Source organism: Schistocerca serialis, chromosome 1 (genome assembly GCF_023864345.2).
Source record: "Schistocerca serialis cubense isolate TAMUIC-IGC-003099 chromosome 1, iqSchSeri2.2, whole genome shotgun sequence".
NCBI classification, from domain to species: domain Eukaryota; kingdom Metazoa; phylum Arthropoda; class Insecta; order Orthoptera; family Acrididae; genus Schistocerca; species Schistocerca serialis.
The window spans coordinates 460,656,841-460,801,019 of NC_064638.1; the positions used below are offsets into that span (position 1 = coordinate 460,656,841).

A 144,179-nucleotide genomic window follows, 5' to 3' on the forward strand; every position below is an offset into this window, starting at 1 on the left:
ATGTTACATGCTCAAACTTTCTTGCGCAGAAAGTACGTTGTGTGCAGAGGAAACTGTCCTCAATAAACACACCCTCAACCATTTTTGCGCAGGTAGATTTGCGCAAGTATTCAGTTTCTTGTGTGACCAGTGAGCTCTGTACTGTAGTGGTAAAGATGATCTCTTCCGGCGGCTACACTCAGGGACCTTAATACTTCAGTCTTTACCACTGTTGTCTATTGTCTTTAATACCGCGAGGCGCGAGTTGTGACAAATTTGGTGTTGTGTGCTGTTTGCGTGTGTGTGAAAAGATGTAGTGGAAAGTACTGTTTGTTGGACTGGTTTAGCGGTCAGGATGTGTTGTACGAAGCATGCAGACTTGAAACGTTGAAAAAACAACTGCAATTTTTGACAGCTACTGAAAATGAAGCTTGTGAGTGTTAACATTTATCAGTGTTGGAATAACTTATAGGTTTTTTTTTATATTTGTGTCATAATTTTTGCCAAGAACTGGGTGGGTGTCGAATTAATGTTTTTTATTCTGATTAATTAAATATTATGTAGAATTTTTTTAAATGACATGTAGAAATTTTTGTGCTCTAGTGTAAAGTAGATTATTTACTATTTTCCAGTATTGCTTGAGCAGCGATCCTAACAAGCCTTGCCACATATTGAGGTTCAAGGAAATCACATTAATGCTTGACTGTGGCTTGTCAGCTCAGACAGTTCTTAATTTTTTACCTTTGCCATTAGTACCGAGTGCAAGGCTAAGTAATTTGCCAGGATGGATGCCAAGAGATGTGTCCGATCCGCAGTTGGAGGGAGTACGTATCTTCTGTTGTTGTTTTCTCTCTTTATATCTGTCGCGTGTATGAATTAATCCAGGACTCTCATAATTATGTTTCCATTCCAGGAACTGAAAGAGTGTTGTGGAAGAGTTTTTGTGGACTCTGCACCGGAATTTTTCCCACCACAACCGAAGATTGTAGATTTTGCTGAAGTTGATGTTATACTTATATCAAATTATTTATGTATGTTAGCTCTACCTTTTATTACTGAAGGCACAGGATTTGCTGGGGTTGTATATGCCACAGAACCGACCCTCCAAATTGGAAGGTAAGAAATATTGAGTCAGTTGATTTTCAAATATATTTAATCAGACGTTTTCAGCAGACAGCAAGATTAGCTAATAATGTTTCAATGTAATATTGAACCCATAAGGAAATGGGAACAGAATTTCTTTTTTTAGCCACTGTATTTACAAACAGTAGGCATATTTATCTGATTGCAAACTGACAACACCTCAAAATCCTGCACCGGAACTCTAAGCACATTTGAATGAAAACATTTGATAGTCAGTTTCAAAGGCAATGCCCCTCATGAAAATGGCTGTAGTACGTACACCAAGTTACAAATGGAGCTAAAACTCTACAGAAATTCATGCATGTTTCTTATGTACATTCTGTCTGTACATTCTGGTTCTACCCCACCCATCACTGTATGAATGTGGCAGCAACATCTTTAAAAACTAAGTAACTGTGAAGAATGGCTCTTCCTATTCACATGATTGTAACCTGGGGCTGGGGTGCTGTTCAGCAGTAAGTATGGTGATATTGAATAATGCATTTTTTTTTTTTTTTTTTTTTTAAAGGACCAATTTCAGTTTAATGCAATATTCTTTACTATGGGAAAGAGTGTATGCTTGGTAACAATATGATAATGAACTGGATAACTGTGTAACACATTACTAAGGGTAAAAATAACTGACGATTTAACTACAAAGTGTAACAGTTAAAACACAAGGGCTTCCTCTAGGCAGTTCATATTATTTAGGTGTAGTGAACCAAATTGTGAGGAAAATGTTTTTAGTCTAATCTCACAGAATATAAAACACTTAAAAAGGTCCTGGGAATGCAGTTTACGGAGCTACGCACACATTCAGTATTTCAGAACCCAATCATTATGTTATTCTTAAGGAAAATATTATTGGTACTATTCAGGGGATTTTAAACGGTGTTGGTATAGCAATAAATATACTTTCTGTACATGTCAGTGTTACAGTGGTATTCATCCAATGTATACTTATACAGCTCTCATTACATCAATAATTTTTTTAAAGATATAGCTATGGCACCACATTTCTCAAGATTTCATGTTACATTCATTGGCTTTCATTGCAAGCTGGAGTATGGACTATGCTACAGGTCGATCTCACCTTGACCTACATAAAAAGCTGTACAAGCATAATAACTATTGTCAACATTCAGTTAAACTGAACATGCTGACATAAGATGTTGACTTCATCCCATGACGTAATCGTGTTGTGATGTTATGAGTTGCACGCACAAAAGAAGACAACAAAATACTGACAGATTTTTTGCTTTCCCTGTGTATTATTTTTTGGAAAGTAGATTGTGGTGACAGATTGATACATAGTGTAGCCCAAAGTATAAGGTATGTTGAAAGGCAACAATTTGGTTGTGAATTGGCAAAGCCAGTCAATGTTAGTCCTAATTATCTCACTTGTGGTGACATCCAGTTCTGTAGTCTAGCCCAAGGTCTAGGGTAGGTTGAAAAGTGTCAGGTTGTGAATTGGCAAAACAGTATCAAAGGCTTCATTTAATGTCAGCTTTCTCTTCTCTCTCTTTTCCTGCATATAATAATTCACGCTACAACATTGTTACATTGCAGGTATACGAATGACCAGTATTTAGGGTCAACTACTACTCTGTTCCCTGCTCTCAGTTAAATCAACACATGCTACCAGTGAGGCCAGAGTGTTTTTTTGGGATATAAAATGCCAGCTGTGTCTCATTTACATCATACAACACATGGTTGCAAATAAGAGTGAAAACCACAGTACATGTGTCCTTTATACTACAAAAACATTCTTATGTATTAACCCTAGGATGCATATACAGGGCCTCCGAGGCCCTTGTAAGTCTTCATTTTTAAAAAAAATTCTGTAATTTTTTGTTTGATTTTAAACTGCTTTCCAGTACTCTTTCACTAACACTATGACATTCCTCCTATCAAGTCTGAACGAGATACCTTTTTAAGTTTTTTGTATAATTCAATACATTTACCCATACACCGTGAATGCATAAGCAGGGCTTCAGAAGCCCTCACACATTTATAAATGTTCTTTAACCTATATTGTCTTCAACATTTGTTTGGGAGCAGTTATTAATTCAGCAATAATTGTAGTGGTATTTCCAACAACAGGAGTGCCAACAGCAGCAGTAGATGTAGTAGCAATAGTATAACTAAAAAATAATACACACTATTTTCACATACTGGCGATCTCAGTGTATTATTGATCTTTTTGCTATCAAATGTTTTATTATTGCATAGTATTGTTATCCTGTGCTACTCTTGTCAGCCTCGTTGTTACTGTAGTTTGTTTGTTGCTGCAAGGCCCATATTGTTACGAGTGTGACTTGTTTAGTGCTGCACAAGCTGCTGTTCGAGAGACACGCCTTTTGCTATGGCTTCGACACGCAAAACAAGAGAGTCAGTACATGCAAATGCAGCTAATTTTGAAAGTATTGTGGCTCAGTGGTTTGAAGAAGATGATTCTTGCAAGGAAGGAAATATTTTTGAAGATGCAAGTACTGAAGAATCACCCAAGGACCTGCAGATGTGAATATTGAGGCAGATGACAGTCCTTCCGATAATATTACTTCATCAGAGTCTGAAAATATACAACAAAAAGGTATAGAAGACCACACATACATTAGTCGGAATGGAACGATTTGGAAATTAGATCCTCCTGCAACTTTTCATACGCCTGTCCATAATATCGTAAAGAAGGCACCTGGTCCAGCCCGTGGTTTGAAAACCTATAAACCTTAGGATGCCTGGGACTATTTCATCTCGAAGGAAATACTAGATGAAATCATCAACTGCACAAATACTGAAGGCAGAAGGTTGGCTGCTTTACGTGGAAAAACGTTTCGCTTGCTGAAATGGAGGGTTTTCTTGGTGTTTGACTGCTTTCTGGTGTTGAGAAGAGTTGGGATGTCCCTATTAGAGAATTATTCTTGGATGAAAAGGCAAATCCTACATATAAGGCCACCATGTCAGTAAATACACACCTGGAAATGGAAAAAAGAACACATTGACACCGGTGTGTCAGACCCACCATACTTGCTCCGGACACTGCGAGAGGGCACGCACGGCACAGCGGACACACCAGGAACCGCGGTGTTGGCCGTCGAATGGCGCTAGCTGCGCAGCATTTGTGCACAGCCGCCGTCAGTGTCAGCCAGTTTGCCGTGGCATACGGAGCTCCATCGCAGTCTTTAACACTGGTAGCATGCCGCGACAGCGTGGACGTGAACCGTATGTGCAGTTGACGGGCTTTGAGCGAGGGCGTATAGTGGGCATGCGGGAGGCCGGGTGGACGTACCGCCGAATTGCTCAACACGTGGGGCGTGAGGTCTCCACAGTACATCGATGTTGTCGCCAGTGGTCGGCGGAAGGTGCACGTGCCCGTCGACCTGGGACCGGACCGCAGCGACGCATGGATGCACGCCAAGATCGTAGGATCCTACGCAGTGCCGTAGGGGACCGCACCGCCACTTCCCAGCAAATTAGGGACACTGTTGCTCCTGGGGTATCGGCGAGGACCATTCGCAACCGTCTCCATGAAGCTGGGCTACGGTCCCGCACACCGTTAGGCCGTCTTCCGCTCACGCCCCAACATCGTGCAGCCCGCCTCCAGTGGTGTCGCGACAGGCGTGAATGGAGGGACGAATGGAGACGTGTCGTCTTCAGCGATGAGAGTCGCTTCTGCCTTGGTGCCAATGATGGTCGTATGCGTGTTTGGCGCCGTGCAGGTGAGCGCCACAATCAGGACTGCATACGACCGAGGCACACAGGGCCAACACCCGGCATCATGGTGTGGGGAGCGATCTCCTACACTGGCCGTACACCACTGGTGATCATCGAGGGGACACTGAATAGTGCACGGTACATCCAAACCGTCATCGAACCCATCGTTCTACCATTCCTAGACCGGCAAGGGAACTTGCTGTTCCAACAGGACAATGCACGTCCGCATGTATCCCGAGCCACCCAACGTGCTCTAGAAGGTGTAAGTCAACTACCCTGGCCAGCAAGATCTCCGGATCTGTCCCCCATTGAGCATGTTTGGGACTGGATGAAGCGTCGTCTCACGCAGTCTGCACGTCCAGCACGAACGCTGGTCCAACTGAGGCGCCAGATGGAAATGGCATGGCAAGCCGTTCCACAGGACTACATCCAGCATCTCTACGATCGTCTCCATGGGAGAATAGCAGCCTGCATTGCTGCGAAAGGTGGATATACACTGTACTAGTGCCGACATTGTGCATGCTCTGTTGCCTGTGTCTATGTGCCTGTGGTTCTGTCAGTTTGATCATGTGATGTATCTGACCCCAGGAATGTGTCAATAAAGTTTCCCCTTCCTGGGACAATGAATTCACGGTGTTCTTATTTCAATTTCCAGGAGTGTAGATTCGAGGTTATAAGGAGAATGATTAGATTTGATGACAGGCGTACCCCTGAAGCCCGATCTGCAGGTGACAAACTTGCATCTGTTCGCTGTGTATGAGAACTATTTCTTGACAAACGTAGAAATGGAATGATTCCCAATGATTCGCTCACTGCTGGCGACCAACTAGTCCCATTCCATGGAAGATGCAGATTGACCCAGTATATGCCCTCTAAACCAGCCAAATATGGCATAAAAATATTTTGGTTATGTGATGCTACATCTGCATATGATTTAGACGGAATTGTTTACACGGGAAGGAAGCCCCATGAACCTATTCAGAAAAATCTTGGATTGAATGTGGTGAAGGATCTTGCTAAAAGCATTGAAGGATCATCAAAAAATATTACAGTTGACAACTTCTTTACTAGTGTGCAGCTGGCAGAAGAGATGCTTCAGAAGCAAATTACAGTGGTGGGAACAATTAAACAAAACAAACCAGAAATACCTAATGAGATGAAACCATCTGCCTCAAGAGCGATTCATTCCTCTTTGTTTGCATTTAGAGGTGACATTACAATGGTGAGTTATGTTCCCAAAAAGAAAAAAAGTCTGTAGTTCTCATTAGCACAATGCATCACGACAGAAACATTGATGAAACTCATGCAAAAAAGAAACCAGATATAATAAAGTTCTATAACTCTGCGAAGGGTTGAGTAGATCAAATGGACCAGAAAATTCGTTATTACACTTGCAAGAGACAAACAAGAAGATGGCCATTTGCATTATGGATGAATATGAAGGATGTTGCAGCAATCAACAGTGAAATCTTATTTTCCGCCCAACATCTGACATACCATAGTGGAAGAAGTGATAAAAGGCATTTGTTCCCAAGAGATTTAGCAGAGGAAACGGTAAGAGCACTAATGGAACTTGCATTCAGATCCCTAATCTTCCAGAGAAAATCGTTGATGCCATGCAAAGATGTGGTGTTCAAAAATATGTCATATTGCCAAACCAACTACCTGTTTCAGGAAAAAGAAGAAGATGCAATTATTGTCCATATAATAAACACAGGAAAAGTGCTATGACATGCATTAAGTGTAAAACCAACATTTGTAAGGAACATAGCGGCATTCTCTATGCTTCTTGTTTCTCACATGTTGAATACTACGAAAAATGCAATTTTATGTGAACAATGAATAATAAATTTTTGTCAAAATATTGCCTATATACATAATATTGTGAATAATAAGTATGTTTTAATTGAAGAAATTGATTGTAATAATTGTTATAAAATGTAAACTGCAACTTATAAGTGAATTAATAAAATTATTTGTATATGTTGTATGTAAATGGATGTAACTAATAAAAATTCACTCTTAGAGTTTTTAAAAAATTAATAAAATGTTAATCAGGCCCACCAGATCCTGTTACTGTATCTTAGGAATCTTTCAATATGACAATAAATTTGACAGAAATTAATTTTACTCCAAATAATGATTATATAAAAAGAGGAAAATTTTAAATTAGGGCAGGGCCTTGGAGGATCTGCATATGCATTTATGTATGTTTTTGGCACCATGCATCCTAGGGTTAAGGGGGATAAATGTCTATCTCAGTATTTCCTCAGAATTCTTCATGTTTCAGAAGCAGTGTACTACAAATACAGAGGCCCGTCCTCTTTACTTTTTTTAATTTTGCACTCGGTGAATGAATGGCCTACCTCCTCTAGTAAACTCCATGAGCACATAAATTTCTTGTGCCCTGTATGTCAAAGTATGAAGCATTTGCTTGTGCTGAGCTTGTTGACGGTAGTTATTAGCCTGTAACAGCTGACCACAATATTATTTTGCACGCCCTTCCATGGCTGTTAAGGAAAACAGTACTGTGGTAAGAAAAATGTCACAGTGTGAGTGCTTTTGGGACAAGTGTGCATATGCTATCAAGTGGTACAGCAAATCCTCTTGAAATATCATTGTAAAAACTCGTCATAAGCCAACTGAAGCACCCTCACTCCCAGGTGCAATATTATTGTGGTCAACTAATAGATAAAGATCAGTTTGTGTTGCCAAGATATAGGTGCTATGTCCTTGCTTACTTTCACAATTTGTTGTGACCAACGAATACACAGGGTAAGGAAGTTGATGGTCTGCAGGAAAAAATACAAACTTTCTGAACTACAAAAAATTACTACATAATGAAAGTTAGCATTACTTTTAAGGTTTCTGGAGACACCATGGCACCTGTGCCGGTTTGTGTCAATAGATACATCTGCATTTATTGGCAGGTTTATAATAGAAGTGACAAGACGACCCTTGTTTTTTATAGTTACAGTGGACTTGGTGCAGCTGCTTGCTGTATCTACCTCAACCAAATGCGTAATACGATTTTGTATATGTGTAAATGGTAAAGCCACAGTGTTGTACACCTGTAGTTGACAATTGTTTTCACCTGCGGCTGTTTGTACTTTGCAGTTGGAAGCAGGCAACATGGCTACCCGTAAACAGGGATATTCTTGCTCTTATCTGCTACTTAGTGACTTGGACATGGAATCCACTTGTGCCACTTCATCGCTGCAGCTTAAAATGTGAGAAGCAATTTTGATAGTATTTCAAACTCTCATTCTTCTTCAGGTTAGAAAGGAAAGGTCAAGTGCCTTGTAGTCAGCTTTGTGCTTCATGCAGTCACTTGCCACTCCACACTTTGCGTTAAGGATAAATCAGTGGTCTGTTCTCTCCCTCTTTCCTTTAACTGCTCAGAAGTTTTCATTTTTGTGTGTTGTTGTTGTTTGAATCCATCGTAAAATGTGTCGAACTAAGAAGCGAAACAAATTTTAAGTATCTAAATTGTCTGTATAAATTAATACAGTTGCAGCATCCCCCATTAGCACTTCTTGATGTATGTTTCAGTGACAAGTCTGTCATTGGTAGCTATGGGGAGTACATGTTGTTCACAATATTTGCTGGTTTTGATACATTGTAGTTTTTTTGGTGGTTAAATGAGTCTCTAAATTCCTGGCATGAACAAGGTTTGCTTCATGCTAGAGAAACTGGAAATGAAACACAATAAATAATCAAGGTTGTAGGATAGCAAGCTATATAATCCAAGGAATAATCCTCCAAATAGCATCATGCACAACTTAAAAATCACTTCAAATATGTGTAGTTGGGTAATCCATGATGTTTATGCTGCAGTTTGGTATTCCTGTGGCTAACGCCAATGCATTATTATAGATGAGTTCAGCATGAGATGAATTACAGCAAAGTTCATTCTTCATGTTTTGAATGTTATAATTAAAAAAAGGTTCAGTTATGTATTAAACTGCAAGCATCCCTTTGAGATGACTGAAATTTCCTGTGCATGGTCATAACTCACATTAAAATGCAGCAGCAATCTCAACAGTGTAATATTTCCCATGGTTTCTCTAAATCAATTAAAAAACACCCAGAATCCTAAACCCCTCACCTCATTCAGATTCACTGATGACATCTTTGCGATCTGGATTGAGGGTGAGGACACCTGTCCACATTCTTCCAGACCCTCAACAGCTTCTCCCCCATTCGCTTCACTTGGTCCTACTCATCCAAACAAGCCACCTTCCTAGATGTTGACCTCCAACACAAAGATGGCGACATCGGTACCTCTGTCCATATCAAATCTACTAACCACCAGCAATACCTCCACTTCGACAGCTGCCACCCATTCCACACCAAGAAGTCCCTTCTACCTAGCCACTCATGGCTGTCACATCTGCAAGGACGAGCGGTCCCCCTTGAAATATACCGAGGTTCTCACTGAAGCCTTTACAGACGATAATTATCCTCCAAACCTTGTACAAAAACAAATCTCCTGTCCCTTATCTCCCCCCCCCCCCCCCCCTGCGGGTTCGGGGGTAAGAATAGGCCCGCGGTATTCCTGCCTGTCGTAAGAGGCGACTAAAAGGAGTCTCAAATGTTTCGGCCTTCTGTGATGGTCCCCTCTTGGGTTTGACCTCCTTTTTTTTTCCAAATTTCCGTTGTTAGTGCGTGCCATTTGGGGAGGGACACCTTACGTGGTGTTTTTCTATTGGTCCATCATGCTCCACCATCTTGCATGTTACCTATTGTCGTGTGGGGGGACTATGCCCAACATCTTCTGGGTTGTCTCCTTCTCGCCTTGTGCGCACTCTTCTTCTTAGCGCCTACGACAACTGTGGACCCTTTCAACACCTAAAATCCAGCACGGTAGCCAGTCCGTTGTGGTGGGGTCGTCATGTACCCTCTTGGTGGTAGCCCCCTGACCACGCAGGGATCGCACTACAGATGCCAGAGCTGTTTCCTCCCCATGCATGCCAAGGAGTATGTGCCCATCTTATCTGGGGCACGGGGACTCCAGGCAATGGGATATCGGCCAGGTACCCGTTGCTTTGGCTGGGTGGCGCCCTTGGGGAGAGCCCTCGTTCGGAGTAGGTGGCATCTGGGCGGATGTGGCGCAATGAAGCGCAACAAATCACACCAAGCTGGTGGTCGCACGGCCACCAGCGTCTCTAAGCGTGGTAGAGTAGACTTTGATGCTGCACAATATGACCCTCAGTCGTTCCCCTCGTTGGCTGCGCCATGGGAGGGACGCCGATCTAGTGCCAAGCGGGAGCCTTACGTACCGCAATACCTTGTCTGCAGCAGGACTGATGGTGACTCCTTTCTTATGACGAAGCCTCTGTTTTTTTGTGGAACACCTGGAGGATAAGTTAGGGGAAGTGGCGGGGTTGTCTAAAATGAGGAATGGGTCCATCCTCCTCAAGACGTCCTCCTCAGCCCAGTCATGAGCGTTGCTCTTGTGCGATAAGCTGGGTGACGTCCCTGTTACCGTCACTCCCCACAGTAGCTTAAATATGGTCGAGGGGATTATTTACCATCGTGACCTCTTGTTACAATCCAATGACGAGCTGAGAGCCGACTTGGAACGACGTGGTGTACATTTTGTCCGTCGTGTACATAGAGGGCCCAAGGCTAACAGGGTGGCCACCGGTGCCTTTATCTTGGCCTTCGAGGGTGATGTCTTGCCCGAGAAGGTCAAGGTGATGGTTTACCGTTGCGACGTGAAGCCATACGTCCCTCCCCCGATGCGGTGCTTCCAGTGCTGGAAGTTTGGGCATATGTCCTCCCGTTGCCCATCCAGCGCTACATGTCGAGATTGCGGACGCCCCTCTCATCCCGATTCTCCATGTGCGCCTCCGCCTGTATGTGTCAACTGTGGGGAGCACCACTCTCCATGCTCGCCGGATTGCCCCGTTCTTCATAAGGAGTGGAAGATCATGGAATTTAAGACCCTGGACCGGCTTACTTATCGAGAGGCAAAACTGAAATATGAAAGGTTGTATCCTGCTTCCATTCGACCATCTTACGCTGCAGCCACGTTATCGTCACCCACGCGAGCGACGGTTGTCGCCTCATCTGTGCCGCCTTCAGTGGGCCCTCGGGGCCGTGTATCTCTGTCTGCCCCCCTCGTGTCTGGGGACAAGCCTTCCTCTGTTGCCCCCTTAGCAGTTGGGGGCAAACCCTCTTCTGTCGCTCCCCCCACGCTTACTTCGGGAGTGACATCTGCTCCGCAACCGGGAGGCTCGATCCCTCCCCCTCCTTCTCCGCCGGCGTTGCCTCCGCCGGTTCCTCTCTCGCGGAAGGGGTCCCTCGGGGCTCTCCCTTCCTCCGTTTCTTCTCCTTCCCAGCCAGATGTCAGCCAGTTGCTGAAGGTTCCGCCACCTGCTGGTCGTAGGGCTTCTGCCTCGTCGTCAGCCTCCGACGCTCCTTCAGAGAAGCTCTCCCAGCCCTCTCACCCTAAGGGCCGACGTGAGAAGAAGGAACGGCATGTGTCCAAGAAGAAGGACGTTCCGGCGGTTTCAGCACCGCCTGCTGTACATAGTCCTGGCTCCGGGGATAAGGTGGAGATCCTCGCCTCTGCCGCGGATCTCGCCCTCACGGAACCCTTGGGGGCCTCTCCTATGGACTCAGCTGACTCTCCCCCCGGTGGCGGCAGTTGGCTCTGAAGCGCTGTCTGCCTCTTAGTCACATTCACGCCCTCCCAGTCCCTTCCTGCTTCCATTCTCCAATGGAACTGCGGCGGTTATTTCCGCCACCTGCCTGAGCTCCGGATGCTTCTGAGTGATTCCCCTGTTCTCTGCATTGCTCTGCAGGAAACTTGGTTTCCTGCACTGCGGACCCCCGCCCTTCGCGGTTATCGGGGATACTATAAGAACCGTGCTGCCTGTCAACGAGCGTCAGGTGGGGTTTGCCTCTTTGTTCACCACTCTGTCTGTAGCTCGCCAGTACCCCTTCAGACGCCTTTAGAGGCAGTTGCTGCCAGGGTTGAGCTCTCGCCGGCTATTACTGTTTGCTCTGTTTACATTCCTCCGGATGAGGAGCTCCCCCCGATATGTCTTGGCTGCGCTGCTGGCTCAACTCCCGCCACCATTGCTGCTTCTGGGCGATTTCAATGCCCACAACCCTCTATGGGGTGGGACTGTCTCTGATGACCGCGGTCGGGCGGTGGAGCATTTGTTGGCTCAGCTCGACCTTAGCCTCTTGAACACCGGTGCTCCCACGCATTTCAGTGTTGCCCATGGCTCGTTCTCGGCCATCGATCTCTCTCTTTGCAGCCCCGGACTTGTCCCATCCCTCCACTGGAGGGTGCACCCTGACCTGTGCGGTAGTGACCATTTTCCCATCTATTTGTCACTACTCCAGTGTCGTTCTTCTGGGCGCCTGCCCCGCTGGGCTCTCCACAGGGCAGACTGGCCGGCTTTTACTTCTGCTGCAACCATTGAGTCTCCCCCACAGGGTGACATTGACGAGATGGTCCGTGTTTTAACCACGTCCATCATTTCAGCGGCCGAGGCTGCCATCCCTCGATCTTCTGGCCTCCCTTGGAGGAAGGCTGTACCCTGGTGGTCGCCGGAGATTGCTGAGGCTATTCGCGACCGTCGGCGGGCTCTCCAGCGTCATAGGCGGCACCCGTCTCTCGAGACCCTCATCGCCTTTAAGAGGCTCCGTGCCTTGGCACGTCGTCTTATTGCACGGCGTAAGCAGGAGTGCTGGGAGAGGTATGTCTCCTCCTTGGGCTCGCATGTCTCCCCCTCACTCGTGTGGTCCCAGATCCGGCGGATTTATGGATACCAGACCCCTATGGGTGTCCCTGGGCTCCCCTTGGACGGCGCTGTCTGCACGGACGCTGCCGCCATTGCTGAACGGCTTGCCGCGCACTTTGCTCAGAGCTCTGCGACTGCATCTTATCCCCCCGCCTTTCGCTCTCTAAAGGAGCGAGCCGAGCGGATGCCGTTCTCATTCCACACGCGTCGTTCTGAAACATACAATGCTCCTTTCAGCGAGAGGGAATTCCTCGCTGCCCTCGCCGATTGCCCTGATACAGCACCAGGCCCAGACTGCATCCACGCGCAGATGCTGAAGCATCTCTCCAGGGACTGCCAGAGACACATTCTCGCGATATTTAATCGCATTTGGAGCAAAGGCGTGTTCCCGTCGCAATGGCGAGAGGGTGTTATTGTCCCCATCTTGAAGCCCGGTGCGGACCCACTGGCGGTGGACGGCTATCGTCCCATTACCCTCACCAACGTTTTGTGCAAATTGCTCGAACGTATGGTGGGGCGGCGTTTGTGTTGGGTCCTTGAGTCGTGCGGTCTCCTCGCTCCATCCCAGGGTGGCTTCCGCCGGGGCCAGTCTGCAGTGGACAATTTGGTGCGGCTGGAATCTGCTGTCCGTACGGCCTTTGCCCGACGTCAGCATCTCGTTGCTGTATTTTTCGATCTGCGGAAGGCGTATGACACCACATGGAGGCATCACATCCTCGCCACGTTGCATGAGTGGGGTCTTCGTGGTCGGCTCCCGGCTTTTCTTCAAAGCTTTTTATTGCACCGCTCTTTCCGGGTGCAAGTCGGTGCCACCTCTAGTTCATCTTACATACAGGAAAATGGGGTCCCGCAGGGCTCAGTGTTGAGCGTCTCCTTATTTCTAGTGGCCATTAATGGTCTGGCTGCAGCAGTGGGGTCGTCGGTGTCTCCTTTTTTGTATGCCGACGACTTCTGCATCTCATTTAGCTCCACGACTACGGGAGTCGCCGAACGCAGGCTGCAAGTCGCCGTTCGCAAGGCAGCATCATGGGCTCTGACTCATGGTTTTCAGTTCTCTGCACCCAAGACTCGAGTTATGCACTTCTGCAGGCGTCGGACGGTCCACCCTCATCCTGAACTTTACGGCCACCTGCTTGAAGTGGTGGACACTTGCCACTTCTTGGGACTCGTGTTTGATGCCCGGCTCACATGGGTTCCTCATGTTACTCAGCTGAAGCAAAAATGCTGGCGGCACCTCAACGCCCTCCGCTGCCTTAGCCACACGTCTTGGGGTGCAGATCGCTGCACGCTGCTGCGATTGTACAGAGCCCTTGTGCAGTCCCGGCTTGATTATGGGAGCCTGGCCTATGGGTCTGCGTCACCCTCAGTGTTGAAGTTGTTAGACCCCATACACCACTGTGGGGTTCGGCTTGCCACTGGCGCTTTTCGCACTAGCCCCGTGGATAGTCTACTGGTGGAGGCCGGGGTTCCCCCGCTGCGGATTCGCCGCCATCGTCTGCTCGCCGACTATGCTGTCCACGTGCATTGCTCGCCAGGCCATCCCAATCGTCGCCTGCTTTTCCCTGCCATGGTCCTCCATCTGCCCGAACGGCGACCTAGGTCTGGGCTTTCCATAGCTGTCCGTGTCCAGTCCCTGCTGTCAGAACTGGGGTCATTCCCTCTTCTGCCTCCCTTCCGGGTCCGTACACCTACGCCTCCCTGGTGTTTGTCCCGGCCGTCCGTCCGTCTGGATTTGGCACAGGGACCTAAGGACTCGGTTCCACCTGTGGCCCTCCGTCGCCGTTTTCTTGCGCTCCTCGAATCATTTCCGGGCTGTGAGCCTGTCTACACTGATGGTTCCCTGGTTGATGGTCGCACTGCCTACGCTTTTGCTCACGCTGCCCATGTTGAGCAACGCTCCTTGCCGGCTGGCTGCAGTATTTTTGCTGCAGAGCTGGTGGCCATCTTGTGCACTCTTGAGCATATGTGTTTCTGCTCAGGTAGGTCCATCGTCATCTGCAGTGACTCCCTGAGCAGCCTTCAGGCCATCGACCGCTGCTATCCCTCTTCTCCTCTGATGTCCTCTATTCAGGAGTCTGTTTCCGCCATTGCCCGTTCTGGTCGTTCGGTGGTCTTGGTTTGGACGCCAGGTCATGTTGGCATCCCGGGGAACGAACGTGTTGACAGGCTGGCCAAAGGGGCGATTGACGCCCCAGCTTTGGAGATCGGCCTCACAGCTCGCGACCTGCAGCTGGTGTTGCGCTGTAAGGTGCTTGGGGTGTGGTCTGTTGAGTGGCGTGGCATGACGGCCCCGAATAAACTGCGGGCTGTCAAGGAGACGACCGATGTGTGGCGCTCCTCCCTGCGGTCTTCTCGCAGGGAGTCTGTTGTCCTGTGTCGGCTCCGCATCGGCCATACATACCTGACACACGGCCATCTTTTGCGTCAGGAGGATCCCCCCCTGTGTCGGTGTGGGTCCCGGCTGACGGTCGCCCACGTTTTCTTGGAGTGTCCCCGACTGCGCACCCTTCGGCAGTCTTTTCATCTCCCGGGCACCTTGCCTTTGATTTTATGTGACGATGCCTCCATGGCTGACAGTGTTTTACATTTTATCCGTGCTAGTCCGTTTTATGGTTCCATTTAGAGCGGTCCTGCACCTTGTCCTTTGTGTGTCTCTTGTCCTCCCGTCTCTCATATTTGGTTGCAGCTTTTAGTGTGTAGTCGGTTGGTTGACTCTTTCCCTTTTTGTTGTCGTGGTCAGTCAACCAGTCTCCGGCCATCTTCTTTTCTTCTGTTTTTTTTTTTTTTTTTTTTTTTGTCTGGTGTTCATCTGTCCTCTTCGTGTCTGTCGTATTCGTTACCGCATTTGTGTTCTTTTAGGGCCTGGGGGGGAGTATCCTTCCCCTTGGGGTTTTATCTGCTCCGCGCCTTAATGTCTCGCCTGTTTTTGGAATGGGGGACTGATGACCTTAGCTGTTTAGTCCCCCTTAAACATCCTAACGACCACCACCTTATCTTTCCAGTCACCCACCATCTCCCAAGGTCTCACATTGCAGCCACAGAGGAGCATTCCCATTGTAACTCAGTACCACCCATGACTGGAGCAAGTGAATTACATTCTTTGCCAGGGTTTCGACTACCTTTCGTGCCATGAAATGAGAACTATCCTGTGCCAACTATCCTTTTCACACCTCCCACAGTGGTATTCCGCTGTCCACCAAACCTACACAGTATACTCGTCCATCCCTACACAACCCCTGATCCCAACCCCTTACCTCATGGCTCATATTCCTGTAATAGACCTAGATGCAAGACCACATACATTACCCACCCAACAAAGCCGGGGCTATCTTTCAAACCAATTGTGTGATCTGCAAACTAAACTGCAACCCTTGTGCTGTGTTCTATGTGGACATGGCAACCAACAAGCTGTCTGTCTTCGTGAATGCCCACCAACAAACTGTGGCCAAGAAATAACTGGACCACCCTGTTGCTACCAACATCACCCGACATGACATTATTCATTTCAGTGACTGCTTCACAGCCTGTGCCATATGGGTCCTTCCCACCAATACCCATCTTTCTGTAACCCTCCTGGCCCCAACCTTTGTTAGTCATTGTTCTCACACATCTAGCCCATTCCCTGTTCCCATTCCAGCACTACACAGCCCTCCATTCCACCAACGAACCCTGTCTTTTTTCTTCTCTCAGACTTTTCTGCTGCCCCCCTCCCCTGCCCTCAGTCTTACCTCATGACTGCACCTAGCTGACCTGCTCTCCACCTTGTCCCAGCACACTCCCAGCAACGCTTTACCATCACGCACTCCTACACTGTCATTTCTCCCCCTCCATGCCCTAGCCTCCTCCTTACCCCTAACCAGTTGCTTCTCCCATCATGCAGTGCTGCTGCTGCTCGTAGTCTGCCTTTAGCTGCCAGCGACTGGCTGTGTGAGAGAGTTGAGTTTGCACATACGTGTGTGTGTGTGTGTGTGTGTGTGTGTGTGTGTGTGTGTGTGCGCGCGTGCTGTATGGTGAGTAGCATTTACCTATTTCATAATATTGTTGCATTCCATGCTGGATTTTTCATTGTTTGAAGACACAGATAAGAGTATAAATTAGGGTAATGTCATTACTTACGTGTTTTGTAGACCAGTAATGGCACCATTCACAGTGAAGTGTGATGGAAATGTGTGTGTAAACAGCAGGTTGTGAATATCTAACAAGATATCAGCAGACGGATAATATTTTTAGCATTGACTTAACAATTATCATCAAATCAAATCCTGGTAATCTACATAACCACAGTATATGCAGTGGACACAAAAAAGAATTAATAAGATTAATGGTAGTAATGATATAATAATAATAATAATAATAATAATAAGATAATTGTACCCCATATAACTCATCCAATGTTAAACTTTTTTTGTTATTTTTGAAGACACAGCAATTAATTGTAACTGGTTGCAAATTACAATCAATTGAGTACATAACAACAATATTTGGAGCAATTAAAATTATTTACTTAAGTCAGTCAGCTGTATTTAGTGGCAATAAGCACACTCCTAACCGTTTACTAAATGACTCTCCTGATGATCTTGGCTTCAAAGGATCCTTAACTAACTCACTTGACTGGTCAAGGTTGTGAAGCTAAAGGTTCTTTCAGTTCTGATGATGGACTTGTTGCCCTGAGGTTTTCTAAAATTTCAGAATGTGATTATTCAGAAAATGCCTTGTGCAAATGCAGTTTCAGGAATTGCCTAGGATTGTATGGAAACAGTACTGTTTCATTAAATGCAGACTTTATCTTACACGTAGTCGTTGATTTTTCCAAAGTGTTGTTTGGTTAATGTCCTCTCACTATGATTGTGCCATTAAATCATCACTTCTTGATCCCAGTGATGTTCAGGGGAATGAAACTCTGCCTTATCAAGCAGCTGCAGTTCATGGTTTGTGCTTGTTAAGCATTATAAAACCATGTCATACTTCCCAATAATCTCCACAATGTCCATCAAAAACTGTTACACAGTGACCAGTTCCTTTATGGTGCCCAGAATGTTCTAACAAGAACAAACATTTGTAGTTGTGGAAGTTCATTCAGTCATAAAACAAACGGAGTCTGCTGGTAAGTCATCAGCATAAGATCATATGAGAAATTGCTGCTCACATTGCTTTTATACTAGACAATACGATGTCATCAGATATATAAAAAATTCTAATCACAATGTGGCACCAAGAGAACACACATAAAAGAAGGTTATGCTTGTGGAAGCTTTCAGAGCCAGTGGCTCCTTCTAGGAGAAGGGTTGAAGGGGGAAGGAAGAGGGGTGAAGGAAAAGGACTGGAGAGGTTTAGGAAAAGGCGTAGATTTCAGAAAAGTCAGCCAGAACTGCCAGTCACGGAGACTTGCCGGACAGGATGAGAACGATCATCACACGTGCACATTGTTCATTGCCAATGATAGTAACTCTGTCTACCTCTCTTTGCTAGTACATTTGACTCTTTGTGCAAAATTAATTTGCATTTCTTTCATCCATATGCAGTAGGTATTCTTGTTTATTGAAAAATGTCTATTTAGCAAAATCAGATTTAAAGATTTAATTTTTGAAAATCTCTCTTTACTGTTTGGTCACTAGATCTTGCAATGTCCTTGAAATTGCAACATTGACTTTTAGAAATGTTCTTGTCTGTTTTTGGCTTGCGATTATTTAATGTCATTTAAACTCATGCCTAATGTTATTTTTTTTTTGCAAAGTCTACAAACATATAACCCTATAATTTTAAGTGTTAAAGGAAACCTCACTTTTCTGCCAGCTGCATAATTCAATAACATAAATCGTCATGCTGTTCTTTATTTAGATTGATGTCATGTTTCAACTCAGCTTTGATTTAGCAACCAGATGTAAAGTGTCCGTGAACGGGTCTTTCATGTTACACCAAATTCCTTTTTGACTTTGTAATTAGACATTTGATTTTATCTAAAGCGTTCAGTAAATCATCTTGGCCATTTTGTCTTGTTTCTCAGTAGATTGTGGAATAGGCCTAATACATGAAATTAAAAAATATATGTATTAAAAACCAATGAAGTAAATACCCGGAGTGGCCTATCCGGTCACAATAGTTCACCATTAGGCCCTTCATGAAAAAGAATTTCCCATAAAATCGTAGACAAATTTAAATTTATTGGGAAATGTTATTAATGGTACAAAGCTATACAGTGTATCGTAAGTATCATGAACAGTACCAAATTTGTAAAAGAATTTGAATGTATGAATTACAGATGAATCTTACTGGTAGAGAATTACAACACAAAAGTAAAAATAACACATCTGCTTTCAACAGTCCTTCACAAACAGGTCATAACAATTGTGTAATTGCTAATGTGCCGAGGTTGTTATTGTTGCCCACAGAATTAAGTGTTTTTGGATTCCTATTGCAATTATCAGAAAGTAGAAATTAGGCCTCATTGGGTCATAGGCCATATTGGTTACAGTAACCTTAATAATACAGAGAGAATCCCAAACATTTACAGAATATTTGTCATAACAGTAAAAATACTTTGGCTGCATATGATGTACAGCCAAAATTACAATGTAAACTAATGTGAGATGTGGCAACCTCTTATCTCTGAGGTCAGAAACATACCATGATCAGTTCATTAACTGTAGTCAAGTGTGTTGTTATATTCATTGGTTTCATCAACTAGCATCTAAACTTTGATCTTTCAGCTTAATCTAGACTACAGGCTATGCTACAGGTCACACCGTTGTCATAAGCTTCATTCCCTGAAGGAACAAAAGTTGAAGTTGCAGTTTAAAGCAACTATCTATGACCCTACAGAAATCGTGTATCCGTGAAGAATATCAAATTTCAACTTTCAAAAAACATCACCCCTTTTCTCCCCGTTCATTGGTTACCTGTATTCAATGTATCATTGGCAGCACTAAACTGACAATTTGCCAAGCTGTGTAACTACAGAGGATAAGTGTGCTGGGTGGCACTGTCCATATTCTGGACTTCAGGCAAGAAAGTTTTAGGGTGATTCCTTTGAAAAGGATGTGATTCCTTCCCGACCTTGTCCAATCCAGTTGTGTGCGCTATCTGTGAGTACATCATAGAGGGGGGGGGGGGGGGGGGGGTCCGCAGTCTCTTTCTTGTGCCTGTCTGTGACTCAGCATCCTTCTGTAAGGTGAGCAGCAATCTGTCCTTTCCATAATACTGTCTTAAGAGTGCTTGTTCGAATAAGGCAGTCACATTTTGAAAAGTTACTTAGGATTTTATCATACTTGTCAACATTCAGTTCATTTAATTTTGTGTCATTGTATGTTGTGATTGATCTTTTCTTATTTATTTGCTTTATTTTCATGTAGGTTGTTTCTTGAAGAGCTGGTTCAACATATTGAACAAACACCAAAGGCCACAGTTGCTACTCATTGGAAGGAACAGCTGCATGTCCTGCCCCCACCTTTATGTGACAGTCAAAAGCCTCGAAACTGGAAGCATATTTACAATATGCAAACAGTAAATGACAGTTTATCAAGAATACAAATGGTGGGGTATAATGAGAAGTTGGTAGGTCTGTCACTTACTACATTGTATTTTTGCTATAAAAAAAAGTGATTGAAAACATTCTAAAATTATGCTTTACAAATAGGTATGAGAAATGGATTTCTAACGAATTAGACATTCAGTGTTTCTATTTGTTTTATTTTATCTTTATTTTTTAATATGTTTGTTCAGAAATTTCCTGTACAGTATTTCATTTGATCAGTTGTAAATATTTTATGTTTTATAATTCTACATTGTTGCTGTATTTGTTTTCAAGCTTGGCTCAAACAAGTAGAGGAATTTGGTAAGACCTTTAGTATCAACTTGCTCAGAGTACAGTTGTACTCTGCAAGCCACTGTACAATATATTGTGCACTGCTCTAGTTTTGCCTCTTTCTGTTCCATTCACAAATTGCTATAATGCTATTGCCATAGTCAGCTTAAGATGCGAGATTAGTAATATGTTACTTAACTCTTTTTGGAAACTGCATTCTTGAAATTTTTGCTGTGTCTTACACACCCAAGAAGAAACTGTATCAGCATCTTAGTGACAATTTCGTGTGGAACAAACCTGTTACGAAATGCGGGTCGTCTCTGAATTTTCTCTATCTCCGCTGTCAGTTTTACATAGTAAGGTGTAATAGTGACAAAAATTACTCATGGGTTTTGTCCAATTTTCTGATTGCAGTATAAACTCAAAAAGACAACTACAGTTAAAGAGAAGCAGAAAATCACACAAACAGACCTCACAGAAAATATTTACTTAAACCAATGCTCTTGAAAATGAGACTAAATCCTCAAAACACATTCTAAAAATAAGTAACAGTTACAATTTTTCATTATGTAAATCATACTCTGAAATTGTTGAAATGAGAGTTTTCGGAGAGCTACCTCCTCGTCTATGAATTACGTTCCTATAGAATTTTACAAGTGAGTCTCCATATGAAATTTGCCTTTCTTACAAGCAGATTGGTAAGTTCATGACACATGAACCCATTAGTGCTCAGATGATGGATTTTTTAAATACATTGATAAATAGGTTTTTACACTTAAAAAGCAGTTTCCTTACATTTCTAGTTTTCATGGAATATACTGTACTGTATTTGTAACATGAACCACTGTTGAGAACAAAACATCCATTTATATGAAAGGGTTATTTTTGCTTGAAAGGAAGAAGTTAAACGTGAGTACAAAATACAAATAAACAAAAACAACAAATTATTTGGTATGACAGGCAGCAAAACATTAAACATAAAGTATCACATTACATTTTTTGCAAGCTGATATCTTACTGTTTATTCCAACACATCGTCTTCATTTGAGAGTCTGTATTGTCACAACCAGATGGTTCATTCCATCGAACTGCAACATTACTGGAGTGTGGGGTTTTTCCAGGTCCTTTCAGTGGCATCAAATACCTCCCCTATGTCTACATCTAGTCCCTGCAAATCAATGTGCAGAAGGTACATTCCCATTGTACAGGTTACTAGGGTCTTTTACCCTTTCATTCACATATGGGATCCGAGCAAGGTAGCGCAGGGGCTAGCACACTAGACTTGCATTTGATAGGATGGTGGTTCAATCCTGCGTCAGGCTGTGACACATTGATTTTATAGTCATAGGATTCTATGTTTTTTCATTTTGTGAAGTGCAAAATTTTACATTTCTGAACGTTTAAAGGAAGTTACCAATCTTTGCGCCGTTTTGAAATCTTGTCAAGATCAGACAAAAATTTTATGCAGCTTCTTTCGGGCAGTATTTCATGAAGATAATTACATCACCTGCAAACTAATAATGTTGTCTGCAAGGTCATTAATATACAACATGAACAGCAACGGTCCAAACACTCTTCTCTGTGGCACATCTGAAGTTGTATATCTAAGAATGACTCTCCAACCAAGATAACACTCTGCACCCTCATTAGCAAAAAGTTCTCACTCCAGTCACAAATTTAGCATAATAAACCCTATAATTGTGTTTTTGACAATAAGTGTAGATGTGGTACTGAGTCATTTGATTTTTTGAAATGAAGAAATCTGCGTCTATGTGACTGCCATGATCCAAAGCTTTCATAGTGTCATGTGAGAAAAGTGAGAATTGCATTTTGCGTGATAGATTTTTTTGGAATCCATGCAGGTTGGCATGGAGGAGGTAATTCTCCCTTCTTTATGTCTGAGCTCAGAATATGTTCTAAGAATCTACAAAAAATCAATTTCAAGGATATTGAGTGGTGTTTTGTGGATCACTTCTACCACCTTTCTTGTAAATGTGTGTGACGTGTGCTTTTTTCCAACTACTGGGCATGGTTTTTTGTCTGAGGGATCTACAATAGATTATAGCTGAAAGAGAGATTAACGCAGCCACAAATTCAGTATAGAATCTGATAGTAATTCCACCAGGGTGTGGAACTTTGTTCAGCTTTAAAGGTTTCAGCTGTTTCTGAATGCCACTGACACTCACTTCACCCATCTTTTCAGTGATATGAGGATTAAATGGAGGCAATTCTCCAGGATTTTATTTTGTAAACGAATATTTGTAGATGTAGTTATGCATTTCAGCTTTTGGTTTGCTACCCCCAATTTCAGTTCCTGTCTCACTCATTAGAAACTGGACACTACCATTGGTTCACAAACAGTCTGTACATACGATCAGAATTTCTCTGGGTTTTGTGAAAGATCATTTGACAGTATTCTGTTATAGTGGGCATTGAAGGCTTCATGCATTGCTCTTTCGACAGGCATACATGTTTTATTGAGCATCTTTCTATCTATAGTCCTCTGCTTTGTTTTACACCTAGTATGCAATAGCCTCTGTTTCATTAGTTTTTCAGTGACTGTGTCCCATGGAGGGTCCCTCCCATCATGAAGTGTTCTACTGCATATGTTACGTATTGAAGTGACCTCAGCTATTCTTTTAAACTTGAACCATAGTTTCTCTCCATGCTCCTGCGCCATGCTGCAAGTTTAAAGTTCCTCATTCAGATGTAACGCAGCTGCTTTCTTATCTACTTTGTTGAACATATATACTTGTTGCAGTTGTCCTTTGTACTTTGGTAATCATTCTTCAAATGACCTTGGCCATGTTCCACACATACTCGCTAGGTGGTAGGGTTGTGCTTAGCAGTACACTGTTTGGGCTTTTGGCACATTAGTTATGGTGGCAGTGGCTTGTGATTTGGGAGCAAAGAGTGAACCTTAAGTTCTGATTTAAACTCAGAAAAACATGGACAACGATTAAGCAAGCATATGCAGGCAAGGCTGTTTCAAGAAGTATGTTTCCGAGTGGCACAAAAGTTTCTGTGATGGCAGAGATTTAGTGCCAGATGATCCCAGAGCTGGTTGCCCATCTACAGCACACACTGATGCAAAAGTGGAGTGTTTAAGGCAGCTATTGCAAGAAGACTGTCATGTAACTGTGCGTGTAGTATCAGAACATCTTAATTTGAATTGTGGCGCATGTTATAAGATTTTACGCGAAGATTTACGGAAATGGAAACTTAATAAAAAAAACTTGTCCATCACACACTAACAGACAAACAGAAAGAGGAAAGACGAAGAATCTCTGCTGAACTACTGGGTAGAGCCAGGCATGATACCACAACATTATTGCTGGGGATAAAAGTTGGTGCTACCAGTATGATCCTCATGTGGGGTGTCAGAGTGCTGAATGGAGTAGTCCTCGTCTTGTGATTTTTTTTTGCAAGTGAAAAGGCGACTGAAAGGAAAGCTTAATCAAGATATTGCAGATATCCGAAGGTCTGTGACAAATGATCTTACGAGCATCGCAGTTGAAAATTTCCCTTCTTCCAAGACCTCCAGAAACATTGGCAACTGTGTATAGGTAGCCAAGGGAACTACTTCGATAGAAGCTAGTGCAATTTTCTTAAAAAAAAATTGTTGTATGGTTACAGCCTCCACTGATGATTACAGTATGGTTGGGGAGCTTATGGAAAAGTGAACTGAGCTTTGTTGAAACTGTGCAAGGATGCTATTCTCAACCTCCCATGCCAGTTAGTGGAATGACATAAGTATGAAATCGAAGCCCAGATGAAAGGCATTGTTTTTTCCAATGTGTGCCACAGTTTGCAGTTGGTTGCATTCTGTTTCCTCAGTGGTTTCTGGAATAGCTTTGTGAACATGTTGAATGTGGTTTTCAGGGGTACACACGTATTGCACCTGTTGTTCTTTGCTGTCGTTTCTCTAAGGGTACCATTATTTATCCTCTTTTTTTTTTTTTTTTTTTTTTTTTTTTTTTTTTTTTTTTTTTTTTTTTTGCCAGTGATTAATAGACTCCTACCCTTTGCGTTTGCCTTATCTTGACACAGGACAGAGCAGGTTTCCCCAAAACATGGAGTGAGTCCCACTGGCTCAGTTTCATTGAAAGGAAGCATCTGAAACCTGTTGATCATGGGGACGGTAACACACCCTTTGTCCTCCCTTATTAAGAAGTATGGCAGGAGCCAGTGCAGTGATTACTAAATGCTCATTCCATTCCTTACTTGTTCCTGCTGCCGCTCCTTTGCAGGCTACAATAACATGTTGACTGGAGCTATAGTCCTCAGCACGATCATCTGTGTCAAGGGTTTCATCCCGAGTCCGTCACACATGATGACATTCAGAAGACTGCCATCATCAGGCCATTCACTTTGTACAAGAGTGTCTTCATGAGCTTCAGCCTCCGTTATGCTGCCTAAACGTGACGGCACTTTCTGGATGCCATCTCGCAAGGCTTGGCCTGGTATTTTGTGTATGTGGATGAAGTCCTCGTTTTCTCCATGATGCCCAAGGAACACTTCAAATGCCTCCATACAATCTTCAAATGCCTCTGAGATGCCAACGTCTCGTCAAATAACAAAGTGCTTCTTTGGAGTTAGTAAGGTGGTACTCCTGGCTCATACCATCCTCACTGATAGCTCACATCCCCTGCCTGATAAGTGCAAGCCATCCTCAATTTTTTGTGCTTCGAGATGTTAGAGGACTCTGCCAATTCCTTGGCATGTTAAATTTATTGCACTGCCACATGAAGAAGGCACATGACACAGAAGACTCCAAACATTGAAGCAAGACTTTAGAACTGGATGCGCTAATATCTTTTGTCTGATTTTCTTTACAAGTGCAGTCCTTTTTCCAGAACCCTCCCAGAAAATCCACATCTTATGTTCCATTTCCCAATACTAATTTTGTGTGTTTATCCCGTTTGATATAGATAGTTAGTAGTACCCCTAAATACTTACATGATGTGGTGTGCTCGAGATGATCACTGCTTATCTTGTAATACAATACTGTTGTTCTTCCTCCTTGTCGTGAGCTTATCTTATATCTATTCATATTTAAAGAGAGCTAAATGGGAATATTATGCAAGTACTTCTGCATGTCCACGAAGTCGGACGAAGATGCAGCATTGCCATAGAATAATCCTTTAGTAGTGATAATCACTGATTGTGTAATCCAACAATAATGGCTATTTTCAACAATTTACACACAATGTTACATTTGTTAATTTTGAGAATCAAACGTCTGTCCATGTACCGCACACCCTGCCATAGTGCACTGAGAATATTGCCATGTATGCATCAGTCACGGTGACAGATGGACCACACTACCTGGAAGCAGCGCCCTCGCTGGTGGAACTGTGACGAGTACATTGGAATGAAATGGCATAAGGGATTCCCTGCGACTCCACAGGTGCAGTCTATACCATACCACTGAATCCCAGGGCAGTAGCCTGAGACCTGTTGACTGTGGTAAAGGTATCTTGCAGCTGTTTCTGGCAGGTGGCTAATTTTCCTCTTTCTTTGCACACAATAGGAATAGTGTCTACCCATTTTGCACTGTCTCCTACTACAGACAAGCTGTTGAACATGAATGAAGGAATTATAGTAAACCAGCTCTTGGAAGAACAGTTAAAAGTAATTGATTTGTGTGGCTCTTAGCTATGCGAGCCCCAAACTACATGACTGCTGCAGAAAGTGGAAAATAATGCTTTGTAGTTTCCTCATTGGAATTTTTATTTGAATATTTGATGAAGCAGGCACAACAGTCAAGACTAGTGTGTTTTAGAGGATTAGTGCAGTGGAATTTTGTACCAACATAAGCTGTTTGTAGCTTACATTAACTGTTGATTAGTGTTATCAGTGTAGAAAACTGAACAATGATTGTGCATCAGTGTACACACATGCTGATGAGCCAAAAATTATGACCACTGCCGACTGCCAGATAGACTGCTACCTGCTGGCATTGCACATGATATGGTAAGGAATGTATGTAAGTAGCCCATAGGTGAATCATTTTAATGATGATGTGGGCTACAAATTGAGATATCCTCTGGTAGAAGCAACTTCGATAATGAGGTGATTGCTGTTGCCCAGCATTTGGGAATGACCATTTTGGAAATGGCAAAGCTGATGAGCTGTTTGCCTGCTGCTGTTGCGAGCACCTTTAGAAAGCAGTTGGATGACAGCAAAACTATGAGTTGTTGGATGTCCTTGCCTCATCACAGAAAGTGGTGGTCAGAGACTTGCTCACTCTGTAAAGCGAGATAGGCATCAATCTGTGCAAATCTTACAACAGAGTGTAAAGCTGGCAGGCAAAGCTGATGCAGGCACAACTGTTCTGTAGTGCACTGTTCAGTGCACATTGTTGAACATTGAGCCTCACAGCAGAAGACCCCCTGTGTGTTCACTTGGTGACCTACTGACATTGTTGTGTGAGGATCATAATAGTGAACTCACGTTGATGTCTTGGCCACCAAATTCACCTGATTTGGGCCCAGTGGAGCACATCTAGTATGCCATTGGGCACGAGCTCCATACCTGCAGGCCATTGGCCCATAATCTACAGGAATTACACAATTTGTGTTTAGATATTAGGTGCCACACATCTTCAGAAACCACCAGGGACTTGTCAAATCCTTGCCATTCAGAATTGCTGCTGGACTGCATTCCCCAATTCCACAATCAAGCAGATAGTCATAATGCTTTGGCTCATGAGGATGTTATCACATCAGCTCTTGATTTGAAGAAATAAGTATTGCCAGTGATGATGCTGGAATAGGTAGTGGTGAAAAGATCAGTAATGTGAAGACCATCACAAAATCAGCCAGAACAGAGATAAGTTGAAGAGGAGCACAGGGGTTGGCCAGGTTGTTATGGGAAGAGTAATGGTTTTGGGGTACAGTTTCAGAAAATCGCCACCCAGTAGAAAAGTTCGTTGGTTCATTCAAAGCAGGGATCATGTTGTGGGATGAAAGATACATCCCTTTCTTTATTTTCAGAAGAATCAGTAGTTTTGGAATTGGTTTCGGTAGCGGTGAAAATGTGCTTGTGAAGCAAGGCGGTGAGGTAACTGTGAGAAAAGAAGATAATTAATAAGAGTAGCTGTGTGTTTGTGTAGTAACCATTTGTACATATTTCTGCTGTCCATCTGATAAATGACTATTCTTCAAAAATAATTGAATAAGTGTATCATATATTATCAGTTCTTTTGTGCTCCTTGTTTGTTGATTTTATTGTGGTGAGTGTGTGAAAGTGATTCCTTCAAATATGAGTGTTATTTCTTCTGCACTTGTATGATACACAGTAATTCTGCCATTTCATTGATCAGCCTCCGTTCAGTTTGTTGCACTATAGTGAACATTGCTTGCGATTGTCACTCCATTAATTAGTATTGTTTTATCATTTATATTTTTGTCAATGTTTTCTATTTGTTTACTAGGATGTGTATGGAGGTTTGGGAGTGATGGCTGTGAGTTCAGGTTACTGCCTGGGCTCCAGCAACTGGGTTATAAGTTCGCATTATGAGAAGATTGCCTATGTGAGTGGATCCTCAACACTTACAACACATCCAAGGTAAATTATAGCCTTATAAATTTTAGCTGAAGCAATGAACAGTTTTTGCATAAGAAAGAAAAGCTCAGGCAAGTCAGTTGATACTACCCAGCAGTACACTTTTAATAATTATACTTAACATGTCTCCCGTGGAAAAGTGTGTTTTACATTATTTGGTTTTTATCAATTTTCACTGATACGAATGAAGTTATTGTGATACTGTAAACAGTCTGTCCAAATCATTTATAAATATCTTGCCCATTATGTGAGCAAGTTGTACTACAGTTTCACAGTGTTATGATCATTGATGTGCTTGCTATCAGCAGTGTCCCCTGTTCTATTGGACTGTCAAACATAGGAAAACTGCACACTGCTGTGATATGCTCCTACTGATTGATTGTGCAGTAATATCATCCTTATAAGTACAGCAAGTTACAGTTGCTCATCAAAATGGAAATTAATTTGAGGAAACTAATGTTACATGGAGGAAGTATGGCTGCCCACTGCTTACTTTCATGAGGTGAAATTCCTTGTAGGAAGAAATACCTACCTTTCGGAATATTTATGCTCCTTTCTTGTGGAGGAAAGGGGGATTGATTGTGGAAGGTTGGGGAAGGGAAGGGAAGGGAAGGGAAGGGAAGGGAAGGGAAGGGAGAGGAGGGGTGCAGTTCACTCAGGTCGTGTATTAAGAAGGGACCTGCCTGGTGAGAGAATGAGGAGACTTTTCTGGTTTCAAGTATTTTTATTGACAATGCCTGAATTTTCACATCCTAAAGATACGTAATGTTGGGCCATGATAAAAATATCTTTTGCATAGTGGCTTTCTGGAGTGGCAGGAGGGATTGATTTATCCCCCACTCCCTCCCCATTCTCCCCCTCCACATCATGTATTAATAAAGAAGTAAAAGTCAGAGCTAAAAAATTATGTGATAGGTTTAACTGCATACTGTTGCTAAACCTAAGTAAAATGAACCATAATGAACACTTAAGCCATGGACTGCACTTCAACAGAAAAGGGAAGGGCAAGCTACAAGTTAAATGAATCAGGCGAGAAATCTTTAAAACAGGACGATCCTGTTACCCTAGATTAGAAGCAAGAGGCTTATATATATATCACACACCTCACTTCTGTTCACTTGAAGGAAAGCTGTAACTACGAAATAAATGACCAGTCATTGCAATACGTTACTAAAGACCCAGTTAATGCTACAGGTGATTGTAAAAATTGTAACCTAAATAAATGTAATTTGTGCAAGGTGTTAAATCAGCAAGATGTTCTGTTAATGACAATGCATTTTAATGTTCGATATCTCAGACACAGATTGAATTTATTGCAAATATTCATAGAGGAACAAACCACTCTTATGTTGGTTACAGATTCTAATCTATAATAAATTATGGATTAGAAGGTGACTTATTAGCAAACAGTTGTTGCAGTCAATGCCATTAAGATGGTGGTGTGGAGTTTGTTAGCAAACATGTAGTAGTTAAAAAAATCTTTTCTTGAACACCACTCTGCAGGTGGTTCAGTTGAAATGACACGTGTCATGCTCCACAGTAATGATCTTAAGGTAAATAAGCATAAAGTGATTGGGGTGTATCGTCTACCAAATGCAGATGTAACGTGCTTTGTTGAGAGATTTATTAGAATAGGTGGCCAGACTGGTCCTAATGACCTTACTATATTTGGTGACATTAACACAGATGCAAATTCTAATAAAGCAGTAAATTTGAAGCTCACTGATGTATCAAGCTCAGATAATTTTGTAAATATAGTACACTTGGACAATAATGACACATGCTCCATTAGAATAGATTATGTTGCAATCATCAGAAATATTATAGATAAGGTAAAGTGTAGTAACCTAGACTTTAATTACTCTGACCACTTTTTTCAGGTGGTAGAGTACATAAATTGAGCTACACCAAAAATAACAAAGGTTGTTCTACAGAAACAAACTGAATATATCAAATATTAAGGCCTTTAAATATAAACTAGCAGAGGAGAATAGTGACTCGGTGTAAAAGCTGAAAGGGTCTGACAGCAAATGGAATGAGTTCTGTTCAAGCCTGGTGAGAAACCTTAAAGGTTGTTAAGCATTGCTAAAATGCAAATAATTGTAGGCTGTAGCTCCCACTGTGTCAGATAGGCTCAGCAAGAATATACATGATCTAAACCTGCTTTATATAGCTGCTATTGAACAGATTTTTAGGGAAAATACAAGCAGGCAAAGAAAATATTTAAAAGTGAAATTACAGACAATAGGAAGTAGATTAACCCCTTAACTTTAAACCCCAAGTTCTCATTTTTATTACCTTAGCAGACCTTGATATTCTTCCACCTGTAAGCTCTCAGGTTTTCAAATCTCGTTCACTGCAGTCCTCAACAAACCCCTGCGGTAAGTCTCCCGAGACCCACTGTTGTGGGTGACTTTTCTGAAATCTAGCCCTTTTCCTAGACCTATCTATCCTTTTCCTTCCCCTTCAACCCTTCTGCCTGCTGAATGAGCCACTGGCTCAGAAAGATTGCCTAATTGTACCTTGCTTTTATGTGTGTGTTCTGCCTCCACTCGATGAGTAATTTTTTATCTAACTTTTGTAGTATGTAACCTATTTTGTAAATATAATTATTTTTCATATTATACTACTGCCTCCAAGCATAAAGAAAAAGAGAGAGAGAGAGAGAGAGAGAGAGAGAGAGAGAGAGAGAGAGAGAGAGAGAGGGAAAGTAAATGAATAAATAAGACTTTGTGAGGATATGAGCAGTGAGGGGAGGAGAGTGTTGATTCCTTCCCCCTCACCCATTCCCCCCACCTGATGCTGACACCATTACAAATATTTTGTGCTTATACAAAAGTGAAGGTGACACCCTCAAATACAAATGAAGATGTTCCAATTAGTGCTGATCTTCTTCACTACTGGCAGAACCAGTAAAGAATCTTCTCATTGTGGGCGAACTGTACTGGTCATCCATTTTGTTACATCAGCATTTCTGTGTTCACTGTTGTTCATCTGTAACTGCTAGCATAGCATTTAATTACTATTACGGTATATGATTTATGATCGATTTAGCACAAATACCTCAATAGCAATATAGACCACTGAATAAAATAATGGAATCCTATTATACAACCCAGTTGCAGTTGATTTTAGTTCTAGGTGTTGTAACCCTCAGAGATTAATGGGATCACTTTCTCAGAATATGTCAGTTTAATTTTTATTTATTTATTTATTTGTTATGAAGGAGTGTCTGTAATGCTTTTGTTGGGGCATAATGTAAAACTGATAATGCAAAGCATATAATCATTCAAAGCAAGTATCTTGTTCGGGCAAGTACCTTGTTTGTGAATGAGTTTGCATAATTTTAGCACCCTCCTGGTTTCAGTGAAATATTTAAGCATTTTGTGAACTACAGCAGACATTGCCACAGTAAGAAGTGCATGCAGTTTTGTAGTTGACATTACTCATTGTTACTGTACCACAGAAAGGCAAACCAAAATACACCATGAAGAAGTACATGGTAAAATAGCTCTGATGCCAGTGGCAGTAATAGACAATTCTTCCCTGGGTCGATGCAGATTCTTTATAATAGGCAAAGGAATTGGCAAATTTTGTAAATGACCATTTCCATGGTATGACAGAGGAGTTGCAGCAAAATCTTTCTAAAACATATGTATCACTCACAGTGACTTACACAGCAACCACAATAATGATGTTTCCCACAACAGAGATTTAAGTCAGGAAGGTAATACAGAAATTAGAAATAAGATGTCAGCAGTGATAGATGCGGTCGCCAGTCTGTGTTCTGGAGGCACACACAGACAGCATATGAGATATATTAACTGAGTTCTTTATTTCATTTTTTTCCAGAGTACCTAAAGCATGCATTAGTTGTATCCTTAATAAAGAAAGGTAATACAGAGAGTATTGAAAACTACAGGCTAGTTTCAGTACTGTCTGCATTCTCAAAACTGGGTCATGATAGACTAATGGATGACATAAATAAATACATCCTTTTCAGTGAATCACAATTTGGTTTCTGAAGTGGAAGAAATACAGTATTGATTGTTACAGAGTTCACATAAGTGATAATTGAAGCTCTTAATTAGGGTAACTGTGTTATCTTAATATTTCGAAGGATTTTGATGTTATTGACCATAAAATACTACTAGTTAGAAGCAGTAGGTGTAAGAGGAACAACAAACTAGTGGTACCAGTCTTACCTGAGAAACTGGTTGCAAAAGTTAGTGACAGCACAAATCTTCTGATGCAAAATTTTTAGTAAAACAATTTTTAGCCAAGAAACATATACTGGGTAGTGTGTTGGGTCCAGTCAATACTAGCTGTAGAGGGGAGTTGAACTGTATTACTGCACAGAGCAGCTGGTTTTTGGGTGCGGCAAAACTATAAATTTTAATATGGTTCCAAAATGATGAATTGAACAAGACAGTTAAGATACAATTCAATCATAAAATCAAGTGCCTTACTGCAAATTGCCTACAGTATTGTGAAACGATGATAAATGAAGTGCTGGGGTTGGTCACTGTGCTAGCATCTTTTAAAATAGTAAAGCTTGCTAGTGACGTGTTACAAACTAAATTTCTACCATATTCCTACACAGCCCTTGGAATGTATGTACGAGGGTCACTCCAAAAGAAATGCACACTATTTTTGTAAAAATACAGTTTTCATTCATCATGTGTGAAAGTTTTACAGAGTGTAGATACATTTTTCCTGCTTGTTTTCAAACTTAGTTCAACCTGTTCCCGTGAGTGGCGCCGTCACAGCATGTCTTCAAGATGGCTGCTACACTTTACTTTCATCAGAAGCAACGTACTGTCATAGAATTCCTGTGCTGTGAAAACGAGACAGTGGGAAACATCCACAAGAGGTTGAAAAAGGTGTATGGAGATGCTGCTGTCGATCGCAGTACAGTTAGTCGGTGGGCAAGCAGGTTACGTGATGAAAGCGGCCACGGCAATATTAAGGATTGTCCTCGCAGTGGCAGGCCTCGTACTGCACACACTCCAGACAATGTGCAGAGAGTTAACGAAATGGTGACTGCTGACAGACGCATCACAGTGAACGAATTGTCATGCTATGTTGGGATGAGGGGAGAGGTCATCCTCAGTTCGTACAGGCGGTTGGCGGAATTGGTGAAGGCGGAAAGCCTCGCTCGCGGGGTGAAATCAGAGCTAACTATTTGTAGTATCGTTCCCAGAACCGATCGCGGTCCTCTGGTTTGGAGCCGAGTGGAAGGCTTAAACCAGAGACTCAGACGATTCTGCAGAGATCTGGGGTGCAAATTTCTCGACCTCCGCTATTGGGTGGAGAAATGTAGGGTCCCCCTGAATAGGTCAGGCATGCACTACACGCCGGAAGCGGCTACAAGGGTAGCGGAGTACGTGTGGAGTGCACATGGGGGTTTTTTAGGTTAGGGAATCCCCTCCCTAGGCCCGACAAGACGCCTCCTGAGACGCAGCAAAGTAGGAGTAGGCAAAATGCAACAGGGAATAACAATATTAATGTGCTAATAGTAAACTGCAGGAGCGTCTACAGAAAGGTCCCAGAACTGCTCTCATTAATAAACGGCCACAACGCCCATATAGTACTAGGGACAGAAAGTTGGCTGAAACCAGATGTAAATAGTAATGAAATCCTAAACTCAGATTGGAATGTATACCGCAGAGACAGGCTGGACAGTGAAGGGGGAGGCGTGTTTATAGCGATAAGAAGTGCAATAGTATCGAAGGAAATTGACGGAGATCCGAAATGTGAAATGATTTGGGTGAAGGTCACGGTTAAAGCAGGCTCAGACATGGTAATTGGATGTCTCTATAGGCCCCCTGGCTCAGCAGCTGTTGTGGCTGAGCACCTAAAGGATAATTTGGAAAATATTTTGAGTAGATTTCCCCACCATGTTATAGTTCTGGGTGGAGATTTTAATTTGCCGGATATAGACTGGGAGACTCAGACGTTCATAATGGGTGGCAGGGACAAAGAATCCAGTGAAATTTTTTTAAGTGCTTTATCTGAAAACTACCTTGAGCAGTTAAACAGAGAACCGACTCGTGGCGATAACATATTAGACCTTCTGGTGACAAACAGACCCGAACTATTTGAAAAAGTTAACGCAGAACAGGGAATTGGCGATCATAAAGCGGTTACGGCATCGATGATTTCAGCCGTAAATAGGAATATTAAAAAGGGTAGGAAGATTTTTCTGTTTAGAAAAAGTGACAAAAAGCAGATTTCAGAGTACCTGTTGGCTCAACACAAAAGTTTTGTCTCAAGTACAGGTAGTGTTGAGGATCAGTAGACAAGTTCAAAACCGTCGTACATAATGCGTTAGATCAGTATGTGCCAAGCAAGATCGTAAGAGATGGAAAAGAGCCACCGTGGTACAACAACCGAGTTAGAAAACTGCTGCGGAAGCAAAGGGAACTTCACAGCAAACATAAACATAGCCAAAGCCTTGCAGACAAACAAAAATTACGCGAAGCGAAATGTAGTGTGAGGAGGGCTATGCGAGAGGCGTTCAATGAATTCGAAAGTAAAGTTCTATGTACTGACTTGGCAGAAAATCCTAAGAAATTTTGGTCTTATGTCAAAGCGGTAGGTGGATCAAAACAAAATGTCCAGACACTCTGTGACCAAAATGGTACTGAAACAGAGGATGACAGACTAAAGGCCGAAATACTAAATGTCTTTTTCCAAAGTTGTTTCACAGAGGAAGATTGCACTGTAGTTCCTTCTCTAGATTGTCACACAGATGACAAAACGGTAGATATCGAAATAGACGACAGAGGGATAGAGAAACAATTAAAATCGCTCAAAAGAGGAAAGGCCTCTGGACCTGATGGGATACCAGTTCAATTTTACACAGAGTACTCGAAGGAACTTGCCCCCCTTCTTGCAGCGGTGTACCGTAAGTCTCTAGAAGAGCGTAGCGTTCCAAAGGATTGGAAAAGGGCACAGGTCATCCCCGTTTTCAAGAAGCGACGTCGAGCAGATGTGCAGAACTATAGACCTATATCTCTAACGTCGATCAGTTGTAGAATTTTGGAACACGTGTTGTGTTAGAGTATAATGACTTTTCTGGAGACTAGAAATCTACTCTGTAGGAATCAGCATGGGTTTCGAAAAAGACGGTGAAACCCAGCTCGCGCTATTCGTCCACGAGACTCGGAGGGCCATAGATACGGGTTCACAGGTAGATGCCGTGTTTCTTGACTTCCGCAAGGCGTTCGATACAGTTCCCAACAGTCGTTTAATGAACAAAGTAAGAGCATATGGACTATCAGACCAATTGTGTGATTGGATTGAGGAGTTCCTAGATATCAGGATGCAGCATGTCATTCTCAATGGAGAGAAGTCTTCCGAAGCAAGAGTGATTTCAGGTGTGCCGCAGGGGAGTGTCATAGGACCGTTGCTATTCACAATATACATAAATGACCTTGTGGATGACATTGGAAGTTCACTGAGGGTTTTGCAGCTGATGCTGTGGTGTATCGAGAGGTTGTAACAATGGAAAATTGTGCTGAAATGCAGGAGGAGCTGCAGCGAATTGACGCATGGTGCAGGGAATGGCAATTGAATCTCAATGTAGACAAGTGTAATGTGCTGCGAATACACAGAAAGATAGATCCTTTATCATTTAGCTACAAAATAGCAGGTCAGCAACTGGAAGCAGTTAATACCATAAATTATCTGGGAGTACGCATTAGGAGTGATTTAAAATGGAATGATCATATAATGTTGATTGTCGGTAAAGCAGATGCCAGACTGAGATTCATTGGAAGAATCCTAAGGAAATGCAATCCGAAAACAAAGGAAGTAGGTTACAGTACGCTTGTTCGCCCACTGCTTGAATACTGCTCAGCAGTGTGGGATCCGTACCAGATAGGGTTGATAGAAGAGATAGAGAAGATCCAATGGAGAGCAGCACGCTTTGTTACAGGATCATTTAGTAATCGTGAAAGTGTTACGGAGATGATAGATAAACTCCAGTGGAAGACTCTGCCGGAGAGACGCTCAGTAGCTCGGTACGGGCTTTTGTCAAAGTTTCGAGAACATACCTTCATCGAAGAGTCAAGCAGTATATTGCTCCCTCCTACGTATATCTCGCGAAGAGACCATGAGGATAAAATCAGAGAGATTAGAGCCCACACAGAGGCATACCGACAATCCTTCTTTCCACGAACAATACGAGAATGGAATAGAAGGGAGAAACGATAGAGGTACTCAAGGTACCCTCCGCCACACACCGTCAGGTGGCTTGCGGAGTATGGATGTAGATGTAGATGTAGATGCGGGAAGAAAATCTTTGCAGAATACTGAAAGTGTTGGCGTTAAAAAAGGTTTGTGCCAGGTGGGTTCCCGGGATTTTGACAGTGGCTCACAAAGAAACAAGAAAAATGGTATGCAGCGAACTTTTGGAACAGTATGAGAATGGTGGAGATGAATTCCTTGGAAGAATTGTGACAGGTGATGAAACTTGGCTCCGTCATTTTTCACCAGAGGCGAAGAGGCAATCAGTGGAGATGCATCATGCAAATTCACCCAAGGAAAAATAAAATTTTAAACCATACCTTTTGTTGGAAAAGTTACGGCTACGGTGTTTTTTGATTCCTGAAGGATTCTTGCTTGTGGACATCATGCCAAGTGGAACCACCATAAATTCTGATGCATATGTAACGACACTGAAGAAACTTCAAGCTCAACTGAGTCTTGTTTGACCACATTAGCAAAAGCAGGATGTTTTGCTGTTGCACGACAATGCACAGCCACATGTCAGTCAAAAAACCATGGAAGCGATCACAAAACTCGGATGGACAACAGTGAAACACCTGCCTTACAGTCTTGATGTGGCTCCATGTGACTATCATCTCTTTGGGAAAGTGAAAGACACTCTTCGTGGAACAAGGTTTGAACATAATGACTCCCTTGTGCACGTTGCCAAACAGTGGCTCCAACAGGTTGGTCCAGAATTTTACCGTGCGGGTATACAGGCGCTTGTTCCAAGATGGCGTAAGGCAGTTAAGAGGGATGGAAATTATGTGGAGAAATGAAAATATTGTTCCTAAAGGATGTATCTACACACTGTAAAACTTTCAAACGTAGAATAAAAGATGGATTTAAAAATGGTGTGCATTTCTTTTGGAGTGACCCCTGTACATCAGCTTGAAAGCCCCTAAAGAAACAAAATTTATAATTTATAGTACTGTATAAATTTTATTATATTATGATAAACACTCAGATGGACATATGAAAATGTGTGGGTTGGAATGACTCCTTACCCTCTCCCTTAAGACCCACATCCTTTCATCTTTCCCCCTCCTCCCCTCTTTCCTGATGAAGCAACCGTGGGTTGCAAAATCTTGAATTTTGTGTGTGTGTGTGTTTGTGTTTGTTAGTGTCTCTATCAACATACCAACACTTTAGTTTGGTAAGTTACATCATCTTTGTTTTTATATATATAAAGATGCTGTAACTTATCAAATGAAAGTGTTGGTATGTTGATAGGAGACAATAAAAACACACACACACAAATTTCAAGCTTTCGCAACCCACAGTTGCTTTATCAGGAAAGAGGGAAAGACGAAAGGATGTGGGTTTTAAGGGAGAGGGTAAGGAGTCATTCCAATCCCGGGAGCAGAAAGACTTACCTTAGGGGGAAAAAGAGGAAGGTATAAACTCCCCCGCGCGCGCGCACACACACACACACACACACACACACACACACACACACACACACACACACACCCATCCGCACATATATAGACACAAGCAGACATTGTAAAAGCAAAGAGTTTGGGCAGAGACGTCAGTCAAGGCAAAGATGTTGCTGAGTGACAAGTGATGTACGGGGGGCGGCAACTTGAAATTAGCAGAGGTTGAGGCCAGGTGGGTAATGGGAAGAGAGGAGATACTGAAGGGCAAGTTCCCATCTCCGGAGTTCTGATAGGTTGGTGTCCATGGGAAGTATCCAGATAACCCGGACGGTGTAACACTGTGCCAAGATGTGCTGGCCATGCACCAAGGCATGTTTAACCACAGGGTGATCCTCATTACCAACAAACACTGTCTGCCTGTGTCCGTTCATGCGAATGGACAGTTTGTTTCTGGTCATTCCCACATAGAACGCTTCAAGTGTAGGCATGTCAGTTGGTAAATCACGTGGGTGCTTTCACACGTGGCTCTGCCTTTGATCGTGTACAACTTCCGGGTTACAGGACTGGAGTAGGTGGTGGTGGGAGGGTGCATGGGACAGGTTTTACACCGGGGTCAGTTACAAGGGTAGGAGCCAGAGGGTAGGGAAGGTGGTTTGGGGATTTCATAGGGATGAACCAACAGGTTACGAAGGTTAGGTGGACGGCGGAAAGACACTCTTGGTGGAGTGGGGAGGATTTCATGAAGGATGGATCTCATTTCAGGGCAGGATTTAAGGAAGTCGTATCCCTGCTGGAGAGCCACATTCAGAGTCTGATCGAGTCCCGGAAAATATCCTGTCACAAGTGGGAAACTTTTGGGGTTCTTCTTTGGGAGGTTCTGGGTTTGAGGGGATGAGGAAGTGGCTCTAGCTATTTGCTTCTGTACCAGGTCGGGAGGGTAGTTGCGGGATGCGAAAGCTGTTTTCAGGTTATTGGTGTAATGGTTCAGGGATTCGGGACTGGGGCAGATTTGTTTGCCACAAAGACCTAAGCTGTAGGGAAGTGACTGTTTGATATGGAATGGGTGGCAGCTGTCAAAATGGAGGTACTGTTGCTTGTTGGTGGTTTTGATGTGGACGGATGTGTGAAGCTGGCCATTGGACAGATGGAGGTCAACGTCAAGGAAAGTGGCATGGGATTTCGAGTAGACCAGGTGAATCTGATGGAACCAAAGGAGTTGAGGTTGGAGAGGAAATTCTGGAGTTCTTCTTCACTGTGAGTCCAGATCATGAAGATGTCATCAATAAATCTCTACCAAACTTTGGGATGGCAGGCTTGGGTAACCAAGAAGGCTTCCTCTAAGCGACCCATAAATAGGTTGGCATACGAGGGGGCCATCCTGGTACCCATGGCTGTTTCCTTCAATTGTTGGTATGTCTGGCCTTCAAAAGTGAAGATGATGTGGGTTAGGATGAAACTGGCCAAGGTAATGAGGAAAGAGGTTTTAGGTATGGTAGCAGGTGATTGGCGTGAAAGGAAGTGCTCCATCGCAGCAAGGCCCTGGACGTGCAGGATATTTGTGTATAAGGAAGTGGCATCAATGGTTACAAGGATGGTTTCCGGGGGCAACAGATTGGGTAAGGATTCTAGGCGTTCGAGAAAGTGGTTGGTGTCTTTGATGAAGGATGGGAGACTGCATGTAATGGGTTGAAGGTGTTGATCTACGTAGGCAGAAATACGTTCTGTGGGGGCTTGGTAACCAGATACAGTGGGGCGGCTGGGATGATTGGGTTTGTGAATTTTAGGAAGTAGGTAGAAGGTAGGGGTGCGGGGTGTTGGTGGGGTCAGGAGGTTGATGGAGCCAGGTGAAAGGTTTTGTAGGGGGCCTAAGGTTCTGAAGATTCCTTGAAGCTCTGCCTGGACATCAGGAATGGGATTACCTTGGCAAACTTTGTATGTGGTGTTGTCTGAAAGCTGACGCAGTCCCTCAGCCACGTACTCCCAACGATCAAGTACCACGGTCGTGGAACCCTTAACCCTTGTCAGCCGGAAGAATGACGATGGATCAGTCAGCCTTCAGATTACGGATAGCCTGGGCTTCAGCTGTGGTGATGTTGGGAGTAGGATTAAGGTTTTTCAAGAAGGATTGAGAGGCAAGGCTGGAAGTGAGAAATCCCTGGAAGGTTTGGAGAGCGTGATTTTGAGGAAGAGGAGGTGGGTCCCGCTGTGACGGAGGACGGAATTGTTCCAGGCAGGGTTCAGTTTGGATAGTGATCTGTTTGTGTTTGTGTTTGTTAGTGTGTCTATCAACATACCAATGCTTTCGTTTGGTAAAGATGCTGTAACTTACCAAACGAAAGTGTTGGTATGTTGATAGAGATAATAAAAAACACACAAATTTCAAGCTTTTGCAACCCAAGGTTGCTTCATCAGGAAAGAGGGAAGGAGAGGGAAAGGCGAAAGGATGTTGGTTTTAAGGGAGAGGGTAAGGAGTCATTCCAATCCCGGGAGCGGAAAGACTTACCTTAGGGGGGAAAAAAGGACAGGTATACACTCGCACACACAGACATATCCATCCGCGCGCACGCGCGCACACACACACACACACACACACACACACACACACACACACACACCCATCCGCACATATACGGACACAGGCAGGCATACGTCTGCCTGTGTCTGTATATGTGCAGATGGATATGTGTGTATGTGTGGGAATGTATACCTGTCCTTTTTTCCCCCTAAGGTAAGTCTTCCCACTCCTGGGATTGGAATGACTCCTTACTCTCTCCCTTAAAACCCACATCCTTTCGTCTTTCCCTCTCCTTCCCTCTTTAGTGATGAAGCAACCTTGGGTTGCGAAAGCTTGAAATTTGTGTGTGTGTTTGTGTGTTTTTTATTGTCTCTAGCAACATACCAAAGCTTTCGTTTGGCAATAACACAAAGCAAGGTTCGAGGTCGGGGAGGGGGTGGTTGAGAGGGAGGTGGTTAGAGGTGGAGGGGGAATGGAGGAGTTGATGGACAGAGGGAGTGGGGAGGAGAGTAAACGTGTATCCAATTATCAGTATTTAGCAACTGCAAAGCATTACCAAGTTTGCCAGTAAAGAAATAAAGATAATTGTCATCATATGAGGGCCTGATAGTTCCTAAGATAACTATAGCAGTATTACTAAGGAAAACACTTTGTATTATCTAAATCTACATACATATTCTGCAAGCCACCATATGCGTAGCAGAAGGTATCCTGTATCACTACTAGTCATTTCCTTTTCTGTTCCTCTCGAAGATAGCGCAAGGGGAATTTGACTGTCTGTATGCCTCCCTGCACGCTCTAATGTCTCCAATCGTATCTTCAAGGTCCTTACACAAAATGTAGGTTGGTGGCTGTAGAATTACTCTGCAGCCAGCCTCAAATGCCGTTTCTCTAAATTTTCTCAGTAGTGCTCCTCGAAAAGAATGTCACTTTCCCTCTAGTGATTCCAATTTGAATTTCTGAAGCATCTCCATTACACTGGCTTGTTGTTCGAACTTACCAGTAACAAATCTAACAGCCTGTATCTGAAATGCTTTGATGTGTTCCTTTAATCCAAGCTGGTGTGGATAGCAACCACTCCAGCAGAACTCAACAATGGGTCACGCTAGGGTCCTGTATGTGGTCTCCTTTACAGATGACCCTCACTTTCCTGAAATTCTCCACATAAATCGAAGTCAAGATTTAGGAACCAGCTTTAAATTGTAAGATATTTCCAGGGGCAGATGTGGATTCTGACCACAATCTATTGGTTATGAACTGTAGATTAAAACTGAAGAAACTGCAAAAAGGTGAGAATTTAAGGAGATGGGGCCTGGATAAAGTGAAAGAACTAGAGGGTGTAGAGTTTCAGGGTGAGCATTAGGGAACCATTAACAAGAATGGGGGAAAGAAATACAGTAGAAGAAGAATGGGTAGCTTTGAGAGATGAAATAGTGAAAGCGGCAGAGGATGAAGTAGGTAAAAAGACGAGGGCTAATAGAAATCCTTAGGTAACAGAAGAGATATTGAATTTAATTTATGAAAGGAGAAAATACAAAAATACAGTAAATGAAGCAGGTAAAAAGGAATACAAACGTCTCAAAAATGAGATCGACAGGAAGTGCAAAATGGCTAAGCAGGGTTGGCTAGAGGACAAATGTAAGGATGTAGAAGCATGTTTCACTAGGGGTAAGATAGGTACTGCCTACATGAAAATTAAAAGAGACCTTTGGAGAAAAAAGAATTACTTGCATGAATATCAACAGCTTAGATGGAAACCCAGTTCTAAGCAAAGAAGGGAAAGCAGAAAGATGGAAGGAGTATATAGAGGGTGTATAAAAGGGCGATGTACTTGAGGACAAAATTATGGAAATGGAAGAGGAGGTAGATGAAGATGAAATGGGAGATATGATACTGTGCAAGAGTTTGACAGAGCACTTAAAGACCTAAGTCGAAGCAAGGCCCCGGGAGTAGAAAACATTCCCTTAGAACTACTGATAGCCTTGGGAGAGCCAGCCCTGACAAAACTCTACCATCTGGTGAGCAAGATGTATGAGACAGGCAAAATACCCTCAGACTTCAAGAAGAATATGATAATTCCAATCCCAAAGAAAGCAGGTGCTGACAGGTGTGAAAATTATGGAACTATCTGTTTAATAAGCCACGGTTACAAAATACTAACACGAATTCTTTACAGACAAATGGAAAAACTGGTAGAAGCCGACGTTGGGGAAGATCAGTTTGGATTCTGTAGAAATGTTGGAACTCGTGAGGCAATACTGACCCTACTATTTATCTTAGAGAATAGATTAAGGAAAGGCAAACCTACATTTCTAGCATTTGTAGACTTAATGAAAGCTTTTGACAATGTTGATTGGAATACTCTCTCTCATATTCTGAAGGTGGCAGGGGTAAAATACAGGGAGCGAAAGGCTATTTACAATTTGTACAGAAACCAGATGGCAGTTATAAGAGTCGAGGGGCATGAAAGGGAAGCAGTGGTTGGGAAAGGAGTGAGACAGGGTTGTAGCCTATCCCTGATGTTATTCCATCTGTATATAGAGCAAGCAGTAAAGGAAATAAGAGAAAAATCCAGAGTAGGAATTAAAATCCAAGGAGAAGAAATAAAAACTTTGAGGTTCATCGATGACATTGTAAATCTGTCAGAGACAGCAAAGGACCTGGAAGAGCATCTGAACGGAATGGGCAGTGAGGATATAAGATGAACATCAACAAAAGCAAAACGAGGATAATGGAATGTAATCGAATTAAACTGGGTTGTGTCTGGGGGAATTAGATTAGGAAATGAGACACTTAAAGTAGTAAAGGAGTTTTGCTATTTGGGGAGCAAAATAACTGATGATGTTCGAAGTAGAGAGGATGTAAAATGTAGACTGGCAATGGCAAGGAAAGCGTTTCTGAAGAAGAGAAATTTGTTAACATCGAGTATAGATTTCGGTGTCAGGAAGTCGTTTCGGAAAGTATTTGTATGGAGTGTAGCCATGGATGGAAGTGAAATGCGGACGATAAATAGTTTATACAAGAAGAGAATAGAAGCTTTTGAAATGTGATGCTATAGAAGAATGCTGATCATTAGATGGGTAGATCACATAACTAATGAGGAGTTATTGAACAGAATTCGGGAGAAGAGAAATTTGGGGCACAACTTGACTAGAAGAAGGGATCGGTTGGTAGGATATGTCCTGAGGCGTCAAGGGATCACCAATTTAGTATCGGAGGTCAGTATGGAGGGTAAAAGTCATAGAGGGAGACCAAGAGATGAATACACTAAACAGATTCAGAAGGATGTAGGTTGCAGTAGGTACTGGGAGATGAAGAATCTTGCACAAGATAGAGTAGCATGGAGAGCTGCATCAAACCAGTCTCTGGACTGAAGACCACAACAACAGTGACAAGCAGCACATTACTAATACCGTATTTGAACATTATGGTTTTTAAAAGTGAGCACAAATAGTCTCAAACACAAAGACCCCCCCCCCCTCTCCTTTTTTTTTTTTTTTTTTTTTTTTTTTTTTTTTTTTTTTTTTTTTTTTTTTTTTTTTTTTTTTTTTTTTTTTTTTTTTTTGGTAACTGGTTGCGATCAGTTTTTGACCATTTTCAGATCTCATACTATGACGGTAGGCAGTGGCGGTGAATGGGCGGCCGTTATAATTCCACGAATGTCATGGACTTACAACAGCTGCTCCATTCACCACCACTGCCTGCCGTCATGGTACGAGGCCTGAAGAATTATATAAAAAAAAAAAAGTGGCCAAAACTGGCTACCACCAAATAAATGTTTTTGCAATTGAGACCATTAGTGCTCATTTTTAAAGTACTTTTGCCAGACCCATGCTCTCCACGAGAAATGTCCTAAAAAATTACATTATGGATTTGTTTTTCCTACTCATCTGCATTAACTTATATTTTTCTACATTTGGAGCTAACTGCCATTCATTACACCAACTAGAAATTCAGTGTAAGTTATCTTGTATCCTCCTACATTCACTCAACAATGGCATCTTCCCATACAACACAGAATCATCAGCAAACAGCTGCTGACTGCTGCTTACCATGTCTGCCAATCATTTATGTACATAGAGAATAATAATGGTCCTGTCACACTTCCCTGGGGCAGTCCTTACGATAACCTCGTCTCTGATGAACACTCGCCATCGAGGACAACAAACTGGGTTCTGTGACTTAAGAAGTCTTAGAGCCTCAGTTTACCTTCCATTCGGACAGTGGGTGCACTCAGTGACTGTATGTGACATAAATTATAGAGTGCAGCAATCAGTCATCCCTTTTAGACTTTATTATGCAAATCCAGATTTCGGCTAGTCGCTAGCCATTCTCAATGCGCTATTTTTTATTCTCAGTGCATGTAAGGCCCTGTTGTTCGGGCATCAGTCACAGTATTCAGAGAACTGTGACTGACGCCCGAAGAACAGGGCCTTACATGCATTGAGAATAAAAAATAGCGCATTGAGAATGGCTAGCGACGAACTGAAATCTGGATGTGCATAATAAAATCTAAAAAAGATGACTGCACTCTATAATTTATAAGTCTTGGAGCATCTTGCATACTTTCGAACCTATTCTGTATGCTTGTGCCTTTATTAACCATCAGCAGTGTTGTGCCACGTCAAATGATTTTTGGAAATTGAATCTGCCTGTTGGCCTTCACCCATGGTTCGCAAGATCTCGTGAGAAATGGGCATGAGCGGTGCTTTCTCAAACTGTTGATTTGGGGACAGAAGCTTTCCCTTCTTAAGGAAATTTGTTGTGTTCGAACTGAGAATATGTTCAAGGATTTTACAGCAAACTGATGTTAAAGATATTGGTTTTTAATTTTGCTGATTTGTCCTTCTACCCTTCTTATATGCAGGCAACACTTGCACTTCTTCCAGTCGCTTGGGACTTTGTGCTGGACGAAAGATTCACGATAAATGCAGACTAAATATGGGGCCAGTGCTATAAAGTACTCTTTGTAAGACTGAATTGGGATTCCATGCTTTCAACTCTTTCTGTTGTTTCTCCACACCAGCAATGCTTATTACTGTGTCCTACATAAAGGAGCCTGTGCAATGGCCAAATGGTAGTATGTTTGTATTATGCTTAAATATGAAATTTAAAACTTCACTTTTGCTATCTTCCACTGCCACACCAGACAGATCATTGAGAGACTGGATAAAAGCCTTAGACCCACTTTGCGGTTTATGTAGGGTTAGAATTTTCTCAGGTTTTTGGCAAGATCTGTTGCTAAGATATAATGGTGGTAGTAGTTGTAAGCTTTGTGCATCAATCTTTTTACAGACACACAAATTTCTATTAACTTTTGTCTCTCGTTTGCATGTTCTCTTTTGAACTGAAAGTGTAACAGCCTTTGCTGCCACAGCATTTTTCAAATTTCTTTGTTAAACCATGATGGGTTTTTTCCACCCTTAATCAACTTACTTGGCACATACTACTCCAAGTATGATTTACAGTCTGTTTAATCTCTGCCCACAATTCCTTGTCTGTTGTACTGGAACTAAATAATGTCAATTCCTTTTGGCAGTAATTCTCTCCTATTCTTCTTGATTGATTTATTATATTTAGGAACCAAAGTCGCTGTGATGATATCATGGTCACTAACCGCTATCTCTATACTGATGCCATGGACTAGGTCAGGCCTGTTTGTAGCTAAGGGGCCTAAAACATTTCCAGTGTGTGTGGACTTTGAACTAGCTGCAAAAGACACTTTTTTAAAAAAAAAGTGTTCAAAAGAACTTAGGAAGACTGTCTGTATCCACTGCAATAAATCCATGTATGCCCCAGTATATACACAATAGGTTGAAGTCATGTCCAACAAAAATTGCGTGATATGGGTATTTCCACATTACTGACTGCATATGTGTGGCCAATGGCTAAAACCGTCACAGCAGAATTGGGTGGCTGGTAAAAACATCCAACAGTTGACATAATTTCGCCTGGACCTGTTACACATGACCAGATAACTTCAGTGTCAACTCAAAATCAACCTCAATAGAGACAATATTTTTGTCATCTACAATGAACACACTCCCTTCTATGGTGTCTAATCTGTCTTTTCGATATATGTTAAATGAATTGCTAAATATATTGGAGGCTCCTATTTTTGGTTTGTCAGCTTTTGGGCACAAGAATAAATTAAACATGAGAAGTATCCTGGAAGGCAGTAAATTCAGGGAGTTTGTTATGAACACCTTGACAATTTACTGATAAAATTTTGTCAGTCAGTGTGTCTTAACTCTGAACGTGGTCTGACTTCTCTATCTGTGAGTATCTGGTGAGTGTTCACCAGAGAACCTCAACTTACCACCTAGCCTTCAAAAAATTATAAATAAATAAATAAATAAATAATGGATCTGCTGTTAATGCTATTTACATTGCTATTCTTCTTGTTGTGCTCCTCTCAATTTTTTCTGTTCTGTCTGTATCTTCCTGTAAGTTTTCCCTCTTTCCCTTTCCACACTGTGTTGAAGCAGTGCTTGAAAATTCCACATGGGGTGGCAAAATCTGTGGAGCAAACCCTGAGTCCAGTTCTATTATTAATATATATCAGTGATTTTCCAGACTGTATAAGACGCAGAGAAAAGGTTTTCTTCACTGATGACAACAACACTATAGTCACTGATAATACACCAAAGCTCCTACTGTGGTTACTTTCTACACCTGTGTAAACCAATTTCTTACCTGTAGGATTCTCTTTGGATATTTGAAGGCACAAAATGTGGACAGAATTTGTGAATAGTACATCTATTAAAAAAAACAAAAAAAAAAAAAACAAAAAAAACACTTAAAATAGTGTTCATAAGTAATGCATTCTATATATTCTAAGACTAGTGTGCCTAGAGGACTCAGGGTAGTGGTTGATGATGAAAGGGTACAACTGCAGTGCCTGTCACATTACAGTACTTCATCTCGATGTAATGCTTTTACTAGAAAATTGTGTGTAAAGATCTAAAGTTCATGATAATAATTTACTGCTGTTCTACAGAGTTCAACATCTCACTTATCTTTGGAGGGGGGGGGGGGGGGGGGAAGGGATATGTTGCCTCAGAATTTCAGGTGGATTGAGGGGAAGGCATAAAAATGCAGATTTTGGGGTATAGTTGCAGTTTTCTGAACAGACTGGACTTATTGCAAGGGGCATAGCAGTAAGTTCATGGTCCATTAGTCGCCAACGGGTGTCTGTAGTGTAGGTAACCATGCTTGCTAAACTGTGTTGTATGTTGTTTGTTTTCTGGAGCAAATTGTCTGTACATCAGAGAACTTTGCATGATAGAGACTAAATGAATAAAGCACTGCAGGCGTTAAAACACTGATTGTATATTCGGGTGGATGGAGTTTGCTCTGTCCAGCCACCCTGATTTAGATTTCCTGTGGTTTCCCTAAATCATTTCAAGGGAATGCAGGGATCATTATTTCATCAGTGTGTGTGTGTGTGTGTGTGTGTGTGTGTGTGTGTGTGTGTGTGTGTGTGTGTGTGTGCGCGTGTGTGCGTGTGCGTGTGTGTGTGTGTGTGTGGAGAGGATTACGGACATTTTTAAAATGTTAACAAAGAACTATTATTTTTTTAAAATGTTAAATGACTTTACATTTGTGTTGTTGTCTTCAGTCCAGAGACTGGTTTGATGCAGCTCTCCATTCTGCTCTATCCTGCGCAAGCTTCATCATCTCCCAGTACCTACTGCAATCTACATCCTTCTGAATCTGCTTAGTGTATTCACTTCTTGGTCTCCCTCTACGATTTTTACCCTACATGCTGCCTTCCAATACTCAGTTGGTGATCCCTTGATGCCTCAGAACATATCCTACCAACCGATCCCTTCTTCTAGTCAAGTTGAGCCACAAATTTCTCTTCTCCCCAATTCTATTCAATACCCCCTCATTAGTGATGTGATCTACCCGTCTAGTCTTCAGCATTCTTCTGTAGCACCACATTTCATTTCCATCCATGGCTACACTCCATGCAAATACTTTCAGAAACGATTTCCTGACACTTAAATCTATACTCGATGTTAACAAATTTCTCTTCTTCAGAAACACTTTCCTCGCCATTGCCAGTCTACAGCTTATATCCTCCCTACTTCGACTATCATCAGTTATTTTGCTCCCCAAATAGCAAAACTCATTCACTACTTTAAGCATCTCATTTCCTAATCTAATTCCCTCAGCATCACACGGTTTAATTCAAATACATTCCATTATCTTCGTTTTGCTTTTGTTGATGTTCATCTTCTAGTTTCCTTTCAAGACTCTGTCCATTCCATTCAGCTGCTCTTCCAGATCCTTTGCTGTCTCTGACAGAATTACGATGTCGTCGGTGAACCTCAAAGTTTTTATTTCTTCTCCATGGATTTTAATTCCTACTCTGAATTTTTCTTTTGTTTCCTTTACTGCTTGCTCAATATACAGCTTGAATAACATCAGGGATAGACTACAACCCAATCTCACTCCCTTCCTAACCACTGCTTTCCTTTCATGCCCCTCGACTCTTGTAACAACCATCTGGTTTCTGTACAAATTTTAAATAGCCTTTCCCTCGCTGTATTTTACCCCTGCCACCTTCAGAATTTGAAAGAGAATATTCCAGTCAACGTTGTCAAAAGCTTTATGTAAGTCTACACATGCTAGAAATGTAGGTTTGCCTTTGCTTAATCTATTCTCTAAGATAAGTCGTAGGGTCAGTATTGCCTCACGTGTTCAGACATTTGTAAGGAATCTGAACTGATCGTCCCCAGGGTCTGCTTCTACCAGTTTTTCCATTCATCTGTAAAGAATTCGTGTTAGTATTTTGCAGCCGTGACTTATTAAACGGATAGTTCGGTAATTTTCACACCTGCCAACACCAGCTTGTTTTGGGATTGGAATTATTATATTCTTCTTGAAGTCTGAGGGTATTTCACCTGTCTCATACATCTTGCTCACCAGATGGTAGAGTTTTGTCAGGGCTGGCTCTCCCAAGGTTTTCAGTAGTTCTAATGGAATGTTGTCTACTTCCAGGGCATTGTTTCGGCTTAGGTCTTTCAGTGCTCTGTCAAACTCTTCACACAGTGTCGTATCTCCCATTTCATCTTCATCTACATCCTCTTCCATTTCCATAATTTTGTCCTCAAGTACATCGCCCTTGTATAGATCCTCCATATACTCCTTCCACCTTTCTGCTTTCCCTTCTTTGCATAGAACTGGGATTCCATCTGAGCTCTTGATATTCAGAGGTGATTCTCTTTCCTCCAAAGGTCTCTTCAATTTTCCTGAAGGCAGTATCTGTCTTAGTGATGTATGCCTCTACATCTTCACATTTGTCCCTGCTTAGCCATTTTGCAATTCCTGTCAATCTCATTTTTGAGATGTTTGTATTCCATTTTGCCTGCTTCATTTACTGCATTTTTATATTTTGTCCTTCCATCAATTAAATTCAATATACCTTCTGTTACTCAAGGATTTCTACTAGTCCTCATCTTTTTACCTACTTCATCCTCTGCTGCCTTCACTATTTCATCTCTCAAAGCTACCCATTCTTCTTCTACTGTATTTCTTTCCCCCATTCTTGTCAACATTGCCTAATGCTCTCCCTGAAACTCTCTACAACCTGTGAATCTGTCAGTTTATCCAGATCCCATCTCCTTAAATTCCCACCTTTTTGCATTCAGTTTTAATCAGTTTTTGCAGTCAGAGTCCACATCTGCCCCTAGAAATGTCTTACAATTTTGAAACCTGGTTCTTAAAGCTCTGTCTTAACAGTATATAATCTATATGAAACCTTCCAGTACCTCCAGGCCTCTTCCATGTGTACAACCTTTTTTCATGATTTTTGAAGCAAGTGTTAGTTGTGATTATGTTATGCTCTGTGCAAAATTCTACCAGGCTGCTTCCTCTTTCATTCCCTCCCCTCATTCCAGACTCACCTACTACATTTCCTTCTCTTTGTTTTTCTACTATCGAATTCCAGTCACCCATGACTAATAAATTTTTTTCTCCCTTCACTATCTGAATAATTTCGTTTGTCTCATCATACATTTCATCAATCTCTGAGTCATCTGCGGAGCTAGTTGGCATATAAACTTGTACCAATGTGGTAGGCGTGGGTTTCATATCTATTTTGGCCACAATAATGCGTTCACTATGCTGTTTGTAGTAACTTACCCGTATTCCTATTTTTTTTATTCATTATTAAACCTACTCTGTCCGGCCATCCTGATTTAGGTTTTTCGTGATTTCCCTAAATCGCCCCAGTCAAATGCCGGGATGGCTCCTTTCGAAGGGCACGGCCGACTTCCTTCCCCATCCTTCCCTAATCCGATGAGACCGACGACCTTGCTGTCTGGTCTCCTTCGCCCCCCCCCCCTGCCACCCCCCCAAAAAAAACAACCAACCAAACCTACTCCTGCATTACCCCTATTCGATTTTCTATTTATAACCCTGTATTCATCTGCCCAGAAGTCTTGTTCATGCTGCCACCAAACTTCACTAATTCCCACTATATGTAACTTTAACCTATCCATTTCCCTTTTTAAGTTTTCTAACCTACCTGCCCAATTAAGGGATCTGACATTCCACACTCCGATCCGCAGAACACCAGTTTCTCCTGATAACAACGTACTCCTAAGTAGTCCCCGCCCGGAGATCCGAATGGGTGACTATTCTACCTCTGGAATATTTTACACAAGAGGACACCATCATCATTTAACCATACAGTAATGCTGCTTGCTCTCAGGAAAAATTACAGCTGTAGTTTCCCCTTGCTTTCAGCCATTCGCAGTACCAGCACAGCAAGGCTGTTTTGGTTAGTGTTAAGAGGCCAGATCAGTCAGTCGTCCAGACTGTTGCCCCTGCAACTACTGAAAAGGCTGCTGCCCCTCTTCAGGAACCACATGTTTGTCTGGCCTCTCAACAGATACCCCGTCGTTGTGGTTGCACCTACAGTACAGCTATCTGTATCGCTGAGGCATGCAAGCTGCTCCACCAACGGCAAGGTCCATGTTTCATGGGGAGAGGGATTTTACATTTATGACTGTATAATGAATGTCAGCATCTTCCGTGGCACAATAGCTGAATAAAAGACTCATACTCATGCATGATAAAATCAGTTTAATTGTTTTGCAAGTTTTTGTACTAGTACAACATGGAAAGAACAACTGGTGTGACTGACTAGTGAACTGTACATATTAGTTTAGTTTCCTCACTGTGTAAGAAAAAAAAGGCGATCAAAATTTAAGCTCAGTTGGGTCATTAACTTGTTGACATGGAAGTTTTTATTCAGTACACTGAAGACATATTGTTAAATTATTTCGTTCTACACAAATCTTTCATTTTCTCCTTTCATATGACCTGAATTGTATCAGTGAGCTTAAAAACTGCTTATTTTACAGGGTCACAACTTAAGACAGAAAACAGAATTTAAAGAGGTTTCTTTACATACTACAAAACATGAATGAGCTCTGTTGTCTCTGAACTTCATTGACATGGTCATCATTTAGTGTGTCATAATGTGCTACAGTGGAACTGACCATGAGGATTGAAATCCCTGTTCCTGTGACAACAACTCATTATTAAAGCTTCTTGATCTTTTTGAATAAACTGAGAGGACTTAAATTTTCAGTACACTACTCTCTGGGTTGAAAGACTACATCTGGAGTGTGTTTGTCTTGCAACAATTTTTATTACTCCTGCGGTAGTCTCCTTTGTACCCCTTCTGTAAAATTTGAACTGGATTTGAAATAGCTTCTGAAAGATCTATATAAATTCATTTACTAAATGATATCTAACTTTACAGGCCAATGGATCAAGTTGCTTTGAAGAATTCAAATGTTCTAATATTGACAGGGCTAACACAGACACCAACTGCCAACCCAGATTCAATGCTAGGAGAACTCTGCATGACAGTTGGTAAGTGTTTCATATGCTTTTGTATATGGAAATACTATGTACAGCACTATTATTTTTCATTTCAACTTTCACAGCAAATACATTACGATGTGGTGGCAATGTTCTGATACCGTGCTATCCTTCTGGTGTTGTATACGACCTTTTTGAGTGCCTGTCAAGTCATCTGGATAATTCTGGGATGTCAACAGTACCCCTATATTTCATATCACCTGTTGCAGATACATCATTGGCATATTCTAACATTCTTGCTGAATGGTAAGTATAAATTGGTAATAATTAGCACTATTACATTGTGAACAACATAGTTGTTGAAAAATTTAATGAATTTCAGGTTATCAACCACCAAGCAGAATAAAGTCTACTTGCCGGAAGAGCCATTTCCACATGCATTTCTTGTTCGAAATGGGCGCTTGAAACATTTCAAACACATTTTTACAGAAGGTTTCAGCACAGACTATCGTCAGGTTTGTTCGTAACCCTTTCCAATAAATCAGCTAAAAGGGGTGTTGAGTTGCAGACAGGCATGATGAAAAAAAGTGCTAGAGATCTTTAAGATTTTGGACAAAGTCCTTCTACAGAAGTAGAAAATTCACACATGTCCACACTCACATACTCATGGTCCCTGTCTCCGGGCACTAATGTAGTGCGTGTATTACTTTTCTACTTCTGGAAAATGGCTTAGTCTGAAAGCTGGTATATTTACAGTGTTCTTTTTTGTTGTGCCCGTCTGCAACCCAACATCTCATCTGTGTGGTGAGTAGCGACCTATCCTTTATGTAATGTTGTTATACCATCCTAGACTTTACATTGTTTGATATCAAGCCTAGATCACATGAAATTAAAATGTCTGTTATTAGCAAATAGAAACTTAAAAAGTAATTGTTTATAATAATAACTACTCAATTAAATATTTAAAATTTTAGAATTCTAGGTGTACAAGCTAATTTCCCCTCCTTTTACTGCAGCCCTGTGTTGTATTTTGTGGACATCCCAGCTTGAGGTTTGGAGATGCAGTACACTTCGTGGAGTTGTGGGGCTCCAATTCGCTCAACACTGTAATTTTTACTGGTGAGAAAAAAATTATGTACAGTATCTGCTTCATAATTACCCCAGTTTTTGATCTTTTTGTAATTTAATATGTAAGCTGTCAGTTGCTGTTGATGTTTGCAAATCTGCAAATTGTATTGAAACATTAGTGGTATTAATTTATCATATTTTAAAATTTTAGTTGCTTGCTTTCCTGAAGTTAATAGTGCATTCCACCTAACTGACAGATATCACATCAGCTTTGGTATTAAGAGCTTCAGTTGTTCTCAGTTTAGGCATTATAGTTAAAAATTGGCACAAATAATCTTGAAATAATTGGCAGTTCATGTATTTGTAGCATCTTGGTGGCAATACTGAGCAATATTGTACAGTGTGAAGATGGTATTCGTATTCAGGAGGACATTGCTCCAAATTCCCTCTGGGCCATTAAGATTTAGGTGTCTTCCTTAAATCTCTTACAGCCAATGTTGGGATGGTGTCTTTGAAAAGCACATTGTCCATCTACATCTACACCCACAACTAAATGACTACTCTGAATTCACACTTAAGTGTCTGGCAGAGGGTCCATTGGACCACCTTCAGATTACTTATCTACTGTTCCACTTTTCAAGAGCGTGTGGGAAAAACAAACACTTAAATCTTTCCCTATGAGATTTGATTTTTACTCTTTTATTTGATGATAATTTCTCTCAATGTAGATGGGTTCAACAAAATATTTTCGCATTCGGAGGAGACAGTTGGTGTCCAAAATTTTGGGAAAAGATTGTGTCACAATGAAAAACCCCTTTGTTTTAGCAACTACAACTTGTGTACCATGAGACACTCTCCCCTGTTTTGCAGTAATACAAAATGAGTTACCCATCTTTGGAATTTGTTTTTGGAATTTGTGATGTTGTCCATCAATATCGTCTGGTAACTATCCCACACCGCACAGCAATACCGTCGCAGAGGCCAGACAAGTATAATGTAGGCAGTCTCTTTAATAGACCTGTTCCATTTTCTCTATTTTTTTTTGCCAATAAAATGCAGTCTTTGGCTCGTCTTCCCGCAACATTATCTATGTGATCATTCCAGTTTAAGTTGTTCATAATTGTGATCTGTGTGTATGTAGCTGAATTTGTGTGATTTATCGGGATTTAACAGATTCAGTATTACCGTAAATGACCCCACACTTCGTTATTCAATCAGTTGCCACTTTTCGCATCATCTTGTCTAAATAATTTTGCAGCTGGTTTTGATCCTCTAATGCAAGCCGGACATGGGATGCCAAGCTTCACTTGTGCAGTGTGTGTGGGCCGTGAGCGGGCCAAGGCCTGGCCTGTCACGTGGTTTTGCTTGGTCCTTCTCAGAAATATATGGGACAGCATGACATTTCATTCTGTATTCCAGTGCGACATTTTTCAGTTGTCACAAGTCTCAGAGTTTGTCAGAATCATTCTGTCAGTGCTGTTTCACCTTCGCTATTTGTTTGTTGTATAAAGTATGTTTACAGGTCATGTGGCTGTTTGCACAAAAAGAGGCAGTCTAGCAATCTATCATGAGTGCTTTAAAATGAATGGGAATGACAGAAAAGAACCTAAGTGAGAGGCACTGCATATTTGCTCTGAAACGACATTGCAATACCATGCAGAAAGAATTTAAAGATTTAGTTTACAATAAAAGAGCAAAAAATTACAGTGACAGATGAGATTCATTGTTCTGTGCATAAAAAAGCACTTTGTGCTAAATTTGCAGGCCTGGAACATGTGAAGAAATCAGTGGTATGAGTAGTAAAATTTATGAATGTGCACACATTATTCTGCTGTCAGTTGCATACAGTTTTCAGTGGAACTGAACAGTGTGCATGGAGACTTCATATATTGCCACAAAGGTCATTGTTTAAGTCAAGGGGCATGACCAGAATGATATTTCGATTTAAAATTTGCTATTGCTGAATTTGTGACAGAAGAAGGTGTGCAGGAAGAACACCCGGAATGGACTGCAGACTTAGTGTTTCAAGTGGAATTGACTGCACACTGCTCACAGTAAAATGTTGTGTGGGGCGGCAGGTTAAGTTTAATAAGAAATATTGTATTTATTCATTTGACACCGTCTCTTACAAGAGCCTGAAAACTTTTTTTGCAGTCAGCTAGAAAGTGATGGAGAACATCCCAACTATAGTATCCAGTCTGGAAGTCCACATTATCCATGTGCTCAATGAAAGATATGTTTCTACACTCTATTTACTCAGAGGGAATAGTCACTATGATTATAAATAAAAGTTTTGAGTGGTTTGATGCAGCTCTCCATGCCACCCTATGCTGTGCAAGCTTCTTCATCTCCCAGTACTTAGTGCAACCTACATCCTTCTGAATCTGCTTAGTGTACTCATCTCTTGGTCTCCCTCTACGATTTTTACCCTCCACGCTGCCCTCCAATGCTAACTTTGTGATCCCTTGATGCCTCAGAGCATGTCCTACTAACCGGTCCCTTCTTTTTGTCAAGTTGTGCCACATACTCCTCTTTTCCCCAGTTCTATTCAATACTTCATCATTAGTTAATATATTCAATAAAAATTCACATTCGCAGACGTAGTAATACTTGTGATAATGATGATGATGTGTCTATTATAAACGGCTCTATGAGCAGTTCGGAGGCAATCTCTATGGTAAGTTCCAGTTAAACAGTCTTTCGCCCTGACTGCTAATCATCACAGATTATTGCATGCCACGAAAGTGGAAAATAATATCGCCACTTGCCATGTGATCTTGTTAACATTACAGGTGACACACAAACAGTTACTTCCGTGAAATCTAAGTGATCCAGGGTGATGAACAGTCCTTGCTAGTTCACTTCCTGTTTGTACTGAAAACATCCGTTTAGCTGCATACTGGCTGTGACATCGTCCGAGGCAGCATGTAAGCTTGCATTTGACTGATGTGGATTGATTGGATAGCAAGGTGCGAAGTGAAGTGTGTCACTGCCTCTCTGGCTGTATTTGTATATGGGTGCAGCTGACGGCCAAACAGAACATCTGCTATCATCTGCTCTAAGCCCAGGTAGCAGCAACAAAGTGTCTTTCTGGGACACATATTACTGTGCAACACTGTTGTGTACCAATTTACAACCTTCATAATTTTACATGAATGGAGTTAGGTTGGCTTTAAACAGGGAAGATTTTAACTCGACTGCATTTAAACTTTGCCGGCTAGAATTTTTAGAACGAAACCAACAGAAGAACATGATCTCTGAACTACATCTTTAAGAGGCCTTGTATTGGTTGTTACCTACATTAAGGTCTTGAAACTTGCTACAGCTTTACTGCTTAATGGATGTAATCAAGTGCTGTAATCAGAACTTTCTACAATTAGTATAAATGATACTTAATCTATTACAAATAATGACATTTTTGTTCGAAATTTAGTTTTTGGTAAATTACTGGAAAACTATTAGAGGTAGCTTAATGGGGTCATATAGGTAATGTTTTTATATCAGACTGAAGCTTCAAATATCATTTTTGACTAAAATATTGCTCCAATAAATTTGAGACTCATAACTGTTGCTTGTGACATAAATAAGCACAATATGAAGAATTTTTGGCTTTCTGTCTTCATTATTTAGTGCCACTTGGTTTTTACCTAAAACAATGTATTTAATGAAACCTATTCATCTGATCACTGTGCGATTTAACAATTTTAAGATTAATATACTGAAGCATACGTTGACAAAGTGTGAAAAAGCTACTTTAATTTTTAATTTCATTCTTAGATCATGCCGCAATGCTTTGTATGCTATGCACAGGCATGTTATGATGTGGCATTCGTGGCAGTGAACTGGAGTAAGTCCCAGCACACTTGCTCACCTCTGTGTCTCTCAAATGATACAGGGCATGTTTCACCACAGTTGCAAGGTAACATCTTTCTGATTTGCTGGGGATGCTTTTAAAAATAAAATTACATTGTAGAAGGGACACATTCTAACAAAGACAGTCCAGTTCCGTAAGCTCACTGGTATTAAAGAAAACACAAGGTTTGGAAGACTTCATTGTGGCCTTGAAAGAGTTACAGTGGTAATTCTATAAAGATTTTGAGGACACAGTGTTACATTTGTTTCTGTTCTGTTTGCAAGACCATTTGCCATTTCAGTTTAAAGTGCTCCTGTGTTTGTGCCGATGTAACTGACTGACCTGCAAGGTAATTCCAGTTTGAATGACAAACCTTTTTAAGTTAAAATTGTCCAGGATGTCTACATTACTTTACTCAAGTAGTGTTTTCAAGTCTCCATAATGAGATTGCATAAGTGCTACAATCTTCTCATCGACATATTTGTGTGAAAGGGTTTTTGTTTTGTTTCAGTAATGAAACTAAATAAGTCGTGAGTATGTGGCATCTCGAGTGTGAAATAATCTGTATCTATCCACATGCAGACAGTTTGTACCAGAAAAAAATTGTTATGTCTCCAGTGTGCCAAAAATAATTAAATAAAACTGAAAATTAGTTTTGTTTGTGACCTATGTTGTTGAGAAATGTGAAAAATAAAAGCAAGCAGTATGCAGTGAGACTGTACTGCCGTTTAAACATGGTGCGCTCAAAGTTTTCCCCTCTTGCCCTCCTCACACTGTGACAGGGTGATGTGGCAATGGGGCAAATGTGAAGTTAGGCTGAGCACTTTGGCACATGTGCACAGGCACGGCCTGTGAGCCAAGATCTTGGCTGCTCCTGCCCTGATTTGAATAGATGGTAAATGACAGCATGAGCTCCAAACAATCAAAGAGGGTAGCCCAGATTGTCTCCTAAATTTTTACATAGATCAGGAACAGCAGAAGGCCTATAAAACTTCCCTGAGGAATAATCTGTTTTTCAGATAATATGAACTATGACCTTTCTGACAGGAAATCACAAATCCACTCTCACAACTGAGATGATGATCCATGGGCACGCACCATGATTGGACGTTGCTGGTGAGGAATGGTGTCAAAACTCTTCTGGATATCTAGAACTATGGAATAAACTTGATACTATTGACAATAGCTCTCATTACATTGTGTAAATAAGGAGCTAGTTGAATTTCACATAAATGGTATTTTCTGTGTCTGTGCAGACTATGTCAATAGGTAATTTTCTTTGAGTTAATTCATAATATTTGAAAACAGTATATGTTCCAGAAGCCCACTGCAAATTGACTTGAGTGCTTTGTGTGTTTAATTCAGTGGATTTCCCATGTTTACTTTCTGGAATATTGGTGTGACCTCTGCAACTTTCCAGTCTTTAAGTATGGATCTTTCATTGAGTGAATGGTCGTATATGATTGCTAAGTATGGAACTATTGTATCAGTGTACTCTGGAATGAACCTAATCGGTGCACAACCTGGACTGGAAGACTTGCCTTTATTAAATGATTTAAGCTGCTTCATTAGCTGAGGATATGTATTTCTAACTTACTAATGTTGATAGTGACTCTTGATTCAAATTTGAGAACATTTACTTAGTCTGCTTTGGTGAAGGAGTTTTGCTTGATTCAAATTTGAGAACATTTACTTAGTCTGCTTTGGTGAAGGAGTTTTGGAGAACTGTGTTTACAGGGTGCATGCACTCCAGGGCAACTGGGAAATCCGGAAAAACCAGGAATTTTCTCATCTGGGAGAAAATCGGGAAAAACATGGGAATTTTTCGTTGTTTCAATATTCAGTTAAATTTTTGTAATTTTCACTGGTAAGAACTTATACTCTAACAAGGAATAGTACTGTATCACATTGCTGCAGAATAATACTGCAGCAATAAACATAAATGAGAGAAAAAACCAAAATAAAATTTTAGTTGCAAAGGAAATGTGCCATTTACAACAACCAACACTGTGCACACACAAGTGTCTTACAGCAGCAAAAAATGTCAATGGCATTAGAACGAAGACTGTGCAGTTGTAACAACAAACCTCTTCCGATGAACGTGATGTCATAACTGTTTACTTTAGGTTCATTTGACCAGCGGACTCACTTGCTTTAGCAGCTGAGTGGCGTATGAACAGTATCTCCCATGTCTGGCTACTTGAAGTGTGGCTGTTTGCTGAATCAACAGTAGCAACAAGCAGCCAGATGCTAACTGGGAAAATTTACTGCCACACTGAGACTGCCAAATTGTGCTTGCACAGAGCAGTCTGAGTAGTTTGTTTGTTTGTTTGTTTGTGTGTGTGTGTGTGTGTGTGTGTGTGTGTGTGTGTGTGTGTGGTTTTTTTTGGGGGGGGGGGGCAGGGGTGGAGGTAGTTTCCATGTGACCAGTGTTTACATTTAGTGATTTTTCTGTTTCCTCTTCCTTTACAGCTCCCATGTCAGATGAAAACAAAACAGATTTCTGTGGCCAGGAGCTATCAAGTGAATTAAAATACACTCACATAATTTCGGAAGGCTAAAATATATTATTAGTTTGTTTGCTGATTTTATTTTATTTCCATGTTTTTGGCAGTCAAGCATTAATTGCCTTCAACAATGAAGTTATTTTTTCCATTTTGCTAAAGAAATTTGGCTTTTATTAATTTTCTCCATGCTGTTGTTGTTGTTGTGGTCTTCAGTCCTGAGACTGGTTTGATGCAGCTCTCCATGCTACTCTATCCTGTGCAAGCTCCTTCATCTCCCAGTACCTACTGCAACCTACATCCTTCTGAATCTGCTTAGTGTATTCATCTCTTGGTCTCCCTCTACGATTTTTACCCTCCACGGTGCCCTCCAATGCTAAATTTGTGATCCCTTGATGCCTCAGAACATGTCCTACCAACCGATCCCTTCTTCTAGTCATGTTGTGCCACAAACTTCTCTTCTCCCCAATTCTATTCAATACCTCCTCATTAGTTACGTGATATACCCACCTTATCTTCAGCATTCTTCTGTAGCCCCACATTTCGAAAGCTTCTATTCTCTTCTTGTCCAAACTAGTTATCGTCGATGTTTCACTTCCATACATGGCTACACTCCATACAAATACTTTCAGAAACGACTTCCTGACGCTTAAATCTATACTCAATGTTAACAAATTTCTCTTCTTCAGAAACGCTTTCCTTCCCATTGCCAGTCTACATTTTATATCCTCTCTACTTCGACCATCATCAGTTATTTTGCTCCCTAAATAGCAAAACTCCTTTACTACTTTAAGTGTGTCATTTCCTAATCTAATTCCCTCAGCATCACCTGATTTAGTTTGACTACATTCCATTATCCTCATTTTGCTTTTGTTGATGTTCATCTTATATCCTCCTTTCAAGACACTGTCCATTCCGTTCAACTGCTCTTCCAAGTCCTTTGCTGTCTCTGACAGAATTACAATGTCATCGGCGAACCTCAAAGTTTTTACTTCTTCCCCATGAATTTTAATACCTACTCCTAATTTTTGTTTTGTTTCCTTTAGTGCTTGCTCAATATACAGATTGAATAACATCGGAGAGAGGCTACAACCCTGTCTCACTCCTTTCCCAACCACTGCTTCCCTTTCATGCCCCTCGACTCTTATAACTGCCATTTGGTTTCTGTACAAATTGTAAATAGCCTTTCGCTCCCTGTATTTTACCCCTGCCACCTTCAGAATTTGAAAGAGAGTATTCCAGTTAACATTGTCAAAAGCTTTCTCTAAGTCTACAAATGCTAGAAATGTAGGTTTGCCTTTTCTTAATCTTTCTTCTAAGATAAGTCTTAAGGTTAGTATTGCCTCACGTGTTCCAACATGTCTACGGAATCCAAACTGATCTTCCCCGAGGTCTGCTTCTACCAGTTTTTCCATTCGTCTGTAAAGAATTCGCGTTAGTATTTTGCAGCTGTGACTTATTAAACTGATAGTTCGGTAATTTTCACATCTGTCATCACCTGCTTTCTTTGGGATTGGAATTATTATATTCTTCTTGAAGTCTGAGGGTATTTCGCCTGTCTCGTACATCTTCCTCACCAGATGGTAGAGACCGAGCGAGGTGGCGCAGTGGTTAGACACTGGACTCGCATTCGGGAGGACGACGGTTCAATCCCGCGTCCGGCCATCCTGATTTAGGTTTTCCGTGATTTCCCTAAATCACTCCAGGCAAATGCCGGGATGGTTCTTCTGAAAGGGCACGGCCGACTTCCTTCCCTAATCCGATGAGACCGATGACCACGCTGTCTGGTCTCCTTCCCCAAACCAACCAACCAACCAACCAGATGGTAGAGTTTTGTCATGAATGGCTCTCCCAAGGCCATCAGTAGTTCTAATGGAATGTTGTCTACTCCCGGGGCCTTGTTTCGACACACCGAGCGAGGTGGCGCAGTGGTTAGCACACTGGACTCGCATTCGGAAGGACGACGGTTCAATCCCGCGTCCGGCCATCCTGATTCAGGTTTTCCGTGATTTCCCTAAATCTCTTCAGGCAAATGCCGGGATGGTTCCTTTGAAAAGGGCACGGCCGACTTCCATCCCTAATCCGATGAGACCGATGACCTCGCAGTTTGGTCTCCTCCCCCAACACAACACACCCTTGTTTCGACTCAGGTCTTTCAGTGCTCTGTCAAACTCTTCATACAGTATCATATCTCCCATTTTGTGTTCATCTACATCCTCTTCCATTTCCATAATATTGTCCTCAAGTACATCACCCTTGTATAAACCCTCTATATACTCCTTCCACCTTTCTGCCTTCCCTTCTTTGCTTAGAACTGGGTTGCCATCTGAGCTCTTGATATTCATACAAGTGGTTCTCTTCTCTCCAAAGGTCTCTTTAATTTTCCTGTAGGCAGTATCTATCTTACCCCTAGTGAGACAAGCCTCTACATCCTTGCATTTGTCCTCTAGCCATCCCTGCTTAGCCATTTTACACTTCCTGTCGATATCATTTTTGAGACGTTTGTATTCCTTTTTGCCTGCCTCATTTACTGCATTTTTATATTTTCTCCTTTCATCAATTAAATTTAATATTTCTTCTGTTACCCAAGGATTTCTATTAGCCCTCGTCTTTTTACCTACTTAATCGTCTGCTGCCTTCACTACTTCATCCCTCAGAGCTGCCCATTCTTCTTCTACTGTATTTCTTTCCCCCATTCCTGTCAATTGCTCCCTTATGCTCTCCCTGAATCTCTGTACAACCTCTGGTTCTTTCAGTTTATCCAGGTCCCATCTCCTTAAATTCCCACCTTTTTGCAGTTTCTTCAGTTTCAATCTGCAGTTCATAACCAATAGATTGTGGTCAGAATCCACATCTGCCCCTGGAAATGTCTTACAATTTAAAACCTGGTTCCTAAATCTCTGTCTTACCATTATGTAATCTGTCTGGTACCTTTTAGTATCTCCAGGATTCTTCCAGGTATACAACCTTCTTTCATGATTCTTGAACCAAGTGTTAGCTATGATTAAGTTATGCTCTGTGCAAAATTCTACAAGGCGGCTTCCTCTTTCATTCCTTCCCCCCAATCCATATTCACCTACTATGTTTCCTTCTCTCCCTTTTCCTACTGACGAATTCCAGTCACCCATGACTATTAAATTTTCGTCTTCCTTCACTACCTGAATAATTTCTTTTATCTCATCATACATTTCATCTGTTTCTTCATCATCTGCAGAGCTAGTTTGCTTATAAACTTGTACTACTGTAGTAGGCATGGGCTTTGTGTCTATCTTGGCCACAATAATGCGTTCACTATGCTGTTTGTAGTAGCTAACCCGCACTCCTATTTTTTTATTCATTATTAAACCTACTCCTGCATTACCCCTATTTGATTTTGTATTTATAACCCTGTAATCACCTGACCAAAAGTCTTGTTCTTCCTGCCACCGAACTTCACTAATTCCCACTATATCTAACTTTAACCTATCCATTTCCCTTTTTAAATTATCTAACCTACCTGCCCGATTAAGGGATCTGACATTCCACGCTCCGATCCGTAGAACGCCAGTTTTCTTTCTCCTGATAACGACGTCCTCTTGAGTAATCCCCGCCCGGAGATCCGAATGGGGGACTATTTTACCTCCGGAATATTTTAGCCAAGAGGACGCCATCATCATTTAACCATACAGTAAAGCTGCATGCCCTCGGGAAAAATTACGGCTGTAGTTTCCCCTTGCTTTCAGCCATTCGCAGTACCAGCACAGCAAGGCCGTTTTGGTTATTGTTACAAGGCCAGATCAGTCAATCATCCAGACTGTTGCCCCTGCAACTACTGAAAAGGCTGCTGCCCCTCTTCAGGAACCACATGTTTGTCTGGCCTCTCAACAGATACCCCTCCGTTGTGGTTGCACCTACGGTACGGCCATCTGTATCACTGAGGCACGCAAGCCTCCCCACCAACGGCAAGGTCCATGGTTCATGGGGGGGTTTCTCCATGAAGGCAGTCAATTTATTTTAAATGACATGTTTCATTCCACAGTATTGGCTAGTTCCAGCTGTTCGCCAAATTTCAAGTGCATGTTTTCATCGTCTGGCATGTGTGATATTATGACATAATAAAGAATCAAATTTGAGATAATACAGTACTGGTACGAAAACCACACTGAGAAGCATGATATTAGCTTGGGGGTTTCTTCATTGTAAATCTGGACTTACGAAAGTGCGCTTCAAGCCGAATTGTGCATTTTTTACGGTTTACGAAATTTCGATGCTCTCGAAGTATCATTTTATGTCCTGTTTCTTTTATGACATAATGTAAGACCTCTTAATGCTTTATACATATGTAAGTAATAGCTGCACGCACACAGTAACACCTGTTTTCTGTTGCTCTCGCACGACTGCTGAAATGAACGTATTTCTGATAGGTCTTGGGAAAATTTTGTGTATGTTGGTTTGAAAAGCATTACTTTCAAAGTAAATTTCCTTTTATGCATGATGAATTATGTTGTGCATGAGAATGTCTGATGAATTTCTTAAATCACATTCCATTTGGATCTCGTTTCAATATTGGTGATCTGAGACCCAGCCACTTTGAAGAATTTCGAGCCCAAAAGACCAGATATTTGTGTCATTATTTTAAATAATGACATAAATGTGAGGTATTTAGCGTGCTCTGTTTGTTGGAATTTGAATTTATACTTTCAAGAAAAAGGCTCTCACAATTAAAGCTTTTGGCCGTTAAAGTCTTTGTGGATTGTTGACGAAGGCCTTAATGTCTGAAAGCTTTAATTGTGAGAGTCTTTTTGTTGTGCCTGTCTGCGACTCAGCATCTCCATTATATGGTGAGTAGCAACTTTTCTTTTCATAATATTGTTATATTCCATTCTGAATTCTGTTTAATTTATAGTTTCGCAATATGAAAATACACAGTGTACATGTTGTTGCACATCAAAGGTCTTTCCAAAACTTATTTTTAACTGGTTTTCGTTTTCTAAAGTGCCTGGAAGTTCTACACCAGTATATAAAACATTAACCATTCAAAGGGTTGATAAGTTTTGTAGTCAAGAGGGAATGTATACCGTCACTTAACATGGAAAAAGCGTATTTTTTAACCGGGAAATCTGGGAATTTTTTTTTCCTTGCCCACATATACACCCTGGTTTAGTAACTGTGCTTTAGTGGCACTGTCTTCTGTAGCTTTACCATTTCCATAGTGCAGCGAAGATGTTGATTGTGTTTTACTACCATTGCACTTTACATACAACCAGAATTACTGGATTTTCTGCAGGATTATGAGACAGAGTTTCACTATGAAACTAGTAAAAGCACTCCCATTGAAGTGTGCACAAAATTTCAAGCCTCTGTAAAATGTTACCAATCTTGGAGATTTTGTGTTCTTTTAAATTTGACATGCTTTTAATGTTACTTCTGCAACACTGTTTTGATCTGTTTTGCATACCATAGGGGATCAGATCCATCACTTTTTGGTTTATTTGTCTTCCATCACTTTATGGTTTATTTCTTACAAGATTTCATTCCCATTCTTCCTCCATATAAGCTTGTGCTCCATTTCTTGTGACATTTCTATGCTGAACATTTAATTCATAGACTGTGTGAAGGCTTTGGATACACACTAATCTTCTACAAGACATTGCTGTTCCATCCATGAAAAGTTCAGGCTGTGAACAAATTGATGAGAAGACAGTACTTACTGAACAAAAAAATATAATCATGGTAGACATCAGCATACAAACTTTAAATAAATTTCAAGTTTTTAAAATTCACGTCCATTAAAGGGAGATGAAATCGGGGAGAAGGAAGAGCAGGAGGTTGACTGGTAAAACAGAAAAGAAATGGGGTAGTTTGTTGAGAACTGAGGATTAAGAGGTGTTCACAGGAGTAATTAGGACTGTAAAGTGAACAGTGAACATAAGGGATATGAATTCTTGTGAAGTTAACAAAACACTGCTGCATACAGTCAGGGAGTCATTACAGCTGAAACTTGCTTTGCAGTATGTGACCCTCTTACGGCAATATTCATGTCATATATCAACTATCACGCTAATAACAATCAACTTCATGTATTATTATAATAATTATGAAGCTTACTGATTATCATTTACAAATGGCACCCTGTTATATAGTAGTGAAATGCAATATTTTGCTACCCATCTACTTGCTCATATTGTCATTTTGGAGATTGAATAATCTTTTATCCACTTGAACCAACCCTTCATGGCTGCTTATTTATAGCTGAGGCCAGTTTTTCCCCCCCTCTGGCTTTGTAGTAAATCTATAGGTCATTCTTCTTCTTCTGTTTTTGATTGGACCATGGATGGCTTACAACCTTTGTTCGGCTTCATCTGGTGGTGTGGAAAAACCTGCTTCAGTGGTGCACTTGGTGCCAAAGAGGTGTCAACATGGCCAGGCACAGAATAGTAATAAATCAGCCTGGCAGTTATGGCATGGACTGCACTTCACTGCACTATATGCATTACACTGTGAGCAGTATTCCAATTGCTGATACTGGGATGATGAACCAGCCATCTGGCATCAGGCTTTGTACTTGTATAATCAGTAGAATCGCTTCATGAAGATGCAGCTCAGGAAGGCAGCATGGAAAAAAACATGGTAGCACTCTTATTAAATGGACGGTGACAGGATGACAATAATGAGCACAGGATAAGAATTCTGCGGCTTGCGTACACCTCGGCAAAATATGTCGCACAACAATGTGAGCCACATGGCATGGCATGGGCGAGCTGCTGAGAGCATGGCCAGGGATGTTGCCTTTTTGGAGCAGAACAAGAGACTGGTAGAGCGATGGTTTGGCATGCCTAGCTTCTGGAAAGCATGGCTATCTAAGTTCTCCCTCTGGCGGAAGTGACCAGCAAGGGTAGTGTAGGGCTGATTGCCGGTCTAAGCAGCCAGTCATCTGCTGCTACAGATGGAGGTGAGGAAAGGAGTCACCACACAGTTCCCCCCCCCCCTTCAAGAGAAAAACAGTGGTATCAGCTGCACAGAGGGGTGTTTGAAGCTGACTGATGATGCTTGCTGAGGGGCTGCAAGGGTCGTTGCTGCTGTGCCTGTGCTGTGGTTTCCAATGAAAGGAGGGTCATGGACAGCCCCTGCATGCAGCGTTAGGAGCATGTGAAGTAGCGTCGCTGCTTCAGTGGTGCAGGTGCTAGCAGCGGTGGTGACGACACTATTGAGCTTGGTGGGAGCCTGTGGCGATGGGGCACTGTCTGTCGACTGGAGGCTGTGAGAAGGGTAGTGCAGTGGTGACATCAGAGTCCTAGGCACTGGGAGGAGTGTGACTCATGTAGTAGACTGGAAGTGGACCAGAGTCAGCATTGGCTGGTGGTGTGTCTGACACACTGTCAGGGTGGCGACAGCTGGTGGCACGTCAGGGACACCAGAGGGGACGGTGTAGGCCTATGTCGTATCTGGTGCATTGTTGATGGTGCTGTGGCTGCATTCGGAGGTACATTGGTGCAACTCTACCTTGATGGTGCTGTGGTCATTGGCTGGAGGCGGCTTTAGGACATAGATTGGCTTGAGCCTGACTATGGAGACAGTTGTCGCAACTCCATTCAGATGAATGGAGAATGTCTGCGTGGCTGGAGGGGGCTTTAGGACATAGATTGGCTTGAGCCTGACTACGGAGACAGTTGTCGCAACTCCATTCAGATGACAGGAGAATGTCTTTCTTGTCCCTGCGTCGCAACACCAGGTGCATGCCTGAATACTGAGGGCCAAGTCGAGGCTGGTGTGCATCCATCTGAAGCATGATGTGTGCGCATGCTGAGAGATCAGTGGATGAAGGTATGGTGCACACTGCCGTTGCAGAGGTGTTGGTCGTAGTTGGGCCATATAGCCCTGGAGCTGCATCATGAAACCTGCGATGGTGCTGTCAGGAGGGAGCATGGTCACTTCCAAAAAAAAATCACCGGGAATGACAAATGGCTGTCCATGTACCAGCTCAGCAGCTGAAGTTCCCAGATCAGTTTTGTCTGATCTGCAGGCCTAGAAGTATCAGGGGTAGGGCAACAGACCATTCAGAAGAGTAACATGTGAGGGGCTCTAAATGTGCAGTGGAACCGCTCCATCATGCCATTAGCTGCAGCATGGTAGCTGGCGGTATGGTAGAAATTGGAGCCACAGTTGGCTGCCAGAGATCAGAAGAGGGGCATGGTGAACTGGTGCCCATGATCCGTAGTGATGTTGCATGGACAACCAAAGCATGATACCCAGGTCCGAAACAAAGGCTGGTGCCACAGTTTCGGCTGAAATGTTTGGGATAGTTGCGGCCTCCGGCCAGCGAGTAAGTCTGTCAATAATTGTCAGCGGATATCACACCTGTTGGAGGAGGGTAGTGGGCTGCCAATGTTGAGGTGAACGTGCGTGAACCAGTGTTGTGTGGGGATAAAGGTGCCCACAAGGGAGTGAAGGTGCCAACCGACCTCAGCGCGCTGACACGGAACACGGGACCGTGCCCAGTTGGATGCCTAGCCAGATGAAACATTGTTTCGTGAGGGTGGCGGAAGTGCGGATGCCTAGATGTGCGAGGCCATGGACTTGGTCAAATGCCAGTTTTCAGAAGGCAGAAGGGAGGAAGGGGTGTGGGCCACCATTGAAGCTGTCAGGTGTTGAAGGATCCAGAGGATGTTGAACCAGATCTTACAGTTAGAACTGCATATGGATCTTAACTGGTGGTTGAGGCCAGAGTCCACATTACAAAGGGTGTGGTCAAGGTCGGGGTTGCTCTCTTGAGCAGCGGCCAGGGCATTGTAGGGTTGGGTGATGGCCCAGGAGCGGCTAAGACAATCCGCCACAATGTTGTTGATGCTGGCAACATGCTGGATCTTGGTGGTGAATTGTTCGATGTACTCCTGCAGCCTAAACTGTTGAGGTTAGTTCTAGTCTGTCTTTCCTGCAAAAATCAGAGGTTCTGTGAAAATCGTAAAGACCCGTCCCTCGACTGAAGGTCAGAAATAGTGGACAGCTTCATGGACTGCAAGCAGCTATGGTCAATATGCACCCTAGCGGCATTGTGTATCATCGAGCTTGGACGAAAGAAGGCAAGCGGTTGCCAGATGTTGTCCGTGTATTGTTATAGGACAGCTCCGATAGCCATCTGGCTCGCGTCCACCACTATTGTGAGTGGAGCATGGGATGGGGATGGGCTAGAAGGGCCGCATTGCTATGTCCCATTTTCTTTTTTCGAAGCTCCCAATCATGGCCAGGGGCCAAGGGACCAGTGTGGTCCCATTGTTTTTATCCCCACGGAGTGCTGTTGTAAGGAACTCTTAGGTTGCAGCAGCATTGTTAAGATGATGATGCAAGAAGTTGACCGTGCCAATGAAATGCCCAAGGCCTTTGAAAGTGGTAGGGCATGGAAAGTCTGTCTTGGGAAGGGGGCGGGAGCCTGTGGCAAAAACTACGTGTCAGAGGAATTTGACCTTACTCACCCCAAAAATGCATTTTGCCAAGTTGAGGATCATTCCACCTTTCTGTAGGTGGGGAAAGATTTTACATAGCTGTTGACGCTCAGTAGGGGCTCTGGAGTAGATGAGTAATTCATCTAGGTAGACGAAACACTCTGTTTTGCAAAAATCACTCCCTTGTTTATTTGACATTGCTGAGGCCAAATGTCATGAACGCACTCTCGAACAGGCCAAAAGATGTGATTGTGGCTGTTTTCTCAATGTCCTCTGGGTTGACTGGAATTTGTGTGCAATCTTTAGTGCAATCTGCCTTAATGGAGATAGTAGCTCCTGAGATGGCATCATTGTAGGTGCGGAGGAGCGGGTCCAGATAGTGGTCAGGGATGTTGTTGTTCTTGTTGTTGTTGTTGTTTTTTTTCAGTCCTGAGGTTGGTTTGATGCAGCTCTCCATGCTACTCTATCCTGTGCAGCTTCATCATCTCCCACTACCTGGGCGTTGAGTTTATGGTAATTGCTGCAAGGGCACTTGGAACCATTCTCCTTGAGGGCAAGATGAAGAGCTGAAGCCCAGTGGCTTTTAGAAGGGTGAAGTATGCCGGAGATGAGGAGCTCTTTGAACTCCTTTTGTGCGATTTTGCACTTGTGAGTGGGGTAGGGGACAGGCACTGTAGAAAAATGGGGGACCAGGGGTTGTGGCAGTGTAATGCACAGTGTCATGCTGAACGTTCCCAGGGGGGCTGAATGGCTCGATGAGGAGGCAGAATTCTGCAAGGAGCTGAACATACGGGCTTTGAACTATCAGCTGTTTCATGGCGAAGAATGTGGCAGGGTGGGAACTGCAGTGGATGGTCTTGCCAGAGGTGCCATCAACTAAACGGCACTTCGCTACATCGACCATTAGGCTGTAATGACCAAGGAACTCGATGCTCAGAATGGAGACAGTAATGTTCGCGACCGTGAAGGGCCACGGGAGTGTGCACTGGAAACCTAGGTTGAGCGAGCAGGTATGCACCTGGTAAGTGGTGATGGCAGAGTTGTGGCAGCAGTGCTGAGGAAGGGAGGCAGGGGGGATTTAGGAGTAGTTTGCGGGGGATTTATGGATAAGTCACAACTAGTGACAGAGGTGGTGGATAGGGGGATTAGTCTCATTAAAGTCCTGCATGGGTGGGTGCTGTGAAGTGGCACAGCAACTGGGCGCGTCTGCTGCTAGTGAGTGCTGGGGTTCGGGGATCAGGAGCAGGTTGATCTGCAGTTGGTCATGTTCTAGCCTAACCTCTGTTGGTACTAGCAACCTGTGCCTAGTGTGCAATTTGTTGTGAGGGGGTTGTTCGAACCGTGCCTGCAGTGGCGGGGGACTGATGACCATAGGAGCTTACCACCTCCAGTGGCACCTGTTTTCACCTGGGCTGGCCTAGCATGTGTGAAGGTGGTCAGCACCTGGTGGCTGATGTGTGAGGTGTAGGCGGGCAAAACTGGTGGTAAGTGCTGGCATCTCGGAGCTCAGGCCTGCCAGAATCTGGTAGAGGTTGGGGGCCTGCAGGCTGGATGGAGGGAGGTGGCGTGATAGACATCGTGCATGTCATGGGTTGGGGTGGGACGGGAGGGCTGGGTGAATAACTGGCTGGAGCCATGGTGTGGTAGCTAGTGTTCCACACTGTAGCCACAGCAGGGGATGGGAGGGACATCGAGCACGTCCCACGTGTCCCTCAGTCAGTCCACAGCTGTGGCCGCTTCGGGTACTGCCTGCACTGAGATTGACCTCTCACCCTTTGTCGAGTGGGAGAGCATTCCAAAGTCTGGTAGGCAGTGAAAGACTTTCTGAGGGACCAATCATAGGACCTCGAACAGGTTTTGGCCGCTATCTGTGGCTGACAGCCTCTAAGCTGTTTGTGGTCATCCACTCTGTTCCAGAGGAAGCTTCTCAGCCCGCAAGGTCTGGGCATTCACAGAGGGTGGATTTTCTGGTAGTTGGGAGCTCCAATGTTGGCACATAATTGGGCCCCTTAGGAACATGGCTGTCAAGGAGGGAAGGAAGCCAGTGTGCACTCCGTATGCATACTGGTGGGAGTCATTCCGCATGTGGGAAGGGGTGCTTCTGGCTGCCATGAAGAGTACAGGGTGCAGCCAACTGTAGGTGGTGGCTCATGTCGGAACTAATGAAGTGTGTTGCTTTGGATCAGAGGAGATTCCCTCTGGTTTCATGCGGCTTGCGGAAATGGTAAAGGTTGCCAGTCTTGCTTATGAGATTAAGGCGGAGCTCACCATCTGCAGCATCATCGATAGAACCAACTGTGGTCCTTTGGTGCAGAGCTGAGTGGAGGGTGTGAATCAGAGGCTCAGGTGGTTCTGTGACCACATAGGCTGCAGATTCTTTGGCTTGCGCCATCAGGTAGTGGGTTACCAGGTTCTGCGTAATAGGTCAGGAGTCCATTACACACAGGAAGCGGCTACACATGTAGCGGTGGCTGTGTGGAAGGGACTGGGCAGTTTTTTAGGTTAGAGGGTAAAACATAGTAAGGTAGTTGTAGAAACGATCTGTATTGTAGTTGTAAATTGTCGTAGCCGTGTTGGGATAGAACCAAAGTTCCAAGCCCTAATAGGAAGCACTGAAGCTCAAATAGTTACAGGTACAGAAACCCGTCTAAAGCCGGAAATAAGTTCAGCCAAAATTTTTTTTTTTTTCAAACGATCTTTGTTCAGAAAGGGTAGATTAAATACAGTTGGTGGTAAAGTATTTATTGCTGTCAGAAGTAGTTTGCCTTGTAGTGAAATTGAAGTAGATAGTTCCTGCGTAATAGTATTCGTGGAGGTTATACCTCACAATCGGACTAAACCATCAATTGGTCGTTTTACGGACCCTCCCCCACTCCCCCAGCTCAGATGATGTAGTTCCTGAACAGTTCAAAGAGAACTTGAATCTCATTTCAAATAGGTACCCCACTCATACAATTATAGTCTGTGGAGACTTCAATCTACCCTCGAAATGCTGGAAAAATTATACGTTTAAAGCCTGCGGCATGCGTAAAACATCATCCGAAATTGTACTGAATGCTTTCTCAGAAAATTATTTTGAATAATTAGTTCATGAGCCCACTCGAAGCATAAATGGTTGTGAAAGCATGCTTGACCTCTTAGCAACAAATAATTCTGGACAAATAAGGAGTACCGTGACAAATACAGGGATTAGCGACCACGAGGCAGTTGCTGCTAGGCTGAACACCGTAATACCTGCAACCATCAAAAAGAAATGCAAAGTATATCTATTAAAAAAACTGATAAAAATGTTATTAACATCTTTTTAAGAGACAGTCTCCATTCCTTCCTATCTGATGATGTAAGTGTAGAAAAAAAGATGATCCCCTATGATACACAAAACGGGTCAGATCGTTGTTGCAGAAACAACGAAAAAAGCATGCCAAATTTAAAAGAACACAAAATCCCCAAGAGTGGCAAAGTTTTGTAGAAGTTGGAAATATAGCGCATGCTTCAATGTGAGATGCTTTTAATAATTTCCACAAAGGAACTCTGTCTCGGAATCGGGCAGTAAACCCAGAGAGATTCTGGTCATACGTAAAGCACACCAGTAGAAACATAGAAGTAGATATCCTCGGTGTAGCAAAGCATTTTAAATCACTTAATAAAGGCAAGGCCTCTGGTCCAGATTGTATACTAGTCAGGTTCCTTTCAGAGTATGGTGATGCAATAGCTTCATATTTAGCAATTATATACGATTGCTCGGTCACAGAAAGATCCATGCCTAAAGACTGAAAAATTGCTCAAGTCACACCAATACCCAAAAAAGGGAAGTAGGAGTAATCAACTGAATTACAGGCCCATATCACTAACGTTGATTTGCAGTTGGGTTCTGTAACATAATATTGTTTGAACATTATGAATTACCTCAAAGGAAATGATTTATTGACACACAGCATGGATTCAGAAAATATCATTCTTGTGAAATACAACTAGCTCTTTATACTCATGAAGTAATGAGTGCTATTGACTGGGGATGTCCTTGATTCCATATTTTTAGATTTCCAGAAGGCTTTCGACACTGTTCCTCACAAATGTCTTCTAACTAAACTATGCGCCTATGGAATATTGCCTCAGTTGTTTGACTGGATTCGTGCTTTCCGTCAGAAAGATCACAGTTCGTAGTAATAGACGAAAAGTCATAGAGTGAAACAGAAGTAATATCTGGCATTCCCCAACGAAGTGTTACAGGCCCTCTATTGTTCCTGATCCATATTAACAACATAGGAGACAATCTGAGCAGCCGTCTTAGACGATTTAGATAAGATAACTGTATGGTGCGAAAAGTGGCAGTTGACCATGAATAAAGAAAAGTGAGAAGTTATTCACATGAGTACTAAAAGAGATGTGCTAAATTTCGATTATGCGATAAGACACACTAATCTGAAGACTGTAAATTCAACTAAGTACTTAGGGATTACAATTACAAATACCCTAAATTGGAACAATCACATAGATAATGTTGTGGTAGAGCAAACCAAAGACTGTTATTCATTGGCAGAACACTTAGAAGGTGTAATAGGTCTACTAAAGAGACTGCTTGCACCACACTTGTCCGCCCTATTATGGAGTGCTGCTGTGCGGTGTGGGATCTTCATCAGGTGAGACTGACGGATGACATCAAAAAAGTTCAAAGAAGGCCAGCTCATTTTGCATTATCGTGAAATAGAGGAGATAGTGCCACAGACATGATACATGAATTGGAGTGGCAATCATTAAAACAAAGGCGGTTTCCTTTGCGAAGGGATCTTCTCATGAACTGTAAATCACCAGTTTTCTCCTCAGATTGCTAAAACATTCTGTTGGCACCCACATATTTAGGGAGAAATGATCATCACGATAAAATAAGAGAAATCAAGTCTTGCACAGAAAAATTTAAGTGGTCGTTTTTGTGGCGCACCGTTTGAGAGTGGAACGGTAGAGAGACAGCTTGAAGCTGGTTCATTGAATCCTCTACCAGGCACTTTATTGTGGATAGCAGAGTAATCACGTAGATGTAGATGGCAAAGCGGGTCAAGTGGTGTTGTGTGGGCAAGATACCAAAGCATGACCGGGGATGCATGATCTGTATTGTGTGTCTACCTGATTTTTTAAAAAATTGCAGTGGTCATGATAGAAATACTATTGACTGTCATAATATGGTTCTTCTCCTCTTTTAACATAGTTTGATTTTCTTTTTCAGAGCCTGATTATCCGTATCTTGAGGCACTTGCTCCATTTCAGCCATTGGCTATGAAAGCTGTGCATTGTCCAATTGACACTAGTCTAAACTTTACACAAGCAAACAAACTCATCCGAGACTTGAAGCCAGGAACATTAGTGCTGCCAGAATCTTACAAGCAGCCTCCTATCACTGCACCTCATCGACTGGATTTGGTTATTGATACGGTATTGTCTTTTTATTTTTTTATCTATTTATTTATTTATTTATCCACATACTTGCAGGAATTTCAGTCACACCAGATAAGAACTTCATTATCATTACCATGATATATTGCTTAAGAATGGTCATATTTCTTGTGGAGATTAAAGTTTATTTCTTATTGATGGCATCCAAATGTCTTCAATTGCTGATGATCCTGTTACAAAATCATTACAGATTGTTATCAGTTGTTTGAATTGTTAACTTTAATTTTGCTTATCATACTACAAAGGCTTTCACAGTTGGTATTTGCGTCCATTGTGGTTTTTTGTTTTATGGACATTGGCCCATGGTCCAAGGAATATTTCTCTCCCTAACATTTTGTCGTCCAATGCTGGAGACATCATGAGAGACTATAAAAGACGCAGACAGCAGTAGCAAATTTAAACACTCAGCAAGCCAAACTGTTTGTATGTATTCACACAACGGTCAGTTCATGACATCACTAGACTGCTGCGTAAGATATTGCAGGTGGGCAGTATATGTTAGGGTGGTTGTGATGGGGAAGAATTGGTACTGTTTGCCTTACTTCACACCTAAGTGCCAGAACTTGTCTAACTTCTATCTTCCTCTTTTTGTCTAAAGTTATGTTTGTGCATTTGGATTTCTATGGCCTCTCTGTATATTCTAGCATAGTAGTAATTATTGGATGTACATAAAATCATATTATCGGAGAAATGAAGTTGCTTGTTCCCTGATCTCGCTGCATGTTGTGCTACTGCCGATTTATCTGTGTTTCCCAGGCAACATTTGTTCTTGTTCCTTAAGCCTGATGTTAAAGCCTCTTTTTGTAGTTCCTGTGTGCACTTGACTGTATGTGTAAGGAATTTTATAAATATCTAGCATAGAAAGTGGTGGGTGTAGGTCCTTTACAGTGTTCAAATACTTGTGCATCTTTCTTCTTGGTTTAAACACTGCCTTCTTAGCACTCTGCTAATGCAATCTGTGACATTTGTACAATTGGGAAGTAAAATCTCCCTTTAGTTGGTTCTTTTTCGTTGGGAAAATACAAATCTTTTAGTGGCAAAATAATTTAATTGGATAGATAAAAAATCTACTCACCAAGTGGCAGCAGAACAGACACATAAGATGGTTGTAATTGGCAAGCTGCAGGGCTAAGTGGCTCCTTCTTTGAGCAGAAGGGTTGAAGGGGGATGAAGAGGGGTGAAGGAAAAGAACTGCAGAGGTCTAGGAAAGTTGGTAGATTTCGGGAAAGTCGCCAGAACTGCGGGTCAGGGGAGACTTACCGCATGGGATGAGAAAGAAACATTAATTGTTGAGGACTGCATTGGACGAGATTTGAAAACTTGAGAGTTTAAAGGTGGAAGACAGGGTAACGTGGAGACAGATTACTGCTTATACATTGTGCATGAGTTAATAAGAGTGAAAAAGCTAAGTCCGTTGTACATAACAGAGGTGGAGTGGGCGGTGAAAAATAGATGGGTAAGACAATGAAAGATGTAGAAAACTAAAAAGGAGCGAAGAAAATAGTAGTTACTGAGTGGAAATGCTGAGACGGAAGAAATTAACGTAAATTAAGGCCAGGTGGGTGGTGAGAACCGAGGACATGCTGTAGTGCTAGTTCTGAGAAACTGGTGTATGGGGGAAGAATCCAGATGGCATATTTGGTGAAACAGGTTCCAAGATCACGATTGTCATGTTGTAGAGCATCGTTGTAACAGCATATTGCAAGTAGTCAGTATACACCCTCTGCGTATGCCCATTAATCCAAATTGACAATTTGGTAGTAGGCATGCCAATGTAGAAGGCCGAACAGTGTTTACATAACAGCTGGCTCTCCCTGTGATAGTATATATTTTACCAGTTACAGGGCTGCTACAGATGGTGATAGGAGGGTGCATATGGCAAGTCTTGCAGTGGGGACAGTCACAGGGGTAGGAGCCATAGGGTGACGAGATGGGTGGAGAAGGAGCATAGGGTCTGACAAGAATATTGTGGAGATTGGGAGGCCAGTGGAAAACTATTCTAGGTGCGGTGGGCAGAATTTCAGACAGAATGGATCTCATTTCAGGGCATGATTTTTGGAAGTCAAGCCCCAGTCAAAGTAGCTGATTAACTTATTCCAGACAAAGATAATACTGAGTCACCAATGGTGTGCTCTGAAGTTGTTTTTTGGAGGGATTAGCAGTACCAGGATTGGATGAGATGACACAGGAAATTTGCTTTTTAACTAGGCTGGTGGGTAATTACGTGCAGTGAAAGCTGAGGTGAGAACAGTGGTGTATTGCTGTAAAGAGTCTTTACTGAGGATGAGATCAACTTCCAGGAAAGTGGCATGGGATTTGGAATAGGACTGCATGAAATTTAATTGGGAGAAGGTGTTCAGAGACTCCAGGAATTTTAACAGGTCCATATGGTAAAGATATCGTCAATGTACCTAAACCAAACCAGGGGCTGAAGACCTATGGGTCCCAGGAAAGTGCCTTTCAAGTGACCCCATGAAAAGGTCGGCATAGGAGGGAGCCATCCTGGTTCCCATAGCCGTACCCCAGATCTGCTTGTATGTCTGCCCCTCAAGGTGAAGTAGTTGTTGGTAAGTATAAAGTTGATGAAGGTGAGGAGGAAGGATGTTATACATTTGGGATCAGGTCGTTGCTGACTGAGGAAGTGTTCACTAGCAGACAGACCACGTATGTGGGGGATCTTGGTGTAGGAGGAAGTGACATCAGTGGTGACAAACAAGGTGTGTGGTGGGAGTGGGACGGGTAAGGACTTCAGACAATCTAGGAAATGGTTGGTGTCTTTGATGTAGAAGGGGAGTCGTTGTACTATGGGTTGCAGGTGTTGATCAACTTAGGCAGATATACATTCAGTGGGAGCTATGAAGCCAGCAACTATAGGACGGCCAGGATGTTTGTGGATCTTAGGAAGGAGGTAAAAGGTGGGGTGCGTGGTTTGGGTGGGGTGTGAAGTTCTATGGATTGAGGTGTTAGTCCTTGTGAGGGGACTGGGTTTCATGGAGGGACCGCTGGTCAGTTTGAATCACTGAGATGGGATCTTGATGGCAGATGCTGTATGTAGGGGTGTCAGACAGCTGTTGTTGACCTTCACTAACGTACTCCAGTATCAGTCTTTTCCCAAATATCATGATGCAACTTATTATTGAGGAAAATGTGTAGCTGCATCAACTTACAGTTCACAGCAGCCAGATCATGTTGCATTTGATAAATGCATTTGGAGTAGCTTTGCCTGTGTACGATCATAGATCTGATGCACAGCTGATGAAATTCTCATTCTCAGAAAATTCAGTGTTGCCGAGGTGTGTCTACATTGTAATGAAAAGGTGAGAGAACTGAGTAAAAGATCTCTTCTTCGTGTGCCATCCGGAAGTTTAACATTTCTTGACATGTTTTCCTCATAAAGGCATTTAATCATTCTTTGCAGGTGTCGTTGCTAAGTTTTTTTTGTTTTTTGTATGTTAGATCTTGGTCCAAGGCATATTTTTCTTTGCTCTTCTAATGCTGCAGACATCATCAGAGACTATAAAGAATCAGCACTAGTGATTTCAAACAAGCGCAACAAGCCAAACTGTTTGTATATATCCATGCACTGGTTAGCTCATGAAATCACTGGACTATTGCACTACATTGCAAAATATCAGACGTGTATGATGGAGCTTGTGATAGGGAAGAGTTGTGCAGTTTAAGTTGTACAATGATAAGGAAAAATTCGGGAAGGCATTCCTTCGGACACTGAAGATGAAACTGTCATTTTAACTTTCATCTGTTCATGGTACTTTCACTATATGCCCTCATGTAGAAAAAATCTCAGAATTTCTAAATTTCCTAAATGATACCAATTCTAATATGAAGTTCACTATGGAGAAAAAGAAAGAAGCTTCAGTCTCATTTTTGGATGTAGAGGTACTTAGGAAACCTGACCGACCTTCCGGGCACGAAGTCTACAGAAATTTTACTTGCACAGATAGGTATCTTCCTGGAAATTAGTCACCATCCCAGGCAGCAAAGAGGAGCATTCAAAACATTGATGCAGTGGGCTAAAAGAATCTTTGAACATTCTGGTCGCTGCCCGTAGAAACTGAGTGTGTTGTGATTTCTGTAACAACTGGCACAAGGGAGTCTCCAAATGTGACTTCCCACATTGTTACATCACAATGGAGTGCTTTATTTCCGAGCAGTGATGGCTTGACGTCAGTTGTCCGTTCTTGTAGTACTTTGGAGAGATGCTAACTGGCTATGCCTGCTTCCACAAAGTGGTAGGTGACTTGAAAACACATTATAGGTGTGAACAGTTCCCATGCTTTTGCTATTGCTGTATGGTTCCAAAGTTGTCTTTATCAGAAAAGTTTGTTGCGAAATGGGGGACAGTTTGACTGAAAAAGAAATTTTGCGTTAGCTCAAAGAATCTGGATTAGAAATTGAAGATGATTTTGAAATTGACGACGGTATTTCAGAAACAGACAGTAAATATAAATATCATCCACTGTGAATAAGGATCACAGTTATATTCACTGTAGCTTTACTGACTCACATCTTGTATTTTGAAGGTAACGATGAGCGTCCTGAAAATGGAAATGAGCTATCAGATGAATTAGAAGAATGTGATTTGGGTAAATGGCAATGTTCGACCCCAATTACTTTTCTTTGAAGGTGCAAGTAATGTTTTAGCACCTTAGGACACTGAAAGCGCCTAATTTGTTTGTTAGGGTGTGTTTTTTGTTGACGAGAACATCATAAAAAGAAAAATAAATAAAAAACATGAAACTGAAACAAACTGATATGTGCCATCGAGTATTTCTAAATTGTGAAGACAAAATAAAATAACCCTCAGGTTGCTTTGGGCCAGTTGGTCTGCTGTGAAGCTGAATTAGATGTATCAGTTTTTTGCTGTGCTTATTCAGTGTGCCTTGTGCACAAAACAAATATCACAGACTATTGGAGCAACGAGCTAATGTTAGATTCATCTTTACCTGAGAAAATTGTCAAGAGAGACTGATTTAGATTAGTTTGTTTAGTGCTTCTTTGTGGATAACAGTGACAATTACATACACAGGGAGCAACCAAACCATTGTCTTTTACACAAAAACTTTGTATTAAAAAACAAGAACAATTTTTTTTCCCTGAGAATTGAACAGTTCATGAAAGTTTGCGTCCTTTTAGTGGAAGAATTCGGTTCAGAGTGCATATCAAGAAAAAGCCAAACAGGCATGCTTTAAGAATGTATGGAAAGATCTGGTTGAAAATTACAAATCATTTAGGAAGCCAGGCTCCATACATTTTGTTTGTGTGCTCATCAGCAACACAGTGCCTGTGCCTTTCGGTGAGTCATCTCCTTTGTTCCTAAATAATAGATATGCTATAAAGCTTTTCAGTCTTAGTAATTCTGCAACAAGCAATGTTTTGAACTGTGTAGTATACTGGTGCAGGGTAAAAAGATAATAGTGCGCATTCAGTAGTCAGTGTCTGGTACTGGGTCCTCCGTTCATCCTCTTTCAGCATCCATGTCTTCAACCTTTTCTCCAGGATGAACGGAGGACCCAGTACCAGACACTGATCAGCAAGAAACTGCCAAAGGAAGATCAGAGAACAGTGGAAGAAGAATGGGGAGATTTTAAGAGGGCTCTAGTTGAGGCAGCTGAGACTGTGTGCGGAAGAATTAGCACAAAGAGGAGAAGTAAGGAAACCCCATGGTGGAACAACATATGTAAAGAGGCAGTACTTCGAAAGAACAAAGCCTTCAGAGAATGGTTCCAGACCCGAACAGAGGAAGCTAGGGTAAAATATAAGGGAAGCAATAAAGCGGCACAGACCATAGTAAGGGCGGAGAAGAAGAAGTGGATGGAAAAATGGACAAGAATGTTAGAAGAGGACAGTGAAGGGAACAAAAAAGTACTTTACACCATGGTAAGAAATAAGAGGAATGACAGAAGCGAGTGCCTGAGGATCATGGATAATAATGGAAGAGTTGTGGAGGAAATGCATGAGCTCAAAAAGATTTGGAAGGAGTACTTTGAAGATCTGTTGAATGCCGTCAAGCGGGTAACTAACAGCGATGGAGAGCCTAAGGCAGCAGACGATTATAATAGTGGGGAAATTGATGATCTAACTTGGAATTAAGTGGAAGAAGCCATAAAGAGGATGAAAGGGGGCAAGGCACCAGGTTGGGACGAAGTAACAGTGGATATGATACGAGCAGCAGGAGAAGTAGGAACCCAGTGGCTATACAGAGTGCTGAGGATGGTGTGGAAGGAGAACAGAATTCCTGAGGATTGGAAGAAAGGAATTATAGTCCCGATCTTCAAGAAAGGGGATAAAAGGAGATGTGAGAACTACAGAGGAATCACCCTGCTATGCCACTGTGGAAAAATCTATGAAAAGATCCTGGAGAAGAAAATAAGAAGCAGTATTGAAAATAGACTGCAAGAGGAACAGTATGGTTTCAGACCGGGAAGATCAACAACGGACCTCATATTTGCGGTAAGGCAACTGCAGGAAAGGCACTATGAGTACGGGAAGGACTTAATCATGGCCTTTTTAGATATTGAGAAGGCGTATGACAGTATCTATAGGGACAAGCTCTGGGATGTGCTGAACGCAAAAGGGATGGATGAAGAGATAACACGAAAAGTCAGAAAAATGTATGAGGGAAGTGAGAGTTGTGTGAAAGTGGGGAGGGAACGTACTGCATGGTTCAAGCTGGAAAATGGGCTGCGACAGGGAAGTGCACTTTCGCCTTTATTGTTTATTATTGTTATGGATGAAATCCTACAGCAAGTATCAGATGCAATTGGAGATCATAAAATGAAAGCAGTGCTTTTTGCCGATGACCTGATGTTATGGGGAAATTGCGAGAAGGAGGTGCAAGAGCAGTTAGATGTATGGGAGGCAACGGCAGCACAATATGGAATGCATTTCTCTGCAAAGAAAAGTGAAATAATTGTCACAACAAGGAAGAAGAATAGGCCAAATGTGGATATAACTTGTGGAGGGGAAAAACTACAAGTGGTAGAGAACTTCAAGTACCTGGGAAGCATGATTGAAAGTAAGGGGGGAAACGCAATGGAAATAAATTAAAGGTGCAGAAAAGCAGGGCAGTTCTTCAAATGCATTAGGGGGCTTATTTGGAGCAAAGAGATGCCACAGAAATCCAAGGGAATTATATACTGAACCTACTTTGTCCCCATATTGGCATACGGAAGTGAGACATGGGTAATGCACAAAAGCGACAAAAGTAGAATACAAGCTAGTGAAATGAAGTTCCAGAGGAGCAGGTTGAGTGTAACAAGACGAGACAGATTGCGAAATGTGTATGTGAGGGAAAGACTAAAGGAGGAACCAGTACAGGACAGGATAGAAAAATCAAGACTGCAGTGGTATGGACACATGAAGAGAATGGATGAGGGAAGAATTCCAAAGAGGATGTTTGATCTGCAACTGGAGGGGAAGAGGCCCAGGGGAAGACCAAGAGATAGATGGGTGAAGGGAGTGAAGGAATGTGTGACGAGAAGAGGAGAGAACTGGACGAAGGTGGAAGAGGGGGAATGGTGGAAAGACAGAACATGATGGAGAGGCTTGTGTTCCCGACAGACCCAGCCAGTGGCTGGAAACTGTCCAAGATGATGATGATGATTCAGTAGTCGTTTGTTTGAGTGACACATTATACAAGGACTGGTTTTATACAAGTATAAGGTTATTTGAAAGATTATTTGATTAGGGCACATGTACTGTTGGCACAGTTATGAGGAATAACAGGCCTGCCACAGGAATTCAAACAAAATAAACTAAGGAGAACTGAAATGGTATTAAAAAAAAAATCCCATGTTAGCAATTCACTGGAAAGACACTAGGGATGTGTTTGCCTTGTGTACAAAAACACAGCATAACAAGTAATGTCACTAACATAAAACCAAAATTTGGAGTGGGAGAAAAGCTGAAGCCTGATCTCATACTTGATTGTAAGAAAAATGAAATCAGTTGGTGACGTATTATTATTTTCAACAAAGAACAATGAAATGGTGGTAGAAAGTGCTTTTTCATTTGTTAATCATGTGTATACTCAATTCTTAACGTGACTACAAGATACAAGGCCTGTCTCTCGCAAAGGAACCCATTTGTTTACATGTATTGTGAAGCCGGGAAAACAAATTCTTGAGAAAGTTGTTTGAGATTTTGTCGAAAATGAACAGCAGTGCTCCACAGCAAACAGGCTAACTGCAATGCATTTCCCCACTCATGTACCACTGACAACAAGCAAGAAGTATGGTTCAAGGTAGTGTGTCATTTGTTCTGAGAAAGGTGCACACAGTACTGTCAAGTGAGTTAGAGGGGAGACCATATAGTGGTGTGAAGAGTGTAAAGTAAGTTGTGTCTACCTGACTGTTTCAAACAATATCATATAAAGGCAAATTTCGTTCAGTGAAAATAGTTCATAATTTTTAATGAATTGGTTTTGTACATTTATTTTGAAATAAATTCTTATGTATTGCATTTCCAACCTTTCTACTGCCTCTTAGCCTTCCAGTTTCCAAAATTATACTGTAAATATATGATGAATATCAGAATGCCTTAAATAAATGTGGAGATAAAGGATTACGATATATGTTTCAGTAAAAAAAGTTTTGCTTTTCTCTTTCATCTTGTAAACAGGAGCCATACCAAGAAATCAAAAAAGTGTGTGACTTAAGACGGTCTGCAAAATTCATGGTCTGACTGGAGTATGTTAAACCAACAAGAAAGGTGCATGAAGATTTGAACATAGCAGAATATCTGTATATAAAAATCCTACATATGCAGTCAAGTTTACATAGGAATTACAAAAGGACACAAGAGCAGTTGTTGTCTGGGGAACACAGATAAATATGCAGTAGCAGAACATGCACTGGCATTGGGAAACACCAAATTTGTTCCTTTTTATCTAGAGCCAGTCATTACTACTATGTTTGAATGTACAGACAGGCCACAGATAGCTAAAAGCATATAAATAACTTTAACAGAAAAGGAAGTGGATTAAAATTTGCGAGTTGTGGACATTAACACTAAATAAAGCAAACAGCAATAATTCTTCTCCACCATAAGCTCTGTAACGCATCACTAAATTCTATGATCTTGGATATGGTGACATCACCAGCTGACTATTGCATGGATATGTATAAACAGCTTTGCTTGCTGAGTTTGTTTAAAGTTGCTACTGCTATCTGAGTCTGTATAGCTTGTGATGAGATCTCCACCACCAGAAGATGAAATGATAGCCATGGAAATATGCTTTGGATCACGGCCTAAAGCTCAAGAAACAAAAATCACAATCAATTGTGGTAGTTTTTCATGGTGTGGCTTCTTGGTACTATGCACAAAAAATATGTGAAATCTGCAGCTAGATATAAGTAATTCCAGTTGCATAACTAGTCCAACATTTTGACATGGCTGCATTAAAAATTTGTTGCTAATTTACTATATTAACAAATCGGGCAGTGCATCACAATTGCTAAATACGTATGGGAATTGGATGATACATATCTCTCTCTCTCTCTCTCTCTCTCTCTCTCTCTCTCTCTCTCTCTCTCTCTCTCTCTCCCCCCCCCCCTCTCTCCCTCCCCCTCCTCCTCCCCCATCCCCTCTCCCTTGCCTCCCCCCCATCCGTGAACCACATTTCTTGTTATTGCCAACAAAATGTTAATTGGGAATCGAAGTCGCTTGTACTGGATGGGTACCCCATTTGGGATAGTTGGTATATTGAGTGTGAGAGACCTCTCCAGCTATTGGCTCTGTAAGGATAGTAGCTTCAATGACAACATTTCACATAGTTTTAACAATATAAGGAAGCAGTCAGAGGCCTGCTCACTGTAAAGATGACTCACTGAATTGCATTCCAGTTCGAACTGCTGGAGATGCTGATCATGTGTGAGTGAGGTGTTCTTGCTTGTGTGAATGAATGTGGGTGGGTGTCTTCTTTTCTGAAGAAGGCTTTTGCAGAAAGTTAAATGTGTAACAGTCTTTTTGTAGTGCCTGTCTGCAACGCATTGTGTCATCTGTATGGTGAGTGGCAATCTGTCTTTTTCCTTATATTGTTGGTGTTTCCTGGGTTTTCCATTGTTCGATTTCACGTAGTTTTTTGTCCACAATGAGTAAGATTACAAAATTCCAGATGATTCAGATTCCTCAGTAATATTCCAGCTGTAGTCCTGTAAACCATAATACAACTTCCCTGTTTTCTTTTAAAACTGGCTGTGAGGTTGAATCTGAAACAGCTTGTATTTGTGTCTAGAATTTTTGTTTAAAACTATATAAAAGGAGAGAGAATTATATGGGAGAAAAAAATTGTCTTATCATTTAAATGCTCTCTGTTGTAGTTAAAATTGACTGCAAAAAAGAAATTGATACTGAACATTTTCACAGCACACCATAACACAACATTTTCTTTCTCACAGTCTATTTTAATGGGAAACCTGTGAATTGTTGTTTAAGAGAATATATAGCCTATGGCCATCTGAATGTTTATGAGTATCGTATAAAAAGTTAAGTTAAATTGATCAAGAACTTTTTGAAGTTTCTGAAATTTCTGCTAACACTCTTTCCCCTATAAGTATAAATGTTTGTTAGTGTTGTGTAAAAATTTGGCGTGAATCGGTCAAGACTTTGTAGTCCGTATCCAACAGTGTTTTTTGGAACGGTGTGTAAAAATTTGAGACAAATCGGTTAAGACTTTGTAGTCCGTATCCAACAGTGTTTTTTGGAACGGTGTGTAAAAATTTGAGACAAATCGGTTAAGAGCTGTTCGAGAATTTTGGTGACAAAATTAAATGAAGACTTGTCTTTGTGTAGTAGTAGAGGTGAATACCAGACTGAAAACAGTAAAATGAGTGCTTAAATAACAAGTGCTTTTGTAACACGCAATTGAAGTTTTTGTGTCAAAGATGTGATCCATATTTCTGTCAAATCATTATAGAAATGAGTAATGTAGGCACAATATTGATAACTTTTGGATAGTAGCTACTCTTGGAAATAAGTTACTGTTGCTTGATAGTGCTGTGATGGGTCTTGGTTTTTTGATGACAGTCTCACAAAATGTTAAAAGTAACTTCAAAACATTTGGGAAGAAAAAGATATTTCTCTAGTAAGTTATTGTGCTTATTGTAGAACCAGTATTCATTTCATTTGGGTAATACTGCACCTCAGTGTAAAGACTGATCTGACCATTAATAGTGAAAAAATTTATCTATTTTTCTTCAGTTCATGCAAGGACTTCCACACATGATTAAAATTCAACACTCCATTTGATTACTGAACTGATGCACAACAGATAATTGCACAAATCATTTAAATATCAGGTAATTCAGTTGTGAAGGGATATCAGATGGAATGAGCACATGATATTATTTGTACAGAAATCAGATTGTAGTGTTGATTTGTTGATATGGCACTGAGAACTCACAGTTCATCCAAAAGGTCAGCTATCAACAATACAGTTGTTAAATATATTCTGTTTGTCCAAAGTATCTGCAGAATAATTAGAGTTTCAATTAAAACATCCATTATTCTCTTAGTCCAAGTGCAGTATTGCAATGTCGATCATAAAATATGTCTTAGAATTAATATAGTCAGATTCTAGTCATTCTCTCGATATCATATAATAATAAACTGATATGAGCAACAGTAGCCCTATCCATCGTACTACCCACAATATTATAAATGCAGTAACTGCTCAGAACAAAGAGACAAGTGAAATTTTTTGTTTGCATTCACAATGTAATATTATAGATTTGTTGATAATTTTTTTGTACGTTGCACATCCTAATTTCTGCAGAAAAATTACAAATCTGCTATAAGTTACATCTGAATAAAGAGACCATTAATAAAGGTTCTGTTTGAACTTGACAAAATTTTATTGTGTATATACCTATGATTAATGTGTAATGCACACAGTAATCCGAGTTCTTTAGTTATCTGCTCTATGATGATGTGATGAGAATTAGGTCCATTTTGAGTCATGGAATTCTCACATACACATTGGCATTCCAGTTCTAAAAATAACATTGGAGGCTGATAAAATTTTGTTCATTGTGATTACCGTCACGGACCTTTCGATTAGATGCCTTCTTGAACCAACCTAGAAAGTAAAAAAATTACAAAAAATTGTGCAAATAGTAGATATGTTGAGTTGTTGTTGGGCATATAAACAAGTCTGAGAATGAGAAATTTGCTAGCTTTTGGGTGAATCTCTCTTCAATACACACACACACACACACACACACACACACACACACACACACACAGAGAGAGAGAGAGAGAGAGAGAGAGAGAGAGAGAGAGAGAGAGAGTTGGCCCAGTGTAGATGTACAGAAGGTTTTGTGTGTGTGTGTGTGTACTTAGTACTCTTAGCGTACAGAACCAGGGGTTTCATCATCAGGCAAGAAAAGAAGATATTTTTGAGCAAGATTACTTGGGGAAAGAGGGAGAGGGGTGCCAAATCACTCAGATCCTGGGTTAGTACCTAGCCACAATGAGGAAGAATATAAATAATGGCCAATTCAGTAAATTTCTAAATGGGTTTTCCGCTTTTGCATAGTGATTATGTGTTACAAGCCAAATAATCAGCAGAACTGTTTGTAATCTATACCAAACACCACTGGGTCATGCTTGTCAGTACACTATTTTTCTAATTTTATCTGCTTGCTATTTTTGTTGCCTGAAATATAGTGTTAAGTGAATGCATGAAAGATCTGTTATGATTGTTCATCTTAAATTTTGGTTCCATTTGCCTGTTTAGTAGGACCGTCCATTGATAACATTCAAGCGAGATGAAGTTTTGACATTACCTTTGAAGAGGAAACAAACTCAGGTCGAGTTAAGCCCAGAACTGGCAGAAAATTTACTCCCAAGTGAAGTGAGATCTGGTGTGGCTCTTGCAACATTAACTGGAGGAATCCATGTCAGAGATAACAAACACACTTTAAAAGTGAGTATTGCGGTTTAATTGAGTCAACTGTGTGCTGATTTTATTTTGTGTTGTCATTACTTTTAACTGTGATAGTTTTATTTTTTCTCATTTTATTCTTGTGTTTGTTATTCCTTCCCCCTGCCCCCCTTTTTCAGAGCATCATAGTTATTTTGTATGTTTTAATAAGATTGCATACATGTCTGCTGTTTGAAGCAAATTTATTGTGAAGGCAAGATGTAAAATGCAAGAAATGGAAGACTTTTGTTGCAAGTGATAGGAGGAAGGGATCATGGATTTGTTTCATCACGAGAAAGGTTTTTATTATTTTCTGCAGGCCTTTTATTGTGTCCACACCAACTAATTTTATGCACTTACCATGAGATGAATGTGGCTCAGTAATTCATCTACTGGAACAAGGTGCTGCACAATAACATGTTTGTTTGTGAGACCAAAATGGACGATAATAACCATAAACATTGAAGGTTTATCAGCCAGCAAAGAACAACTTCTACAAATTTTATGTTAGGATATAAATTGTGATGTTTTGTGCTTGCAAGAGATGCACAGAGATACTACTCAACAAAGACCAAAAATAGCAGGCCTGCAGATTGCCATTGAGAGACCCCACAGGCAGTATAATAGTACCACTTTTGTGAGGCACAGTGTAGCAGTGCTCTGTTTCTCTATCAAAGGAGAACAATATTGAATCTTAAAATTGAGTTAAGCAGTTGTACGGTAACAACAGTCTACAAGCTTCTTGGTGAAAAATTTAACTTCACTCCCCCAGTGAAGTTTCAGATTCAGGACACTCACTTCGCCATGGGCACCTTTAATAGCCACAATAGTACATGGGGCTCCAAGAATGACGATGTAAACAGAGAGGAGGTACTGAAGTGGCTAATTGCAGAAGATTAACTCACTCACATGACAGCAAGTTACCACCTTCATTTAACAGCAGCTACTGGGAAACGGGATAAAACCCTGACCTGCTTTTCGTCAACAACACTGTTTCCCGCCACTGTGTGAAGACTGTACCATTACCTGTACCTGGCACCCAACATAGGCCAGTCTGTCGTGAGGTGTCAGCAGCAATCAAACCACAGGTGATCCCGTTCTCTAGGTCATTCAGCTGTAAGAGGCCAACTGGAGGAGTTTTGCAGAAACTCTGGATGGGGAAATACTAAGTGTCGAAACCGTGACAGACTTCTAAGACCGTGTTTTGATGCTGTGAAGAGGTGCATTCACACTTCGATCCCCAGAGCCTGCTGTACATCATACTTTCTGGGTATGAATGAAAAATTAATGTCAAAACTCCTAGAATCCCTTAGATCCGTTCAACAAGGATACAGTAAAATCAGGAGAGACTCTTATCCCAGGAACTGGAGAAAGCCAAACAAAATCGATGGCTTGAAATGTTAGAGTGTATTGACATGTCTAAGAACAGCAGAAAAGCTTGGAAACTGCTCAAACAACTCAGTAATGATCCCTACTGTCCTTGAAGTTAGACCCAACATTATCCCAAATGAGGTCTGCCACCAGGTGCTGCTGAATGAGAAAACTGAAGGAAGAAAGAAAAAAAAGGGGGATAATCTGGCAACATCCAAAAACAAAAGTACTGTCTACCAAGTTTACTTTGGAAGAACTGAAAGCCGCTATTAAAAAGTGTGAACCCGGCAATATGCCAGGACTTGGCAATTTATTGGTGGAACAGATGAAGCGTTTTGGACCTGCAACTTCGGGGTAGCTATTGCAATCCTATAACAGCTGCCTAACATGACAGCAGATTCTTAAAATATGCAGGATGACAAGGATCTTCGCTATACTGAAACCTGGCAAGCCAGCTTGCAATACCAAGAACTTCTGCCCTATGTCTCCTTTGTGCCATCTATATAAAATACTTGAAAGAATATTGCTTAATCATCTCAGCCCTGTCACCGAGCTACAACTGATTTCACAAGAAGCTGGATTTAGAACAAATAAGAACTGTGCAGCACAAATACTCAATCCGACACAGAATATCAAGGGTGGTTTTGAGAGGGGTTTGGTCACAGGAGCAATATTTGTGGATCTCTTTGCAGCTTATGATACTGTGCAGCACAGTATCACTTTGCACAAATTGTATCAACTAATGAGAGATTATGAATTTAAGAGCTTCATAGGAACTCTGATTCAGAACTGTAGATTCTATGTCAAACTAGATGGCAAGAAAAGTAGAGGGAGAATGCAAAAGAAGCAGTCTGCCTCAAGATAGCATCCCTTAACACAATAAGCTTCATCTGTGCTGACGATCTGGCGCTAATATCTCAAGCCAAAGACTTTGAAACAGTAGAGAGACATCTAACAAATTGACTTCACTCTCTTGCAGCATACTGCCAAAATAACTGTGTGAAACCAAATCTGGCTGAAACTCAAGAATGCACTTTTCACCTGTGAAACAGACACCAACAGAAAATTAAAAGTCGTATGGGATGGTGTGGAGCTGGAGCATTGTCATAATCCAGAATAGGTGCCGGTCACACTGGATTATGCACTGACATTTAGGAAGCACTGACAAAATGCAATACAAAAAGTATCTGACTGCAATAATATCAGAAGACTCACAATTAGCGGATGGGGTGCCCAGCTGACAGTACTCAGAACATCGGCACTTGCATTATGTTACTCTGCTGCTGAATATACCTGCCCTGTTTGGTTCAGTTCTGTTCATGCCAGGCATGTGGATGTTGCCCTCAACGAGACAAGCAGAATAACATCAGCATGTCTATGACCAACCCCAACCCAACAAACTTACAGCCTGGCAGGGATAGCTCCACCAGATACAAGACGGGAAGTTGCCGCAAACACAGAGAGAAGCAAAGCAGGTCTAAACATAGCACATGTGCTGTGTGGGCACCAACCCCCCTCCCCCAAGCAGGCTGAAATCTAGAAGAGCTTTCTAAAAATTTCCATCAAAGACAGTACATCACTGTCAGTGGCACAACAAAACCTGTGGACTGCCAGAAACACAGATAGCATCATGGATCCTACCTTCAGAGCCCCCCCCCCCCCCCCCCCCCACACACACACACAAACCTGCAATGGAAAATGTGGAGGTCCCTCAACAGACTAAGAAATGGTGGGTAGAACAAAGGATAATATGGGCAAAGGGAACTGTCTTGGGAACCCATCAACTATATGCGATTGTGGAGCCAAACAAACCACCAAGTACGTGTACAGCTGTCCTCAGTGCCCAGTTTCCTGCATGTTGAAGGACCTGTGAGCCAGGGACAATACCATTGAGATTGTTAATTTTTGGTTTGATAGTATTTAGTGTTTGTAATCTGTTTGTATATAACTATTATTATATGGTTCTATTGCCTCACATTGTACCCCTATTTCCTTTGTATGTATTAATTAATAAATAAGGGTTTTGTAACAGTTCCTATTCCTGGAACACTCCATGCCAAAGAAGTATGAACACTCCATGCCAAAGAAGTATATCTTAGAAAGCCATTATACTTTGCTGCCTTGTGTCCTATTCACAAGAGATATTTATATATATATATAACACTGTGAGAGAAAGCATTAGGCAACAACTGGTGACTTCTGTCATAAAATGATGGCTAACTAAAGCTATAAGTGCAGAACATTATTTTATTTTCCCTGCTGAACTGAGATTCAGAAACTTGGTTTATTTTTCTGAGATGAAGTTTTTACCATAATCTGGAATGACACTGTTCCATACCTTCTTACATAATACGAGGTGCATTCAAGTTGTAAAACCTCGGTTTTTTTGGTCAGGCCTGGAAACAGACATAAATGTGTGGTTCGTTCACTCATGAGTACATGACAGAGATGATGGCACTGTACAGCAGACAGTACTCTGCCAGCAGCAGCAAGAGCGAACAGTGTATTTGACACTTAAAAACTTTCACATTTTTGTTTCAAGAACAGTATGTAATAATTTGTGTTCTCCGTTGGCATAGTATGACACTGATTGAATCTCGTCATCAGTTGAGTGAGTTATGATGTAGTGGTGTAATGGCTGATTTTAACGTTTGTTCATAGGTGCTACAGTTCAAAGAAGGCACAGTGTCTTGTGACAATATAAATCAAGACAATCTTGGCCTCGCATTGACCAGTCTGACATCTTGATCGATTGAGTGCAGAAAGTTGTTTTGGAGGATCACAGAATAACTGTAGAACATATTGCCTCAAAAGTTGGTATTTCTGTGTGATTCTTGCACATACTCCAGCATGAAGATCTGAAAATGCAAAAAGTGTCCTCCAGATTGGTTTGGACAAATGAGCACAAGACTGTGCTCATGGTATGTTGTCAGGCAGTGTTGGTGATGATTACATGAATGACATTTTTTTTCCCACCAATTGTGACAAGGTATGAGGCATGGATACCATTTTTCAATCCTGAAACAAAGTGCCACCCGGCTCAGTGGAAGCGCACACTCTCACCACCAAGAAAAAAGAATTTTGGCTAAGTGCCAGTGCTGGAAAAATGATGATGGCCATGTTCTGGGACAGCAGTGGCATAATCCGTACTAATTGCATTCCAAAGGGCACTGTGGTGAGAGGTGCATCCTACCAAGATATTTTGAAGACCAAGCTCCATACAGCATTACTTGAAAAGATGGCGAGAAAGGCTCTTTCACCGAGACACAGCACTGACACATTGGGCACATTCAGTGCTGCTGTTTCTTTGTCACAACAACTTTGAAATGATTTCTCTTGCTGCTTACTCAGCAGATGTGGCTCCTAGTGACTTCTGGCTGTTTCCAATGATGGAACGCTCTTCATGGTCACTTATTCACTAGCTGGGTTGCTATTGTGCCAGTGCTTTTCCAGTGCTCAAACCAAACACCTAAGGAAGGGTTCATAGTGGCCATGGAATCGGGACACTGATGTTGTGAAAAATGTGTATGGCTGCTGGGAAATTGCATTGAGAAGTAACACAGTTTTGTGTGATTAGTGTGTGAGTAAAAAAAAATGGTGTTGTTATAACTTGAATGCACCTTGGTAAGAGGTACTCTGCTGAATTGTTCTTAGGTGATGAACAGGAAATTAATAAGTGTGACAGAGATGATGAAAATAGTTTCCTAAAACTATTTTAGCTATTACGTATTGTTCTCTTCTTACTCATTTATAGAAGTATTATGATTAGTTTGTAAATAACTTGTGTTTTCAGTTGGCGGGCTTATTTCAAGTAATTACTGTGGTCATAAGGGTAAATTATTCATCATCTGTAAAATTAAGACGACAGCGGACGAGAGCAAATAATGGAAGACACAAAACTTGCAGTGAGAGATTTGCCCATAGGGCAGAACATATAATCATGATCATAATTACGGTTGAGAAAACGCTTAAGGAAGTATTTCAACTTCTGAAGCCGTTTCACAAAACTTATATTGTGGATGGAACACTGTGGTATGAATCGTAGAAAAGTGGTTGTCATCATTATAACACGGCCGTGCCTTCAATTGTGATGCTTGTAGCCAGAAAAGATAGAGAGCTGACTCATCAAGGTCCTATGAACATGTGTCCAGAAATGCATCCTTGCCACAGTAGATGATGCTGATGAATGAAAGTTTCTCTGACCATGTGCCGCGTGTTCCTTGTGTGTTGCAGGCTGTCTGATGCAGTGTAATGTAAGTAGCTGAATGATCTGTTAGTCATGTCAGGAACAAGCCAAGATAGTGTTTTCGTATGGCCAAGCAGATGGAAATGGTCAAGTCAGTATGGCAATACCAAAACAAGTATCCTGATAGACACCAACCACATCACACAACACTTCAAGCTGTATTTGAGCATTTGATCATAGGTCCTTTCAGACTGATGAAAATGCAAGGAGATCTGTTTTGTTGGACAAATGTTCTACTTGTATAAGCTTGGCTGCTGTACACCTCCATATTTCATTTCAGCATGTGACTATGGTGAAACCAGTGCAAAGTAAACCATTCACATTTGACCATAATTCAGAACTTGTGACATTGTTCTCATTGCATAACCTAGTTTTCTTAAGTTTTGGCCTAAAAGATCAAAGAGATGTTCCTGAAACCCTGTTTAACAATAAATTAAGAAATTTTAGTATTATTTTCAGACAAAACATTCCATTGCATCCCATAAGATTGATGGTTCAGCCGAAGGTATATTAAACTTACTTTACTGAGATTTAAGCTGAAGCAGCTACTTTTGAAATAATTCCTGAAGCCATTTAAGACACTAGAACAGTTCAGTCTCATATCATTGTGACCCATCAACAATTGTTGTCATCTGCATAGTTATCTTACTATTGTGCATTGTGGCTTAAATCAGTAACAAATGATATAAACAATAAGGATCCCAGAACTGAGTGTTGGGGCACACCATACCTGGAGAAGTGTTACACTTCTTAATATATAACAGATGGTTGTAGAAAGCTTGTACCTCTCATTAAAGATTTAAAAACAAAACACTACACCAATTACATGATGTTGTGCATGAGTAAGAAATGTAACTGATGCAGATTCCACTGATACCACATGTTTACAGCTCATGAGAACCTGTATGAAGTGCTCATGGCAGATTTAGGAACAAACATGCTGTCATTTCCTTTTTGCCTAATTTCTATGTCTAGATCACGTGTAGAAGATGAAGTTGATGAACTTTCCTAAAGCCAGGTTGTGTTTATCATAATACTTCTTTGAGAATAAAGTTTTCTAATTTCAATGCAATAATTTTTTCTAACACTTTACTTACCTTTGCTTGACATAATCAATGTTTCAGGAAAGCCTGCAGCTGTGTCACTCATGATTTAAAAAATAAAAATCTGCACCAATTACTTATTTTCAAGCTTAGTGTAGGGCATTTCGAGAATTAGTTTTCATTTACAAGTACATTTGTTTCCATGAATATTTTTGATGATGTTTGTGTGTGTAATTTTCTGCCTCTCATGAATTTTAGATGTCTTTTTGAAGTTATATTGCAATGCTAATGCTAGCAATGATACCTGGATTTGCATACTTACAAGTATGTGCCTCCTCCATTGCACAGAATGTCACACACATGCAAATTATCACTTATACTGTTTGTGTTTGTACTCTAAACATGGTACAAATATATTATAACACTACAGTTTCGCAAAGAATTTGTACAAAGTCAGAGGTTCTGCAGTATTCTTGGATTTCGTTACATACATAAAGTTGTCATTTATAAAATTTATTTTTATCACTTAACTACTGGAATAAATGTACATTAACCAAATTGCAGTGGCCAATGACTTCCCCAGCTCAGTAATAGACAATATGTAGAAATATGTAACAAAAAAGAAAAGAATCCATGGCTCTTTAGAAGGATCCAATAAAATATGATCCAATAAAACAAACAAGTGTATGGCCTCATATATAATGTAGGTAACATTTCTCAGAAGATAGGATACCTAATTAGGCCATGTAAAGTGAAAGTAGCTTTTACAACAAACTACAGAAGAAATTATAAGTAATAAAAAAGAAAGAGAGAAATTCTCAGACTTGGGAATATACAACATTACATGTAAAACTTGCTACATGGGAAAAGCAGGCAGAAATTTTCAAATTAGATGCACTGAACACATCAGCTGTTAAACACGCAGTGAATTTACGAAATCAGCAGTAGCAATACTCTTAAAAAGCACTGGACACCAATTCAGACACATTGAAGAAGATCTTAAGCTGTTCCACCACACCCTAAAATTACATACAATGGAGTTAACGGAGGAACTTGAAAATTTTGTACACCACAAAAATCAAGGAGAAAAATTCTCGGTGACAAATTAGTTAGTAAACCAGTTAATACATTGGAGCCAATGAATGTACTAGACATGTTCACTATGTTTTAACCATGAAATCCGATGGACATATGTCATACATTCTTCACTTCTGGCTTGTTTGTTTGTGATTCAAAACACATGTTTTACATTTGTAAGTGGCAAGGCTAATTGTTTGGCTTGTCATAAGTGCACTATTGATGGCTAGCGCGCATCAGCCTCTCGTGAATGGTACCAGTGTTACGTGAACTGTGTATGCACTTGGAATATTGTTGTATGTTGTTTTGTTCTATGTCGACTGTCGTGTTGTGCTATTGTGTGAATCCTTCCCGTGTGTAAAAACATATAAATGGTGAATATGGCTAATGGGCATCACTTGTCAAACTTGAAGATTGAAGAACCCTTAAACAGTGTCTCAGAACTTGACGATCTTTTGGACTACATCAGTGATTTTTCGGAAGATGATGATGACTCACATGAGCTGGAGAGTGAAACTTGTGCTGCTGATAGAAATGATGGTAGCGAGTATGAAGAATTTGTATTAGGTTTGTCATTCAGTTCAACAGCCTGCTCTTAATAGTGAATGGTGTCATTTTGATGCACTCTCTGAATTACCTCTGAAGAAACAAGTGGAATTCAGGTTCCTGTCAATACATTATCAACATAACTAGACTGTTTGTTTGCAATTTTTTGATCACAGCATGTTTCTAAAACTGAAATCAGAGGCAAATATGTATGCTGCTGATACTATTTCTGAACTTCGCCATCAGAACAGATTCAAACCAAAATCTTTATTGAAGAAATGGAGAGCAATGAGGATAGATGAAGTATATCAACTTTTTGCAATTGTTTCTCATATGTGTGCTGTAAAGTAACCTAAACTTAGGGGTTATTGGTTTGTAGACCCTGTGCTTGCTTCATCATTTGCTTCTCAGATGATGTCACAAGACGATTTTTTGCCATATTCAGGATGATGCGAGTGAACAATGTGCTTATGGATACCTCAACAAGAACCATGCTGTGACCCTCTGTGTAAAATAAGAACTGTTTGAGACTTTCTATGAAAAAGACGCAGAAGTCTTTTATCCATCACGGAATCTGACTGTGGATGAAGCAATCCTCTTACTTGGCAAAAGGACATGTGGTATACATGGACAGATTTTATACAAGTCCTGCAGTCATTGAAGTACAATGGGGAAGAAATACAGTGGGAGTTGGAACTTTGAAGAAGAACAGGAGAGGTTTGTCTAGAGACCTAATAAATCAAAAACTAAAGAAAGGAGAAAAGACTTTTCATTGCAAAGGACACCTTTTCTGCTTGAAATGGAAAGACTTGTCCACTTTGTGGAAAAATAAAAATGCTGAAAAACTGTATCTTTAGAGTAATATCTAAAAATCCCTGTATAATTTATTTGTGCTAAACATACACATATAGATATTCATAAAGAGGAAGGATGGAAGGTTAAGCTGATATACTGCCTGAAGAGGTAAGTGGATTAGTAAATTTATTAAAAAATTGTAAATTGTAGAAAATTGCCTCAGGATCCGGGTATTAACTGGATTGCTGACCTGTTACCTGTTAGGCTCCATTGTGTTAACTTTTTCAAATGTTTCTTCTGCATATGATAACTGCAGTAATTTTCATAAATATGTAGGTTATATTCCTCCCCCCCTCCCCTCCCCCCCCCCCTCTCTCTCTCTCTCTCTCTCTCTCTCTCTCTCTCTCTCTCTCTCTCTCTCTCTCTCTCTCATATGCACGCACACACGTGCGCGCGCGCGCGCGCGCACACACACACACACACACACACACACACACACACACACACACACATTCACACTCTGAATACAAAGTCTATGGCCTTTGTGGAGCCTTAGCATCATAATATCTTCGTAGCATTTCTTCATTACGGAAACAAACAGTGTAAGTGGTGATTTGTGTGTGTGTGTTACATTCTGTGTAATGGAAGAGGCACAATACCTGTAAGTACGCAAACAAAAGTACTATTTCTAACATTAGTATATAAAAACACTCCAGGATTCATTTAGTCCGATTTTTGATTGTAGTATAACGTCATAAAAACATCTTCATTGCAGGAGAAGCACCAAATCAAACATGCAAACATCACCAAAATTTTTCTTGTGAACAAATGCACTTGAAAATGGGAGACAATTCTCGAAATGCATTGTGCAAGATGAAAAAAATAATGAACTGGCGTAGTTTTTCATTACCCACTTTAATTAAGATCAGATTTAAACTAATTTTTTCGTAGTTTTAACATTTTCCAGTGCTGCCCTTTTTCTGCAGTAACTCAACTATTTTTAATTTTAATCCATATGGGGACACAACTTCTTTTTGAACTTTCATTGAACAGGTGAACTTTAATGTAATTGGGGAGCTTTAATATAATTGGGGAAATTTCATCTCATCAAATTGAGACTTTATTTTGCGTTTTATCTGTAATTGTGTGTGTTTCATTTGTATTGGTCTCACGCGTAAAAACTGATTTACGAGTTTCATAGTCACCAAGATGGTACTTATGCTCCATGGGTTAATAATTGTTGTTGCTGATATTACATTTTGATTTTCTACCAAGTCTTGCATTTACCAAGTCCCATACTTAATTTGCTATTTTCTTTGAGTTAAGTATTTGTTGTTGTTTGATTTCTCTGGTGTGTATAGGATGTTTCAATTAAGATGTTTGTCTTAATTTCTGGAACCATTTAAAATATTGTAATTCTGTTTTCGCCCTAATGAATTGTGACTTACGTCTTTTCATAACTGTATTAATTACAGAGATATTGGTATTGATTTCACATTTTTTTGATGAAACTATAGTAATTTCTGTGAACCAGAGAATTGTATAAAGATTGTTAAATAATAGCTTTGCATAATTGGTTTAATGTCAAGATACCCACTTATTCTACAAAATTGCAACAGCAACAAAAAGGAATGGCAAAGCTTTTCACTTTTCAAAATCCAATCACTACTTTCTGAAAAATCACGGTTTTTAGATCTTAGGCTCATATCGACTTTGATCATGAAACCAAGTGCTGTTTTATGCAGAAGGTCATGTTGTAACTTTTGTGTCAGACTGATGGGGTGCTTGAACTTGACAAAACTAAGGGAACCTACTTACAAAAATGGAATAATGGAAAAAAGTTTTAGCTTAAAACTGATGATGATCACATTTGGCTACATGTGGTTGGGCTGACATACCAGGTTATGCAAAGCAATGAATTTGGCATTGAAGTGTCATTTACCAGTATACTGTGCTGCTTTTCTTTCTGCAGACCATGAAAGAAAGGAGCGAGTCAAAAATTGAATGACTTTGTGAACCAGAGAATTGTATAAAGATTGTTAAATAATAGCTTTTTGTAATTGGTTTAATGTCAAGATACCCATTTATTCTACAAAATTGCAACAGCAACAAAAAGGAAATCACAAAAGAATAACAATATGAAAAGGATAGATTGCTACTCATCACATAGAGGAGGTGCCGAGTAGCAAACAAGCACAATGAAAAGACTGCTAAAGACTAAGTTTTTGGTCAAAAAAAGTCTTCTTTCTGAAATAGAAACACACACGCACTCGTGCACGCATGCGGCTACAGTCTGTGGCCACTGGGGCCAACTATGAACTATGCCTGTGTCTGACGTGTGCAGAAATCTAGGGTGATTGGAGGGAGTAAGGAGATGGCATGGCATGGGGTGGGGAATGGGAGGGATAGCAGTGCGTGAAGGTGATGTGCTACTTGTGGTAACGTGAGGATGTGATGGGGACAGGTTTGGCTGCTAGGTGCACAGTCATAGGTCTATGCTGGGAGGGGGATGTGAGGGGGGGGGGGGGGCAGGAAAGGGAGAGGAGAAACGTAGAGAATGGGGAAAAGACTGTAGGTGTATTGGTAGAACATGATGTGCTTAATTTCTGTGGCTGCTTCACAGCCTTTGCACATTCCCACCAACACCATGTGTTCTGAACTGCGATGGTGGGAATGCTCCCATCAACCCCCTAACCTCAACCTTCAACTGGTCCCTGTCCTCTCCCTACTTATCTTTCCCTACTCCCACTCCAGCAATGCACATGCCTTCTATTCCACCAACACACCTCCTGCTGTACGTCTCCTCTCACCCACTTACCCTTCCTCTTTCCCCTCCCAGCACAGCCTCATGACTCTGCACCCAGAGCCAGTCCTTTCCCCACCAGATCCCTGTACAGTCCCACAAACTGTGTGTGTGTTTCTTTCTTTCTATTTCAGAAGGAAGATTTTTTTTGTCCAAAAACTTAGATGCGTAGCAGTCTTTCCATTGTGCCTGCGTGCAACTCAACATTTCCTCCATGTGGTTAGGAGCAATCTGTCCTTTTCATGTTCTTGTGATTCCATCCTCAAAATCACAAAAAAATGAAGTTATAAAAATTGCCTTTAACTTATGTTTATGTTACCAGGTGTTCAAAATGTCGCCATCTGCTGCAACACACGTTTGCAGCCTCTGGTGCTTTTATATAAACTAAAGAGCTTCCTTTAATATCATTGTGCATACTGCAACAAAGCAATATTTTAAGTCGTCTTTGAGTCATTGGAACTTGTGAATGGATTTCATCTACGAGTGTGACCCAGAGAAAATAGTCCAGTGGTGTCAGATCAGGTGAATATGCAGGCCAACTGATAATGCCCTAACATCAAAGGTGTGGACAAGCTCTTTACAAGCAACAAGCGAATAATGAGCTGAGCACCCATCATGCTGGTACCACATACATCAATGTATTTAAAGTGGTACTTCCTCTAGTAGAGCTACACTATGTGGTCAAAAGTATCCAGACACCTGGCTGAAAGTGACTTATAAGTTCATGGTGCCCTCCATTGGTAATGCTGGAACTCTTGGCCCACCCTTAGCTGTGCTGACAGCTTCCACTCTCGCAGGCATATGTTCAATCAGGTACTGGAAGGTTTCTTGGGGAATGGCAGCCCCTTTCTTCATGGAGTGCTGCACTGAGGAGAGGTAGTGATGTGAGGTCTGGCACGAAGTCAGCATTCCAAAGCATCCCAAAGGTGTTTTATAGGATCCAGGTCAGGACTCTGTGCAGGCCATGCCATTACTGTTCAATCATCCAATGTTTACGCTCCTTACACCAAGTGAGGCATCGTTTGGCATTTACTGCTGTGATGTGTGGCTTATGAGCAGCCACTCGACCCGTAGTAGTTGAAGTGGAACCTGATGCAGTTTGGAATTCCTGTGTGATGGTCTGGTTAGATATGTCAGCCTATTACACATTATGACCCTCTTCAACCGTCGGTGGTCTGTGTCAGTCAACAGACGAGGTTGGCCTGTATGCTTTTGTGCTGTACATGTCCCTTCACGTTTCACTTCACTATCACATTGGCAACACTGGACCTAGGGATGATTAGGGGTGTGGAAATCTCACGTATAGACGTATGACACAAGTGACACCCAAACACACGACCACATTCGAAGTCCCTGAGTTCCGCAGAGTGCCCCATTCTCTTCTCTCACAATGTCTAATGATTATTGAAATCGCTGATAATGAATACCTGGCAGTAGGTGGCAGCACAATGCACCTAATATGAAAAAAGTATGTTTTTGGGGATGTCTGGATACTTTTGATCACATAGTGTTGTTGCACTTCAGTAAGAAATGTTTTTATCTTTTATCTGTTTACATTTCTTCAGTGAAGTAGTTACCAGTCACTAGTCCCCAATAATCCCACAACAAATGTTCACATTCCACTGCCTCTTATGATCAGCTTGCCTCAGTCAATGAGAATTCTGACACCCAAACCTCCAGATATCAGACACTCTGATGGTACCAAACCTTGTGTGTCGATAGAGTATCAACCAAAACACCAATTTAGTTCGTGCCGTATGCTGTCATCCAGTAGAAGATGCATAAACAGTAATTAAAAGTAACACCAGAACTATGGAGCATAGGCAAACTGTGTCCTGAGCTCCGAATGTGAAGATCTCTGTTAGGTGAGTTGATAGTGTCAGATCATTGTGCTAAAGGTCAAAAATTTGAAACCCATTGATGGTGATTTTTATTTACTTTTTATTTATTTATTTATTTTAAACAGATAATGCGTGAAACTGTTGTATGGGAGAAAATTTTTCTGCCATGTAAAAGGACATTTCAGAGTTTGTAGCAATGTTCTTTTGGTAGTCTGCTTTCGCTTCATTAGTTGAAAGTAGCAAACCTGTAGCGTACGTTTGTATAGATAGGTGTGGTGTTACTTATACACATGTACGCTATAGGTTTGCTACTTTCAACTAATGAAGCGAAAGCAGACCGCCAAAAGAACATTGCTACAAACTCTGAAATGTCCTTTTACATGGCAGAAAAATGTTCTTCCATATAACAAATTCACGTGTAACCTGTTAAAAAAAAAATCACCTCCAGTGGGTTTTTAACTCGTGACCTTTAGTACAACGATTTAACGCCCTGCCAACTCACCTGCCAGAGAACATAACATTCAGAGCTTATAGATATGGTTTGCCTATACTCCGTAGTTCTTGCTTTACTTTTAATTACCATTTACGCATCTTCTACTGCACGACAGCACACAGCACAAACTAAATCAGTGTTTGGTTGATACTCTATGGACACGCATCATTTGGTACCGATCAGTGTGTCTGACATCTGGAGGTTTGGGTGACAGCGCCCCAATAACATACATTTCTTACATTTAATTTTCCGTGATTGGTAAAGGGAACTCCATTGGTAGAGGGAATTCTTTGAAGAAAGAATCTGTTGTGATGCTACATCAGAACTGATCTACAGAATTCCAATCATTATTGTGCTGACATACCAGAGGCACTTGCAGTTTCTTTGGAAACAACGTGTAGATTATGAGCTTCGTGTTCCAGGACATCTACTCCATTCTCTTCACTCACTGCAGGTCTGCTCCGTACACTCTGCATAGTATTCCAGTGCCCTCCAATAACAATTTTTTGCATATTCCCTAAGTTGTCATTCTTGTTGGACACCACATGTCAGAATACTGTTCTACATACGAGTACAACTGAACTGTTCTCTTCATGTTCCATTTGCATTCTCCATAAGTAGCAAATATAGTTTCTCCCAATTTGTAAAATACATTTATTTTTTCAGAGCAACCTGCTCTTGACACATGTGTAAGCCACAAACAGAATGTGCCTGTTTGATATCAGTGTAGTGGCAGTGCAATACTCTGTGTCCTCCATATCCAGCATGATTTATTTCCTTACTTGGGTATGAAATAGTGAAGTTATGCAGAAGAAGCAATCAGTGTCAAATCCAAAGTAAAGTCTAAATATTTTAATTATACCAAAACTTCTAATTACTCCAACACTAATCACCAGATTATGAAGAGTGAAACTTTGTTGAATTTGTCTCTTTTAGAATAATGATACTAGCATCAGAAATTCCTATAGTTCCATTTGGGAAAGCTAAGTTGATACCACTATTTCAGTAATTAATGTAGCTATGAAAAGAGACTACTTTGTTTAGCAAAGACTTTCTCACATTTACTATGATCGAAAAGTATTACAATAACTTCAACAGTTCTAGATATAATTGAGGTGAACAGCTTAGCTGAATCACTCTGTGCGCTCAAGGCTTATTTATGGGATGGTCGACAAGCTTGATATTTGGAAACTATTTATATTTTTCTCTGGATGTGGACATTTTCTCCAGGAGTTATTTCACTTTTTTATGGCAGATTGACATGGTCCTGAAAATTTATTCTCACTTAGTATGTGTTCTAATAGTATGCACATGTTGCTGGGGTAATGATTATTTTGATGCAGCACTTTTTTTGTTTCTTCTTTGGCTCCATATAGGTCTTACCATTTTTGTTGCAACTCACTGTTTATCATCCCCAGTGTGTCTTTTTACTTTCCCTTATTATTTAGTATGTTATACATTCTATCAAAACTTATTAAGAAAGGTACATCGTGCATAGATATACCTATATAACTATATTTGTGTGTTGAACTTTTGGATGTTGTATGATATTATTTATACCAGGATATGTGACAATTCTCAGTCTCCTTAGCATCATTAGTAGATTCTTCTTTCACATTGTTTTTGTTAGAAATTAAGTTTCCTGTATTTACAAATACATAAAAATGCTGCAAACTACTGTTAACTTCACAGTAGGGAGAACTTATCATTGTACTACATTTTTGGGTTTCTTCCCCGACCAGTCGGCCGTGTATTGTGGGAGAAGTGACTGTGTAATTACGTCTGCATGTACTCAGATTAGTCTAATCTTGATTTTGTCATCTCTACAGGAGCAGTACATATGGGGCTGAAATATTTTCTACATTCTTCACTTAATGCCGGTTTTTGGAACTTTGTAAGTTGGCTTTCTTGGGATAATTGGTGCATATCATCAGGTTTTCAGCATTTCCATGATGGTCTCCCATTATTGAAACAAATCTGTGACAGCCCTTCTTCAAATACGTGCAATACTCACGGTTAATGCCATTTATTATAGGCTCCACTTGCTTCAGCTGTATTCTAAGGCCGGATGCAGAAACTTATCCATCCTTTCAGGTTAGAAGTTCCAGAGAAATTTATTAGAGGTTGCATTGTTGTGTGTTGTATTGTCAAATTGGTATGCTTACCAGCAAATGAAGCCTCCCATCAGTTGGCCTGTATGCTATTAATTGATTTTAAATTTAAATCATCCCTGGTAATACATAAACTACAGCAAAAATCCTTTCACTCTGAGTGCCAAATTGGAGAAGGCTAACCTTGATGGAGAATAGAATTTATATACTGCATTTATAATTCTCAGAGAACAGTGTGGAGATCATGTCCAAACTCTTCCATTACAGTAAATTTACATTTAAGGGTACAACTTTTTTCCAGGTGCTTGTGGATGAAGTTAAACCACATTCATCAGTGTCCAGCAAGAAGCGGATTAGAGGTGTTGAAGAAATGTTAAACAAAAAACCTACAAACTACACCTGGGGATCGTTAGATATTGATGAATTTGTCCAAAAGATAACACAAGAAGGCATAACAGATGCAAAAGTGGAGCAGGTCTCTAGTGGATACATTATTCATCTGGTAAATATTAGTTTTAAAATTAATTTGAGTACATCTTATAAACCAGGCACACAAAAGGATGGTAAGAGAAAAAGAAAGGAAGGAACAAACAGATGAAAACCACTGCAAATATTCTTTACCTGTGCTTTCATTCGTTATTGAGTCCTGTACTGGTCATTTTGACCAACATTTGCAATGCATAATTTTTGCAAATGTTCATCTTTATATTTGGGCAGTTATTTAGAGGAGTCATACTGCTTATTGGATTGTTTCATTTGAAGTCATCTAGTAGTCTCAACCTAATTGTTTCAGATGCTGTTCAAGTTTTGTTTGTAGATGATTGTACATGTCATAGGTAATTTCATAAATCCATGACTCTCAATACATAGTATTTGGCATTTAAGAGCCTATAACTTCTCAGAAATTTCCTTTAATGTATTTTGGATAATTTTAGCCACATCTGAAAATGTATTAACAATGTTAAGGTTACTTGTAAAGAAAAATGTATTGTTCCTAATTAACGTTGAATGAATTGCATGTAAAGTGGCATTTCTCAGATACAAAATTTCAAAATTGCTAAAACATCAATGGAAAATTTCCTGGAGCCAATTTTGCCACTGGTCATCAGAAAACTCATCCACTTCTGAAAACTGTATTTTCCAGATCCCACAAAGAAACTAACAGAGAGCTTTTTATGACTGTTACTCCAAGAAGTAATTCCACCTACACTTTTTAGTGTTTCTTATTATGATGAAATTTCTTGATGACTCTTGACTGCCTCTGGTGTGTTGAATGCTGCATCAAAACTCTTTAACAACTGTATGCCTCGCATGATTCAAGCTATTGAACTAGTGAACCCACACTCATGGGTGTAGTTTGCATATTCAAGGAAAGGCAAATATGTAGCCTTGTTGTTGAGACCTTTTGTGGAGAACTGAGAACATCATGTCTGTAATTCAGCAGATTTTGTTAGTAAGTTAAACACTTTGAAAGTTAGCAGCTCTGACTTATTAGTTACCTTTGATATCAGCTCCTTGTTTACTAAATTATGTTTGTAAGAAAGCTCATAACTCACTAATTTTGTGACAGGGCTACAGACAATGCACTGACTAATAGTCACATTTGCAATACCTTTTACTTACACCTATGTCTCATTAAAAACATGTGATATAATTTTTCAGCATGATTGAAGAGAGATTGTGCCATGAGTGTTGCTTTCTAATGTATATTATTTCTGTATTGTGTGCAAAAAATTAATTTAGGAATGCAAGTACCAAGATTTCCAGTTCTGAAGAAAGTGGCCACTGTGAAAACTGCTCTACCATGTCACAAATAGAGGTGAAACTTGTCAGAAGTTCTTATAGATATCTTAAGTATATTATATACAAATTTTATCAAAATTGAGTATGGTTGAGACGGGTTCCCAAGGTTGCTTAACACAGAATGATTATTTAGTCAAGATATTCCAGCAGTAAAACTGTCTAAAAAAAAAATAAAATAAAATAAAATAAAATTCGTGTAAATGCATAACTTCCTGATATGTATAAAAGGTGTGTGGTGTACCTGGACTTGCCTTTCATGGGCAGTGTTCTTATGGACTACACATGTCTAAGGAATATTCCACAATACTGTTGAATTTTGTCCATTTGTATGCAATATTTCCAGTCCCAGGAATGAATCTTTGATGTTGATTACTCGAGTAATTTGAAATCTGTTTCATTGTTCCACTTACTAATGAGAAATATCTTGCTACCATTCATAATGTTCCTATTGACACCTGTATTCATTGATGCTGTAACTACCTTATGGTCAGTGATTCCTGACTTAGCATTAACTGAATCCAAAAGTTCAGGTCTGTTCCAAAGTCTCTACCCTCACAGATCAGTTCTCTGACAAACTGCTAAAGATAATTTTCAGATAATTTATTTGGTACCATATTGCTTGAATCTGTCCTTACCAACCACTCTAATTGCTGTAGCTGTTAAGGTGAAATCTCTCCCTAATATTATAACATGATCGGGAAATTTATTTCAAATTTTCCCTGAAATATTCCGTCATAGTGGCTCCGGATGTAGGTGGGATCTGTAGTAGCTTGTGTGCCCCTTTAACACTTCTGTTCAATCAGATTATTTCACTTTCAGAATCTTTGCTGACCACACTATATTTTGTCATGTTATTTACTGTTCTAAACACACCTCCACCATCAGTTTCCAGCCTATACAGGGTGCCCCCAAAAAGAATGACCTGTAATAATATTGAGAGAAGTGTCACTAGGTAACTGAAACAGCGCTAGATGTAATCGGCATGGTCTAGAGTTTCAGAAAAAAATATGCTAAGTGTCACTACAAGCGCTGACCTGGAGCGTGCAGCCAGTCTTGCGCAATATGGTGTCCGCGCAACAAAAGGCGTATTGTGTTATTGAATTCAGTCGAACTCAATCAGTGATCACAGTTCAGCGGGTGTTTCATATTTGATTTCATGCTAAACCACCATCACCAAAGAACTTTCGACAGTGGTATAAACAGTTTGAAGAAACAGGGTGCCTCTGTAACGGCAAAAGTCCTGGCCGGCCACGCGTTCCTGAACAAGTAGTAGAATAAATTTGAGGAAGAAACCATAACAGGACAATCATATCTTACAATGCTACAGAACTGGTTATTCCCACAACTTGACTCTGACAATTTAATCTATCAGGAAGATGGAGCACCACCACAATGGCACAACAACGTGCACAGTTTCCTCAACGCCAATGTGCCTCAATGTTGGATAGGATGTACAGGACCACGAGACTAGGCTTTACACTCTTGGCTTCCTAGGTCCCATGACTTAACGCCATGTGATTTCTTCCTGCGGGAATATGTTAAACAATATGTTTACGTTCCTCCCTTACCTCGTGACATTGATGAACTAAAAACCAGAATATCAGCTGCTGTAGCTTCAGTGGCAAAAGACACCTTACACTCAGTTTGGGATGAATTCAGCTACAGTTAGATGTCATCTGTGCAGCCAGTAGAGGACATATTGAACATTTATGATGGATTTTTATATAAACTTATGTCTTTTCTGCGTAATTTAGTATGCAATTTGCTAAAATTTAAAATTTTATTCCTCTCAGCTTTTGATTTCAGCCACCTTACTATCTCTAGTACTTCTTTTCCCTAGTATTTGTCACATCTTGTATGAGGCCCACTTTTTCTGGTTTTTGGCATATTTTGTAGCCAGATGCCTCTCCCGACACCAGTGTCAAGATAACCTAAGGGAGGGAAGTTGTGTGCACCATTTGTCTTGTGAATCGTGTAAAGTTTGTTCTGTATGTTGTCATATATCAGTTGTTTGTGTCCAAGGTGAAATTTGGGGACCAGCTCAGCATTGGCCTTAATGAGCATCAGTAAACACCTGAAAACCACACTCAGGCTGGCCGCCCCATCGTTGTTAATCCATTGCGTGAATTCGACACCTCTCTGTCACACAAGCTAGAGCACTGCACGTTATCCTACACAAACAGGCTTCTGTCCCTGTTACTATGTTGGTATTATCATCAGTTATAAGCAAGACTAGTTATTAGATCTGCAGTGAAGTAATAGTATATCACAATTTTCTTTCTGCGACTAGGTGACGAATGCTACACTCTGAAATTAATGGGCTGTGTATTCTCCCTCTCTGAAATCAGTTATTGGGCATGTGGAAGGGTTTCTCAATTCTTAAAAAGTGCCACTCGTACACTGCTACCCTACTAGCCACTTTCTGATGTCCTTCATTCCTGACCTATTAAAAGAGATCCTACAGCTCTTCACTCAATAGTGGAGGATCAGAAATCTGCTTTCAGGCTTGTCACAGAATTGCCTCTGTTTTAAGCCATCTATTGGGTTCCGTGAATGATGCTATGAAAAACTAGCTCAGTTTCCACCCCTTTGCAAGAGTAACTTCATTTAACAGTTCAGTTGTCTACTGTTAGGAACTGAGGACGACCTCTTAATCCAGGTGGTTACATTAGCCATGATTTGCAGCCGGCTGCAACCAAATGTGTTGAACAGTCACTGGGAAAGGAGAGCAACATCCTGGGCGTAAGTCCCCATTCCCCTCTCAGCAAACACACCAGTCAGGCATTAGTTTTCCTTCTTGACCTGCTATCTACTTTGCTGAGGGGTATCATTACCTACCTAAGAATGCTAATGACTGACAGAAGCAAATCTCTGTGCTTGTCTGTATATTTCAATTAGATTAGCCCCAATCCCAATAGACAGTGATGCAATATTTGCTCCAGCTGTGGGCAAAACCTCAAAGTGTAAGGAGACCATTATGTAGCCAGTACCCACTTTTGCATTCCTTCCAGATAACTGCGCCTTCTGCTGCTTGCTGTTCACTCCAAGTGAATGAATTAGCCAGGTCAGTATTATCGGAAAGTTCTTTGACATAGGGGATCCTAGATGATTCTAGAAGCACAACAGGTACCAAAGCTTTCATCTCAGGTGCTTTAACTTCACCACAGCCCAGGGCAACAGCCAGACATCTGCCAACTACTTCCAACTATTTCTGGAAAAGTGACCTATTCACCTTGCATTTGTACAATAGGTGAAGTCTGTATCCATCTTTATCTGTGTTCAAAAATATGGAAACAATAGATTGCTGCTCACCAAATAGAGAAGGTGTTGAGTCATAGAAAGGCACAGTGAAAAAGAATGCTTATTTTCAGCCTTGAGGCTAAGCCCTTGATGAGAGTTAGACAACTCACACACATTCACCCTCACATGGCCACTGCTAATCTGGGGGATTAAGTCCCAATTGTTTTTGCTGTGGTTAATAATGGGGGTGAGAAGGGATAGCAGGGTAGAGGTGTGGAAAGATGTTACTGCTGCCTTTTGGAACATGCAGGGATGAATGGGTACAGGATATAGATGATAACTGCAACATAAGGCAGTTTTGTGGAGGGGTGGGGGAAGTGTAGAGAATGAGAAAGGACTATGCAGATGCATTGGCAAGATAAAAGGCATGTGTAGTACTGTAGTGGGAGCAGCAAAGGGATAGGCAGGTGGAGAATAGGGACCAGCAAAGGTTACGGGGGCAAAAGAATATGTTGCAGGCAGAGTTCCCACCTGCATATTTCAAGAAAGATGATTTTGGTGGGAAGAATCCAGACAGCAGAGGCTGTGAAGCAGCCGTTGAAGTTAAGCTCATTGTAGTGGGTAGCATGGTCAGCAACTGGATGGTCATCTGTCTCTTTGCCTCTGTTTGGCAGTAAACATTGATGCTAACAGCCAACTTGTTAACATTCAGACCCCTGTAGAATGTGGCACTGCGGTTGCAGCGAAGTTGGTACCACATAGCTACTTTCACAGGCCACCCAGCCTTTGATGGGGTAGGAGATGCTTGCGACAGGACTAGAGTAGGTGGTAGAGGGAGAACATGTAGGACACGTCTTGCATCTTGGTCTACTGCAAGGATATGAGCAATGAGTCGCCAATCACCTTCCATTGCTGAGACTTCAGGAGACTAGAAAGTCATATATTTAGCTTATTTGCTTATATTCGCAGTTTAATTCTTAAAATCATTGTATATTTTTATATTTGAGAGGTGTACATTCATACAGTCTGCATAGTAGTCATTTCTTCATTTGTTTCGAATGGCCGACCATTGACCACACATCAGTCAGCTACCAGTCTCCATTGGTGAAGCATCAGGAGACTGGCAAGTCTGTTCTGTTTGTTTTCATAATTTGTCTTAAGTTAGTAGAGGCAGGGTGGATATGGTGTGTGAATGCTATGTACAGATGCAGGAGGAGCTGGTCACGGTTCACAGATAACAGAAGATTCTTCTGGCTATGGTCAGCCATCTGCAGTCTGTTGCATTGGGGTGTAGCAGTGGTGAAGCATCTGCCATTGTCACATGGGACATCTCAGGTATCGTTTGTTCTGCCCACAGACTTTGCTGTTGAAGCACTTTGCAGTATGCCAACAGCTCCTGTACACAAATCAGTGCATCTACATCTACATGACTACTCTGCAATTCACATTTAAGTGCTTGGCAGAGGGTTCGTCAAACCACAATCATACTATCTCTCTACCATTCCACTCCCGAACAGCGCGCGGGAAAAACGAACACCTAAACCTTTCTGTTCGAGCTCTGGTTTCTCTTATTTTATTTTGATGATCATTCCTACCTATATAGGTTGGGCTCAACAAAATATTTTCGCATTCGGAAGAGAAAGTTGGTGACTGAAATTTCGTAAGTAGATCTCGCCGCGCCGAAAAACGTCTTTGCTTTAATGACTTCCATCCCAATTCGCGTATCATCTCTGCCACACTCTCTCCCCTACTACGTGATAATACAAAACAAGCTGCCCTTTTTTGCACCCTTTCGATGTCCTCCGTCAATCCCACCTGGTAAGGATCCCACACCGTGCAGCAATATTCTAACAGAGGACGAACGAGAGCTGTCTCTTTAATGGACTTGTTGCATCTTCTAAGTGTCCTGCCAATGAAATGCAACCTTTGGCTCGCCTTCCCCACAATATTATCTATGTGGTCTTTCCAACTGAAGTTGTTCGTAATTTTAACACCCAGGTACTGAGTTGAATTGACAGCCTTGAGAATTGTACTATACATCGTGTAATCGAATTCCAATGGATTTCTTTTGGAACTCATGTGGATCACCTCACACTTTTCGTTATTTAGCGTCAACTGCCACCTGCCACACCATACAGCAATCTTTTCTAAATCGCTTTGCAACTGATACTGGTCTTCAGATGACCTTACTAGACGGTAAATTACAGCATTATCTGCGAACAACCTAAGAGAACTGCTCAGATTGTCATCCAGGTCATTTATATAGATCAGGAGCAGCAGAGATCCCAGGACGCTTCCCTGGGGAACACCTGATATCACTTCAGTTTTACTCGATGATTTGCCGTCTATTACTACGAACTGCAACCTTCCTGACAGGAAATCACGAATCCAGTCGCACAACTGAGACGATACCCCATAGGCCCGCAGCTTGATTAGAAGTCGCTTGTGAGGAACGGTGTCAAAAGCTTTCCGGAAATCTAGAAATACGGAATCAACTTGAGATCCCCTGTCGATAGTGGCCATTATTTCGTGCGAATAAAGAGCTAGCTGCATTGCACAAGAACGATGTTTTCTGAAACCATGCTGATTACGTATCAATAGATCGTTCCCTTCGAGGTGATTCATAATGTTTGAATACAGTATATGCTCCAAAACCCTACTGCAAACCGACGTCAGTGATATAGGTCTGTAGTTAGATGGATTACTCCTACTACCCTTCTTAAACACTGGCGCGACCTGCGCAATTTTCCAATCTGTAGGTACAGATCTATCGGTGAGCGAGTGGTCGTATATGATTGCTAAGTAGGTAGCTATTGTATCAGCGTAATCTGAAAGGAACCTAATGGGTATACAATCTGGACCCGTATCAAGCGATTTGAGTTGCTTCGCAACCCCTAAGGTATCTACTTCTAAGAAACTCATGCTATCAGCTGTTCGTGCTTCAAATTCTGGAATATTCGATTCATCTTCCCTGGTGAAGGAATTTCGGAAAACTGCATTCAATACTCCGCTTTAGCGGCACAGTCGTCGGTAACAGTACCATCGGCACTGCGCAGCGAAGGTATTGACTGCGTCTTACCGCTTGTGTACTTTACATACGACCAGAATTTCTTCGGATTTTCTACCAAATTTCGAGACAATGTTTCGTTGTGGAACCTATTAAAGGCATCTCGCAGATTTAGAAAATGTCACTCATGTGAAACTCAGCTTGCCCTTTCCTCACATGATATCCAGCAAGCCCTTCCATGTGAACCATGGATGAAGGGCAACAGGCAGATGCCATATTCTTAGATTTCCAGAAAGCATTTGACGTTTGACACTGTGCTTCACTGCAGGCTGTTAACAAAGTTTACTAGCATGTTGTAATGCCACTTCCTCAAACGAAAAATGAAAACAGAAAAAATAGCCACCAATACCCCAAAAATTTCCCCAAAACAAATTCCAAATTCCATGAAAAGTGAACAAGTAACCAAAGTTCCATTTAACACTATAATTTAGATAATAACCAGTAATTGAAATAAGAATCTTATACTTAGTAATTTATCAACGTACAAAAGAAAGATAGAATCTCAGTAAACTCAAACTCAATGTCAAACGTCACAATTCTTATTTGAAGTATTAGTGCTGACTGTGATTGAACACTAGATTTTTCTAAAAAATTATAGTCAGATCATATTGGATGGGTACCATATTACCTATTTACAATTACTTGAATATACAGTGGTTATGTACTGTGAGAATGAAGGTTTTGTGAGAATGAAGGCTCTGTGAAGATCTTTCCCTACACTCGTAATGGAAATTTCCAAATATTCTGATAATGTGTACTGTTGAAGGAAGAACACCTTAGAAGACTTCACTTTGATAGTGATGAGAGGGTGTAAATAGGGTGAGGTTGTGGCTTGTTCAACAAAGTCAAACATTCAAATACAGTGAAGGTATCAACAAAACACTCTCTTGTTGAAACAAAGGTGTTCGTCTCCACGGTGGTTGTGTTGACAAACGAATGTGTAGACATGAAGAACAAAGATGTAGAATGTTAATAATGTTTGTTTTATTTAAATAACTGGCAAGAGTTTCGCCACATAAAATTCAGAGCCATTGCTTCTCAGCATGTCCGCGCGCGCACACACACACACACACACACACACACACACACACACACACACACACACACACACACACACACAGAGAGAGAGAGAAAGAAACTGCAACATCAAAAGATAACATAGAATTAAATTTTGGGAACACATTTGCCCAGGTAACGTACTTAAGTAATTAACATTGTAAGATCGCAGGTTAATGTAAGTGTGAGATAAGCCCTTGCAATTGTGAAATGCTGGTGCATTAATAAAGCCAGAATGTTGAATGCAAGCCTGCAGACATTCATGCATTGAGCTGTACATGTGCTTAGTGTCAGTTCGTGGGATGGAGTTACATGCCTGTTGCACTTATAGTTCAACTCTTTTTATCTTGGCGGTTCGCGCATGCCCGCCCAGACACGGGAGATTGCTGCGTTGCCAGTTGTACGCGCCAAGAGAAGCAGCGCCATAGTATTGTTCGAAAACTTACGTTTAGGGGGGAGCGCGCTGTTTATGAAGTAAAACCACCACGGCCGCATTAACCCTCTCGCTGCTACAGAGACGTGCTCCCTGCATTCCACGGCGCAATTTTGTCATCATTGCACTGCTCACCTGTGCAGACACATGGTGTTTCGACTGCTTTGACACAATTTATCATTCGATTTCACAAAAACTATTTGGCCCAAAAATTTGATTTTTACACATCATCTTGACTGATACCTTCCCCCCATAAATGACTTAATTTTGTTTCGATGTTCAATGCAGTTATTGTGCAGCATTAGATGTAGTAAACCATTGCACGAAATTTTGAAGAGTTTGCAGAGGTAAAAGTCCATAGCGTATGGTCGATTTTTGTTGCCACTAGAAATTTCAAAAAATTACATTCAAAAGAATAAAATTCATGAAGTAAGACACTTCAATATTGTTTTTAAATAAAGAAAATATTAAGCACACACACTTTAACCATTACGCTAACGCAGCTCGTCATTGAAAATATCTCACGGAGGACTTTAAAATATCGCGCAAAATACAGGCAAACACTGTTGGTATGATTATGAATTACTGACGTTTTGTCAAAGTACAATAGGAAATAAACAATTACCGCTGTTCTTTATTGCGAAAAAGTCGTTAGTAAGAATAATACAAACACCTTTCTTTGCTATCGCCTGAATTAGGAGGCTTATTGCTTGTTTGCTTTAATTAATTAATAGAATATGAAGCAGCTGGTATAAAGAATGCTTTTTCCAAACTTTCTATAAATGAAAGTCTGCTATCAAGACATTGCTTTTGTTCAATTACTTTATTTATGACAACATCTCTAAAACTAAACACTCGTCCCTGCTCTGCACTGCAGTCGAGCTCTGGCAACGTCGTTCTCTGTTCATTGGCTGACTGTGTTTTGTGACGTCAGATGCGCAGAACGAACCTGAATTCGGCCGCCGTTATAAATGACGCGCACTTTAGTTGATCAATACAGGGACAGTTAATGCTGTTTGTGGACGATGCTGGAGTTTTCACCCGATAATGTGCTCTATTGTAGACAGACTGGGTGATCGAGTAGGCCAAGGCAACATTTCGACACCGTATAGAGCATGTTGGGTTAAAACAGCTGTATGTGGGTGATCATTATACTGTTGGAAATAGAATGCTCTCTGGAATGTTGTTCAGAATGGCAGCACAACGGGTCGAATCACGATATTGATGGACAGATTCGCTGTCAGGGTGTGTGGGATAACTACAAGAGTGCTCCTGCTGTGATACGAAATTGCACCCCAGACGATAACCTATGTACAGACCAACGTGACTAGCAAGCAGACAGGTTGTTTGCAGACCCTCAACTGGCATCCCCCTACGTGGCCATCACTGCCACTGAGGCAGAATACCCTGCCCTCCAATGAGGTCTTGCTTGACCCAATTGAAGTCACAAATGGCAGTGATTTGGGGGTCACAGGATTGCATGTGACAGGGCATCTGGCTCGGAGCTGTCCTTGAAGTAGTAGATTAGTAACAGTTAAGTGTGTCAATGTGCTGACAAGTGCTGCTGAAATTGTTGCTGCAGATGCGGTACTGTTCAACCGAGCCAAACATGGTCTTCTCTCTCAGTAGCGCCTGTTTGGAGCCTGGCCTTCTTGCAACTGTACATTCTCATGACCACTGCTGCCAGCAATAATATACAGTGGCAACATTCTTGTTTGTAACATAGTTACATAGTTACTTTGCTGAGTTGTAAGCGAAAGGGAGGTTATAATTGAATCTCTTAAGTTAGCATTGAGGGCTTTGTGAGTGGATTAATTGTGACTGTAAAAACTCGTTCAAATTTCTATTTTACAGTATTGAAGTTATGTTTTCCATGATCGCCATTTTATCAGTGTAATTTTTTTCTTCTGTTATGTGCCAGTACTGCAGTGCCTCTTACTTTTATATATATATATATATATATATATATATATATATATATATATATAATGCAGAAATTGAAAGTCATCAGAAGCCTGTTGAAGTAGAGCATCCTCCTCAGTGTACTTCAGTCAGCAACAAGAAGTAAAGATAGTTTTTGTGCAAGTTATTTTGTGGACCCACACAGTCAAAGATCTATTCATATTGCCTGCATCTCTCTGCAAAATATGATATCTTTCCAACAAATACTAATTACGATATATGCCAGTTTATGATGACAACATCAAAGTCATGAAACCAATTCTAATGACTGAGGTTAGCACACTGGATTCGCATTTTGGAGGACAATGGTTCAAATCCCTGTCGGACCCTCCAGATTTAGGTTTTCAGTGATTTAACTAAAGTGCTTAAGACAAATGCCAGGAACGTTCCTTTGAAAAGGCATGGCCAATTTCCTTCCCCATCCTTCAATATCCAAGTGTTCAGTGTCTAATGACCTCATTTGTGATGTTAAATGCTAATCTTTGTTCAATGCTAATGAGAGTGTGTTATCTTAAATACAGCAATGTACACATGAGGAAAGGTAATCATTGTTCTTACTGAGGGCACAAGCTAGAAAGTTAAACAATAGTGTTTAACATTAATTGATTTCTCCGTTGTTAGTGACAGATCATTGCAGTAATATGAAAAAGAAAAATAAACTTTCTTTTGTAGTACAGCTATTTGTGCCAACTTAGTAGAAGTATTAGTGATACAGATACAGAATATTTAAGAGGGAAAGCAGTGCAATTTTGTATGTTTCACAGGAAACAGTTGCAGTAAAAAATAATACATTTTGTTTTACTGTTGTAACCTAACATTTGTATAAATGATACTCAATTTAACAGGGAAAACAAAGTAAATTATGATTGTTCATTTTAGAGAAAAGAAATCTTAATAAGTATATTGTAGGTCAGGACAAGCAATCACTAATGCGCAGAACGGTAGGAAGGTGGCACAGAGGATCAAGTATTCTCACTGACTGTTGTAGTTCGTGTGTAGGTACCACCTTTATTACAAACAGCCTCATACACAGACACCAAAATGCTGATCTATGTGGCAGTTCTAGTATGCGTGGTCATGGAAGTAGGTGCAAGCATATACCTGTGCCTATATCCCACCCTCCATTAATCAGCATACGAGTGATCATTCCTCATCGTTTTCATATTTGTTCCTATCCCAGAATTTCGGCTACTGCACTTTTTTTTTTTTTTCTAGGTAGTATTTTGAAGCTGAATTTATTTTAATATGGTATGGTGTGCTGTTATCATGATGTATAACTTTTCCATGGATGTGCATTTTCTGTGTGGTAGATGTGATTATCAGTTTCACATGTAGAAGTTGAGTGTAAACATATGTTATATGTTCTCTTTTTGTTGCAGCCAAATGAAGATACTTTAATCCAGGTGGAGGATGCATCAACTCATATAATTTGTGATGGAGACATACAACTGAGGCAGAAGCTGCGTACCATTCTTCTTCAATGTCTTAACAAATTTTGATCATTTGTGATGTATTTCATCATTCTAAGTTTCATGAAGACAACAATTCTTTGTTTAGTTCTTATGACAAAGTGAATGATTCATCTTGTATATGCAACAGTTTGTGTCAGATAGAAAAACTGTAAGTAACTTTTCAGATTCAAGTACATTTGAAGACAAGCGTGGGAAAATGGACTAACCCTGAAATGTAAAAGCTTGGAGAAAAGTGTTGCCATCTGTTGCTGGGTACAGGAACTATCAAAATTGACATTGGTCTCACCAGTAAATGTCCTAATGTGATATTTAGTGTGAGACCAATGCCAAGTTTGTTAGTTTCCATACCTGGCAACAGATAGCAACACTTTTCTCTAAGCTTTTACATTACAGGGTTAACCCGTTTTTATGTGCACGTCTTCATTTATTCAGCATCAGAAGAAAGGAACAAAAACACATGATCTTTCTGATTATGATTGAACAAAAATTTATTGACATGCCTTTTTTCTGGTGAATCACTTTTTATTTCCTCACTCAGTTTTATTTGCAATACTTTCCTTTACAGATAAAATCTAATATATTTTATGAAAAAGGAGAAATTAATCAGTAATTTAGAAATATTTTTTTACTTATATGTATTTAGGTATAAGACTATTTCAATTATACGAAGTTTCTCTGACAAATTTAACTTCGAATTTGTTGTAAATTTGTGGGTTTGTATAAAATTGCTGTACTTATCCGACAACGTAATAAAAATGTTGCAAACGTATCACGTATTTTCTTGACTCTTAATAGAAATCAGAAACTCTGGTGACATTCTGAGAATCATTTGACATTGAATGGTGTTCCTGAAATGCTGCCTAACCCATGGAATTCCTGTGTTCCCACCCTCCCCCCTTTCTGCCTTCAATGGCCTAACTATCAAAATTCCAGTTTTTGGACTAAATCTCTCCTTTCAGAACAACCTCCAATCCTTCACAGTCTGCTAGTCCCAGTCCATCTCAAACCTGATCCTACAGGAACAAAATGCTGTGTTACCACATTGCTGATCTACATCTGCTCCTTCATAAGATACATTGTAAATACACTATCATGCTCCTGCTCTAGTTTTGGAATGAAACTACCCAACAAGATCTGTGCTACCCTTAGAGAATGTCCTTCCCATTCACTCCCCTCAATCCTCTACAGCACCCATTCTCTTCCTGTCTGGGCTCCTTCATCTGTTACACCCAAAAAGAAGCTCTCTTCCAATATATCATGAAACACGGAACCCAAATGAAGTTTGTGTGTGTGTGAAATCTAATGGGACTGCTAAGGTCATCAGTCCCTAAGCTTACCCACTACTTAACCTAAATTATCCTAAGGACAAACACACACACCCATGCCCGAGGGAGGACTCGAACCTCCGCCAGGACCAGCCGCACAGCCCATAACTGCAGAGCCTTAGACCACTCAGCTAATCCCAAGCGGCAATGAAGTTTGAGCACAGTTTTTAACCTATCCACTAAGACTGAGAAGTGATTTTCAAAGATTCCACCTAAAGCTGTGTATCCAAATTCAGTCGTGTTGGACTGGTCAAAGATCTAACCTCTTTTGCCTGATCTTTACAGTGGAAATTTTATTTTACTAATAATCCCTCTTAAAAGTGGTGAACATTACTGAACCTTCCTTCTCCCAACTCAAATCACCAGCCATCTGATTTGTGCACCTGTAAGCCCTGTGACAGAGATGTCATCCCAGAAGACCAACCCTACCTCAAATCCGTACTCAAATTCATAGACCATTCCTAGAACCCATCTTTCTCACCCAACCACCACCTGCACACCCACCATCTATTATGTTTCTTAAAATCCACAGAATCTCTTCCTTCATTACCCAAGATCTCCAACAAATTATGCAGAGCCTAACTTCCTATGTAAGGACACCTACTACTCCTTAAATACCTCTCTACCATCCTTATCCCATTGCCACATGGTTCTATCACTGTTGACATCACTTTATTTTCCAGTTACCACCCTCCATTCCCTTGGCTTTGGTCCTATCAAGTGGTGCCTCAGCCATTGCCCTGCCAACTTCCTATCCGTCATCTTATCCTTAAGTAGATGAACAATTACATACTTGTGACTCTTGAAGTTTTCCTGGCGTATCGAATATTCCACAAGATTTCGGGATTGCAGCTGGATCTCATCGACTTCTTTCCACAATATTTCGGCTGATGACCTTACAGCCATCTTCAGGCGAGTGTTTGACACTGGAGATTGCTAGTGCAAGTCGCTCTATTTATACGTAAAAGTGCCGCAGGCGCGCATGCGCAAGTTACCGTAGCATGCGCGCCACCTATCGATTCCAAGGCCCTCTACAATATTACTGCATCTATGGAGCGCAATCGAATGTGTGAAAAAAGTAAAACATGCACGCAGACGTGTCCAAAACAATAAAATGCAAAATTTCAATATTACAATTACTTGTCACTCGACGTGTCAGAAGCCATAAAAAGTTTTCTTTTGGTTGAAATTAAAGAAATCAACGGGTCCCAGGCATTATTCAATAAAAAGCCGCCATCACGATTAATGAGATTATCCGCTAAACATATTTCCACGGATTCCTTCACAACTGAATCCCAGAAGGATCTCGATGGGGCCAAGATTTTCGTGGCCGAATAATCCATAGTATGTCCTGTGGAAATACAATGTTCGGCTATAGCCGACTTACTTGGCTGTAAAAGGCGAGTGTGGCGCTCATGTTCAACGCAGCGGTCGTGTACTGTGCGTGTGGTTTGACCAATGTAGGCTTTCCCACACTCGCAAGGTATTTTATAAATTCCAGCCTTCCGTAATCCCAGAACATCCTTGGCTGAGCCCAGAAGAGCACAAGTCTTTGTAGGTGGCTGGAAGATTGCTTTCACACGATGTTTCTTTAAAATTCTGCCTACTTTCGATGAAATGTTCCCGACATATGGGAGAAATGCTCTGGACTTAAACACCTCCTTATCCTCTTGATATTGTTGGTGGTCACGTTTTTTTCCTCCTTAAACCAGTACCGACCTGATGTGCAGAATATCCATTATGTTGAAATACCGATTTCAAGTGCTCTAATTCGTCTGCAAGGCTGTCTTTATCAGACATGACATGTGCCCTATGCACCAACGTTCGAAGGACGCCCATAGTTTGTGACGGGTGATGACAGCTTGACGCCTGCAGGTACTTTGAGGAGAGGACTCTCGATTCGGCAATGTTTGAAACCAACAGTCTTCTGGTGGTACGTGGACGATACCTTTGTAGTGTGGCCTCACGGTGAAGAAGAGCTTTCACGGTTTTCACAACATCTGAATCCCATCCACACAAACATTCAGTTTACGATGGAAGTTGAAATAGATGGTTGCCTACCATTTCTGGACATCATGGTTAAACGCAGGGTGGATGGGTCATTGGGGCATTCGGTCTATCGAAAACCCACGCATACAGATCTGTACCTGCAGGCGTCAAGCTGTCATCACCCGTCACAAACTATGGGCGTCCTTCGAACGTTGGTGCATAGGGCACATGTCGTGTCTGATAAAGACAGCCTTGCAGACGAATTAGAGCACTTGAAATCGGTATTTCAACATAATGGATATTCTGCACATCAGGTCAGTACTGCTTTAAGGAGGAAAAAACGTGACCACCAACAAGATCAAGAGGATAAGGAGGTGTTTAAGTCCAGAGCATTTCTCCCATATGTCGGGAACATTTCATCGAAAGTAGACAGAATTTTAAAGAAACATTGTGTGAAAGCAATCTTCCGCCCACCTACAAAGACTCGTGCTCTTCTGGGCTCAGCCAAGGATGATCTGGGATTACGGAAGGCTGGAATTTATAAAATACCTTGCGAGTGTGGGAAAGCCTACATTGGTCAAACCACACGCACAGTACACGACCGCTGCGTTGAACATGAGCGCCACACTCGCCTTTTACAGCCAAGTGAGTCGGCTATAGCCGAACATTGTATTTCCACAGGACATACTATGGATTATTCGGCCACGAAAATCTTGGCCCCATCGAGATCCTTCTGGGATTCAGTTGTGAAGGAATCCGTGGAAATACGTTTAGCGGATAATCTCATTAATCGTGATGGCGGCTTTTTATTGAATAAGGCCTGGGACCCGTTGATTTCTTTAATTTCAACCAAAAGAAAACTTTTTATGGCTTCTGACACGTCTAGCGACAAGTAATTTTAATATTGAAATTTTGCATTTTATTGTTTTGGACACGTCTGCGTGCATGTTTTACTTTTTTCACGCATTCGATTGCGCTCCATAGATGCAGTAATATTGTAGAGGGCCTTGGAATCTACAGGTGGCGTGCATGCTACGGTAACTTGCGCATGCGCGCCTGCGGCACTTTTACGTATAAATAGAGTGACTTGCACTTGCAATCTCCAGTGTCAAACACTCGCCTGAAGATGGCTGTAAGGTTGTCAGCCGAAATATCGTGGAAAGAAGTCGATGAGATCCGGCTGCAATCCCGAAATCTTGTGGAATTACATACTTGTCAACGACTTCTCTTCCTTCAAGGGGAACACAATACATATCTGGGGCCGAACTATGGGCATCCATATGGCACCTTCATATCCAGCCTGTTTGTGGTCCACTGAAAGGAGTCCTTCCTCAGGGTGTATACGATCCGGGAAAATCCCGGGAATTTTTTCATCCGGGAGAAAACCGGGAAAAACCTCAGATATTTTTAGAATTCCGGGAATTTTTGATTGTTTTAGTTTTCAGTCAAATTTTTGTAATTTTGACTGGTAAGAACCGATACTCTAACAAAGGATGTTATTGTATCCCGCTACTGCAGAATAATACTTCGACGATAAAACATAAACGAGAGAAAAAACGAAAATAACTTAAATTGAAAAGGAGATGCGCCATATGCAACGACGACACACAGTGCTCATGCAAGCGTCTGTCGATTGAAAATGTGTCTAAGGCTTTAGGAAGACTATGCATTGCTTCATAACAACAAATTGCCTCCAATGAGCGTGAAGCCGCAACTGTTTACATTTGATTTGTTTTAGCAGTTACGCGCGGACTCATGCGCATGTGCACTTGAGTCTCGTTTGAGTGGTAGATTCTCCCGCTTCTGGCAACAGGAATGTGGCTGTTGGCTGTGCAAGCAGTCGCAGCTAGATGCTAGAGGGGAAAAAGGGGTGCCAAATTCATATTCTTGAGGAAATAAACTTGTTTCACAAAGCACCTATCATTCAGCGCACGTTTGTCTATCAATTATTCATATGATTTTGAAACGCTTCCCTGTTGGTTTTGGAACATTTTTGAACACATTTTAAGTTGATTTCTGAGTGAATCATAAGTTGACTTTTGAATGCATGCATAGTGTACGTGATCTCTCTGTCAGGAGAATCCTCGTCACATCTAGAAATAAATTTTCCGCACACTAAAGGGGACGGGGCTATACGAGCTGAGGGAGTAAAGCCGAACGCATGAATGCCAATCGCTGTCTGATTATGTGGTTGATTAGATTTGTGAATGATCAGCATTGTTAAAATAACTATCGATATCCATAGATTCAGACTACCAGAATGGAAATAAACGACTCAGAGGAATAACAGGTCAGAAAGATTACATATTACTCATATTCTCGGTGTATCCAAGAAAATGAAATTTTGACAGAAAATTTTTGGCCAGATCACTACACTGGTGAGGACCAGTAGTACAGTCCCCGGCTAGCAGCCACGTAAGTTCTATTCTGGAAGTAACGTGGAAAACATGTTAGAACACGTAATAACGCCTAACCGGAAAATAATCGCGGGATAACTAAACCTGTGATTCTGGCAGGGTTAGTGAAGTTAATCGGCGAACAAATTTTGACAGTGGAAGCAAAAGCTACAGAATTGGTGATGACAAGATTGTTTGTTAGAACGAGGAAGGAGAAGAAACGGGGACATCATACAAATTATGGAAGATTTAGACGATTCCAAATTTATATAAAAATTTCGTAATACTGCTTTTCGATCTCATGCTTGAGAATCTGGTGCGTATGAATGGAATGTGAAACTATTTCCTAACAGAAAGGTTTTTGCTTGTAATAGGCACAGTAGGCATTTGATATTGGTACGTATTGGATTATATTCTGTCGTGTTATAAAAATGGCCACTTGTGCCAAAACAGTCTCGTTTATTTGGAGTGTTACAAAACTGCTGCCATATTAGAAAGGCCTCTTTTGTTTTATCTAGCAGGCAGTGACAAAATAGACGTAATCAGATCGAGAAACCACACCAGTCTTTGGTATTATTTGTATTGACAGCTTTTTCAGTATTAGATAATGATATTTCGATTTTTCATGTAGCAAAACGTTTGCAGAAAGGAAAGCACGACATGTAAAGCTGTAGCAAGATTAGAGAGAAAAAAAGTGCTAGGAGCTAAGGTTTGAGGTAATGCGTAATTTCTTACTTATCTCTTGTCAGTATTGGTTTTATATATCCTATATTTAATTTTATGTGACACAAAACAGCAATTTATTAACTAATAGGCAATAAAGAGTTCAGATTTTCTGAAGAGTTCTTGTTCTCTCGATTACAAATAATCCCATCTGCTATTAATTGCGAGATTTTTTTAAAGAGGGGCAGGCTGTCAAATCGGCCGACTGAGAGCAGGAGACGCACCACAGGACATTTCAATTTCCACTCTCCTGAATATAGTTTGGGCGTGCGGTAGAAAAATGCTTTATGAAGAGGCATGGCACTGCACTTTGGCATACTTATGACCAAATAATATGTCTTACATTTCCTCGAATACATATGTTTTATGTTTGACTTTTCAGGAAGATGTGCGCTACAAGATGAACATATTTTGAAAATTCGATTTTTTTTTATTATTGACCCGGTTCGCAAATATAGATCCGGGGCGGATGCGCAGAGTTATAGTGGGTAGTCTCCACGTGACTCGTGTTTACATTTAGTGACTTTGCTGTTTCCCCTTCGTTTACTCTTACGTCGAATGAAAACAAAACGGATATCTGTGGCTGGGAACTATCTAGTGAATTAAAACGCATTCACATAATTACGGAAGGCTGAGATTATGTCATTAGTTTCAGATTTTATTTTATTTCCACCTTTCTGACAGCCAAGCACTAATCGCCTAGCGGAACAATGAAGTTATTTTTGTGTGTTTGCTAAAGAAATTTAACTTTTGTTAATCTTTTCTGCAGAGGCAGTCAATGTATTTGAAACGAAACGTTTAATTCCATGGTACTGGCTAGTTTCAACTGTTCGCTGAATTTCAAGTGCATGTTTTCATTTTCTAGCACGTATGACATTATGCTATAATAAAGAACCAAAGATAATATAATACAGTACTGGTGCTCCAAGAAAATTTACATCCCGAAAACCACACTGAAAAGCTGAATATCAGGTTGAGGTCTACTTCATTGGGAATCTGGACATACGAATGTGCACTTTAAATGTGCACATTTTAATATGGTTCACGAAATTCTGATGCTCTTACAGTATTCTCTGATGTCTTGTTTCTTTTATGACATAATATATGATCTTTCAATGTTTTATATGTACGTACATAGGGGCTTCGTACGTCATGATAGCTACCCAAGCGCGTTGTCGCCTATCTGCGCTCTCTGGCAATTGCTGAAACGAACCTATTTCTAACAGGTCGCGTGAAAATATTGCGAATAATGGTTTGAAAAGCGTTACTTTCAAAGTAAACATCCTTTTACGTAAGTTGAACTATGTGCAAGAATGTACCATGAATTTATTAAATCACAGAGCGTTCGACTCCCAATTAAAAATCAACTCTTTGATGATGAGCCATTTAGAAGAATTTCAAACCCTGAAGATCAGACATTTATGTCATTATTAAAAATTTTACTGGCACATTTGTGTGATATATCTTAAAGTGTAACACGCGCAAAGGAGATCAACAGCATATGCGAAAGCTTAGCTTCTCTTGCAGCTTGAGACCAGTATTATATGTGAAACATATGCAACACTATGTATATTAATTTAAACTATTAACTTTCCCTGTTTGTGTGTTCTTGCTACTTAACAGTTATGTTGCTGTTGGCTGACTACATCACGTGTCCTATGCTCTGAATATCCGCTGTCATCGGCTGGCGAGATCACGTGACATGAGCTACGAACGGCTTACAAAAGCGCATCGAAATCTCGATTTCAATTATTCGGAAAGTAACATGCGGTGTTTGGTGGAATTCCAATATATGCTTTCGTAATACGAAAATATGCAGCTTACATGTTGCTGCACATCAAAGATATTTCCAAAACGTGTCTTTTTTCCTGAGTTTCGTTTTCTAAAGTCCATGGGAATTGTACGCTTGTGTATAAAACCATAACCATTCAAAGGATTGATAATGGAAAATATACTGTCACCCGGGAGAAAGTGTATTTTTAACCAGGAAATCCGGGAATTTTTATTTCCTTGTCCACGTGTACACCTAGTTCCTGGCCACAGAAATTGTAAACCCCTTGCCTGTGTCAAGTTAATTAATGACATATTAGATCAATTTTATCCTATATCCCCCAAAGGCTTAACACATTTTCTGCTGTCTATTTCACATGATCTTCAGCTCAACATGGTGCCTCTTTGGGTGTTGATCTCTTTCTTTGTAATGGCAATGTTAAAACCATTCTTCAGCTACAGTATCTCCACTTAAAATAGCTGCCATCCATTCCACACTATAGAATATGTCTCGTACAGTCTAACCACCCAAGGTCCTCATATTTGTAGTAATGAACCAATCTCTTGTCCAGTGTGCTGCCAGTCTTAGTAAGTTTATCATGGAGAGGTCTATACCCAAAACCTAGTCCACAAACAGAAGTCCTGTGCAATATATAGCTACCCCCTACTAAACAACCCCCCGCTTGTTTAAAAATCCAGTTACACCTCAAAGTGGAATGTCTCAAATGTCCCTCCCAGGAGCTTTCAAAAACTTCATTGTGCCCTTAAATGAAGAATGTCCTTCCCAAAATCCTATCCTTTTCTCCAGAAATGGACTTCTGTTGTCCACTCAATCTATGAAATACCCTATTCCATCTTTATGTCACACCTACCCACAACCCCTTGCCACATGAATCATATTCCTGTGAAACAGTCTGATGTAAACCCTGCCCCGTGCACCCACACAGTGCAGCTTATTTGCATACATACTGTAACCTATCAGAGTCAAGACTATCTGCTGAAATTGCAATTGTGCCATAAATAAGCTCTGTTGCAGTTTCCACACAGTCTTCTAAGTAGATAAGACCACCAATTTACTATCCATCCAAATGAATGGCAACCATTTAATTATGACCTAGAGTGAACATGACTTACCAGGGTTAGAGAAAATGCCCTTGAGCTAAACATGCTGGCCTTAAATGGCTGCTCTTTAAAACCATCTACCTCCTTCTGTCCAATGCCACTTCCTCTTGGTTGTGTTGAATGAAACTGTCCTCATGACATACCCTTAAATTCCTCAGTCCTTCTAACCTCTGTCAGCTACTCTGTGTCCTCTGTGTCCCACACTCACCCATCTCTGCCTCCATCCCCCCCCCCCCCTCCCCCCTTCCTACATCGCTCTTTTTCAGCTCCTTAATCTACACCCACACTGGTCTCTCTGCATTCTCCTCTTTTGTTGTATTATGTTTACTCTCCTTTTGCCAACTCAGTTCCATTCTTTTGTATTTCACATATGACTTTCCTGTAACCAAATGAGTTTACCATTGTCATATTCATTTTCTGTTCATTGCTGCCTCTACCTCCTAATGCCACCAGCCTCCCTTCTCTTCAACTCCCACCTTCTTACTCCTCTAACCAGATAAAACATCTCACCATAGTTGGGCTGCAGTATAGAACAGTATAGTCAAGAAGGTATTATTTCCTATTTTAGGTTGGAGGAGTGTCATTGTTTAGCTTAGCTAAGAGTTCAGTCTTGTTTATCTGCCTGTCTTGTGTTCAACTATGTGGCCAGTGGATACTGCTTCCACTACTTGTACTCCATACTGGAATTTCCAGAATAAATCACTTCCATTTGTCTCATGTATTGGTATTTTCTGTTTGTTGAATGAACTGATTATTGATGTAAATGTAAATTTTATTTGGTGAATAAAAAGGCATCATAGTTAATTACATTTTGCAGAACCTATTTATATATTTACATGAACAAGGTTAATATATATATAGTAATATGGTAAAGCAGAGAAATAGCTACACAAATGTGGTACGAAGGTAAGTGATAGAATATAGAGGGAATAGCTACACTCCATGTTAATCTCCCTTTGTGTCATTGCAAAACAATTTTGAAAAATTCTCATTGGTTCTTCCTCTCATTCATCCCTGCTGTTTGCATTGTTGTCAGTGGCTTTACTAATCATTGCCAGAGCATTAGTCTTATTTCTCTGAACTCTTTGCTCTCATTTACTGGGTGAAGCAATCTGAGGTGATGTAAACTGATGCCTATGTGCCTCTCATATCAACCAGATTGCAGTAAGTGGAATTTTTATCCATGTGTATTTGTAGTTGGTTTTCCTTGCAAACTGTCTTGTGACAGCTATGCACAGAGCTCACTGCTACACATAAGACACTATGTATACTTTGGTACCTGTTTCACTTTTTATATAAGCGCTCATAAAAGTTTTTCACTACCTTTATAATGGAGAAAAAAAGTAATTTGTGCTGTTGGTTTTGTTCAGGAATGTGTACTCTCTCTCCAGTTTTGACTGTTCAGTCTACCAGCGTGTCCTGAAGGGTCACTTCCAGCTTAGACAATGTGTGCATTGCATACTATTGTAAGGAGGATTGCCAGCACAGGAAATTACCAGCTGAATTAGCTTCTATATGTAAGTGACACACAAATTCCTTGCCTCGAGAGGATCGACAATGGAGGATTTATAACATTCTGCCTCCAATCTTTACAGAGATAGACTTGCTTGGATTTTGAAAACATGGATCATGTGAAACCCAACTTTCACTTTCCTTACACGCTATACTGAAAGCTTTGGATCAAGGCAACCAAGTAGATGTAGTATTTCTTGATTTTCCGGTGGTGGTGGTGGTGGTGGTGGTGGTGGTGGTGGTTAGTGTTTAACGTCCTGTCGACAACGAGGTCATTAGAGACGGAGCGCAAGCTCGGGTTAGGGAAGGATTGGGAAGGAAATCGGTCGTGCCCTTTCAAAGGAACCATCCCGGCATTTGCCTGAAACGATTTAGGGAAATCACGGAAAACCTAAATCAGGATGGCCGGAGACGGGATTGAACCGTCGTCCTCCCGAATGCGAGTCTTGATTTTCCGAAAATCATTGGACTCAGTACTGTATTTATGCTTATTGTGAAAAGCCTGATCATATGGTGTACCAAGTGAAATTGATGACTGGATTGAGGACTTTTTGGTAGGGAGGAAACAGCATGTTGTCTTGGATGGAGAGTCATTGTCAGAGGTAGAAGTAACTTCTGGTATGCCCCAGGGAAGTGTGTTGGGACCCTTGTTGTCCATGTTGTATATTAATGACCTTGCAGACAATATTAATAGTAAAATCGTACTTTTTACAGATGATGCAGTTGTGTATAAAAAAATTACAATCTGAAAGAAGATGGAGAAATATTCAGTCAGCTCTTGGTAAGATTTCATGGATTGGCAACTTGCTTTAAATGTTAAGAAATGTAAAATTGCACACTTCACAGTACAAGAAACATAGCATCCTATGACTATAATATCAGTGAGTCACTGTTAGATTCGGCCAACTCACACCAATACCTGTGTGCAACAGTTTGTAGCGATATGAAATGGAATGATCATATATGTTCAGTTGTGGGTAAAGCAGGTGGCAGACTTTTGTTTATTAGTAGAATACTGAGGAAGTACAATCAGTCTACAAAGAAGATTACGTACAAATCTCTATGTGATCAGTTCTGGAATATTGCTCAAGTGAGCCAGAAAGGAGTAACAGGGGATACTGAACATATACAGAGAAAAGCAAAAAAAATTGTAACATGTTTGTTTAATCCATGGTAGAGTGTGACAGAGATCCTGAAGGAATTGACTAGAAGACTCTTGAAGATAGTCATAAACTATCTCAAGAAAGTTTATTAACAATGTTTCAAGAACTGCCTTTAAGCGATTGCCTTAGGTATATGCTACAACCCCCTATGTATCACCAACATAGGGATCATGAGGATAAGGTTAGAATAATTACTGCCAGCACGGACACATTCAAACAATTGTTCTTCCTACACTCCATATGTTGTTGTTGTTGTTGTGGTCTTCAGTCCTGAGACTGGTTTGATGCAGCTCTCCATGCTACTCTATCCTGTATAAGCTTTTTCATCTCCCAGTACCTACTGCAACCTACATCCTTCTGAATCTGCTTAGTGTATTCATCTCGTGGTCTCCCTCTACGATTTTTACCCTCCACGCTGCCCTCCAATACTAAATTGGTGATCCCTTGATGCCTCAGAACATGCCCTACCAACCGATCCCTTCTTCTGGTCAAGTTGTGCCACAAACTTCTCTTCTCCCCAATCCTATTCAATACTTCCTCATTAGTTACATGATCTACCTATCTAATCTTCAGCATTCTTCTGTAGCACCACATTTCGAAAGCTTCTATTCTCTTCTTGTCTAAACTATTTATCGTCCATGTTTCACTTCCATACATGGCTACACTCCATACGAATACTTTCAGAAATGACTTCCTGACACTTAAATCAATACTGGATGTTAACAAATTTCTCTTCTTCAGAAACGCTTTCCTTGCCATTGCCAGTCTACATTTTATATCCTCTCTACTTCGACCATCATCAGTTATTTTGCTCCCCAAATAGCAAAACTCCTTTACTACTTTAAGTGCCTCATTTCCTAATCTAATTCCCTCAGCATCATCCGACTTAATTAGACTACATTCCATTATCCTTGTTTTGCTTTTGTTGATGTTCATCTTATATCCTCCTTTCAAGACACTGTCCATTCCATTCAACTGCTCTTCCAAGTCCTTTGCTGTCTCTGACAGAATTACAATGTCATCGGCGAACCTCAAAGTTTTTATTTCTTCTCCATGAATTTTAATACCTACTCCGAATTTTTCTTTTGTTTCCTTTACTGCTTGCTCAATATACAGATTGAACAACATCGGGGAGAGGCTACAACCCTGTCTTACTCCCTTCCCAACCGCTGCTTCCCTTTCATGTCCCTCGACTCTTATAACTGCCATCTGGTTTCTGTACAAATTGTAAATAGCCTTTCGCTCCCTGTATTTTACCCCTGCCACCTTTAGAATTTGAAAGAGAGTATTCCAGTCAACATTGTCAAAAGCTTTCTCTAAGTCTACAAATGCTAGAAACGTAGGTTTGCCTTTCCTTAATCTTTCTTCTAAGATAAGTCGTAAGGTCAGTATTGCCTCACGTGTTCCAGTGTTTCTACGGAATCCAAACTGATCTTCCCCGAGGTTGGCTTCTACTAGTTTTTCCATTCGTCTGTAAAGAATTCGTGTTAGTATTTTGCAGCTGTGACTTATTAAGCTGAGAAACACTGGAACACGTGAGGCAATACTGACCTTACGACTTATCTTAGAAGAAAGATTAAGGAAAGGCAAACCTACGTTTCTAGCATTTGTAAACTTAGAGAAAGCTTTTGACAATGTTGACTGGAATACTCTCTTTCAAATTCTGAAGGTGGCAGGGGTAAAATACAAATGGGCAATGTTAATATGTTAATGGAGCAGAAAGAAACCCTAATAACTGGTACAATGGGATGTTCCCCTGTCATGCACCTTACTGTGGCTTGCAGAGTATAGATGCCGATTTTTTAAGCCCTAATCATAAAGGCTGGCATGCATGACAAGTATTTCGTGTGGGAATAGTGTCGACCTGCTTTATGGGGAAGCCTAGGCGCAGCCTCCAATGCAAGCTACCTGGCATAACAGGCATGTTGTGTTGGAGAAATATCACCCTGCTTTCCACAGCAATCTACATGTCACAGGAATAAAAGGGTTTCCAAGGCATTGACACACAGTTTTTGCTGCACAAAAGAAAAGGGACAGGAGGAAATGGGTAGGGAGAGAGGGGGCATGAGGGGATTTGTGGAGAGGGAGGGGAGGAGGAGATGGACAGATGGAGGGGAGGACAAGATGGACAGCATGGGAGGAAGAGACAGACAAATGGGCAATTGACTGAGAGGTGGGAGGAAGAGACCGAGAGGGAGACAAGAAGATGATGGGCAGAGAAGGGGAGAGACCAAGAGAGGCGTGCATTGTATGCAGCATAGATGAATGCTGGTGAAGCCATGGGGAAAAGACTATTATATAATAAAGCAAACTATGTATCCCTTGGATCTCCTCCCAAACGTGTAGATCAGTTTCAACCAAATTAAGCACACAAACAGCTAACTTCCCAAGTATCAGCACTGTAGGGTTTATAACCTCCTAGCTCCAATAGGACTGGAGATAGGGTGAAGCATCCTCTTTTTCTGCCCCTGCCAGATAGGCTGTCCCGCACAACAGATGTGTTGGAGTCGTATTGGCTTGCCTTATCAATTTGCATTGCAGGGTAGCCTACATGTCGGATGCTGGAAAACGCTATTCTTCCCACTCACATGTAGGTTGTCCTGAATTACAGGCATATTGTGTTGGAATAGTATCAGCTGCATTATCAACCAATTTCACTGGGGCTATATGTGTTGATAGACATGGTGGAAGAGGTTGAGATGAATAGAGGATGGGGTGACACAGAGGGGTGTTGGAGAGGATGGACATGGAGACAGGGACATGAAGGCAGGAATAGAAAGAGGAGGGGATGGTCAGACAAGGGTGGAAGAAATGAATACACAGTGGTAAGGACTGGGAGAGGAGTTGGTGAGAAGTGATGGACAGTGGAAATTGAAAATTTGTGGTAAGGTCTTATGGCACCAAACTAATTAGGTCATTGGTCCCTAGCCTACACATTACTTAATCTAACTTAAAATAACTTACACTATGAACAACACACAAACACATGCCCGAGGGAGGTCTCAAACCTTGGACAAGGGGAATCACACGGACCATGACAAAGTGCCTCAGACCACATGGCTACCCACACAGCCGATGGACAGTGGGGGCAGGAGGAGATTGATAGATAAGGAGAGTGGGAGCAGTAATAATTGTGATAGGAAGGGAGAGAGGAGGGAGGAAGAGACTGACAGCCCCTGTTGTGTAGGCTTGCCTGCACGACAGATGTGTTGGGTGAAGAGTGTTGACCTGCTTTATGGGGCTGATAGAAATGGTTTGGAACTTTTAGGCTCCATATCATAACAGGCATATTGTGTTTGAACAGTATCAGCCTGCTTTACATGTCAGCATATGTGTCATAGAAAAAAAAAAAAAAAGAAAGTGTTTCAGACCCTTGACATGTAGGCTGTGCTCCACTAGAGAGAGGGGGGCAGGCAGGGATGGATACAGAGAGAGTGGGACAGGAGGTGATGTGTAGGGAGAAGTGCAGGAAGGGATGTACAGAAAGAGGGGGGAAGGAAGATGGACAGAGATAGAGGGACAGATGGGGTGATTAGTTGGATAGTGGGAGGGAAATAGACAGAAAGAGGGGAGGCAAGAGGAGATGGGATGAGGATTTTGACAGACTGGGCGGCAAGAAGGTAATAGGTAGAGAGGGGGAGGAGGAAATGGATCAAGAGAGGTGTGCATTATATGTGAAATACTTGAATGCGCATGAAGCCACAGGGAAAAAGCTGGTCTTAAAATATATAAAGCTGAGAATGTGTATGTATGTCTGGGAACTCCTCACAGACTGTTGGACCTAAGTGGACCAAATTTGGCATACAAAATTCCTTGTCCTGAGAGGCCTAACATAGTGGTGCTGATAACATAATTACGCAGTTTTTAAGCCACTATCCTGTAAGCAGCTCTGTATGTTAGGTGTGTTGTTTGGGAATATGGTGCTCTATGAGGCATGGCAGCCTACATGTTGTGAGCAAGAAATGGTTTTCCAGCCCCCAGCATGCAGCCTGCCCTGTATGACAGGCTTGCTGTGTTGGAGTACTATTGTCTGTATCACGCAGTTTTGCAGTGGCTACATGTGCAGATGGGCATGGCTGGGGGAAGATTGATTTGGATAGAGGATGGTATGGAGAGAGAAGGGAGAGGTGGGAGACAGAGAGGAGAGGAGACAAGACAGACAGTATGGACGAGAAGAAGATGGACAGAGAGAGGGGGAGAGGAGAAGAACAGTGAGGGTACATGGAACCAACAGATAGAGAGTAGGAGGAGGAGGAGATGAAGTTGGACAGGGAAGAGAAGGGTATGGGAAGAGAAAGGTCAGGATGAGACAGATACAGGAGGAGGAATTAAACAGAAGGGGGAGAGGAGGAAGAGCAGACAGAGGAGATGGAGGAGGATAAAGTCAAGTAAGGTGGAGGGTGATATGGTCAGACAGGAGGAGGAGGAACTAGACAGAGAGGGAGAAAAGGAGATGCAGAGAAACATAGGGAAAATGGAGGAGATGCACAAAGTGAGGAGGGGGTAGATGGGGGTTAGTATTTATGTGAAAAAACTCCACCCAGGCCCCTGGACCAAAGCAGGCCAAATTTGACACACAAACTTGTTGCCCCAAGAGGTTCAGTGTAGGGTTGTTTATAACACTCTACCTCTACTATTTGTAGATACATGGGTACATTTTTTAAGCCCTTGCTGTGTAGGCTACCCTGCACAACAGGTGTGCTGTGTGGGAATAGTATTGAACTTCCTTATCGACCTACTTTGCAGAGCAGCCTACATGTTGACAAGAAACATTGTTCCATCCTCCCAGCACAACAGGAATGTTGTGTTACAGCTGTAGTGGCACCACCGTTTAGGATAGGGAAAGTTAGTTTTGTGCGATATTCCGGGTGCAAGTCACACCCAGGTGTGGGCCGGATTGCAGTAAGTTACGCTGACCAGCAGTTGCAAAATGGAATGGAGGTCACAGGGCTGTTGAACCACTGAAAATAATGAACGCAGTGGTTCACATGGCACAAGCTATAGGCAGAAGGGGCCCACTGGCTCAACCGGGGTGTGGGGTGCACATGACACAGAGCAGTGCGTTAGTGAAACAGAGGCACGCAGCCTAGTATAAATTGGTGTTGTTTTCTGACGAGAGTCATTCAAGTGTGGTAGCTCTCCTGCACGGTGGGGCGTGACACTCTGTTGGGCTACACACAGCAACAGATGGGGCGACAGTGTACCAGTCCACAGCGGGTAGTCGGTTCGACCCTCTGAGGCCAATGCGGGGTCCACAGCCAGCTAGGGATGGCACTCTTCAGCTTTCTACCACAGGCAGTCGTCTCGGCTCCCAACACACGCCGGAGACTTACGTGGCGAGGGCCGCGGATTCAGATGCTGGATCACGGGCGGTTGTTGCCGCCGCTTTCCCAGCTATGCCAGCTGAGGAAGAAGCAGCAGTGGGGTCACCCTGTGGCTCCCGGCGGAGCAGCGCGGAGTCAACAGGGATGGTGGCAGCTGACTTAGTTGCTGGCACAGCCATCCTGACGTAATCGGAACTCAGCAGCTGGCGTACAAGGCCGGCACGACACAGCGTTGCGTTGCACAGGCCACTGGGGTGGCTTCCTCAGCATTGCAGGGCCATGTGACGCAGACCGAGGTGAAAGGAGCATTGTAGTGGAAGCAAATAAATCGTTTGGATTGTTCTCGCCGAGTTTTAATACGGCAACCCCTGGCACCCACCCACTACGTTTGGTGTCATACACCTCATTTGGCGTCTAATGCCACAACATTAGGTGTCAGAATAATAGACGTCGACTGTCCAGTATGACGTTCGAGCCCACCACCTGCAGTACAGTCACAAGATGTGATGAGTGCTGACAGAGCACTGAAAGACCTGAGTCAAAACAAGGCCCCGGGAGTAGACAACATTCCATTGGAACTACTGACGGCCTTGAGAGAGCCAGTCCTGACAAAACTCTACCATCTGGTGAGCAAGATGTATGAGACAGGAGAAATACCCTCAGACTTCAAGAAGAATATAATAATTCCAATCCCAAAGAAAGCAGGTGTTGACAGATGTGAAAATTACCAAACTATCAGTTTACAGCTGCAAAATACTAACGCATATTCTTTACAGACGAATGGAAAAACTGGTAGAAGCCGACCTCAGCGAAGATCAGTTTGGATTCCACAGAAATGTTGGAACATGTGAGGCAATACTGACCCTACGACTTATCTTAGAAAATAGATTAATGAAAGGCAAATCTACATTTCTAGCATTTGTAGACTTAGAGAAAGCTTTTGACAAAGTTGACTGGAATACTCTCTTTCAAATTCTGAAGGTGGCAGGGGTAAAATACAGGGAGCGAAAGGCTATTTACAATTTGTACAGAAACCAGATGGCAGTTATAAGAGTCGAGGGACATGAAAGGGAAGCAGCGGTTGGGAAGGGAGTGAGACAAGGTTGTAGTCTGTCCCCGATGTTATTCAATCTGTATATTGAGCAAGCAGTAAAGGAAACAAAAGAAAAATTCGGAGTAGGTATTAAAGTCCATGGAGAAGAAATAAAAACTTTGAGGTTCGCCGATGACATTGTAATTCTGTCAGAGACAGCAAAGGACTTGGAAGAGCAGTTGAACAGAATGGACAGTGTCTTGAAAGGAGGATATAAGATGAACATCAACAAAAGCAAAACAAGGCTAATGGAATGTAGTCGAATTAAGTTGTGTGATGCTGAGGGAATTAGATTAGGAAATGAGACACTTAAAGTAGTAAAGGAGTTTTGCTATTTGGGGAGCAAAATAACTGATGATGTTCGAAGTAGAGAGGATATAAAATTTAGACTGGCAATGGGAAGGAAAGCGTTTCTGAAGAAGAGAAATTTGTTAACATCGATTATAGATTTAAATGTCAGGAAGTCGTTTCTGAAAGTATTTGTATGGAGTGTAGCCATGTATGGAAGTGAAACATGGACGATAAATAGTTTGGACAAGAAGAGAATAGAAGCTTTCGAAATGTGGTGCTACAGAAGAATGCTGAAGATTAGATGGGTAGATCACATAACTAATGAGGAGGTATTGAATAGAATTGGGGAGAAGAGAAGTTTGTGGCACAACTTGACAAGAAGAAGGGACCGGTTGGTAGGACATGTTCTGAGGCATCAAGGGATCACAAATTTAGCATTGGAGGGCAGCGTGGAGGGTAAAAATCGTAGAGGGAGACCAAGAGATGAATACACTAAGCAGATTCAGAAGGATGTAGGTTGCAGTAAGTACTGGGAGATGAGGAAGCTTGCACAGGGTAGAGTAGCATGGAGAGCTGCATCAAACCAGTCTCAGGACTGAAGACAACAACAACAATCCGAAAACAAAACGACCAACTGAGAACAAAAGCAACACAAGGGCAGAGTCAAGGAGGCAAGGTGTGTCAGAACCAGAAGCTGTGCAGATTTTTATGGAAAAAGTAGCACAATTGACAGCAGACAATACACAGCTGAGAAATGAGTTAACATCAAGAAGGGAGCGTGAAACCGTATCTGATCAGTCGTTGTTCCCTAGGGTACAGAAGATTGATCCAGCCGCCACAAGTTTCATTATTCCATTCTCTGGCAAGGCATCTGAGGATATGCTTTCATTTGTGGAGGACTTGGAGACTTCAGCGGTGATGAATGGTTGGTCCGATGCACAGTTGTTACATTAGCCAAGATTAGATTATCCAGTGAAGTGAAAACATACGTAAGGTCTTCTGAGGCCTCAAGGAAGGCAGGACAGTTTAAGCAGTTAAAGGAAGCACTTTTACAAAGGTACAAAAAACAGAATAGCGCTCGGTACTTTAGAGATAGGTTAAGTACAATGACAAAGAGACAGGGGGAGACGGTGGCGAGATTTGCGGACAGGATAAGGGAAACTTATGAGTATACTTACGAGTTGGGTAAGAGCGATAAAGTGAATCGTGTTCTATTGCAGGAGGCTGAGTAAAGGGCACCTGATGTGTTTTTGAGAGGGTTACCGGCGCATATGACACGGAAAGTGCGTGAAGGGAATCCAAAAGATTTGTATTCGGCCATTCAGATGGCAAATCAATGTGAGGAAAATGATGTGGCAACAGGGGGAACGCGAGAGGCAAACATTATTTGCAGTGGGTATAAAATGTTATAAGTGTGATCGTACGGGACATGTGCAGAGGCAATGTATCCAGTCACCAAGGAATAGAGGAAGGGGTGGAAATCAGCAGCGTGGAGAATGGAGAAGTGGAGAGAGGAGAGGTGGACAGTCGTTAAACGACAGAGGGGGTCCAAGACCCACCTAAGAGAGCTCCTGTTTAATTTCAACGTTACGAATACGTATGCAGAGGTGGAATGTTCAGTGGTGGGATCCATAGGAACTAAAAAGTTTAAGATTTTGTTGGACACAGGGGCACAAGCGTCAATGACTACTAGGAATATAATGGGATGAAGGAAGCTAGACCCACCACTTTATAGGTTGCGTGGAGTGGGGGATAAGGTCACGCCTTTGGGGCAGGTGACAGTTGACTTTCGTATAGGAAAAGTCAGATTTAATGCATGCGTGGAGGTGATACCATGGGTAAGCGAGAGCTACGACATGATCCTAGGAGTAGATTTCTTGCATCAACATCATGCCAAAATTGACCTTGGGCAATGAACTGTGGAACTCTAGGGGAAACAGCTGTCAATGCAGAGCTGTTGCGAGGAGTGTTCAACGTAATTAACAAACCAATTGAACCATGTACATTAGCATTAAGGCTTAATTCTCATGAGTATGCGTCTAGTGGCACCGGGAAGTCGCTTTGGGTAAGTGTGGAGTCGAATCTACCTGTGGGTACAGTGTGTATTACTGAACCATTGGAGGATAATGAAGTTTTGGATCCATTGGGTTGTTCTGTGAAACGTAGTGTTGTGCGCGTACAGGAGGGGAACGATGGGCGAGTAGTTCACTTGAATGTGGATAATTTTAGCACTGTAGACGTGAATTAGAGGAAAGGAGTTTTAGTAGCAAATTTGGAAGTGCCAGATGATGAAGACTGGTGTTTGAGAGGTATGCGAAGCGATCAACCACTAACTGCCGATAGAACTGCATTGCGTGACAAAATTAAGCATTTGAAAGGAGGGGAAAGAGAGCATGTGGAAGAATTATTGTGGGAATTTAAGGATTTGTTCTTTCCACAAGGGCCGTTACCAGCAACTCAATTAGTTCAACATAGGATACCGAAAGGGAATGAAGCACCTGTTTACTGTAAATCACACAGAATACCGAGGTATTTGCAGCCAATTGTGGAGGATTTCATTGATCAGCAGCTTGCAGGCGATATTATAGAGCATAGTAATAGCTGCTGCGGAACGGGCATTGTCGTTGTGCCTAAAAAATCTGTGGATGGAATTAAGAAATATAGGTTCTGTTGTGACTTCCGATACATCAATAATAAGACAGTAATGGAGGCATACCCCGTTTCAAATATATCAGAGACTTTGGATCACTTAGGACAGTGCCAGTACTTTTCTACGATAGATTTGACACGTTTTTAGTTTAGTTTTTAGTTAGAGGTGGCTCCAGATCATCGTCCAAAAACTGCTTTCTCTACACCTGGAGGCCATTAACAGTACATTAGAATGCCATCGGTTTGAAAAACGCTCCGGCAACGTTTCAGAGGTTGCTAGACAGTGTCTTGAGGGGTTTGAAACCACGGCAGTGTTTGTCTATTTGGATAACATTATAGTGTTTTCAAGTAGTATGGAGCAACAAAGACAGTGGTTAAGGGAAGTCTTTATGATGTTAAGAGCAGCTCGTTTGATGTTGAGCCTGGAGAAGTGTCATTTCGCATTAGAAGAAGTAAAATATTTGGGTCATATTATCAGTAAAGACGGAGTGCGAACAGATCTGAGGTTGGTATAGGCTGTAAGGGGTTTTTGGGGAACCGAAAACAGTTAAGGAAGTGCAGTCATTCATCGGAATTTGAAATTTCTATTGAAAGTTCGTGAAGGGTTTTGAAGATTTAGCACAGTCATTGACGCTATTGTTATGGAAGTGTGTGAAATTGGAGTGTCAGAAAGCGTTTGACAAACTGAAAGAAGTGTTAACATCAAGTCCGGTTCTTGTCTTTCCAGATTTTGAAAAGGAGTTTATACTAGCATGCGACGCATCGAATCAAGAATTAGGGTATGTTCTTAGTCAGGAATTTGATGGGAAAAAACAGCCTGTAGCCTACGCGTCCAGGCACTTGAATGCAGCAGACAATTACTCAACAACAGAGAGGGAGATGCTTAGCATAATCTATGGAATCACGTATTTTAAATGTTATTTATATGGGAGAAGATTTCGGGTAGTGACAGATCATGCCACGTTGAAGTGGTTGTTGGGGTTGAAGGACTCATCCACTAGACTCGCTACATGGGCTGTAAGGCTTAGTGAATTCGACTATGAGGTGGTACACAAGCCTGGGAAGAAGCACGGTAATGCGGATGCCCTAAATGGGAAGGTAGCAAAAGTAGAAGTCATAGGTTATGACCTAGCAGTATGGCAAAAATTACAGGACGCCGACAACGATTGTAAATTGTATCGGACACTGCCACAATTTAATATGCACGACGGTCTTCTGTGTAGGGAAACGAAGTTAGGGTTGGTTAGGTAGTAGTGCCAGCAAAGCTGAGGGATGAGGTTTTAAAGGAAGCACGTGATCTCATGTTATCTGGTCATGGAGGGTGCAGAATGATGAATAGGAGAGTGGCGGAGAGGTATTGATGGAGAGGTAGGAAAGTAGATGTGGATCAGTATGTCAAGAATTGTATACCATGTGCGCAGAGAGCAGATTTGAGTCAGAAACAGATACAGCTACAATGATTACCAGAAGCCACATGTCCATTCTCTTTGCTCGGGATTGATGTCTTAGGACCTTTTAGGCAAACACCGTCGCAAACAGTTTCATTCTGACAATAATAGACCATTTTTCAAGGTATGTGGAGATGATGGCTATGCCAAATCAGCAGGCAGCAATGGTCGCCCAAGCTTTAGTAAATAACTGGATTTTGAAGTTTGTTGTGCCGGAGACAATGGGTACTGACCAAGGGACCAACTTCATGTCAGATTTAATGAAGGAACTGTGTAAATTGTTGAACCTTCAGAAGTTGAGGACGAGCGCATTGCATCCACAGGCGAATGGAAGGACAGAACCGGTACACAGAACAATCAGGAAGATGCAGAGTTTTTATGTGGATTCTCATCACCATCAGTGAGACGAGTATTTTAAGCATATTGTATGCGCATACAATGCAAAAGTCCATACAAATACTGGTCTGTCTCCATATGAGGTAGTGTACAGGCAAAAAATGCCATCACCATTTGATTTAGTGAAGCTACGGAAAGGAAGGACTGGTGAATCTGTGCGTCAATTCGCGAGAACAATTCGGGATGTTTGGAAATGGGTACAAAAGGCGAATACAAAGGCTTTGGAAAGGAAGGAAGACACAGTAAAGTGGTAAGGAAGTTTACCGCAGTAGAAAGTGGGGCAATGGGTAGTGCTGTCCAGCCCCTATATGCAAAAAGGGAAAACGAAGAAGTTCCTCACGAGGTACCAAGTTGTTGAAACCACATCTCCCATTAATGTTAAGCTTCAGCTGCGAACTAGTACGACGATAGTACACATTGGGCGGTTATGGCCGTTTAAGGGTTGCCCAGATGTGATTCCAGGCGTGTCACAGGAAGGAAAGAGGAAGAAAGAGAGAGTGAAGACAGGTGCTAAGCACAGAGAAAACCAGGAAGATAGAGAACAGCATGAAGTACCGTATGCTTTGCGATCTAGAAAGTAGCAGAGTATTTGTAGTTGTTGTTGTTTTTCTTGTTGTGTATCATTGGGTTTGCATAGAGTAATTAGGCATTGTGTTTCTGTGTGTTGTATGTGTTTTCTAGTATTGTGAGCGTGCTAGGGGCAGCAGTCCTTTTTGAAGAGGGAGAAAAGGTGATGGTGATCCCTGTCCTCAGTCCATTGAAAAGGGAAGTGGAGCATCTAACATATGTGGAGTGGTGGAGGAGAAATCAAACGCAGTTCTGGAGGAATAAATGCGTCAGAGTAAAGTTTGCGGCAAAGCTGTAATAAATATGTGTTGAACAATGTCAGAGTCATACGATTTCTTGTTTAAATTTTTAATATTGACAATACTGTGTCAGGAAAGTCATGTTTATTGCACCAGTTCATATAATGTAAATTTAGGGATGAAAGTAGTCACACAATCGGTGTGGAGTTTGGATCAAAAATAGTGAATGTTGGAGGAAAACCTGTGAAGCTACAAATATGGTGCAGTTATTTTTAGCCAGAGGGAAAGGAATAGACTGTCCAAGGGACATCATAGAGCCAAAATTGAGCAAGCATTGGATTTTCTCCACCTACGAGAATTTGGTATTAGTAGCAAGTTGTTTTGAGCAAGGAGTGTTTACGGAAGCAAAACGTATAGAGCTCGAGGGGAGCGGAATTTTAATCAATGGAACTAAGTGTAACTTAATAGGACCAACCTTCCATCTGCCAGCGTCAATTTCGGGAGTCACACAATTGAATGCTACGCAGCCACAGCTGTACTGGCCAGAAGCCACATTGGAGGTTTTGCCAAGGCAGAATCTGACATTGTTAAAATCAAACTCAGGAGCCAGGTCTGTTGAGATCTGTAAACCAGTTCATTTTAGAGCAAGAGGGGTGTATATCAGCCAAACAGCTTGTTCAACATGTCGCTCAGTATAGGGAAAGGCAATGGCAAATAACGATCATTTCCTCTATGCCAAGTGTCATCGCAGCCTTAACTTTGATATGTGTTGTTTTCTTTTTGATCAGGTGGAGAGCCAGTTAACAAAAGGGGAACCAAGGGTAGTCCAAGTCCCAGTAGAATGGATATTGAGGGCATGAGACGAAGAGGTAAGGGGTTGATCGAGCAGTGGTCGTCCAGTAAGGAATTTTTATGTTTTGTTTTATGTCATAGTTTTAAGAGGGCAATAGACCCCATTCAAGTTTTCTAATAGTAAGGAAATATGCCATAGGTGCCGACCCAAACAAGTTAAAAGCTAGTTAAGGGTTGACCCGGGGACCGGGTCTTTCCGATGAGGGGAATAATGTAACGGCACCACAGTTTAGGATAGGGAAAGTTAGTTTTGTGCAATATTCCAAGCGCAAGTTACAGCCAGATGTGGGCTGGATTGCAGTAAGTTACACTGACCAGCGGTTGAGAAGTGGAATGGAGCCCACAGTGCTGTTGAACCACTGAAAAGAGTAAATGCAGCAGTTCGCATGGCACAAGCTATAAGCAGAAGGGGCCCACTGGCTCAACCGGGGTGTGGGGTGTACATTACTCAGAGCAGTGCGTTAGTGAAACAGAGGCACGCAGCCGAGTATAAATAGGTGTTGTTGTCTAATGACAGTCATTCAAGTGTGGTAGCTCTCCTGGATGGTGGGGTGTGACACTCCGCTGGGCTACATGCAGCAACAGATGGGGCGACAGTGTCCCAGTCCACAGCAGGTCGTCGGTTCGACCCTCTGAGGCCAATGCGGGGTCCACAGCCAGCCAGGTCGGGCACCTTTTGGCTTGCTACCACGGGCAGTTGTCTTGGCTCCCGACACATGCAGGAGACTTACGTGGCGAGGGCCGCAGATTCAGACGCCGGATCACGGGCGGTTGTTGCCGCCGCATACTCAGCTATGCCAGCTGAGGAAGAAGCAGCAGTGGGGCCGCCCTATGGCTCCCGGCAGAGCAGCGTGTAGTCAACAGGGATGGTGACCGGTGAGTCGGTTGCTGTCGCAGGCATCCTGACGTAATCGGAACTCAGCGGCTGGCGTACAAGGTCAGCACAACACAGCATTGCATTGCACAGGCTGCTGGGGTGGCTTCCTCAGCGTTGGTGGGCCATGTGATGAAGACCGAGGTGAACGGATCATTGTAGTGGAAGCAAATAAATCGTTTGGAAAGTTCTCACCGAGTTTTAATATGGCGCCTCCTGGCACCCACCCACTACATTTGGTGTCAATATGCCAAATTTGGCATCTGACGCCACAACACAGTGGTATCAGCCTACTTTGCACAGTAGCCTTCCCATCACAGGAAGAAATGGGTTTTCAAGCTCTTGACTTGTAGGTTGTGCTACACAAAGAGGTGTGTTGTAGTGGTAGTACCAGACTATGTTGAGGATCTCCTTTGCAGGGCTACATGTGCGGCTGGGCGTGCCTGGGGAAAGGTTTAGAAGGGTAGAGGAGATGGGGTGTAGGATGGAATGGATAGCAGGTGAGGGGGCCAGCAGGGGATGGGTACCAGACTACGTTGAGGATCTCCTTTGCAGGGCTACATGTGCGGCTGGGCGTGCCTGGGGAAAGGTTTAGAAGGGTAGAGGAGATGGGGTGTAGGGTGGAATGGATAGCAGGTGAGGGGGCCAGCAGGGGATGGGTAAGGACAAAGGAGGCAGGAGCAGATATAAAGATGGGATAGGTTGGAGGATGAGATGGACAGAAATGGGGGGGGGGGGGGGGGGATGGACTGAGAGGTGGCTTGATAAGATGGAGGTCAGGAGGTGGTGGACAGAGAGGAGAGTATGAGATGGACCTTGATGTGTGCGCATTGTAAGTGACATACATGTACGCAGGGGAAGCCATGAGGAAAAGGCTATTCTACATACAAAGCTGAGTGCATATTTGTTTGTGTAAGAACTCCCCTTAGGCCACTGGGAAGGCATAGGTTATTCATAACACTCTACCTCTATTTAAAGAGATGGCGTTATGCGCTTTTTTCGTGCCCTTACTGTATAGGCTGTCCTGTACAACAGGTATATTGTGTTGGAATAATATCGATTCTCTGGGCAGAATCCCATCTCCAGCTCCTAATGTGTAGGCTGCCTGGCGCAACAGGAGTGTTTTGTTGGAGTATGGCAGCATAAACGACATGGGAAAAAAGGGTTTTCAAGTCCTTGACATATAGTCTTTTCTACATGAGTGACGGTGGCAGTACGGGGTGGTTGGGGGAGAGGGGATGTACAGAGAGGAAGGGGAAGAAGAAGATGAACAGAGGTAGAGTAACAAATTGAGGGATGGATAAGATGGAGAGAGAGAAGAAGAGAGTAACTGGAAGAAGAGTGGGATGAGGAGGTCAGCTGAGAAGTGGGAGGAGGAGATGAACGGGTAGGGTGGTGTGAAGATGATGGGCAGAGAGGGGAGAGGAGGGAGCAGATCTGTCCTGCAATGCCATTCAGATGAGGTGTCGATTTTGTCTATGGATGTCCTCGGTCCCAGGTTCAAATATCATCACTGCTTAAATTCTGAATGAAAATCATTAGCAGTGTTAGCCGAAGACTTCTGGCATTAGAAGTTATCCTCATTCTGCCAATTGCTGAGTCAAAGAGGACGAAGGAATGGACAGATGTTCAGGGCAGTCTCTTTCCCATGGGGTGGGAAAGTGGCCCTAAAAGGCCGAAGAATCAGTAATCATCAATAATACAAGACAGTGGAAGGCAATGTAAACCATTACATTAGACACACAATGTTTAACTACTGGATGTATGGCCAGTAATTGAAAAAATGTCATTATGATCTCTTTATTGGTAAAAGATTCTGGACTAGTCCCCCATTCAGATCTCCAAAAGGGGACTCTTAAGTGGGAGGTGACCATGAAAACAAGACTGAA

The 144,179-nt window shown here is 41.6% G+C and overlaps 1 protein-coding gene across 1 annotated transcript; it reads left to right on the top strand.

The window, feature by feature from the left end:
- Positions 1-216: 216 nt before the first annotated feature.
- On the top strand, positions 217-117,130 carry LOC126473322 (integrator complex subunit 9). The gene is made up of 13 exons (XM_050100309.1): positions 217-412; positions 612-803; positions 893-1,095; positions 19,928-20,129; positions 27,818-27,951; positions 51,902-52,014; positions 52,089-52,269; positions 52,346-52,478; positions 52,980-53,082; positions 74,029-74,234; positions 87,016-87,201; positions 103,826-104,026; positions 116,465-117,130. The coding sequence occupies exons 1-13, from the start codon at positions 404-406 to the stop codon at positions 116,582-116,584; spliced, it is 1,983 nt and encodes a 660-aa protein (XP_049956266.1). The 5' UTR covers positions 217-403; the 3' UTR covers positions 116,585-117,130.
- Positions 117,131-144,179: the final 27,049 nt, after the last annotated feature.

Coding starts and splice junctions, on each gene's coding strand:
- LOC126473322 (XM_050100309.1), top strand. Junction 27,952..51,901: donor ACACTTACAACACATCCAAG/GTAAATTATAGC, acceptor CTAACTTTACAG/GCCAATGGATCAAGTTGCTT. Junction 104,027..116,464: donor GTGGATACATTATTCATCTG/GTAAATATTAGT, acceptor TTTTTGTTGCAG/CCAAATGAAGATACTTTAAT.